Source organism: Pleurodeles waltl, chromosome 5, assembly GCF_031143425.1.
Source record: "Pleurodeles waltl isolate 20211129_DDA chromosome 5, aPleWal1.hap1.20221129, whole genome shotgun sequence".
Classification (NCBI taxonomy): Eukaryota; Metazoa; Chordata; class Amphibia; order Caudata; family Salamandridae; genus Pleurodeles; species Pleurodeles waltl.
Window position 1 is genome coordinate 32,098,641 of NC_090444.1, and position 144,179 is coordinate 32,242,819.

The window sequence follows — 144,179 nt, forward strand, 5'->3', positions numbered from 1 at the left end:
TTAAGGGGACAAGCAACCAAGGTGGCCAAATCAATGGCACCTTCAGAGACTAACACAGCCTCTGTGGTCTCCCTAACAAGACCAACCCGAACTAAATTACCAAAAGTGAGCCCAGCTACTCCCTTGGACTGGCTATTAGTAGGTTTGCTCCCACCGCCACTGCTATTACTAGGGACACTAGAATTTGCAGTAGGAGTTGTGGTAGTGGGAGGTTTGGTGTTTTTCTTTGGACAACTGGCCTCAGTTGTGCAATGGCCTTTGACTTTACACAAATAACACCAAGGCTTTTAAACTTGATTATTGGAAGAGGATTTGGACCCACCACCCCCACCAGAGGATTTTTGTGGGCCTGATGAAGACTCAGTTTTACTTTTGTCCCCACCCTTGTCAGAAGACTTGCAATCTTTCTTCTTGCCATCCTTGTCACCCCCTGTATGAACGTTTCTGTTCACTCTTGTTCTGACCCATTTGTCTGCCTTCTTTCCCAATTCTTGGGGAGAGGTCAGATCTGAGTCCACTAGATATTGGTGTAACAAGTCAGACACACAGCTATTCAGAATATGCTGTCTCAGAATAAGATAATAAGGCTTTCATAGTCAGAAACTTTACTGCAATGTAAGCACCCCTCCAAGGCCTTCACTGAACAGTCAACAAAGTCTATCCAGTCTTGTGAGGACTCTTTTCTGGTGTCTCTGAACTTAATCCTGTATTGTTCAGTGGTAAAACCAAATCCATCCAAGAGTGCATCCTTCAAAACTGCAAAATTGTTAGCATTACTTTCTCTAACAGTAAGGAGCCTATCCCTACCCTTTCCATTGAAAGATAGCCACAATATAGCAGCCCACTGCCTTTGAGGGGCCCCCTGTACCATACAGGCCCTCTCAAGTGCAGCAAACCACTTGTTGATGTCATCCCCCTCCTTGTAAGGGAGGACTATCTTGTGCATATTCCTGGAATCATGCTCTCTAACAGGATTACTATCAGGAATACTGCTGATGCCACCATAGGGTCCTAACCCCAATCTCTGTCTCTCCTTCTCCAGGTCTAGGGATTCCCTATCTAAGGCCAGCTGTTGCTGTTTAAGCTTCAGTCTGGTCTCTTCCACTCTCAACTTTTTGAGTTCCCTTTCTAACATGTTGTCTTCAGGGTGGGTGGGTTGGGAATGCTTGGACACAGAAGATAAATTGGAAACAACCCAGGGAGATCTGTCCCTAACTGAATGAACCCTATAACCTGGCCTCCAGGAATAAAGACACCCCTTCTATGATGGGAACTTCCATTACTACCAGCATTACTAGGTGGCTTGCTAGGGGGCAGATTTGGAACAGCACCCTCCCCACCTCCCTCAAGGAGATCCCCTGAGTAAGAATGGGAGCCATCTATTAACCTCTCATTTGAAGTGCCTGCTTGGGACTCATTATTCACAATAAGCATGTTATATAGAAACTCTTTTGTGGGGTTCTTTCCTATCACTAAACCTCTATCCAAGCAGAGACTCCTTAGGCTCTTGTAATTCAAATTGTCCTAGGCAATGTTCCCTCTAATTTTTTTCCACTGTGTGCAGCAGTGTGCGGTCTCTGTGCGCTGCTGCCAAGGATACGTGCGCCAAGAAATTGACCATTCACGCGCGCGCAGCGCATAATTAGCCAAGATCTTTGGCATTAGCCTCTCCATACCACTAAAGCAAAAAAGGGATATCATTGCTCCATGCAATAGGGCATCAAGGCAGTTTTGCGACCTGGTTGCACACCCCAAGGACATGACCTGTTAAGTGCCACCTACATCCCAGTTAGAGAAAACAGAGGAACAGTGCCCGCGGCCTTTAAACGCTGTTTTCATTTACTTCAATCCAGATTCAAATATGAGCATTTTCAGCAATAGGAGAGCACGACTATCGCTCTAAAAGGCTTATTTGATCTGAGAAAGTGATAATGCATATAAACAACTATGAAGTATGACAATGATGGAAAAGTTGATAACAGCACATTTCCTACTGTTCTGAAGCATTTCCTAGCTCATTAACCATTAATTTGCAACATAAATATCACTTGCTCGCTTGTATGCTAAAGTACGCCAAATGATGTTTAAAACACTCCCGGCGGCCTTTAAACGCTGTTTTCATTGACTTCAATCCAGATTCAAATATGAGCATTTTCTGCAATAGGAGAGCACGACTATCGCTCTAAAAGGCTTATTTGAGCTGAGAAAGTGATAATGCATATAAACAACTATGAAGTATGACAATGATGGAAAAGTTGATAACATCACATTTCCTACTGTTCTGAAGCATTTCCTAGCTCATTAACCATTAATTTTCAACATAAATATCACTTGCTCGCTTGTATGCTAAAGTACGCCAAATGATGTTTAAAACATTCCCCGCGGCATTTAAATGCTGTTTTCATTCACTTCAATCCAGATTCAAATATGAGCATTATCTGCCTTAGGAGCAGCAGGTATGTCGCTCTAAAAGGCTTATTTATTAACGTGCGTGCTTGCCGAAGGGGCCTGCACGATGGGGGAAGGAAAGATGCGCGCGCGCGCCTTACAGGGAACATTGGTCATAGGTAGTATTGATCATTTTAAGAGCAGACTCTACATCAGACATGATAGAAGAAGGTTTAGAGACAGAGAAGAAAGAAAAAGTTTCAGAACTTTTTAAAGAACAAGAAAAAACTTTTTCTAACTTTTAGAAACTTTTAGAAGTTTTATAATACTTTTCAGAACTTAGTAGAAAGTGTAAGAGGAGAAAAACAAAACTTTTTGGTTAGGTGTACATACACTGAACTTGTTTTGTATATTATTCTCTTATGAAAAGTACACAAGGCATCACACAGGGAACACATACAGGGCACATACTTATGAGCACTGGGGCCATGCCTGCAGGGTCCCAGTGACACATAGACTAAAAAAACATATATACAGTGAAATATGGGGGTAACATGCCAGGCAAGATGATACTTTCCTACACTTAGGTACCCAGGGTATTGGGGTTCCAGGAGATCCCTATGGGCTGCAGCATTTCTTTTGCCACCCATAGGGAGCTCTGACAATTCTTACACAGGCCTGCCACTGCAGCCTGAGTGAAATAACGTCCACGTTATTTCACAGCCATTTTTCACTGCACATAAGTAACTTATAAGTCACCTATATGTCTAACCCTCACTTAGTGAAGGTTGGGTGCCAAGTTACTTAGGGGGTGATTCTAACCCCGGCGGTCTTAGACCGCCGGGGCCAGGGTCGGCGGGAGCACCGCCGACAGACCGGCGGTGCCCCGCAGGGCATTCTGACCGCGGCGCTTTGGCCGCGGTCAGTGCAGGAAAACCGGCGGTCTCCCGCCGGTTTTCCGCTGCCCCTTGGAATCCTCCAAGGCGGCGCAGCTTGCTGCGCCGCCGAGGGGATTCCGACCCCCCCTACCGCCATCCAGTTCCCGGCGGTCCGCCCGCCGGGAACCGGATGGCGGTAGGGGGGGTCGCGGGGCCCCTGGGGGCCCCTGCAGTGCCCATGCCACTGGCATGGGCACTGCAGGGGCCCCCGTAAGAGGGCCCCTAAATGTATTTCACTGTCTGCTGCGCAGACAGTGAAATACGCGACGGGTGCAACTGCACCCGTCGCACAGCTTCCACTCCGCCGGCTCGATTCCGAGCCGGCTTCATCGTGGAAGCCTCTTTCCCGCTGGGTTGGTGGGCGGCCTGAAGGCGGCCGCCCGCCAGCCCAGGGGGAATGTCAGAATTACCGCCGCGGTCTTTCGACCGTGGAACGGTAACCTGACGGCGGGACTTTGGCGGGCGGCCTCCGCCGCCCGCCAAGGTCAGGATGAGGGCCTTAGTGTGTGGGCACCCTGGCACTAGCCAAGGTGCCCCCACATCGTTCAGGGCAAATTCCCCGAACTTTGTGAGTGCGGGGACACCATTACACGCGTGCACTATACATTGGTCATTACCTATGTATAGCGTCACAATGGTAACTCCGAACATGGGCATGTAACATGTCTAAGACCATGGAATTGTCACCCCAATACCATTCTGGTATTGGGGGGACAATTCCATGATCCCCCGGGTCTCTAGCACAGAACCCGGGTACTGCCAAACTGCCTTTCCTGGGTTTCCGCTGCAGCTGCTGCTGCTGCCAACCCCTCAGACAGGATTCTGCCATCCTGGAGTCTGGGCAGCACCAGCCCAGGAAGGCAAAACAAAGGATTTCCTCTGAGAGAGGGTGTTACACCCTCTCCCTTTGGAAATAGTTGTCGAGGGCTGGGGAGGAGTAGCCTCCCCCAGCCTCTGGAAATGCTTTGATGGGCACAGATAGTGCCCATCTCTGCATAAGCCAGTCTACACCGGTTCAGGGATCCCCCAGCCCTGCTATGGGGCGAAACTGGGCAAAGGAAAGGGGAGTGACCACTCTCCTGACCAGTACCTCCCAGGGGAGGTGCCCAGAGCTCCTCCAGTGTGTCCCAGACTTCTGCCATCTTGGAAACAGAGGTGTTGGGGGCACACTGGACTGCTCTGAGTGGCCAGTGCCAGCAGGTGACGTCAGAGACCCCCTGTGATAGGCTCTTTCCTTTCTTGGTAACCAATCCTCCTTTCTTGGTAGCCAAACCTCCTTTTCTGGCTATTTAGGGTCTCTCCTCTGTGGTATTCTTCACCTAACGAATGGAAGAGCTCACCAGAGTTCCTCGGCATCTCCCTCTTTGACTTCTGCCAAGGATCGACCGCTGACTGCTCCAGGACTCCTGCAAAACCACAACAAAGTAGCAAGACGACTGCCAGCAACATTGTAGCGCCTCATCCTGGCGGTTTTCTTGACTGTTTTCTGGTGGTGCATGCTCTGGGGGTCATCTGCCTTCACCCTGCACTGGAAGCCAAGAAGAAATCTCCCGTGGGTCGTTGGAATCTTCCCCCTGCTACCGCAGGCACCAAAAGACTGCATCACCAGTCCTCTGGGTCCCCTCTCATCCTGACGAGTGTGGTCCCTGGAACACAGGAACTCTATCCAAGTGACTCCCACAGTCTAGTGATCGTTCATTCCAAGTTTGGTGGAGGTAAGTCCATGCCACCCCAAGGTAGACTGCAAACCTGTGTACTGCGTGATTTGCAGCTGCTCCGGCTTCTGTGCACTGCTCCAAGGATTCCTTTGTGCACAGCCTAGCCTTAGTCCCCAGCAATCTGTCCTGCAGTGCTCAACCCTCTGAGTTGGACTCCGACGTCGTGGGACCCTCCTTTGTGACTCTGAGCCTGCTCCGGTTCACAAATCTTCTAAGTGCCTGCTTCAGTACTTCTGTGGGTGCTGCCTGCTTCTCCGGGGGCTCTCTGTGTTGCTGAGTGTCCCCTCTGTCTCCTCCTTCATGGGGTGACATCCTGGTCCTTCCTGGTCCCCAGCAGCACCCAAAAACCTCTACTGCGACCCTTGCAGCTAGCAAGGCTTGTTTATGGTATTTCTGCGTGGGAATACTTCTGCAACCTTCAGCACGATGTGGGACATCTTCCATCCAAAGGAGAAGTTCCTAGTCCTCTTTGTTGCTGCAGAATCCTAAGCTTCTTCCATCCAGGGGCAGCTTCCTTGCACCTTCATCTGGGGTTTTCTGGGCTCCTGCCCCCCCGGACACTATCGCAACTCTTAGACTTGTTCCCCTTGCCTTGCAGGTCCTCAGGTCCAGGAATCTGTTTTCAGTGCTTTGCTGGTGTTTGTGGTTCTTGCAGAATCCCCCTATCACGCCTATTGTGTCCTTTTGGGGTAGTAGAGTAACTTTACTCCTACTGTTCAGGGTCTTGTGGTGGGGTATCTTGGACACCCTGACTGTTTTCTCACAGTCCCAGCGACCCTCTACAAGCTCCCATAGGTCTGGGGTCCATTAGTTATTCGCATTCACTTTTGGACTATATGGTTTGTGTTGACCGTAGACCTATGTTTACGCATTGCAACCTATTGTAATTCTACATTGTTTGCACTACTTTTCTTACTGTTACTTACCTGTTTTGGGTTTGTGTACATATAACTTGTGTATACTACTTACCTTCTAACTGAGGGTACTTACTGAGATATTTTTGGCATATTATCACTAAAATAACGTAACTTTATTTTTAGTAACTCTGTGTATTGTGCTTTCTTGTGATATTGTGCATATGATATAAGTGGTATAGTAGGAGCTTTGCATGTCTCCTAGTTCAGCCTAAGCTGCTTTGCATAGCTACCTTCTATCAGCCTAAGCTGCTAGAACACCTCTAATCTACTAATAAGGGATAACTGGACCTGACACAAGGTGTAAGTACCTCTGCTACCCACTACAAGCCAGGCCAGCCTCCTACAACTGTTCACTTTGTGACCCTGTAAACATGACACAGCCTCACCTGAGGCCTGGTCCCCTGCAGCCCTGGAGCTCTCATGTTTCTAAAGAGACCGGTAAACTGTACCCTTCTCACACTTAAAAACCAGCTTCCCACAAAACCATAAAATGACCTTAACGCCCATAAGGCAGGGTGCACAATTGCTAGAAGGGTTATGTGCCTAAATTAATGTTAGCATGTAAATACAGTGAATAAATCCCCAAAGCTATTGTTATTTTACTGGGATCAGCTGTTTCCATCAGAAGTACTGGCAAAGCAAATGAAACCACAGTTTCTGTTCTTTCCAGCATGGCACAGAGTTCAAGAACTTTTCCCACCTGTTTTTAAAAGTAGATTTCATCAGTGAAGTTGGATTTGTTTTCTAACTGGTTAAGAAATATAGCTTTCCGAAAAGTTAAATGTACTTGCCTGGGCCACTGTGGCTAATTCAGGCTGTTGCTGCCGGGCAGCCCTCTCCTGCTTGTAAGGAGGGGTGACATTCCTTCCAAGACCCTCACACTGGACCACTTGGACTGTCCGAGCGACCTTAATGGGCAGGGATAACCCGTCCGAGCTCAGCACAATACTCAGCTTGGGGCTGCTCTCATCCTGTGGGCACAGCGGTGTCTGTCCTGAGTGACAGGCCTGTCCGAGGCGCTTGTACAACTTGTGCATCCTTGAGAGCAACAGCCCAGATCATCATTCTGTGCTCCCTGTCCGGTTTCTGATGGACCTGGCTTTGCCTTACTGGACTTCTCTCTTATTTGATATCGTGGGTCTAGGCCACGCTCCCGACTGGATGTTCATGATCTGGGAGGAAACTAGTGATTTCTAGGGGTGGCTGGAATGTTTCACTCTGCCTCTAGACATGCGAGCGAGATTCGGCCCCTCCTAGTGCCATGTTCTCGTGTGGGTACTCACGAGCGGTCGAGCGCTGCTTTTCAGGTTGATTTGTTGTCCCTCTCTCTCCCTCTCTCTCTCTCTCTCTTAGAGTTTCGACTCAAGTGACAGCAAAATGCACTTGAGCGGCTGCGCACTCTCATGCACAGCACACTGACATGTTTGCTGATTTTTCAATGATGCTCACCCGACTGATTCTAAATTGCAGTGCGAGGAGCTCAGTGCGTATATTCTCGCCTGTTGGTGAGACTCCTGGAATCTAGTCGAGTTTTTAAGCAATTCCATGGGATTCTGTGGCGTGAAGCTCAGCGAGTCCCATCCGCGCCCAATCAATTTCCAAAGTTCACTTCTCTACCCACCACCCATTCCCAGAGCACAAGTTTAGTGGAGCTGAAGAATTTGGCCATCTTGGATATGCCTTGACGCATTACATTGTAGGGCTTTTCAAAGTAACAGTAACTTCTGGAAAATAAGATACTCCATTGATCAGAGAGGGACTAGGAGTGTCTTACAGTGCACCCCACCCATGGGCTGGTGAACCCTACAAAGCTGCACCTACACCTAGCGTTCCTCAAAACCCTGCTGGACTTGTGTATCAGGTGGATTGAGCCTGCGGTCCTCAGCATCTGTGAGTAGAACCTGAGGAAGCTGGACTCCTTCCAAATGAAAATCAACGACAGAAAGAGCTCGAAAATCATAAGAATGATCCCCATGTGGCTCTAGGTACATAAAACAGTTGAAAAGGAAATTTCTTTGAAGACCCTTGGTTGACCATTGGCAGAAGGAATGGGACTGGAGTTTGCTGCTGGTTTCTCTCTGACACCCTAAAAGTCTATAAGTACCTGTAGGAGGCTGGTCTGGTTTGTAGTGAGTACCTAGGGGTACTTGCACCTTGCACCAGGCCCAGTTATCCCTTATTAGTGTATAGGGTGTCTAGCAGCTTAGGCTGATAGATAATGGTAGCTTAGCAGAGCAGCTTAGGCTGAACTAGGAGACGTGTGAAGCTACTACAGTACCACTTAGTGTCATATGCACAATATCATAAGAAAACACAATACACAGTTATACTAAAAATAAAGGTACTTTATTTTTATGACAATATGCCAAAAGGATCTTAGTGAGTACCCTCAGTATGAGGATAGCAAATATACACAAGATATATGTACACAATACCAAAAATATGCAGTAATAGCAATAGAAAGCAATGCAAGCAATGTACAGTCACAATAGATTGCAATGAGAGCACATAGGTATAGGAGCAACACAAACCATATACTCCAAAAGTGGAATGCGAACCACAAATGGACCCCAAACCTATGTGAGCTTGTAGGGGGTCGCTGGGACTGTAAGAAAACAGTGAGGGTTAGAAAAATAGCCCACTCCAAGACCATGAAAAGTAGGTGTAAAGTGCACCTAAGTTCCGCAGAGAGCACAGAAGTCGTGATAGGGGAATTCTGCAAGGAAGACCAACACCAGCAATGCAACAACGTTGGATTTCCGGACGAGAGTACCTGTGAAACAAGGGGACCAAGTCCAAGAGTCGTGACAAAGTCGAGATTGGGCAGATGCCCAGGAAATGCCAGCTGAGGGTGCAAAGAAGCTGCCACTGGATGGTAGAAGCTGTGGATTCCCACGCAGAAAGACCACAAACAAGCCTTGCTTGCTACAAGGGTCGCGGTTAGGGTTTTTGGATGCTGCTGTGGCCCAGGAGGGACCAGGATGTCACCAATTGCGTGAGGAGACAGAGGGGGTGCCCAGCAAGACAAGGAGCCCTCACAGAAACAGGCAGCACCCGCAGAAGTGCCTGAACAGGCACTACGAAGAGGAGTGAACCGGAGCTCACCCGAAGTCACAAAAGAAGATCCCACGACGCTGGAGGACAACTCAGGAGGTTGTGCACTGCAGGTTAGAGTGTCGGGGTCCCAGGCTTGGCTGTGCACAAAGGAAATCCTGGAAGAGTGCACAGGAGCCGGAGCAGCTGCAAATCACGCGGTACCCAGCAATGCAGTCTAGCGTGGGGAGGCAAGGACTTACCTCCACCAAACTTGGACTGAAGAGTCACTGGACTGTGGGAGTCACTTGGACAGAGTTGCTGAGTTCCAGGGACCACGCTCGTCGTGCTGAGAGGGGACCCAGAGGACCTGTGATGCAGTCTTTTGTTGCCTGCGGTTGCAGGGGGAAGATTACGTCGACCCACGGGAGATTTCTTCGGAGCTTCTAGTGCAGAGAGGAGGCAGACTACCCCCACAGCATGCACCACCAGGAAAACAGTTGAGAAGGCGGCCGGATCAGCGATACAAGGTTGCAGTAGTCGTCTTTGCTACTTTGTTGCGGTTTTGCAGGCGTCCAGAGCAGTCAGCGGTCGATTCCTTGGCAGAAGGTGAAGAGAGAGATGCAGAGGAACTCTGATGAGCTCTTGCATTCGTTATCTAAAAAATTCCCCAAAGCAGAGACCCTAAATAGCCAGAAAAGGATGTTTGGCTACCTAGGAAGGAGGATAGGCTAGCAACACAGGTAAGAGCCTATCAGGAGGAGTCTCTGACATCACCTGCTGGCACTGGCCACTCAGAGCAGTCCAGTGTGCCAGCACCACCTCTGTTTCCAAGATGGCAGAGGTCTGGAGCACACTGGAGGAGCTCTGGGCACCTCCCAAGGGAGGTGCAGGTCAGGGGAGTGGTCACTCCCCTTTCCTTTGTCCAGTTTCGCGCCAGAGCAGGGCTGGGGGATCCCTGAACCGGTGTAGACTGGCTTATGCAGAGATGGGCACCATCTGCCCATCAAAACATTTCCAGAGGCTGGGGGAGGCTACTCCTCCCCAGCCCTGACACCTTTTTCCAAAGGGTGAGGGTGTAACACCCTCTCTCTGAGGAAGTCCCTTGTTCTGCCTTCCTGGGCCAAGCCTGGCTGGACCCCAGGAGGGCAAAAACCTGTCTGAGGGGTTGGCAGCAGCAGCAGCTGCAGTGAAACCCCGGGAAAGGTAGTTTGGCAGTACCCAGGTCTGTGCTAGAGACTCAGGGGATCATGGAATTGTCTCCCCAATGCCAGAATGGCATTGGGGTGACAATTCCATGATCTTAGACATGTTACATGGCCATGTTCAGAGTTACCATTGTGACGCTATACATGGGTAGTGACCTATGTATAGTGCACGCATGTAATGGTGTCCCCGCACTCACAAAGTCCGGGGAATTTGCCCTGAACAATGTGGGGGCACCTTGGCTAGTGCCAGGGTGCCCACACACTAAGTAACTTAGCACCCAACCTTTACCAGGTAAAGGTTAGACATATAGGTGACTAATAAGTTACTTAAGTGCAGTGGTAAATGGCTGTGAAATAACGTGGACGTTAGTTCACTCAGGCTGCAGTGGCAGGCCTGTGTAAGAATTGTCATAGCTCCCTATGGGTGGCAAAATAATTGCTGCAGCCCATAGGGACCTCCTGGAACCCCAATACCCTGGGTACCTCAGTACCATATACTAGGGAATTATAAAGGTGTTCCAGCATGCCAATGTAAATTGGTGAAATTGGTCACTAGCCTGTTACTGACAATTTGGAAAGCAAAGAGAGAGCATAACCACTGAGGTTCTGGTTAGCAGAGCCTCAGTGAGACAGTTAGTCATAACACAGGTAACACATACAGGACACACTTATGAGCACTGGGGCCCTGGGTTACCAGGGTCCCAGTGACACATACAACTAAAACAACATATATACAGTGAAAAATGGGGGTAACATGCCAGGCAAGATGGTACTTTCCTACAGACATTGAGCAATTTGTGGCCTTATCCTTTGAGGTAAACCTTGTGCAGCGCAAGTAATAATTATTAATGATTTATGACCATGATTTATACTAATGATATATAGGAATGATCTGTGCTCAGGATTCATATTAACGATTAATTCATATGATCCAGGCTCATCATTAACACTAATGATTTATGCACATAATCCTTTATTATAATCAGTGCTAATGATTTATGCACATGATCTATGCTCAGGAGTTATATTAATGATGTATGCACATGTTCTTCCCTCATGATTTATATTAATAATTTATTTACATGATCTTCCCTCATGATTTATATAAATGATTTATGCACATAATCTAGGTTCATGATTTACATTAATGATTTATGCACATGATTTATGCTCATGATTTATAATAATGATTTATGCACATGATCTCTGCTCATGCTTTATATTAATGATTGACACACATGATCTCTGCTCCTGATATATATTAATGATTTATGCACATGATCCATGCTTTATATTAATGATTTATGCACATAATCTTCACTCATGATTTATATTATTGATGTATGCACATGATCTTGGCTCGTGATTTATATTAATGATTTATGCACATGATCTGTGCTCATGATTTGTATTGATTTATTAAATGTATCTGTGCTCATGATTTATATTAAGGATGTATGCATGTGATCTTCACTCATGATTTATATTAGTGATGTATGCAGATGATGTAGGGTCATGATTTATATTAATGATTTATGCACATGATCTATGCTCATGATTTATATTAATGCTCTAGGCACATGATCTAGGCTTATGATTTATATTAATGATTTATGCACAAGATCTTCGTTCATGATTTATATTATTAACTTATGTATATGATCGATGACCATGAACTATGCTAATTATACACATGATCTGTGCTCATAGTTAATCCCACTAGCTTTATTCTTCATTGAATTTCTATTTTGCTAACACTTCATAATAAGAGTGTTTGAAGATTGTGTGAGTTTAGTTCAGATGCAATCTAAATTGCTCTTTACCTCACGTACCAGTATGTGCATTGCATGTGTCTTCTGGAAGCCTAAGTGCCACCTAGCCAGAGATGCGCGAGATTCCCTGGGTATCCTCAGCGTAGGGGATCAGATACCACTTTGTTTTCAAGTATTTAAATGTGATATAAGTTTAAAGCTGTCATAAAAATGACCTATGTGCACCTGTTTTAGACATTTAAACCTTAACCTACATATATAACTCTTATTGCTGGGGTTTAGCTTTCAAGAGACTCTAACGCAGCTCTTCAAGCTTTAGGTCAGAAGTGTGTCATTGTTTAATTAGTAATGAATACTCATGCAGAGACACACCCTCATAACTGAGTCAATACATCTGAGCGAATGAAACAGCCCTTATATGGTGACCGTCCCCATGAGAGGTGACGAACCAATGAGACCCAACACCCACACCTTCCATCTGAACAGGTCCACGCTGCAGTACGGAGTAGTAACTCCTGAAGATGGAGAGTGGCCGTAAGAGGAGATGCGACTGAGTGACAAGAGCTGCTGACTTTGGAGCTGAGGAACTAGATTGGAATCTTAACCTCGGCCAATCATCCGGTGACTGTGGGTGGATCACTCACCTACCGGTGCCTGAAAATGTCGAACATAATCAGATTCTGTTGCGCACAACACTAATGCACTGGGTCCACGTCTGAGCTATGAGAAACTGCACTATGCCCCACTGGTCACACATAAGTATGATCCCTGCTCTTGATATTGCTGGACCTAAGCTGCCTTCAACGCGGTTGAACACAGTCCTCACCCACACCCTGAAGTCTCAAATTGGATTCCTGGGAAATGTCCTGGAGTGGTCCTCCTCCAACCTTTTTAACCAACACTAGCTAATTGACATGGAGCCCCCCAAGTCTCAGAAGATTCCAGTTACATGTGGGGCCACACAGAGTCCCATCCTGTCCCCTGTCTTCATTTTTAAGCGCCACATGAAGCCTCTGGGAACCCTTGTGCACAGGTTACAGCACATTCATCAATACACCGACGATACACAACTGTATTTGGAAATCTCCTCTGCTCCAGACACAAGCAATGATCTTACAACTTCTAGGCCTGAATGTCTAGAACCTACCTGAAGCTTAACCCCAATAACACAAGGGCAGCACAACTTTGCAGCTGACCTAAGGGCACACATTCTCTTTTAAAAGGTGTGCCAAGGTGCAAACAGGAAAAGAGTGATCTGTGAGTAAGAAGGGCGCAGCTATGCGGGGTGCCTAACGTGATCTGTGTTTCGCTGTGCAGCTGCAACCCATCAGGACTTCGAGGAGGGATTAGAGATCCCTTTACAAGCAGGTGCAGTGAGTGACTGCACCCTCCTGCAAAGGGACGTTTGGCGGGATTTTTCCCACCAGGGGGCTGCCATCAGGGACTGCGCCTATAGTGCAGCTCCTGACAGCTTCTTTGCTGTTGCACCAGCGTCCATAATACAGCACGGGGGCAGAGGCAAAGGGATTCCATCACTTGCATTGGTTCATACCCCCATGTGAATGAGGGAATGCCCGCTTGAGGTGGCACTGGCACTTCATGTGTGCCAGCCCCATCAGCATTACAGAGGGACCCTTACAAGCATCTGCAGCCCTTCTGTAATACTAGAGTGTTGTAGGAGGCTGGACTGGCTTGTAGTGAGTACCAAGGGGTACTTGCACCTTGCACCAGGCCCAGTTATCCCTTATTAGTGTATAGGGTGTCTAGCAGCATAGGCTGATAGATAATGGTAGCTTAGCAGAGCAGCTTAGGCTGAACTAGGAGACGAGTGAAGCTCCTACAGTACCACTAGTGTCACTTGCACAATATCATAAGAAAACACAATACACAGATATACTAAAAATAAAGGTACTTTACTTTTATCACAATATGCCAAAGTATCTCAGAGTGTACCCTCAGTATGAGGATAGCAAATATACACAAGATATATGTACACAATACCAAAATATGCAATAATAGTATTAGAAAACAGTGCAAACAATGTATAGTTACAATAGGATGCAATGGGGACACATAGGGATGGGGCAACACAAACCATATACTCCAAAAGTGGAATGCGAACCATGAATGGACCCCAAACCTATGTGACCTTGTAGAGGGTCGCTGGGACTATTAGAAAATAGTAAGGGTTAGAAAAATAGCCCACCCCAAGACCCTGAAAAGTGAGTGCAAACTGCACTAAAATTCCCCGAAGGACATAGAAGTCGTGATAGGGGAATTCTGCAGGAAAGACACAAACCAGCAATGCAACAACAATGGATTTCCAGTTGAGGGTACATGTGGAACAAGGGGACCAAGTCCAAAAGTCACAAGCAAGTCGGAGATGGGCAGATGCCCAGGAAATGCCAGCTGTGGGTGCAAAGAAGCTGCTACTGGACAGTAGAAGCTTAGGTTTCTGCAGGAACAACAAGGGCAAGAGACTTCCCCTTTGGAGGACAGATCCCTCACGCCGTGGAGAGTTGTGTAGAAGTGTTTTCCCGCCGAAAGACTGCCAACAAGCCTTGCTAGCTGCAAATCGTGAGGTAAGGGTTTTTGGATGCTGCTGTGGTCCAGGAGGGACCAGGATGTCGCCAATTGCGTCTGGGGACAGAGGGGGCGTCGAGAAAAACAAGGAGCACTATCATCAGCAAGCAGCACCCGCAGAAGTGCCAGAAACAGGCACTACGAGGATGCATGAAACGGTGCTCACCCGAAGTCGCACAAACGAGTCCCACGTCGCCGGAGAACAACTTAGGAGGTCGTACAATGCAGGTTGGAGTGCCGTGGACCCAGGCTGGACTGTGCACAAAGGATTTCCTCCAGAAGTGCACCGAGGCCGGAGTAGCTGCAAAAGTCGCGGTTCCCAGCAATGCAGTCTGGCGTGGGGAGGCAAGGACTTACCTCCACCAAACTTGGACTGAAGAGTCACTGGACTGTGGGAGTCACTTGGACAGAGTTGCTGGATTCAAGGGACCTTGCTCGTCGTGCTGAGAGGAGACACAGGGGACCGATGATGCAGTTCTTTGGTGCCTGCGGTTGCAGGGGGACGATTCCGTCGACCCACGGGAGATTTCTTCGGAGCTTCTGGTGCAAAGAGGAGGCAGACTACCCCCACAGCATGCACCACCAGGAAAACAGTTGTGAAGGCGGCAGGATCAGCGTTACAGAGTTGCAGTAGTCGTCTTTGCTACTATGTTGCAGTTTTGCAGGCTTCCAGCGCAGTCAGCAGTCGATTCCTTGGTAGAAGGTGAAGAGAGAGATGCAGAGGAACTTGGATGAGCTCTTGCATTCGTTATCTAAGGAATCCCAAGAGACAGAGACCCTAAATAGCCAGAAAAGAGGGTTTGGCTACCTAGGAGAGAGGATAGGCTAGCAACACCTGAAGGAGCCTATCAGAAGGAGTCTCTGACGTCACCTGATGGCACTGGCCACTCAGAGCAGTCCAGTGTGCCAGCAGCACCTATGTTTCCAAGATGGCAGAGGTCTGGAGCACACTGGAGGAGCTCTGGGCACCTCTCAGGGGAGGTACAGGTCAGGGGAGTGGTCACTCCCCTTTCCTTTGTCCAGTTTCACACCAGAGCAGGGCTAAGGGGTCCCTGAACCGGTGTAGACTGGCTTATGCAGAAATGGGCACCATGTGTGCCCATGAAAGCATTTCCAGAGGCTGGGGGAGGCTACTCTTCCCCTGCCTTCACACCATTTTCCAAAGGGAGAGGGTGTAACACCCTCTCTCAGAGGAAGTCCTTTGTTCTGCCATCCTGGGCCAAGCCTGGCTGGACCCCAGGAGGGCAGAAACCTGTCTGAGGCGTTGGCAGCAGCAGCAGCTGCAGTGAAACCCCAGGAAAGGCAGTTTGGCAGTACCAGGGTCTGTGCTACAGACCACTGGGATCATGGGATTGTGCCAACTATGCCAGGATGGCATAGAGGGGGCAATTCCATGATCATAGACATGTTACATGGCCATATTTGGAGTTACCATTGTGAAGCTACATATAGGTAGTGACCTATATGTAGTGCACGCGTGTAATGGTGTCCCCGCACTCACAAAGTCCGGGGAATTGGCCCTGAACAATGTGGGGGCACCTTGGCTAGTGCCAGGGTGCCCTCACACTAAGTAACTTTGCACCTAACCTTTACCAGGTAAAGGTTAGACATATAGGTGACTTATAAGTTACTTAAGTGCAGTGTAAAATGGCTGTGAAATAAAGTGGACGTTATTTCACTCAGGCTGCAGTGGCAGGCCTGTGTAAGAATTGTCAGAGCTCCCTATGGGTGGCAAAAGAAATGCTGCAGCCCATAGGGATCTCCTGGGACCCCAATTCCCTGGGTACCTCAGTACCATATACTAGGGAATTATAAGGGTGTTCCAGTAAGCCAATGTACATTGGTAAAATTGGTCACTAGCCTGTTAGTGACAATTTGAAAGAAATGAGAGAGCATAACCACTGAGGTTCTGATTAGCAGAGCCTCAGTGAGACAGTTAGTCACTACACAGGTAACACATTCAGGCACACTTATGAGCACTGGGGCCCTGGCTGGCAGGGTCCCAGTGACACATACAACTAAAACAACATATATACAGTGAAAAATGGGGGTAACATGCCAGGCAAGATGGTACTTTCCTACAAGTGTCACAGGGATTCCTGCGATACAAGCCCTGGATGACAAACTCACGAACCCTTGTGACCTTTGGTGCCCTCCACAGCCAGGATACCATCATACTAGAAATAAAGAAATTCAAAAAGAAAAAAAGACAACAGGCCTTGCCCATCTGTTCACCCATGATGTGGAACGACATCCACATGCCCATCGGGACTGCCCCAACTGTGTTCCAATTTAGAAAAAGGATGAAGGCGCATCTCTTCAAAGAACATGACAACATAGTGTAACCGTCTACTTCCACTCTCAGAAACCAGCTGCCCCTCCAATCACGTTGGCACCTTCACCTTGGACCTTGTCTGGGGCTAGGCTAAGCTTCAGCTAGGCTCATGCTGTGCAAACAGCATATTCTTACAAACACATCTAAATACATACAAAGAGCGACACTGAGAACAGGTAGAAAACCCACCCATAAAAACATCTAGGAATGTGCCCTAAAGAGGCTACATGCGTGCCAGGGTCACCAGACTCTGCTGCTCATGGTGAACACGTTGTACATACAGATCTCATGGGTAAGCAGACCTTGGATCTCAGGACTGAAGACAATATTATTAAAGCTCAAATTATGAATGATTTCCATTTCAATAATACACACTGTGACTGCCTTTGAGGTTTAATAGCTTTCTAGTCATAGCGAAGAACATAGTAAAATGTTTGATCAAGACTTACCACAACAGGAAGACCGCCCTAGAAGTGATTGAAAAGAGAGACTGTTAGAAAGGAGTGCATTCTGAGGGAGTTTACTCCCTTAAAGTCTCTTTTAGGGGTAGATGTTCTCCAGCTATACAATTGGAGGCCTAACCGTCTCCCTGCTGACTCACTGTAGGTGGCCTGTACTCAGAGGTGTTGAAGGTAAGTGCCTGTTTGTAGGATTGCATTCTTTGCTGCATGTCTGCTGAATCTTACTTTTAGGAACTACGCATGAATTACAGGGTCCAAGAGCTCACAGAAGGTTTATGAAGTATGTCTGGAACCTTAAAGCAGTCACACCCCTGAAAATTAAGTGAATGTTGTTTTCATTTGAGGAAATCTATCGGTAAGTACTCTGGGAACACCACCAAAATAGCAAATGCTACTCCTCCTGTGAAAAATATATATTCCAGCAACAATTTCACAAGTAGTAAGTTGCAATGTGCAGTCCATGTGCACGGACCTTCTCCTGCGCTGTGTCTGTATTATTCAGGTAATATCTCTGCCAGTGCTTAATTTGTGCTTATTGTTTCCGGTGCTGATCACCGGCAGTTATTTTTGAGGGCCGTGGTTTCTTCTTCTGCCTCAAGCATTTGCTGCGAGCAAAATACACATACAGGAAAGACAGAGGAAGAGAAAAAGGAAAAAGCTTCACAATGGGGGAAAGCAGAAACCTGCAGGAGTGAGCTGAAGGGGCAGGCAGTCATGTAAATGGATTAAAGAGGTCGAGATGGCTTCAGGATTAAGCTGTCTCAGTATTCCGTGCTTGCACATTTAAATGCAGCAGCCGAGTGTTGAAGAGGAGGGTTTTGTGCACCGGCACGTTTTTATTTACAAATTAAGCACTGATTCTCTGCATGAATCTGTAATATCGAGGTCAGACTTCTGTCTGAGCCTGTATTATCAGCAGAGCTCTGCCTGAGTCTGTATTATCCAGAGCAGATCTCTGTCTGAGTCTGTATTATCAGCAGAGCTCTGCCTGAGTCTGTATTATCCAGAGCAGAGCTCTGTCTGAGCCTCCATTATACAGAGCAGAGCTCTGCCGGAGCCTGTATTATCCAGAGCAGAGCTTTGCCTGAGCCTGTATTATCCAGAGCAGAGCTTTGCCTGAGCCTGTATTATACAGAGCAGAGCTTTGCCTGAGTCTGTGTTATCCAGAGCAGAGCTCTGCCTGAATCTGTATTATCCAGAGCAGAGCTCTGTCTGAGCCTCTATTATACAGAGCAGACCTCTGCCGGAGCCTGTATTATCAGCAGAGCTTTGCCTGAGTATGTATTATCCAGAGGGGAGATTTGCCTGAGTCTGTGTTATCCAGAGCAGAGCTTTGTCTGAGTCTGTGTTATCCAGAGGGGAGAGTTGCCTGAGTCTGTGTTATCCAGAGCAGACCTCTGTCTGAGTCTGTGTTATCCAGAGCAGAGCTCTGTCTGAATCTGTATTATCCAGATCAGAGCTTTTCCTGAGTCTGTGTTATCCAGAGCAGAGCTCTGCCTGAGTCTGTGTTATCAGCAGAGCTCTGCCTGAGTCTGTGTTATCAGCAGAGCTCTGCCTGAGTCTGTGTTATCAGCAGAGATCTGCCTGAGTCTGTGTTATCAGCAGAGCTTTGCCTGAGTCTGTGTTTTCCAGAGCAGAGCTCTGCCGGAGCCTGTATTATCCAGAGCAGAGCTCTGCCTTAGTCTGTATTATCCGGAGCAGAGATTTGCCTGAGTCTGTGTTATCCAGAGCAGAGCTTTGCCTGAGTCTGTGTTATCCAGAGCAGAGCTCTGCCTGAGTCTGTATTAGCCTGAGCAAAGCTTTGCCTGCATCTGTGTTATCCAGAGCAGAGCTCTGTCTGAGTCTGTGTTATCCAGAGCAGAGCTCTGCCTGAGTCTGTGTTATCAGCAGAGTTCTGCCTGAGTCTGTGTTATCAGCAGAGCTCTGCCTGAGTCTGTGTTATCCAGTGCAGAGCTCTGCCTGAGTCTGTTGTATCCAGAGCAGAGCTCTGCCTGAGTCTGTTATCCAGTGCAGAGCTCTGCTTGAGTCTGTGTTATCCAGAGCAGAGCTCTGGCTGAGTCTGTGGTATCCAGAGCAGAGCTCTGCCTGAGTCTGTGTTATCCAGTGCAGAGCTCTGCCTGAGTCTGTTATCCAGTGCAGAGCTCTGCCTGAGTCTGTGTTATCCAGAGCAGAGCTTTGCCTGATTCTGTGTTATCAGCAGAGCTCTGCCTGAGTCTGTGTTATCCAGAACAGAGCTCTGCCTGAGTCTGCGTTATCCAGTGCAGGTATCTTCCTGAGACAGCATCACCCTAGCTGGACCAGTGGGAGACTTGCTAAGTTGTGTGTTGTCCTAGGTCCTTGAAGCAGGATTCTGCCTCTACCTGGAGCTGTCTCAAAGCTAGGATTCATTCTGGGGATTTAATTTGATGCTTCCAGACAAGAAAAAGACATAAGGGGCTGTACTCACCAGAAGGCCACCCTGGAGGAGATAAAAAAGAGGAAAAGATGAGGAGCGGAAGAGCAGAGCCATTAATAACAAGATGAAAACTCCTTCATAACTCCCTGAAATGTCCCTCACACAGTGGTATCCATTACATCACCGTCCAGCAGCCAGAAACAAGCATATATACTCTGCATCATGACATGCAGTGGTGACCTGTGGTGGGTGCGGAGGAGTGAGACTGTATAGCACTCTGCATCATGACATGCAGTGGTGACCTGTGGTGGGCGCGGAGGAGTGAAACTGTATAGCACTATGCATCATGACATGCAGTGGTGGACCTGTAGTGGGCGCGGAGGAGTGAGACTGTTTAGCACTCTGCATCATGACATGCAGTGGGTGACCTGTGGTGGGCGCGGAGCAGTGAGACTGTATAGCACTCTGCATCATGACATGCAGTGGGTGACCTGTGGTGGGTGCGGAGGAGTGAGACTGTATAGCACTCTGCATCATGACATGCAGTGGGTGACCTGTGGTGGGTGCGGAGGAGTGAGACTCTATAGCACTCTGCATCATGACATGCAGTGGGTGACCTGTGGTGGGTGCGGAGGAGTGAGACTGTAGAGCACTCTGCATCATGACATGCAGTGGGTGACCTGTGGTGGGCGCGGAGGAGTGAGACTGTATAGCACTCTGCATCATGACATGCAGTGGTGGACATGTGGTGGGCGCGGAGGAGTGAGACTGTATAGCACTCTGCATCATGACATGCAGTGGGTGACCTGTGGTGGGCGCGGAGGAGTGAGACTCTATAGCACTCTGCATCATGACATGCAGTGGTGACCTGTGGTGGGTGCGGAGGAGTGAGACTGTATAGCTCTCTGCATCATGACATGCAGTGAGTGACCTGTGGTGGGTGCGGAGGAGTGAGACTGTAGAGCACTCTGCATCATGACATGCAGTGGTAACCTGTGGTGGGCGCGGAGGAGTGAGACTGTAGAGCACTCTGCATCATGACATGCAGTGGGGACCTGTGGTGGGCGCGGAGGAGTGAGACTGTAGAGCACTCTGCATCATGACATGCAGTGGTGGCCTGTGGTGGGCGCGGAGGAGTGAGACTGTAGAGCACTCTGCATCATGACATGCAGTGGTGACCTGTGGTGGACACGGAGGAGTGAGACTGTATAGCACTCTGCATCATGACATGCAGTGGTGGACATGTGGTGTTCGCGGAGGAGTGAGACTGTATAGCACTCTGCATCATGACATGCAGTGGTGACCTGTGGTGGGCGCGGAGGAGTGAGACTGTAGAGCACTCTGCATATTGACATGCAGTGGTGACCTGTGGTGGGCGCAGAGGAGTGAGACTGTATAGCAATCTGCATCATAACATGCAGTGGTGACCTGTGGTGGGCGCGGAGGAGTGAGACTGTATAGCACTCTGCATCATTACATGCAGTGGGGGACCTGTGGTGGGTGCGGAGGAGTGAGACTGTATAGCACTCTGCATCATGACATGCAGTGGGTGACCTGTGGTGGGTGCTGAGGAGTGAGACTGTATAGCACTCTGCATCATGACATGCAGTGGTGACCTGTGGTGGGTGCAGAGGAGTGAGACTGTACAGAACTCTGCATCATGACATGCAGGGGTGACCTGTGGAGGGTGCGGAGGAGTGAGACTGTATAGCACTCTGCATCATGACATGCAGTGGGTGACCTGTGGTGGGAGCGGAGGAGTGAGACTGTACAGCACTCTTCATCATGACATGCAGGGGTGACCTGTGGTGGTGCGGAGGAGTGAGACTGTATAGCACTCTGCATCATGACATGCAGTGGGTGACCTGTGGTGGGTGCGGAGGAGTGAGACTGTATAGCACTCTGCATCATGACATGCAGTGGGTGACCTGTGGTGGGAGCGGAGGAGTGAGACTGTATAGCACTCTGCATCATGACATGCAGTGGTGGACCTGTGGTGGGCACGGAGGAGTGAGACTGTATAGCACTCTGCATCATGACATGCAGTGGGTGACCTGTGGTGGGCGCGGAGGAGAGAGACTGTATAGCACTCTGCATCATGACATGCAGTGGGTGACCTGTGGTGGGCGCGGAGGAGTGAGAATGTATAGCACTCTGCATCATGACATGCAGTGGTGACCTGTTGTGGGCGAGGAGGAGTGAGACTGCATAGCACTCTGCATTATGACATGCAGTGGTGACCTGTGGTGGGTGCGGAGGAGTGAGACTGTATAGCACTCTGCATCATGACATGCAGTGGGTGACCTGTGGTGGGTGCGGAAGAATGAGACAGTATAGAACTCTGCATCATGACATGCAGTGGTGGACCTCTGGTGGGCGCGGAGGAGTGAGACTGTATAGCACTCTGCATCATGACATGCAGTGGGTGACCTGTGGTGGGTGAGGAGGAGTGAGACTGTATAGCACTCTGCATCATGACATGCAGTGGGTGACCTGTGGTGGGAGCGGAGGAGTGAGACTGTATAGCACTCTGCATCATGACATGCAGTGGTGGACCTGTGGTGGGTGAGGAGGAGTGAGACTGTATAGCACTCTGCATCATGACATGCAGTGGGTGACCTGTGGTGGGCGCGGAGGAGTGAGACTGTATAGCACTCTGCATCATGACATGCAGTGGGTGACCTGTGGTGGGCGCGGAGGAGTGAGACTGTATAGCACTCTGCATCATGACATGCAGTGGTGACCTGTGGTGGGCGCGGAGGAGTGAGACTGTATAGCACTCTGCATCATGACATGCAGTGGTGACCTGTGGTGGGTGTGGAGGATTGAGACTGTATAGCACTCTGCATCATGACATGCAGTGGTGACCTGTGGTGGGCGCGGAGGAGTGAGACTGTATAGCACTCCGCATCATGACATGCAGTGGTGACCTGTGGTGGGCGGGGAGGAGTGAGACTGTATAGCACTCCGCATCATGACATGCAGTGGGTGACCTGTGGTGGGCGCGGAGGAGTGAGACTGTATAGCACTCCACATCATGACATGCAGTGGTGACCTGTGGTGGGCGCGGAGGAGTGAGACTGTACAGCACTCCGCATCATGACATGCAGTGGTGACCTGTGGTGGGCGCGGAGCAGTGAGACTGTATAGCACTCCGCATCATGACATGCAGTGGGTGACCTGTGGTGGGCGCGGAGGAGTGAGACTGTATAGCACTCCGCACTCCGCATCATGACATGCAGTGGTTGACCTGTGGTGGGCGCGGAGGAGTGAGACTGTATGGCACTCTGCATCATGACATGCAGTGGTGACCTGTGGTGGGCGCGGACGAGTGAGACTGTATAGCACTCTGCATCATGACATGCAGTGGGTGACCTGTGGTGGGCGCGGAGGAGTGAGACTGTATAGCACTCTGCATCATGACATGCAGTGGGTGACCTGTGGTGGGTGCGGAAGAATGAGACAGTATAGAACTCTGCATCATGACATGCAGTGGTGGACCTCTGGTGGGCGCAGAGGAGTGAGACTGTATAGCACTCTGCATCATGACATGCAGTGGGTGACCTGTGGTGGGTGAGGAGGAGTGAGACTGTATAGCACTCTGCATCATGACATGCAGTGGGTGACCTGTGGTGGGAGCGGAGGAGTGAGACTGTATAGCACTCTGCATCATGACATGCAGTGGTGGACCTGTGGTGGGTGAGGAGGAGTGAGACTGTATAGCACTCTGCATCATGACATGCAGTGGGTGACCTGTGGTGGGCGCGGAGGAGTGAGACTGTATAGCACTCTGCATCATGACATGCAGTGGGTGACCTGTGGTGGGCGCGGAGGAGTGAGACTGTATAGCACTCTGCATCATGACATGCAGTAGTGACCTGTGGTGGGCGCGGAGGAGTGAGACTGTATAGCACTCTGCATTATGACATGCAGTGGTGACCTGTGGTGGGTGCGGAGGAGTGAGACTGTATAGCACTCTGCATCATGACATGCAGTGGTGACCTGTGGTGGGCGCGGAGGAGTGAGACTGTATAGCACTCCGCATCATGACATGCAGTGGTGACCTGTGGTGGGCGGGGAGGAGTGAGACTGTATAGCACTCCGTATCATGACATGCAGTGGGTGACCTGTGGTGGGCGCGGAGGAGTGAGACTGTATAGCACTCCACATCATGACATGCAGTGGTGACCTGTGGTGGGCGCGGAGGAGTGAGACTGTACAGCACTCCGCATCATGACATGCAGTGGTGACCTGTGGTGGGCGCGGAGGAGTGAGACTGTATAGCACTCCGCATCATGACATGCAGTGGGTGACCTGTGGTGGGCGCGGAGGAGTGAGACTGTATAGCACTCCGCACTCCGCATCATGACATGCAGTGGTTGACCTGTGGTGGGCGCGGAGGAGTGAGACTGTATGGCACTCTGCATCATGACATGCAGTGGTGACCTGTGGTGGGCGCGGACGAGTGAGACTGTATAGCACTCTGCATCATGACATGCAGTGGGTGACCTGTGGTGGGCGCGGAGGAGTGAGACTGTATAGCACTCTGCATCATGACATGCAGTGGTGACCTGTGGTGGGCGCGGAGGAGTGAGACTGAATGGCACTCTGCATCATGACATGCAGTGGGTGACCTGTGGTGGGCCCGGAGGAGTGAGACTGTATGGCACTCTGCATCATGACATGCAGTGGTGACCTGTGGTGGGCGCGGAGGAGTGAGACTGTATGGCACTCTGCATCATGACATGCAGTGGTTGACCTGAGGTGGGTGCGGAGGAGTGAGACTGTATGGCACTCTGCATCATGACATGCAGTGGTTGACCTGTGGTGGGCGCGGAGGACTGAGACTGTATGGCACTCTGCATCATGACATGCAGTGGTTGACCTGTGGTGGGCGCGGAGGACTGAGACTGTATAGCACTCTGCATCATGACATGCAGTGGTTGACCTGTGGTGGGCGCGGAGGACTGAGACTGTATAGCACTCTGCATCATGACATGCAGTGGTTGACCTGTGGTGGGCGCGGAGGAGTGAGACTGTATAGCACTCTGCATCATGACATGCAGTGGTTGACCTGTGGTGGGCGCGGAGGAGTGAGACTGTAGAGCACTCTGCATCATGACATGCAGTGGTGGCCTGTGGTGGGCGCGGAGGAGTGAGACTGTATAGCAATCTGCATCATGACATGCAGTGGTGACCTGTGGTGGGCGCGGAGGAATGAGACTGTATAGCACTCTGCATCATGACATGCCGTGGTGGACCTGTGGTGGGCGCGGAGGAGTGAGACTGTATAGCACTCTGCATCATGACATGCAGTGGTGACCTGTGGTGGGCGCGGACGAGTGAGACTGTATAGCACTCTGCATCATGACATGCAGTGGGTGACCTGTGGTGGGCGCGGAGGAGTGAGACTGTATAGCACTCTGCATCATGACATGCAGTGGTGACCTGTGGTGGGCGCGGAGGAGTGAGACTGAATGGCACTCTGCATCATGACATGCAGTGGGTGACCTGTGGTGGGCGCGGAGGAGTGAGACTGTATGGCACTCTGCATCATGACATGCAGTGGTGACCTGTGGTGGGCGCGGAGGAGTGAGACTGTATGGCACTCTGCATCATGACATGCAGTGGTTGACCTGAGGTGGGCGCGGAGGAGTGAGACTGTATGGCACTCTGCATCATGACATGCAGTGGTTGACCTGTGGTGGGCGCGGAGGACTGAGACTGTATGGCACTCTGCATCATGACATGCAGTGGTTGACCTGTGGTGGGCGCGGAGGACTGAGACTGTATAGCACTCTGCATCATGACATGCAGTGGTTGACCTGTGGTGGGCGCGGAGGACTGAGACTGTATAGCACTCTGCATCATGACATGCAGTGGTTGACCTGTGGTGGGCGCGGAGGAGTGAGACTGTATAGCACTCTGCATCATGACATGCAGTGGTTGACCTGGGGTGGGCGCGGAGTAGTGAGACTGTATAGCACTCTGCATCATGACATGCAGTGGTTGACCTGTGGTGGGCGCGGAGGAGTGAGACTGTAGAGCACTCTGCATCATGACATGCAGTGGTGGCCTGTGGTGGGCGCGGAGGAGTGAGACTGTATAGCAATCTGCATCATGACATGCAGTGGTGACCTGTGGTGGGGGCGGAGGAGCTAGACTGTATTGTGTAGGAAAGTACCATCTTGCCTGGCATGTTACCCCCATTTTTCACTGTATATATGTTGTTTTAGTTGTATGTGTCACTGGGACCCTGGTAACCCAGGGCCCCAGTGCTCATAAGTGTGCCTGTATGTGTTACCTGTGTAGTGACTAACTGTCTCACTGAGGCTCTGCTAATCAGAACCTCAGTGGTTATGCTCTCTCATTTCTTTCCAAATTGTCACTGACAGGCTAGTGACCATTTTTACCAATTTACATTGGCTTACTGGAACACCCTTATAATCCCCTAGTATATGGTACTGAGGTACCCAGGGTATTGGGGTTCCAGGAGATCCCTATGGGCTGCAGCATTTCTTTTGCCACCCATAGGGAGCTCTGACAATTCTTACACAGGCCTGCCACTGCAGCCTGAGTGAAATAACGTCCACGTTATTTCACAGCCATTTTACACTGCACTTAAGTAACTTATAAGTCACCTATATGTCTAACCTTTACCTGGTAAAGGTTAGGTGCAAAGTTACTTAGTGTGAGGGCACCCTGGCACTAGCCAAGGTGCCCCCACATTGTTCAGAGCCAATTCACTGAACTTTGTGAGTACGGGGACACCATTACACGCGTGCACTACATATAGGTCACTACCTATATGTAGCTTCACCATGGTAACTCCGAATATGGCCATGTAACATGTCTATGATCATGGAATTGCCCCCTCTATGCCATCCTGGCATTGTTGGTACAATTCCATAATCCCAGTGGTCTGTAGCACAGACCCTGGTACTGCCAGACTGCCCTTCCTGGGGTTTCTCTGCAGCTGCTGCTGCTGCCAACCCCTCAGACAGGCATCTGCCCTCCTGGGGTCCAGCCAGGCCTGGCCCAGGATGGCAGAACAAAGAACTTCCTCTGAGAGAAGGTGTGACACCCTCTCCCTTTGGAAAATGGTGTGAAGGCAGGGGAGGAGTAGCCTCCCCCAGCCTCTGGAAATGCTTTGTTGGGCACAGAGGTGCCCAATTCTGCATAAGCCAGTCTACACCGGTTCAGGGACCCCTTAGCCCCTGCTCTGGCGCGAAACTGGACAAAGGAAAGGGGAGTGACCACTCCCCTGACCTGCACCTCCCCTGGGAGGTGTCCAGAGCTCCTCCAGTGTGCTCCAGACCTCTGCCATCTTGGAAACAGAGGTGCTGCTGGCACACTGGACTGCTCTGAGTGGCCAGTGCCACCAGGTGACGTCAGAGACTCCTTGTGATAGGCTCCTTCAGGTGTTAGTAGCCTTTCCTCTCTCCTAGGTAGCCAAACCCTCTTTTCTGGCTATTTAGGGTCTCTGTCTCTGGGGAAACTTTAGATAACGAATGCATGAGCTCAGCCGAGTTCCTCTGCATCTCCCTCTTCACCTTCTGATAAGGAATCGACCGCTGACCGCGCTGGAAGCCTGCAAACCTGCAACATAGTAGCAAAGACGACTACTGCAACTCTGTAACGCTGATCCTGCCGCCTTCTCGACTGTTTTCCTGCTTGTGCATGCTGTGGGGGTAGTCTGCCTCCTCTCTGCACCAGAAGCTCCGAAGAAATCTCCCGTGGGTCGACGGAATCTTCCCCCTGCAACCGCAGGCACCAAAAAGCTGCATCTCCGGTCCCTTGGGTCTCCTCTCAGCACGACGAGCGAGGTCCCTCGAATCCAGTGACACCGTCCAAGTGACCCCCACAGTCCAGTGACTCTTCAGCCCAAGTTTGGTGGAGGTAAGTCCTTGCCTCACCTCGCTGGGCTGCATTGCTGGGAACCGCGACTTTGCAAGCTTCTCCGGCCCCTGTGCACTTCCGGCGGAAATCCTTCGTGCACAGCCAAGCCTGGGTCCACGGCACTCTAACCTGCATTGCACGACTTTCTAAGTTGGTCTCCGGCGACGTGGGACTCCTTTGTGCAACTTCGGCGAGCACCGTTTCACGCATCCTCGTAGTGCCTGTTTCTGGCACTTCTCCGGGTGCTACCTGCTTCAGTGAGGGCTCATTGTCTTGCTCGACGTCCCCTCTCTCTGCAGGTCCAATTTGCGACCTCCTGGTCCCTCCTGGGCCCCAGCAGCGTCCAAAAACGCTAAACGCACGATTTGCGTGTAGCAAGGCTTGTTGGCGTCCATCCGGCGGGAAAACACTTCTGCACGACTCTCCAAGGCGTGGGGGATCCATCCTCCAAAGGGGAAGTCTCTAGCCCTTGTCGTTCCTGCAGTATTCACAGTTCTTCAGCCTAGTAAGAGCTTCTTTGCACCAACCGCTGGCATTTCTTGGGCATCTGCCCATCTCCGAGCTGCTTGTGACTTTTGGACTTGGTCCCCTTGTTCCACAGGTACCTTCAGACAGGAATCCATCATTGTTGCATTGCTAATTTGTGTTTTCCTTGCATTCTCCCTCTAACACGACTATTTTGTCCTTAGGGGAACTTTGGTGCACTTTGCACTCACTTTTCAGGGTCTTGGGGAGGGTTATTTTTCTAACTCTCACTATTTTCTAATAGTCCCAGCGACCCTCTACAAGGTCACATAGGTTTGGGGTCCATTCGTGGTTCACATTCCACTTTTGGAGTATATGGTTTGTGTTGCCCCTATCCCTATGTTTCCCCATTGCATCCTATTGTAATTATACATTGTTTGCACTGTTTTCTAAGACTATACTGCATATTTTTGCTATTGTGTATATATATCTTGTGTATATTTCCTATCCTCTCACTGAGGGTACACTCTAAGATACTTTGGCATATTGTCATAAAAATAAAGTACCTTTATTTTTAGTATAACTGTGTATTGTGTTTTCTTATGATATTGTGCATATGACACTAAGTGGTACTGTAGTAGCTTCACACGTCTCCTAGTTCAGCCTGAGCTGCTCTGCTAAGCTACCATTATCTATCAGCCTAAGCTGCTAGACACCCTATACACTAATAAGGGATAACTGGGCCTGGTGCAAGGTGCAAGTACCCCTTGGTGCTCACTACAAGCCAGTCCAGCCTCCTACATTGGTTGTGCAGTGGTGGGATAAGTGCTTTGAGACTACTTACCACTCTTGTCATTGTACTTTTCATAAGAGAAAAATATACAAAACAAGGTCAGTGTATATACACATAGCCAAAAAGTTTTGCATTTCCTCTTTTCACTCTTTTCTAAGTGCTGAAAAGTACTTCTAAACTTTCAAAAAGTTCTTAAAAGTTTAAAAAGTTTTTTTCTGTCTTTCCAAAAAGTTCTGAAAACTTTTTTCTCTTTGTCTATCACTTTAACTCTCTCTAAAAAATGTCTGGCACAGGCCAAAAAGTTGAACTGTCCAAACTTGCATATGATCACCTTAGCTGGAAAGGAGCAAGGAGTCTCTGCATAGAGAGAGGTTTGAGTGTAGGGAAGAATCCTTCTTTAGAACTGTTAATTAATATGCTTAGAGTACAGGATAAGGCCATAAGTGCCCAATCTGTAGAAAAAGTAGCTAATGGTTCTCAATCTGATCCAGGGACTCCCCCAGGAAAAGGTTCAGGAAAGAAACTTCTCAGCCTGCCCATTACTAGACAGTCTAGCATAGTTGGTACAGAGGTTGAATCACATCATACTGATGATGTGCTCTCACATTATACTGGTAGCCAAGCTGTTAGGGTGCCCTCTGTAAGGGACAGGTCTCCTTCTGTTCATTCCCATCATACCTCTGTATCTAGAAATGTCCCTCCCACCCACCCTGATGACAGATTGTTGGAAAGGGAGCTCAATAGATTGAGAGTGGAGCAAACCAGACTGAAGCTCAAGAAGCAACAGCTGGATTTGGATAGACAGTCTTTAGAAATAGAGAGGGAAAGACAGAAAATGGGTTTAGATACCCATGGTGGCAGCAGCAGTATTCCCCATAGTCATCCTGCAAAAGAGCATGATTCCAGGAATCTGCATAAGATAGTTCCCCCTTACAAGGAGGGGGATGACATTAACAAGTGGTTTGCTGCACTTGAGAGGGCCTGTGCTGTACAGGATGTCCCTCAAAGGCAGTGGGCTGCTATCCTATGGCTATCATTTACTGGAAAAGGTAGGGATAGGCTCCTTACTGTAAAAGAAAATGATGCTAACAATTTCCAAGTTCTTAAGAATGCACTCCTGGATGGTTATGGCTTAACCACTGAACAGTACAGGATCAAGTTCAGAGATACCAAAAAGGAGTCTTCACAAGACTGGGTTGATTTCATTGACCAGGCAGTGAAGGCCTTGGAGGGGTGGTTACATGGCAGTAAAGTTACTGATTATGACAGCCTGTATAACTTAATCCTGAGAGAGCATATTCTTAATAATTGTGTGTCTGATTTGTTGCACCAGTACTTGGTGGACTCTGATCTGACCTCTCCCCAAGAATTGGGAAAGAAGGCAGACAAATGGGTCAGAACAAGAGTGAACAGAAAAGTTCATACAGGGGGTGACAAAGATGGCAACAAAAAGAAGGATGGTAAGTCTTCTGACAAGGGTGGGGACAAATCTAAAAATGAGTCTTCATCAGGCCCACAAAAACACTCTGGTGGGGGTGGTGGGCCCAAACCCTCCTCTAATCAGAACAAGGAAAAGAAACCATGGTGCTATTTATGTAAGATAAAAGGCCATTGGACAACAGATCCCAGTTGTCCAAAGAAAGGCACCACAGCTCCTACCACTACAACCCCTACTGCTACACCTAGTGTCCCTACTAATAGCAGTGGTGGTGAGAGCAAACCTACTAATAGCCAATCCAAGGGAGTAGCTGGGCTCACTTTTGGTAATTTAGTTGGGGTTGGTCTGATTAGGGAGACCACAGAGGCTACTTTAGTCTCTGAAGGGGCTATTGACTTAGCCACTTTGGTTGCTTGCCCCCATAACTTGGAGAAGTACAAGCAACTAACCCTAATAAATGGTGTTGAGGTCCAGGCCTACAGGGACACAGGTGCCAGTGTCACAATGGTGATTGAGAAACTGGTGCACCCTGAACAACACATACTTGGACACCAGTACCAAGTAACCGATGCTCACAACATAACACAAAGCCACCCCATGGCTGTTGTAAATCTCAACTGGGGGGGGGTATCTGGTCCAAAGAAAGTTGTGGTAGCTTCAGATTTACCTGTAGACTGTCTATTAGGGAACGATTTGGAGACATCAGCTTGGTCAGATGTGGAGTTGGAGGCCCATGCAGCAATGCTGGGCATCCCAGGGCATATTTTTGCTTTGACAAGGGCTCAGGCCAAAAAGCAAAAAGGACAGGGAAGCTTGGATCCTGGAACAATGGACCAAGTGCTCCCTAAAGCTAGGGCTAGTAGAAGCAAACCACTTCCTACTATCCCTCCCTCTACAGTGGATTCTAATTCTGAGGAAGAAGAATTCCCTCCCTGTGCAGAACCTACACCAGAGGAGCTGGAAGCAGACACTGCTGAGCTTTTGGGTGAAGGGGGGCCTGCCAGAGAGGAGCTGAGTGTGGCACAGCAAACCTGTCCCACATTAGAGGGTCTCAGACAGCAAGCTGTCAAACAGGCTAATGGGGATGTCAGTGACTCACACAGAGTTTACTGGGAGGACAACCTCTTGTACACTGAGCATAGGGATCCTAAACCTGGAGCTGCCAGGAGATTAGTGATTCCTCAGGAGTACAGAAAGTTCCTCCTAACACTGGCACATGACATTCCCTTAGCTGGGCACCTGGGTCAAATGAAAACTTGGGACAGATTGGTACCACTGTTTCATTGGCCTAGGATGTCTGAGGACACAAAAGAATTTTGTAAGTCCTGTGAAACCTGTCAAGCCAGTGGCAAGACAGGTGGCACTCCAAAGGCACCCCTTATCCCACTGCCTGTGGTTGGGGTTCCCTTTGAAAGGGTAGGGGTTGACATAGTTGGCCCCCTTGACCCTCCTACTGCTTCAGGCAATAGGTTTATCTTAGTGGTAGTGGACCATGCCACAAGGTATCCTGAAGCAATTCCTTTAAGGACCACTACAGCTCCTGCAGTGGCAAAGGCCCTCCTGGGAATATTTTCCAGGGTGGGCTTCCCAAAGGAAGTAGTATCAGACAGAGGAAGCAATTTCATGTCTGCATACTTAAAGGCCATGTGGAAGGAGTGTGGTGTAACGTACAAGTTCACAACACCCTATCATCCACAAACAAATGGACTGGTGGAGAGATTTAATAAAACTCTCAAAGGCATGATTATGGGACTCCCTGAAAAACTCCGCAGGAGATGGGATATCCTTCTACCATGCCTCCTTTTTGCCTACAGGGAGGTACCCCAGAAAGGAGTGGGCTTCAGCCCCTTTGAACTTCTTTTTGGACACCCTGTTAGGGGTCCACTCACACTTGTAAAGGAGGGTTGGGAACAACCTTTAAAAGCTCCTAAGCAGGATATTGTGGACTATGTACTTGGCCTCAGATCAAGGATGGCTGAGTACATGAAAAAGGCCAGTAAAAACCTTCAGGCCAGCCAAGAGCTCCAGAAGCAATGGCATGATCAGAAGGCTGTTTTGGTTCAGTACCAACCAGGGCAGAAAGTGTGGGTCTTGGAGCCTGTGGCCCCAAGAGCACTCCAAGATAAATGGAGTGGTCCACACACAATTGTTGAAAAGAAGGGTGAAGTCACCTACTTGGTTGACTTAGGCACTGCCAGGAGTCCCCTTAGGGTGCTCCATGTCAACCGCCTGAAACCCTACTATGACAGGGCTGATCTCACCCTGCTCATGGCAACAGATGAGGGACAGGAAGAAGACAGTGATCCTCTACCTGATCTCTTCTCTTCCACAGAACAAGATGCTCTTGTGGAAGGGGTAGTTTTGGCTGATTGTCTTACTGCTGAGCAGAAAGATAATTGCATAAATCTCCTAGGACAATTTTCAGAACTCTTCTCCATTGTGCCAGGCACCACTTCTTGGTGTGAGCACACTATAGATACTGGAGACAGTTTACCTGTCAAAAGTAAGATCTATAGGCAGCCTGACCATGTCAGGGACTGCATAAAGCAAGAAGTTCAGAAGATGTTGGAACTAGGAGTGGTTGAGCACTCTGACAGTCCATGGGCTTCTCCTGTGGTACTGGTACCAAAACCCAATTCTAAAGATGGAAAGAAGGAAATGAGGTTTTGTGTAGACTATAGAGGTCTCAACTTGGTAACCAAAACAGATGCTCACCCTATACCCAGGGCAGATGAGCTAATAGATACACTGGCATCTGCCAAGTATCTAAGCACTTTTGATTTGACTGCAGGGTATTGGCAGATCAAAATGTCAGAAGATGCTAAACCTAAGACTGCATTTTCTACCATTGGAGGACATTACCAGTTTACTGTAATGCCTTTTGGTTTGAAAAATGCACCTGCCACTTTTCAGAGGTTGGTGAACACAGTCCTGCAAGGGCTGGAAGCTTTCAGTGCAGCATATTTGGATGATATAGCTGTCTTTAGCTCCAGCTGGGATGATCACCTGGTCCACCTTTGGAAAGTTTTGGAGGCCCTGCAAAAGGCAGGCCTCACTATCAAGGCTTCAAAGTGCCAGATAGGGCAGGGTAAGGTGGTTTATCTGGGACACCTTGTTGGTGGGGAACAGATTGCACCACTTCAGGGGAAAATCCAAACTATTATTGATTGGATTCCCCCTACCACTCAGACTCAGGTGAGAGCCTTCCTAGGCCTCACTGGGTATTACAGGAGGTTCATTAAGAACTATGGCTCCATTGCAGCCCCTCTTAATGACCTCACATCCAAGAAAATGCCTAAAAAGGTATTATGGACAGCAAACTGTCAGAAAGCTTTTGAGGAGCTGAAGCAGGCCATGTGCTCTGCAACTGTCCTGAAAAGCCCTTGTTACTCTAAAAAATTCTATGTCCAAACTGATGCATCTGAATTAGGAGTAGGGGCAGTCCTATCACAACTTAATTCTGAGGGCCAGGATCAACCTGTTGCTTTTATTAGTAGAAGGTTGACCCCTAGAGAAAAGCGTTGGTCTGCCATTGAGAGGGAGGCCTTTGCTGTGGTCTGGGCTCTGAAGAAGTTGAGGCCATACCTGTTTGGCACTCACTTCATTGTTCAGACAGACCACAAACCTCTACTTTGGCTAAAACAAATGAAAGGTGAAAATCCTAAATTGTTGAGGTGGTCCATATCCCTACAGGGAATGGACTATACAGTGGAACATAGACCTGGGAGTAGCCACTCCAATGCAGATGGACTCTCCAGATATTTCCACTTAGACAATGAAGACTCATCAGGTAATGGCTAGTCTTATTGTCCTTCGTTTGGGGGGGGGTTGTGTAGGAAAGTACCATCTTGCCTGGCATGTTACCCCCATTTTTCACTGTATATATGTTGTTTTAGTTGTATGTGTCACTGGGACCCTGGTAACCCAGGGCCCCAGTGCTCATAAGTGTGCCTGTATGTGTTACCTGTGTAGTGACTAACTGTCTCACTGAGGCTCTGCTAATCAGAACCTCAGTGGTTATGCTCTCTCATTTCTTTCCAAATTGTCACTGACAGGCTAGTGACCATTTTTACCAATTTACATTGGCTTACTGGAACACCCTTATAATCCCCTAGTATATGGTACTGAGGTACCCAGGGTATTGGGGTTCCAGGAGATCCCTATGGGCTGCAGCATTTCTTTTGCCACCCATAGGGAGCTCTGACAATTCTTACACAGGCCTGCCACTGCAGCCTGAGTGAAATAACGTCCACGTTATTTCACAGCCATTTTACACTGCACTTAAGTAACTTATAAGTCACCTATATGTCTAACCTTTACCTGGTAAAGGTTAGGTGCAAAGTTACTTAGTGTGAGGGCACCCTGGCACTAGCCAAGGTGCCCCCACATTGTTCAGAGCCAATTCACTGAACTTTGTGAGTACGGGGACACCATTACACGCGTGCACTACATATAGGTCACTACCTATATGTAGCTTCACCATGGTAACTCCGAATATGGCCATGTAACATGTCTATGATCATGGAATTGCCCCCTCTATGCCATCCTGGCATTGTTGGTACAATTCCATAATCCCAGTGGTCTGTAGCACAGACCCTGGTACTGCCAGACTGCCCTTCCTGGGGTTTCTCTGCAGCTGCTGCTGCTGCCAACCCCTCAGACAGGCATCTGCCCTCCTGGGGTCCAGCCAGGCCTGGCCCAGGATGGCAGAACAAAGAACTTCCTCTGAGAGAAGGTGTGACACCCTCTCCCTTTGGAAAATGGTGTGAAGGCAGGGGAGGAGTAGCCTCCCCCAGCCTCTGGAAATGCTTTGTTGGGCACAGAGGTGCCCAATTCTGCATAAGCCAGTCTACACCGGTTCAGGGACCCCTTAGCCCCTGCTCTGGCGCGAAACTGGACAAAGGAAAGGGGAGTGACCACTCCCCTGACCTGCACCTCCCCTGGGAGGTGTCCAGAGCTCCTCCAGTGTGCTCCAGACCTCTGCCATCTTGGAAACAGAGGTGCTGCTGGCACACTGGACTGCTCTGAGTGGCCAGTGCCACCAGGTGACGTCAGAGACTCCTTGTGATAGGCTCCTTCAGGTGTTAGTAGCCTTTCCTCTCTCCTAGGTAGCCAAACCCTCTTTTCTGGCTATTTAGGGTCTCTGTCTCTGGGGAAACTTTAGATAACGAATGCATGAGCTCAGCCGAGTTCCTCTGCATCTCCCTCTTCACCTTCTGATAAGGAATCGACCGCTGACCGCGCTGGAAGCCTGCAAACCTGCAACATAGTAGCAAAGACGACTACTGCAACTCTGTAACGCTGATCCTGCCGCCTTCTCGACTGTTTTCCTGCTTGTGCATGCTGTGGGGGTAGTCTGCCTCCTCTCTGCACCAGAAGCTCCGAAGAAATCTCCCGTGGGTCGACGGAATCTTCCCCCTGCAACCCCAGGCACCAAAAAGCTGCATCTCCGGTCCCTTGGGTCTCCTCTCAGCACGACGAGCGAGGTCCCTCGAATCCAGCGACACCGTCCAAGTGACCCCCACAGTCCAGTGACTCTTCAGCCCAAGTTTGGTGGAGGTAAGTCCTTGCCTCACCTCGCTGGGCTGCATTGCTGGGAACCGCGACTTTGCAAGCTTCTCCGGCCCCTGTGCACTTCCGGCGGAAATCCTTCGTGCACAGCCAAGCCTGGGTCCACGGCACTCTAACCTGCATTGCACGACTTTCTAAGTTGGTCTCCGGCGACGTGGGACTCCTTTGTGCAACTTCGGCGAGCACCGTTTCACGCATCCTCGTAGTGCCTGTTTCTGGCACTTCTCCGGGTGCTACCTGCTTCAGTGAGGGCTCCTTGTCTTGCTCGACGTCCCCTCTCTCTGCAGGTCCAATTTGCGACCTCCTGGTCCCTCCTGGGCCCCAGCAGCGTCCAAAAACGCCAAACGCACGATTTGCGTGTAGCAAGGCTTGTTGGCGTCCATCCGGCGGGAAAACACTTCTGCACGACTCTCCAAGGCGTGGGGGATCCATCCTCCAAAGGGGAAGTCTCTAGCCCTTGTCGTTCCTGCAGTATTCACAGTTCTTCAGCCTAGTAAGAGCTTCTTTGCACCAACCGCTGGCATTTCTTGGGCATCTGCCCATCTCCGAGCTGCTTGTGACTTTTGGACTTGGTCCCCTTGTTCCACAGGTACCTTCAGACAGGAATCCATCGTTGTTGCATTGCTGATTTGTGTTTTCCTTGCATTCTCCCTCTAACACGACTATTTTGTCCTTAGGGGAACTTTGGTGCACTTTGCACTCACTTTTCAGGGTCTTGGGGAGGGTTATTTTTCTAACTCTCACTATTTTCTAATAGTCCCAGCGACCCTCTACAAGGTCACATAGGTTTGGGGTCCATTCGTGGTTCACATTCCACTTTTGGAGTATATGGTTTGTGTTGCCCCTATCCCTATGTTTCCCCATTGCATCCTATTGTAATTATACATTGTTTGCACTGTTTTCTAAGACTATACTGCATATTTTTGCTATTGTGTATATATATCTTGTGTATATTTCCTATCCTCTCACTGAGGGTACACTCTAAGATACTTTGGCATATTGTCATAAAAATAAAGTACCTTTATTTTTAGTATAACTGTGTATTGTGTTTTCTTATGATATTGTGCATATGACACTAAGTGGTACTGTAGTAGCTTCACACGTCTCCTAGTTCAGCCTGAGCTGCTCTGCTAAGCTACCATTATCTATCAGCCTAAGCTGCTAGACACCCTATACACTAATAAGGGATAACTGGGCCTGGTGCAAGGTGCAAGTACCCCTTGGTGCTCACTACAAGCCAGTCCAGCCTCCTACATATAGCACTCTGCATCATGACATGCCGTGGTGGACTTGTGGTGGGCGCGGAGGAGTGAGACTGTATAGCACTCTGCGTCATGACATGCAGTGGGTGACCTGTGGTGGGCGCGGAGGAGTGAGACTGGATAGCACTCTGCATCATGACATGCAGTGGGTGACCTGTGGTGGGCGCGGAGGAGTGCGACTGGATAGCACTCTGCATCATGACATGGAGTTGGTGACCTGTGGTGGGTGCGGAGGAGTGAGACTGGATAGCACTCTGCATCATGACATGCAGTGGTTGTAGGAAAGTACCATCTTGCCTGGCATGTTACCCCTATTTTTCACTGTATATATGTTGTTTTAGTTGTATGTTTCACTGGGACCCTGCCAGCCAGGGCCCCAGTGCTCATAAGTGTGCCTGAATGTGTTACCTGTGTTATGACTAACTGTCTCACTGAGGCTCTGCTAATCAGAACCTCAGTGGTTATGCTCTCTCATTTCTTTCAAATTGTCACTAACAGGCTAGTGACCAATTTTATCAATTTACATTGGCTTACTGGAACACCCTTATAATCCCCTAGTATATGGTACTGAGGTACCCAGGGTATTGGGGTTCCAGGTGATCCCTATGGGCTGCAGCATTTCTTTTGCCACCCATAGGGAGCTCTGACAATTCTTACACAGGCCTGCCACTGCAGCCTGAGTGAAATAACGTCCACGTTATTTCACAGCCATTTACCACTGCACTTAAGAAACTTATAAGTCACCTATATGTCTAACCTTTACCTGGTAAAGGTTAGGTGCAAAGTTACTTAGTGTGAGGGCACCCTGGCACTAGCCAAGGTGCTCCCACATTGTTCAGGGCAAATTCCCCGGACTTTGTGAGTGCGGGGACACCATTACATGTGTGCACTACACATAGGTCACTACCTATGTGTAGCTTCACAATGGTAACTCCGAATATGGCCATGTAACATGTCTATGATCATGGAATTGCCCCCTCTATGCCATCCTGGCATAGTTGGCACAATCCCATGATCCCAGTGGTCTGTAGCACATTTCCTGGTACTGCCAAACTGCCTTTTCAGGGGTTTCACTGCAGCTGCTGCTGCTGCCAACCCCTCAGACAGGTTTCTGCCCTCCTGGGGTCCAGCCAGGCTTGTCCCAGGATGGCAGAACAAAGGAATTCCTCTGAGAGAGGGTGTTACACCCTCTCCCTTTGGAAAATGGTGTGAAGGCCGGGGAGGAGTAGCCTCCCCCGGCCTCTGGAAATGCTTTCATGGGCACAGATGGTGCCCATTTCTGCATAAGCCAGTCTACACTGGTTCAGGGACCCCTTAGCCCTGCTCTAGCGTGAAACTGGACAAAGGACAGGGGAGTGACCACTCCCCTGACCTGCACCTCCCCTGGGAGGTGCCCAGAGCTCCTCCAGTGTGCTCCAGACCTCTGCCATCTTGGAAACAGAGGTGCTGCTGGCACACTGGACTGCTCTGAGTGGCCAGGGCCAGCAGGTGACATCAGAGACTCCTTCTGATGGGCTTCTTCAGGTGTTGCTAGCCTATCCTCTCTCCTAAGTAGCCAAACCCTCTTTTCTGGCTATTTAGGGTATCTGCTTTGGGGAATTCCTTAGATAACGAATTCAAGAGCTCATCAGAGTTCCTCTGCATCTCTCTCTTCACCTTCTGCCAAGGAATCGACTGCTGACCGCTCTGGAAGCCTGCAAAACTGCAACAAAGTAGCAAAGACGACTACTGCAACTCTGTAACGCTGATCCTGCCGCCTTCTCGACTGTTTTCCTGGTGGTGCATGCTATGGGGGTAGTCTGCTCTCCTCTCTGCACTAGAAGCTCCGAAGAAATCTCCCGTGGGCCGACGGAATCGTGCCCCTGCAACCGCAGGCACCAAAGAACTGCATTAAAGGTACCCTGGGTCTCCTCTCAGCACGACGAGCGAGGTCCCTTGAATCCAGCAACTCTGTCCAAGTTACTCCCACAGTCCAGTGACTCTTCAGTCCAAGTTTGGTGGAGGTAAGTCCTTGCCTCCCCAAGCTAGACAGCATTGCTGGGAACCGTGACTTTTGCAGCTACTCCGGCCTCTATGCACTTCCGGTGGAAATCCTTTGTGCACAGCCAAGCCTGGGTCCACAGCACTCTAACCTGCATTGCACGACTTTTTAAGTTGTCCTCTGGCGGCGTGGGACTCCTTTGTGCAACTTCGGGTGAGCACCCTTTCACTCTTCTTCGTAGTGCCTATTCTGGCACTTCTGTGGGTGCTGCCTGCATCTGAGAGGACTCCTTGTCTTGTTAGACGCCCCTTCTGTTTGTAGACGCAATTGTCGACATCCTGGTCCCTCCTGGGCCACAGCAGCATCCAAAAACCTTACACGCATGATTTGCAGCTAGCAAGGCTTGTTGGCGGTCTTTCGGCGGGAAAACACTTCTGCACAACTCTACACGGAGTGGGGGATTCATCCCCTAAAGGGGAAGTCTCTAGCCCTTGTCGTTCCTGCAGAATCCTCAGCTTCTACTGTCCAGTAGCAGCCTCTTTGCACCCACAGCTGGCATTAACTGGGCATCTGCCCATCTCCGACTTGCTTGTGACTTTTGGACTTGGTCCCCTTGTTCCACAGGTACCCTCGACTGGAAATCCATCGTTGTTGCATTGCTGGTTTGTGTCTTTCCTGCAGAATTCCCCTATCACGACTTCTATGTCCTTTGGGGAACTTTAGTGCACTTTGCACTCCCTTTTCAGGGTCTTGGGGTGGGCTATTTTTCTAACCCTTACTATTTTCTAATAGTCCCAGCGACCCTCTACAAGGTCACATAGGTTTGGTGTCCATTCGTGGTTTGCATTCCACTTTTGGAGTATATGGTTTGTGTTGCCCCTATCCCTATGTGTCCCCATTGCATCCTACTGTAACTATACATTGTTTGCACTGTTTTCTAAGACTATACTGCATATTTTTGGTATTGTGTACATATATCTTGTGTATATTTGCTATCCTCATACTGAGGGTACACTCTGAGATACTTTGGCATATTGTCATAAAAATAAAGTACCTTTATTTTTAGTATATCTGCGTATTGTGTTTTCTTATGATATTGTGCAAGTGACACTAGTGGTACTGTAGGAGCTTCACTCGTCTCCTAGTTCAGCCTAAGCTGCTCTGCTAAGCTACCATTATCTATCAGCCTATGCTGCTAGACACCCTATACACTAATAAGGGATAACTGGGCCTGGTGCAAGGTGTAGGTACCCCTTGGTACTCACTACAAGCCAGTCCAACCTCCTACATTGGTTGTGCAGCGGTGGGATAAGTGCTTTGAGACTACTTACCACTCTTGTCATTGTACTTTTCATAAGAGAAAAATATACAAAACAAGTTCAGTGTATGTACACCTAACCAAAAAGTTTTGCATTTCCTCTTTTCACTCTTTTCTAAGTGCTGAAAAGTACCTCCAAACTTCCTAACAGTTCTTAAAAAGTTTTAAAAGTTTTTTTTCTGTCTTTCTAAAAGTTCTGAAAATCTTTTCTCACTTTTTCTGTCACTTAAACTCTTTCTAAAATGTCTGGCACAGGCCAAACTGTTGATCTGTCCAGACTTGCATATGATCACCTTAGCTGGAAAGGAGCAAGGAGTCTCTGCTTAGAAAGAGGTTTGAGTGAAGGGAAGAATCCTTCTTTGGAATGATTGCTTAACATGCTTAAAGAACAAGATAAGGCCAGAAGGGCCCCATCTGTTGAAAAAGTAGCTAATGGTTCCCAATCTGATCCAGGGACTCCCCTAGGAAAAGATTCAGGAAAGAAACTTCCTAGCTTGCACATTACTAGACAGCCTAACATAGTTGGTGCTGATGTAGAGTGACACCATACAGATAGTGTTGTCTCACATCATAGCAAGAGTATTCCTTCTCACCATAGTAGAAGTGATATTTCTGTTAACCAAGCTGTTAGGGTGCCTTCTGTAAGGGATAGGTCTCCTTCTGTCCATTCTAACCATACTTCTGTTTCAAGGCATGTCCCTCCCACCAACCCTGATGACAGAATGTTAGAAAGGGAGCTCAATAGATTGAGAGTGGAACAAACCAGACTGAAGCTCAAGAAGCAACAGCTGGATTTGGATAGACAGACCTTAGAAGTAGAGAAGGAAAGACAGAAATTGGGTTTAGAAACCCATGGTGGCAGCAGCAGTATTCCCCATAGTCATCCTACAAAAGAGCATGATTCCAGGAATCTGCACAAGATAGTTCCCCCTTATAAGGAGGGGGATGACAATAACAAGTGGTTTGCTGCACTTGAGAGGGCCTATGCTGTACAGGATGTCCCTCAAAGGCAGTGGGCTGCTATCCTATGGCTATCATTTAGTGGAAAAGGTAGGGATAGGCTCCTTACTGTGAAAGAAAGTGAAGCCAATGATTACAAAGTTCTTAAGAATGCACTCCTGGATGGTTATGGCTTAACCACTGAACAGTACAGGATAAAGTTCAGAGAGACCAAAAAGGAGTCTTCACAAGACTGGGTTGATTTCATTGACCATTCAGTGAAGGCCTTGGAGGGGTGGTTACATGGCAGTAAAGTTACTGATTATGACAGCCTGTATAACTTGATCCTGAGAGAGCATATTCTTAATAATTGTGTGTCTGATTTGTTGCACCAGTACTTGGTGGACTCTGATCTGACCTCTCCCCAAGAATTGGGAAAGAAGGCAGACAAATGGGTCAGAACAAGGGTGAACAGAAAAGTTCATACAGGGGTGACAAAGATGGCAAGAAGAAGAAGGATGGTAAGTCTTCTGACAAGGGTGGGGACAAATCTAAAAATGAGTCTTCATCAGGCCCACAAAAACACTCTGGTGGGGGTGATGGGCCCAAATCCTCTTCTAATCAAAACAAAGAAAAGAAACCATGGTGCTATTTATGTAAAATAAAAGGCCATTGGACAACAGATCCCAGTTGTCCAAAGAAAAGCACCAAGCCTCCTACCACTACAACCCCTACTGCTACACCTAGTGTCCCTACTAATAGCAGTGGTGGTGGGAGCAAACCTACTAATAGCCAATCTAAGGGAGTAGCTGGGCTCACCTTTGGTAACTTAGTTGGGGTTGGTCTGATTAGGGAGACCACAGAGGCTGTGTTAGTTTCTGAGGGGGCTATTGATTTAGCCACCTTGGTTGCTTGTACCCTTAACATGGATAAGTACAAGCAACTACCCCTAATAAATGGTGTTGAGGTTCAGGCCTACAGGGACACAGGTTCCAGTGTCACAATGGTGATAGAGAAACTGGTCCGACCTGAACAACACCTACTTGGTCACCAGTACCAAGTAACCGATGCTCACAACAACACACTTAGCCACCCCATGGCTGTTGTAAATCTCAACTGGGGGGGTGCTACTGGTCCAAAGAAAGTTGTGGTAGCCTCAGATTTACCTGTAGACTGTCTACTAGGGAATGATTTGGAGACATCAGCTTGGTCAGATGTGGAGTTGGAGGCTCGTGCAGCAATGCTGGGCATTCCAGGGCATATTTTTGCTTTAACAAGGGCTCAGGCCAAAAAGCAAAAAGGACAGGGAAACTTGGATCCTGGAACAATGGAACAAGTGCTCCCTAAAGCTAGGGCTAGTAGAAGTAAAGCACTACCTACTATCCCTCCCTCTACAATGGATTCTACTTCTGAGGAAGAAGAATTTCCACCCTGTGCAGAACCTGCACCAGAGGAGCTGGAAGCAGACACTGCTGAGCTTTTGGGTGAAGGGGGGCCTGCCAGGGAGGAGCTGAGTGTGACACAGCAGACCTGTCCCACACTAGAGGGTCTAAGACAGCAAGCTGTCAAACAAGCTAATGGGGATGTCAGTGACTCTCACAGAGTTTACTGGGAGGACAACCTCTTGTACACTGAGGCAAGGGATCCTAAACCTGGAACTGCCAGGAGGTTAGTGATTCCTCAGGAGTACAGAAAGTTCCTCCTAACTCTAGCCCACGACATTCCCCTAGCTGGACATCTGGGGAAAATAAAAACTTGGGACAGACTTGTTCCCTTGTTTCATTGGCCTAGAATGTCTGAGGAAACAAAAGAGTCTTGTAAGTCCTGTGAAACCTGTCAAGCCAGTGGCAAGACAGGTGGCACTCCAAAGGCACCCCTTATTCCACTGCCTGTGGTTGGGGTTCCCTTTGAAAGGGTAGGGGTTGACATAGTTTGGCCCCCTTGACCCTCCTACTGCTTCAGGCAGTAGGTTTATCTTGGTGGTAGTGGACCATGCCACCAGATATCCTGAAGCAATTCCTCTAAGGACCACTACAGCTCCTGCAGTGGCAAAGGCCCTCCTGGGAATCTTTTCCAGGGTGGGCTTCCCAAAAGAGGTAGTTTCAGACAGAGGTAGCAATTTCATGTCTGCATACTTAAAGGCCATGTGGAAGGAGTGTTGTAGGAGGCTGGACTGGCTTGTAGTGAGTACCAAGGGGTACTTACACCTTGCACCAGGCCCAGTTATCCCTTATTAGTGTATAGGGTGTCTAGCAGCTTAGGCTGATAGATAATGGTAACTTAGCAGAGCAGCTTAGGCTGAACTAGGAGACGTGTGAAGCTACTACAGTACCACTTAGTGTCATATGCACAATATCATAAGAAAACACAATACACAGTTATACTAAAAATAAAGGTACTTTATTTTTATGACAATATGCCAAAGTATCTTAGAGTGTACCCTCAGTGAGAGGATAGGAAATATACACAAGATATATATACACAATAGCAAAACTATGCAGTATAGTCTTAGAAAACAGTGCAAACAATGTATAGTTACAATAGGATGCAATGGGGAAACATAGGGATAGGGGCAACACAAACCATATACTCCAAAAGTGGAATGCGAACCACGAATGGACCCCAAACCTATGTGACCTTGTAGAGGGTCGCTGGGACTATTAGAAAATAGTGAGAGTTAGCAAAATAACCCTCCCCAAGACCCTGAAAAGTGAGTGCAAAGTGCACTAAAGTTCCCCTAAGGACAAAAGAGTCGTGTTAGAGGAATAATGCAGGAAAGACACAAACCAGCAATGCAACAACTGTGGATTTCCAATCTAGGGTACCTGTGGAACAAGGGGACCAAGTCCAAAAGTCACAAGCAAGTCGGAGATGGGCAGATGCCCAGGAAATGCCAGCTGCGGGTGCAAAGAAGCTTCGACTGGACAGAAGAAGCTGAGGTTTCTGCAAGAACGAAAAGGGCTAGAGACTTCCCCTTTGGTGGACGGATCCAGCTCCCCTTGGAGAGTCGTGCAAAAGTGTTTTCCCGCCGGAAGGACGCCAACAAGCCTTGCTACACGCAAATCATGCGTTTGGCGTTTTTGGACGCTGCTGGGGCCCAGGAGAGACCAGAAGGTCGCAAATTGGACCTGAAGAGAGAGGGGACGTCGCGCAAGACAAAGAGCCTTCAATAAAGCAGGTAGCACCCGGAGAAGTGCCAGAAACAGGCACTACGAGGATGCGTGAAACGGTGCTCGCCGAAGTTGCACAAAGGAGTCCCACGTCGCCGGAGACCAACTTAGAAAGTCGTGCAATGCAGGTTAGAGTGCCGTGGACCCAGGCTTGGCTGTGCACAAAGGATTTCCGCCGGAAGTGCACAGGGGCCGGAGTAGCTGCAAAGTCGCGGTTCCCAGCAATGCAGCCCAGCGAGGTGAGGCAAGGACTTACCTCCACCAAACTTGGGCTGAAGAGTCACTGGACAGTGGGGGTCACTTGGACAGCGTCGCTGGATTCGAGGGACCTCGTTCGTCGTGGTGAGAGGAGACCCAAGGGACCGGTAATGCAGCTTTTTGGTGCCTTCGGTTGCAGGGGGAAGATTCCGTCGACCCACGGGAGATTTCTTCGGAGCTTCTGGTGCAGAGAGGAGGAAGGCTACCCCCACAGCATGCACAAGCAGGAAAACAGTCGAGAAGGCGGCAGGATCAGCGTTACAGAGTTGCAGTAGTCATCTTTGCTACTATGTTGCAGGTTTGCAGGCTTCCAGCGCGGTCAGCGGTCGTTTCCTTATCAGAAGGTGAAGAGAGAGATGCAGAGGAACTTGGCTGAGCTCATGCATTCGTTATCTGAAGTTTCCCCAGAGACAGAGACCCTAAATAGCCAGAAAAGAGGGTTTGGCTACCTAGGAGAGAGGAAAGGCTACTAACACCTGAAGGAGCCTATCAGCAGGAGTCTCTGACGTCACCTGGTGGCACTGGCCACTCAGAGCAGTCCAGTGTGCCAGCAGCACCTCTGTTTCCAAGATGGCAGAGGTCTGGAGCACACTGGAGGAGCTCTGGACACCTCCCAGGGGAGGTGCAGGTCAGGGGAGTGGTCACTCCCCTTTCCTTTGTCCAGTTTCACGCCAGAGCAGGGGCTAAGGGGTCCCTGAACCGGTGTAGACTGGCTTATGCAGAATTGGGCACCTCTGTGCCCAACAAAGCATTTCCAGAGGCTGGGGGAGGCTACTCCTCCCCTGCCTTCACACCATTTTCCAAAGGGAGAGGGTGTCACACCCTCTCTCAGAGGAAGTTCTTTGTTCTGCCATCCTGGGCCAGGCCTGGCTGGACCCCAGGAGGGCAGCTGCCTGTCTGAGGGGTTGGCAGCAGCAGCTGCAGTGAAACCCCAGGAAGGGCAGTTTGGCAGTACCAGGGTCTGTGCTACAGACCACTGGGATCATGGGATTGTGCCAACTATGCCAGGATGGCATAGAGGGGGTAATTCCATGATCATAGACATGTTACATGGCCATATTCGGAGTTACCATTGTGAAGCTACATATAGGTAGTGACCTATATGTAGTGCACGCGTGGAATGGTGTCCCCGCACTCACAAAGTTCAGGGAATTGGCTCTGAACAATGTGGGGGCACCTTGGCTAGTGCCAGGGTGCCCTCACACTAAGTAACTTTGCACCTAACCTTTACCAGGTAAAGGTTAGACATATAGGTGACTTATAAGTTACTTAAGTGCAGTGTAAAATGGCTGTGAAATAACGTGGACGTTATTTCACTCAGGCTGCAGTGGCAGGCCTGTGTAAGAATTGTCAGAGCTCCCTATGGGTGGCAAAAGAAATGCTGCAGCCCATAGGGATCTCCTGGAACCCCAATACCCTAGGTACCTCAGTACCATATACTAGGGAATTATAAGGGTGTTCCAGTAAGCCAATGTAAATTGGTAAAATTGGTCACTAGCCTGTTAGTGACAATTTGAAAGTAATGAGAGAGCATAACCACTGAGGTTCTGGTTAGCAGAGCCTCAGTGAGACAGTTAGGCACCACACAGGGAACATATACATGCACACCTATGAGCACTGGGGCCCTGTGTGACAGGGTCCCAGTGACACATACATATAGGCCACAAACCTATGAGCACTGGGGTCCTGACCAGCAGGATCCCAGTGACACATAACAAACATACTGAAAACATAGTGTTTTCACTATGAGCACTGAGGCCTGGCTATCAGGATCCCAGTGAGACAGTGAAAACAGTGACAAACACCCTGACATACACTCACAAACAGGCCAAAAGTGGGGGTAACAAGGCTAGAAAGAGGCTACCTTCTCACAAGTGTGGAGTGACATACAAGTTCACCACACCCTATCATCCACAAACAAATGGACTGGTGGAGAGATTTAACAAAACTCTCAAAGGCATGATTATGGGTCTCCCTGAAAAACTCCGCAGGAGATGGGATATCCTGTTAGCGTGCCTCCTTTTTGCCTACAGGGAGGTACCCCAAAAAGGTTTGGGCTTCAGCCCCTTTGAACTCCTCTTTGGACACCCTGTGAGTGGTCCACTTTCACTTGTCAAGCAGGGTTGGGAACAACCTTTAAAAGCTCCAAAGCAAGATATTGTGGATTATGTACTTCGCCTCAGATCAAGGATGGCTGAGTACATGAAAAAGGCCAGTAAAAACCTTCAGGCCAGCCAAGAACTCCAGAAGCAATGGCATGACCAGAAGGCTGTTTTGGTTCAATACCAACCAGGGCAGAAAGTGTGGGTCTTGGAGCCTGTGGCCCCAAGAGCACTCGTAGATAAATGGAGTGGACCCCACACAATTGTTGAGAAAAAGGGTGAAGTCACCTACTTAGTTGACTTAGGCACTGCCAGGAGTCTCCTTAGGGTGCTCCATGTCAATCGCCTGAACCCCTACTATGACAGGACTGATCTCACCCTGCTCATGGCAACTGATGAGGGACAGGAAGAAGACAGTGATCCTCTACCTGATCTCTTCTCTTCCACAGAACAAGATGATCTAGTGGAAGGTGTAGTTTTGGCTGATTGTCTTACTGCTGAGCAGAAAGACCATTGCATAAATCTCCTGGGTCAGTTTTCTGAACTCTTCTCTACTGTGCCAGGAACCACTTCTTGGTGTGAGCACACTATAGATACTGGAGACAGCTTGCCTGTCAAAAGTAAGATCTATAGGCAGCCTGACCATGTCAGGGACTGCATAAAGCAAGAGGTGCAGAAAATGTTAGAACTAGGAGTGGTTGAGCACTCTGAAAGTCCATGGGCTTCTCCTGTGGTACTTGTACCAAAACCTCATTCCAAAGATGGAAAGAAGGAAATGCGGTTTTGTGTAGACTACAGAGGTCTCAACCAGGTAACCAAAACTGATGCTCACCCTATACCCAGAGCAGATGAGCTCATAGATACACTGGCATCTGCCAAGTATCTAAGCACTTTTGATTTGACTGCAGGGTATTGGCAGATCAAACTATCAGAAGATGCTAAACCTAAAACTGCATTTTCAACCATTGGAGGTCATTACCAATTCACAGTAATGCCTTTTGGATGGAAAATTCACCTGCCACTTTTCAGAGGTTGGTGAACACAGTCCTGCAAGGGCTGGAAGCTTTTAGTGCAGCATATTTGGACGATATAGCTGTCTTTAGCTCCAGCTGGGAAGATCACCTGGTCCACCTATGGAAAGTTTTAGAGGCCCTGCAAAAGGTAGGCCTCACTATCAAGGCTTCAAAGTGCCAGATAGGGCAGGAGAAGGTGGTTTATCTGGGACACCTTGTTGGTGGGGAACAGATTGCACCACTACAGGGGAAAATCCGAACAATTATTGATTGGGTTCCCCCTACTATTCAGACTCAGGTGAGAGCCTTTTTAGGCCTCACTGGGTACTACAGGAGGTTCATTAAGAACTATGGCTCCTTTGCAGCCCCTCTTAATGACCTCACATCCAAGAAAATGCCTAAAAAGGTTTTATGGACAGCAAACTGTCAGAAAGCTTTTGAGGAGCTGAAGCAGGCCATGTGCTCTGCACCTGTCCTGAAAAGCCCTTGTTACTCTAAAAAATTCTATGTCCAAACTGATGCATCTGAATTAGGAGTAGGGGCAGTCCTATCACAACTTAATTCTGAGGGCCAGGATCAACCTATTGCTTTTATTAGTAGGAGTTTGACCCCTAGAGAAAAGCGTTGGTCTGCCATAGAGAGGGAGGCCTTTGCTGTGGTCTGGGCACTGAAGAAGTTGAGGCCATATCTGTTGGGCACTGACTTAATTGTTCAGACAGACCACAAACCTCTACTTTGGCTAAAACAAATGAAAGATGAAAATCCTAAATTGTTGAGGTGGTCCATATCCCTACAGGTAATGGACTATTGTAGGAAAGTACCATCTTGACTGGCATGTTACCCCCATTTTTCACTGTATATATGTTGTTTTAGTTGTATGTGTCACTGGGACCCTGGTAACCCAGGGCCCCAGTGCTCATAAGTGTGCCTGAATGTGTTACCTGTGTAGTGACTAACTGTCTCACTGAGGCTCTGCTAATCAGAACCTCAGTGGTTATGCTCTCTCATTTCTTTCCAAATTGTCACTAACAGGCTAGTGACCATTTTTACCAATTTAAATTGGCTTACTGGAACACCCTTATAATTCCCTAGTATATGGTACAAAGGTACCCAGGGTATTGGGGTTCCAGGAGATCCCTATGGGCTGCAGCATTTCTTTTGCCACCCATAGGGAGCTCTGACAATTCTTACACAGGCCTGCCACTGCAGCCTGAGTGAAATAACGTCCACGTTATTTCACAGCCATTTTACACTGCACTTAAGTAACTTATAAGTCACCTATATGTCTAACCTTTACCTGGTAAAGGTTAGATGCAAAGTTACTTAGTGTGAGGGCACCCTGGCACTAGCCAAGGTGCCCCCACATTGTTCAGAGCCAATTCCCTGAACTTTGTGAGTGCGGGGACACCATTACACGCGTGCACTACATATAGGTCACTACCTATATGTAGCTTCACAATGGTAACTCCGAATATGGCCATGTAACATGTCTATGATCATGGAATTGCCCCCTCTATGCCATCCTGGCATTGTTGGTACAATTCCATGATCCCAGTGGTCTGTAGCACAGACCCTGGTACTGCCAAACTGCCCTTCCTGGGGTTTCACTGCAGCTGCTGCTGCTGCCAACCCCTCAGACAGGCATCTGCCCTCCTGGGGTCCAGCCAGGCCTGGCCCAGGATGGCAGAACAAAGAACTTCCTCTGAGAGAGGGTGTGACACCCTCTCCCTTTGGAAAATGGTGTGAAGGCAGGGGAGGAGTAGCCTCCCCCAGCCTCTGGAAATGCTTTGTTGGGCACAGAGGTGCCCAATTCTGCATAAGCCAGTCTACACCGGTTCAGGGACCCCTTAGCCCCTGCTCTGGCGCGAAACTGGACAAAGGAAAGGGGAGTGACCACTCCCCTGACCTGCACCTCCCCTGGGAGGTGTCCAGAGCTCCTCCAGTGTGCTCCAGACCTCTGCCATCTTGGAAACAGAGGTGCTGCTGGCACACTGGACTGCTCTGAGTGGCCAGTGCCACCAGGTGACGTCAGAGACTCCTGCTGATAGGCTCCTTCAGTTGTTAGTAGCCTATCCTCTCTTCTAGGTAGCCAAACCCTCTTTTCTGGCTATTTAGGGTCTCTGTCTCTGGGGAAACTTTAGATAACGAATGCATGAGCTCAGCCGAGTTCCTCTGCATCTCCCTCTTCACCTTCTGATAAGGAAACGACTGCTGACCGCGCTGGAAGCCTGCAAACCTGCAACATAGTAGCAAAGACGACTACTGCAACTCTGTAACGCTGATCCTGCCGCCTTCTCAACTGTTTTCCTGCTTGTGCATGCTGTGGGGGTAGACTGCCTCCTCTCTGCACCAGAAGCTCCGAAGAAATCTCCCGTGGGTCGACGGAATCTTCCCCCTGCAACCGCAGGCACCAAAAAGCTGCATTACTGGTCCCTTGGGTCTCCTCTCAGCATGACGAGCGAGGTCCCTCGAATCCAGCGACTCTGTCCAAGTGACCCCCACAGTCCAGTGACTCTTCAGTCCAAGTTTGGTGGAGGTAAGTCCTTGCCTCACCTCGCTGGGCTGCATTGCTGGGAACCGCGACTTTGCAGCTACTCCGACCCCTGTGCACTTCCGGCGGAAATCCTTTGTGCACAGCCAAGCCTGGGTCCACGGCACTCTAACCTGCATTGCACGACTTTCTAAGTTGGTCTCCGGCGACGTGGGACTCCTTTGTGCAACTTCGGCGAGCACCGTTTCATGCATCCTCGTACTGCCTGTTTCTGGCACTTTTCTGGAAGCTACCTGCTTCAGTGAGGACTCTTTGTTTTGCCCGAAGTCCCCTCTCTCTTCAGGTCCAATTTGCGACCTCCTGGTCGCTCTTGGGCCCCAGTAGCATCCAAAAATGCCAAACGCACGATTTGCGCCTAGCAAGGCTTGTTGGAGTCCTTTTGGCGGGAAAACACTTCTGCACAACTCTCCAAGGCAAGTGGAGTCGGTCCACCAAAGGAGAAGTCTCTAGCCCTTTTCATTCCTGCAGAAACCTCAGCTTCTTCTGTCCAGTCGAAGCTTCTTTGCACCCGCAGCTGGCATTTCCTGGGCATCTGCCCATCTCCGACTTGCTTGTGACTTTTGGACTTGGTCCCCTTGTTCCACAGGTACCCTAGATTGGAAATCCACAGTTGTTGCATTGCTTGTTTGTGTCTTTCCTGCATTATTCCTCTAACACGACTTCTTTGTCCTTAGGGGAACTTTAGTGCACTTTGCACTCACTTTTCAGGGTCTTGGGGAGGGTTATTTTTCTAACTCTCACTATTTTCTAATAGTCCCAGCGACCCTCTACAAGGTCACATAGGTTTGGGGTCCATTCGTGGTTCGCATTCCACTTTTGGAGTATATGGTTTGTGTTGCCCCTATCCCTATGTTTCCCCATTGCATCCTATTGAAACTATACATTGTTTGCACTGTTTTCTAAGACTATACTGCATATTTTTGCTATTGTGTATATATATCTTGTGTATATTTCCTATCCTCTCACTGAGGGTACACTCTAAGATACTTTGGCATATTGTCATAAAAATAAAGTACCTTTATTTTTAGTATAACTGTGTATTGTGTTTTCTTATGATATTGTGCATATGACACTAAGTGGTACTGTAGTAGCTTCACACGTCTCCTAGTTCAGCCTAAGCTGCTCTGCTAAGCTACCATTATCTATCAGCCTAAGCTGCTAGACACCCTATTCACTAATAAGGGATAACTGGGCCTGGTGCAAGGTGCAAGTACCCCTTGGTACTCACTACAAGCCAGTCCAGCCTCCTACATTGGTTGTGCAGTGGTGGGATAAGTGCTTGAGACTACTTACCACTCTTGTCATTGTACTTTTCATGAGAGAAAAATATACAAAACAAGGTCAGTGTATATACACATAGCCAAAAAGTTTTGCATTTCCTCTTTTCACTCTTTTCTAAGTGCTGAAAAGTACTCCTAAACTTTCAAAAAAGTTCTTAAAAGTTTAAAAAAGTTTTTTCTGTCTTTCCAAACAGTTCTGAAAACTTTTTTCTCTTTTTCTATCACTTTAACTCTCTCTTAAAAATGTCTGGCACAGGCCAAAGTGTTGATCTGTCCAAACTTGCATATGACAACCTTAGCTGGAAAAGAGCAAGGAGTCTCTGTATCGAGAGAGGTTTGAGTGTAGGGAAGAATCCTTCCTTGGAACTGTTACTTAACATGCTTAGAGAACAGGATAAGGCCATAGGTGCCCCATCTGTTGAAAAAGTACCTAATAGTTCTCAATCTGATTCAGGGACTCCCCCAGGAAAAGATTCAGGAAAGAAACTTCTTAGCCTGCCCATTACTAGACAGTCTAGCATAGATGGTAATGATGATGAGCCACACCAGAGAAATAGTGTTGTCTCACATCATAGCAAAAGCATATATTCTCACCATACTGGTAGTAATGTTTCTGTTAACCAAGCTGTTAGGGTGGCTTCTGTAAGGGACAGGTCTCCTTCTGTTCATTCCCATCATAGCTCTGTTTCTAGGAATGTCCCTCCCACCAACCCTGATGACAGAATGTTAGAGAGGGAACTCAATAAGTTGAGGGTGGAACAAACCAGACTGAAGCTTAAAAAGCAACAGCTGGATTTGGATAGACAGTCTTTTGAATTAGAGAAGGAAAGACAGAAGTTGGGTTTAGAAACCCATGGTGGCAGCAGCAGTATTCCCCATAGTCATCCTGCAAAAGAGCATGATTCCAGGAATCTGCACAAGATAGTTCCCCCTTATAAGGAGGGGGATGACATTAACAAGTGGTTTGCTGCACTTGAGAGGGCCTGTGTTGTACAGGATGTCCCTCAAAGGCAGTGGGCTGCTATCCTATGGCTATCATTTAGTGGAAAATGTAGGGATAGGCTCCTTACTGAGAAAGAAAATGATGCTAACAATTTCCAAGTTCTTAAGAATGCACTCCTGGATGGTTATGGCTTAACCACTGAACAGTACAGGATAAAGTTCAGAGAGACCAAAAAGGAGTCTTCACAAGACTGGGTTGATTTTATTGACCATTCAGTGAAGGCCTTGGAGGGGTGGTTACATGGCAGTAAAGTTAATGATTATGACAGCCTGTATAACTTGATCCTGAGAGAGCATATTCTTAATAATTGTGTGTCTGATTTTTTGCACCAGTACTTGGTGGACTCTGATCTGACCTCTCCCCAAGAATTGGGAAAGAAGGCAGACAAATGGGTCAGAACAAGAGTGAACAGAAAAGTTCATACAGGGGGTGACAAAGATGGCAACAAAAAGAAGGATGGTAAGTCTTCTGACAAGGGTGGGGACAAATCTAAAAATGAGTCTTCATCAGGCCCACAAAAACACTCTGGTGGGGGTGGTGGGTCCAAATCCTCCTTTAATCAGAACAAGGAAAAGAAACCATGGTGCTATTTATGTAAAATAAAAGGCCATTGGACAACAGATCCCAGTTGTCCAAAGAAAGGCACCACAGCTCCTACCACTACAACCCCTACTGCTACACCTAGTGTCCCTACTAACAGCAGTGGTGGTGGGAGCAAACCTACTAATAGCCAATCAAAGGGAGTAGCTGGGCTCACTTTTGGTAATTTAGTTGGGGTTGGTCTGATTAGGGAGACCACAGAGGCTACTTTAGTCTCTGAAGGGGCTATTGATTTAGCCACTTTGGTTGCTTGCCCCCATAACTTGGAGAAGTACAAGCAACTAACCCTAATAAATGGTGTTGAGGTCCAGGCCTACAGGGACACAGGTGCCAGTGTCACAATGGTGATTGAGAAACTGGTGCACCCTGAACAACACATACTTGGACACCAGTACCAAGTAACCGATGCTCACAACATAACACAAAGCCACCCCATGGCTGTTGTAAATCTCAACTGGGGGGGGGGGTAACTGGCCCAAAGAAAGTTGTGGTAGCTTCAGATTTACCTGTAGACTGTCTATTAGGGAATGATTTGGAGACATCAGCTTGGTCAGATGTGGAGTTGGAGGCCCATGCAGCAATGCTGGGCATCCCAGGGCATATTTTTGCTTTAACAAGGGCTCAGGCCAAAAAGCAAAAAGGACAGGGAAGCTTGGATCCTGGAACAATGGACCAAGTGCTCCCTAAAGCTAGGGCTAGTAGAAGCAAACCACTTCCTACTATCCCTCCCTCTACAGTGGATTCTACTTCTGAGGAAGAAGAATTCCCTCCCTGTGCAGAACCTACACCAGAGGAGCTGGAAGCAGACACTGCTGAGCTTTTGGGTGAAGGGGGGCCTGCCAGAGAGGAGCTGAGTGTGGCACAGCAAACCTGTCCCACATTAGAGGGTCTCAGACAGCAAGCTGTCAAACAGGCTAATGGGGATGTCAGTGACTCTCACAGAGTTTACTGGGAGGACAACCTCTTGTACACTGAGCATAGGGATCCTAAACCTGGAGCTGCAAGCAGATTAGTGATTCCTCAGGAGTACAGAAAGTTCCTCCTAACACTGGCACATGACATTCCCTTGGCTGGGCATCTAGGACAAATGAAAACTTGGGACAGGCTTGTTCCCCTGTTTCATTGGCCTAGGATGTCTGAGGACACAAAGGAATTTTGTAAGTCCTGTGAAACCTGTCAAGCCAGTGGCAAGACAGGTGGCACCCCAAAGGCACCCCTTATTCCACTGCCTGTGGTTGGGGTTCCCTTTGAAAGGGTAGGGGTTGACATAGTTGGCCCCCTTGACCCTCCTACTGCTTCAGGCAATAGGTTTATCTTAGTGGTAGTGGACCATGCCACAAGATATCATGAAGCAATTCCTTTAAGGACCACTACAGCACCTGCAGTGGCAAAGGCCCTCCTGGGAATATTTTCCAGGGTGGGCTTCCCAAAGAAAGTAGTATCAGACAGAGGAAGCAATTTCATGTCTGCATACTTAAAGGCCATGTGGAAGGAGTGTGGTGTAACTTACAAGTTCACAACACCCTATCATCCACAAACAAATGGACTGGTGGAGAGATTTAATAAAACTCTCAAAGGCATGATTATGGGTCTCCCTGAAAAACTCCGCAGGAGATGGGATATCCTTCTACCATGCCTCCTTTTTGCCTACAGGGAGGTACCCCAGAAAGGAGTGGGCTTCAGCCCCTTTGAACTTCTTTTTGGACACCCTGTTAGGGGTGCACTCACACTTGTAAAGGAGGGTTGGGAACAACCTTTAAAAGCTCCTAAGCAGTATATTGTGGATTATGTACTTGGCCTCAGATCAAGGATGGCTGAGTACATGAAAAAGGCCAGTAAAAACCTTCAGGCCAGCCAAGAGCTCCAGAAGCAATGGCATGATCAGAAGGCTGTTTTGGTTCAGTACCAACCAGGGCAGAAAGTGTGGGTCTTGGAGCCTGTGGCCCCAAGAGCACTCCAAGATAAATGGAGTGGTCCCCACACAATTGTTGAAAAGAAGGGTGAAGTCACCTACTTGGTTGACTTAGGCACTGCCAGGAGTCCCCTTAGGGTGCTCCATGTCAACCGCCTGAAACCCTACTATGAAAGGGCTGATCTCACCCTTCTCATGGCAACAGATGAGGGACAGGAAGAAGACAGTGATCCTCTACCTGATCTCTTCTCTTCCACAGATCAAGATGCTCTTGTGGAAGGTGTAGTTTTGGCTGATTGTCTTACTGCTGAGCAGAAAGACAATTGCATAAATCTCCTAGGACAATTTGCAGAACTCTTCTCTACTGTGCCAGGCACCACTTCTTGGTGTGAGCACACTATAGATACTGGAGACAGTTTACCTGTCAAAAGTAAAATCTATAGGCAGCCTGACCATGTCAGGGACTGCATAAATCAAGAAGTTCAGAAAATGTTGGAACTAGGAGTGGTTGAGCACTCTGACAGTCCATGGGCTTCTCCTGTGGTACTGGTACCAAAACCCAATTCTAAAGATGGAAAGAAGGAAATGCGGTTTTGTGTAGACTATAGAGGTCTCAACTTGGTAACCAAAACTGATGCTCACCCTATACCCAGGGCAGATGAGCTCATAGATACACTGGCATCTGCCAAGTATCTAAGCACTTTTGATTTGACTGCAGGGTATTGGCAGATCAAATTATCAGAAGATGCTAAACCTAAGACTGCATTTTCTACCATTGGAGGACATTACCAGTTTACTGTAATGCCTTTTGGTTTGAAAAATGCACCTGCCACTTTTCAGAGGTTGGTGAACACAGTCCTGCAAGGGCTGGAAGCTTTCAGTGCAGCATATTTGGACGATATAGCTGTCTTTAGCTCCAGCTGGGATGATCACCTGGTCCACCTATGGAAAGTTTTGGAGGCCCTGCAAAAGGCAGGCCTCACTATCAAGGCTTCAAAGTGCCAGATAGGGCAGGGTAAGGTGGTTTATCTGGTACACCTTGTTGGTGGGGAACAGATTGCACCACTTCAGGGGAAAATCCAAACTATTATTGATTGGGTTCCCCCTACCACTCAGACTCAGGTGAGAGCCTTCCTAGGCCTCACTGGGTATTACAGGAGGTTCATTAAGAACTATGGCTCCATTGCAGCCCCTCTTAATGACCTCACATCCAAGAAAATGCCTAAAAAGGTATTATGGACAGCAAACTGTCAGAAAGCTTTTGAGGAGCTGAAGCAGGCCATGTGCTCTGCACCTGTCCTGAAAAGCCCTTGTTACTCTAAAAAATTCTATGTCCAGACTGATGCATCTGAATTAGGAGTAGGGGCAGTCCTATCACAACTTAATTCTGAGGGCCAGGATCAACCTGTTGCTTTTATTAGTAGAAGGTTGACCCCTAGAGAAAAGCGTTGGTCTGCCATTGAGAGGGAGGCCTTTGCTGTGGTCTGGGCTCTGAAGAAGTTGAGGCCATACCTGTTTGGCACTCACTTCATTGTTCAGACAGACCACAAACATCTACTTTGGCTAAAACAAATGAAAGGTGAAAATCCTAAATTGTTGAGGTGGTCCACATCCCTACAGGGAATGGACTATACAGTGGAACATAGACCTGGGAGTAGCCACTCCAATGCAGATGGACTCTCCAGATATTTCCACTTAGACAATGAAGACTCATCAGGTCATGGCTAGTCTTATTGTCCTTCGTTTGGGGGGGGGGTTGTGTAGGAAAGTACCATCTTGCCTGGCATGTTACCCCCATTTTTCACTGTATATATGTTGTTTTAGTTGTATGTGTCACTGGGACCCTGGTAACCCAGGGCCCCAGTGCTCATAAGTGTGCCTGAATGTGTTACCTGTGTAGTGACTAACTGTCTCACATTTCTCTCTCTCTCTCTCATTTCTTTCCAAATTGTCACTAACAGGCTAGTGACCATTTTTACCAATTTACATTGGCTTACTGGAACACCCTTATAATTCCCTAGTATATGGTACTAAGGTACCCAGGGTATTGGGGTTCCAGGAGATCCCTATGGGCTGCAGCATTTCTTTTGCCACCCATAGGGAGCTCAGACAATTCTTACACAGGCCTGCCACTGCAGCCTGAGTGAAATAACGTCCACATTATTTCACAGCCATTTTACACTGCACTTAAGTAACTTATAAGTCACCTATATGTCTAACCTTTACCTGGTAAAGGTTAGGTGCAAAGTTACTTAGTGTGAGGGCACCCTGGCACTAGCCAAGGTGCCCCCACATTGTTCAGAGCCAATTCCCTGAACTTTGTGAGTGCGGGGACACCATTACACGTGTGCACTACATATAGGTCACTACCTATATGTAGCTTCACAATGGTAACTCCGAATATGGCCATGTAACATGTCTATGATCATGGAATTGCCCCCTCTATGCCATCCTGGCATTGTTGGTACAATTCCATGATCCCAGTGGTCTGTAGCACAGACCCTGGTACTGCCAAACTGCCCTTCCTGGGGTTTCACTGCAGCTGCTGCAAACCTCTCAGACAGGCATCTGCCCTCCTGGGGTCCAGCCAGGCCTGGCCCAGGATGGCAGAACAAAGAACTTCATCTGAGAGAGGGTGTGACACCCTCTCCCTTTGGAAAATGGTGTGAAGGCAGGGGAGGAGTAGCCTCCCCCAGCCTCTGGAAATGCTTTGTTGGGCACAGAGGTGCCCAATTCTGCATAAGCCAGTCTACACCGGTTCAGGGACCCCTTAGCCCCTGCTCTGGCGCGAAACTGGACAAAGGAAAGGGGAGTGACCACTCCCCTGACCTGCACCTCTCCTGGGAGGTGTCCAGAGCTCCTCCAGTGTGCTCCAGACCTCTGCCATCTTGGAAAACAGAGGTGCTGCTGGCACACTGGACTGCTCTGAGTGGCCAGTGCCACCAGGTGACGTCAGAGACTCCTGCTGATAGGCTCCTTCAGGTGTTAGTAGCCTATCCTCTCTCCTAGGTAGCAAAACCCTCTTTTCTGGCTATTTAGTGTCTCTGTCTCTGGGGAAACTTTAGATAACGAATGCAAGAGCTCATCCGAGTTCCTCTGCATCTCTCTCTTCACCTTCTGATAAGGAAACGACTGCTGACCGCGCTGGAAGCCTGCAAACCTGCAACATAGTAGCAAAGACGACTACTGCAACTCTGTAACGCTGATCCTGCCGCCTTCTCGACTGTTTTCCTGCTTGTGCATGCTGTGGGGGTAGCCTGCCTCCTCTCTGCACCAGAAGCTCCGAAGAAATCTCCCGTGGGTCGACGGAATCTTCCCCCTGCAACCGCAGGCACCAAAAAGCTGCATTACCGGTCCCTTGTGTCTCCTCTCAGCACGACGAGCGAGGTCCCTCGAATCCAGTGACTCTGTCCAAGTGACCCCCACAGTCCAGTGACTCTTCAGTCCAAGTTTGGTGGAGGTAAGTCCTTGCCTCACCTCGCTGGGCTGCATTGCTGGGAACCGCGACTTTGCAGCTACTCCGGCCCCTGTGCACTTCCGGTGGAAATCCTTTGTGCACAGCCAAGCCTGGGTCCACGGCACTCTAACCTGCATTGCACGACTTTCTAAGTTGGTCTCCGGCGACGTGGGACTCCTTTGTGCAACTTCGGCAAGCACCGTTTCACGCATCCTCGTAGTGCCTGTTTCTGGCACTTCTCCTGGAGCTACCTGCTTCAGTGAGGGCTCTTTGTCTTGCTCGACGTCCCCTCTCTCTTCAGGTCATATTTGCGACCTCCTGGTCCCTCCTGGGCTCCAGCAGCGTCCAAAAATGCCAAATGCACGATTTGCGCCTAGCAAGGCTTGTTGGCGTCCTTTCGGCGGAAAAACACTTCTGCACGACTCTCTCAGGCGAGAGGCATCAGTCCACCAAAGGTAAAGTCTCTAGCCCTTTTTGTTCCTGCAGAAACCTCAGCTTCTTCTGTCCAGTCGAAGCTTCTTTGCACCCGCAGCTGGCATTTCCTGGGCATCTGCCCATCTCCGACTTGCTTGTAACTTTTGGACTTGGTCCCCTTGTTCCACAGGTACCCTAGATTGGAAATCCACAGTTGTTGCATTGCTGGTTTGTGTCTTTCCTGCATTATTCCTCTAACACAACTTCTTTGTCCTTAGGGGAACTTTAGTGCACTTTGCACTCACTTTTCAGGGTCTTGGGGAGGGTTATTTTTCTAACTCTCACTATTTTCTAATAGTCCCAGCGACCCTCTACAAGGTCACATAGGTTTGGGGTCCATTCGTGGTTCGCATTCCACTTTTGGAGTATATGGTTTGTGTTGCCCCTATCCCTATGTTTCCCCATTGCATCCTATTGTAACTATACATTGTTTGCACTGTTTTCTAAGACTATACTGCATATTTTTGCTATTGTGTATATATATCTTGTGTATATTTCCTATCCTCTCACTGAGGGTACACTCTAAGATACTTTGGCATATTGTCATAAAAATAAAGTACCTTTATTTTTAGTATAACTGTGTATTGTGTTTTCTTATGATATTGTGCATATGACACTAAGTGGTACTGTAGTAGCTTCACACGTCTCCTAGTTCAGCCTAAGCTGCTCTGCTAAGCTACCATTATCTATCAGCCTAAGCTGCTAGACACCCTATACACTAATAAGGGATAACTGGGCCTGGTGCAAGGTGCAAGTACCCCTTGGTACTCACTACAAGCCAGTCCAGCCTCCTACAACTATACAGTGGAATATTGTGAGAAAGTAGCCTCTTTCTAGCCTTGTTACCCCCACTTTTGGCCTGTTTGAGAGTGTATGGCAGGGTGTTTTCACTGTCTCACTGGGATCCTGCTAGCCAGGGCCCAGTGCTCATAGTGAAAACCCTATGTTTTCAGTATGTTTGTTATGTGTCACTGGGACCCTGCTAGTCAGGACCCCCGTGCTCATAAGTTTGTGATCTATATGTATGTGTTCCCTGTGTAGTGCCGAACTGTCTCACTGAGGCTCTGCTAACCAGAACCTCAGTGGTTATGCTCTCTCATTTCTTTCAAATTGTCACTAACAGGCTAGTGACCAATTTTACCAATTTACATTGGCTTACTGGAACACCCTTATAATTCCCTAGTATATGGTACTGAGGTACCCAGGGTATTGGGGTTCCAGGAGATCCCTATGGGCTGCAGCATTTATTTTGCCACCTATAGGGAGCCCTGACAATTCTTACACAGGCCTGCCACTGCAGCCTGAGTGAAATAATGTGCACGTTATTTCACAGCCATTTTACACTGCACTAAAGTAACTTATAAGTCACCTATATGTCTAACCTTTACCTGGTAAAGGTTAGGTGCAAAGTTACTTAGTGTGAGGGCACCCTGGCACTAGCCAAGGTGCCCCCACATTGTTCAGGGCCAATTCCCCGGACTTTGTGAGTGCGGGGACACCATTACACGCGTGCACTACATATAGGTCACTACCTATATGTAGCTTCACAATGGTAACTCCGAATATGGCCATGTAACATGTCTATGATCATGGAATTGCCCCCTCTATACCATCCTGGCATAGTTGGCACAATCCCATGATCCCAGTGGTCTGTAGCACAGACCCTGGTACTGCCAAACTGCCTTTCCTGGGGTTTCACTGCAGCTGCTGCTGCTGCCAACCCCTCAGACAGGCATCTGCCCTCCTGGGGTCCAGCCAGGCCTGGCCCAGGATGGAAGAACAAAGGACTTCCTCTGAGAGAGGGTGTAACAACCCTCTCCCTTTGGAAAATGGTGTGAAGGCAGGAGAGGAGTAGCCTCCCCCAGCCTCTGGAAATGCTTTCTTGGGCACAGATGTGCCCAATTCTGCATAAGCCAGTCTACACCGGTTCAGGGGACCCCTTAGCCCTGCTCTGGCGCGAAACTGGACAAAGGAAAGGGGAGTGACCACTCCCCTGACCTGTACCTCCCCTGGGAGGTGCCCAGAGCTCCTCCAGTGTGCTCCAGACCTCTGCCATCTTGGAAACAGAGGTGCTGCTGGCACACTGGACTGCTCTGAGTGGCCAGTGCCACCAGGTGACGTCAGAGACTCCTTGTGATAGGCTCCTTCAGGTGTTGCTAGCCTATCCTCTCTCCTAAGTAGCCAAACCCTCTTTTCTGGCTATTTAGGGTCTCTGTCTCTTGGGATTCCTTAGATAACGAATGCAAGAGCTCATCCGAGTTCCTCTGCATCTCTCTCTTCACTTTCTGCCAAGGAATCGACTGCTGACCGCGCTGGAAGCCTGCAAAACTGCAACATAGTAGCAAAGACGACTACTGCAACTCTGTAACGCTGATCCTGCCGCCTTCTCGACTGTTTTCCTGGTGGTGCATGCTGTTGGGGTAGTCTGCCTCCTCTCTGCACTAGAAGCTCCAAAGAAATCTCCCGTGGGTCGACGGAATCGTCCCCATGCAACCGCAGGCACCAAAAAGCTGCATTACCGGTCCCTTGGGTCTCCTCTCAGCACGACGAGCGAGGTCCCTCGAATCCAGCAACTCTGTCCAAGTGACTCCCACAGTCCAGTGACTCTTCAGTCCAAGTTTGGTGGAGGTAAGTCCTTGCCTCACCTCGCTAGACTGCATTGCTGGGAACCGCGACTTTTGCAGCTACTCCGGCCCCTGTGCACTTCCGGTGGAAATCCTTTGTGCACAGCCAAGCCTGGGTCCACGGCACTCAAACCTACTTTGCACGACTTTGTAAGTTTGTCTCCGGCGACGTGGGACTCCTTTGTGTAACTTTGGGTGAGCACCGTTTCATGCATCTTTGTAGTGCCTGTTTCTGGCACTTCTCCGGAAGCTACCTGCTGCTAAGAGGGCTTCTTGTCTTGCTCGACGTCCCCTCTACCTCCTGGTCCAATTTGCGACCTCCTGGTCCTTCCTGGGCCGCAGCAGCGTCCAAAAACGCTAACCGCACGATTTGCAGCTAGCAAGGCTTGTTGGCGGTCTTTCGGCGGGAAAACACTTCTGCACGACTCTACAAGGCGAGCTAGATCAGTCCTCCAAAGGGGAAGTCTCTAGCCCTTTGCGTTCCTGCAGAAACCGCAGCTTCTTCAGTCCAGTCGAAGCTTCTTTGCACCCGCAGCTGGCATTTCCTGGGCATCTGCCCATCTCCGACTTGCTTGAGACTTTTGGACTTGGTCCCCTTGTTCCACAGGTACCCCAGATTGGAAATCCAGCGTTGTTGCATTGTTGGTTTGTGTCTTTCCTGCCTTATTCCCCTATCACGTCTTCTTTGTCCTTTGGAGAACTTTAGTGCACTTTGCACTCACTTTTCAGCGTCTTGGGGTGGGCTATTTTTCTAACCCTCACTATTTTCTAATAGTCCCAGCGACCCTCTACAAGGTCACATAGGTTTGGGGTCAATTCGTGGTTCGCATTCCACTTTTGGAGTATATGGTTTGTGTTGCCCCTATCCCTATGTGTCCCCATTGCATCCTATTGTAACTATACATTGTTTGCACTGTTTTCTAAGACTATACTGCATATTTTTGCTATTGTGTATATATATCTTGTGTATATTTCCTATCCTCTCACTGAGGGTACACTCTAAGATACTTTGGCATATTGTCATAAAAATAAAGTACCTTTATTTTTAGTATAACTGTGTATTGTGTTTTTGAAGGAGGCTGGACTGGCTTGTAGTGAGTACCAAGGGGTACTTGCACCTTGCACCAGGCCCAGTTATCCCTTATTAGTGTATAGGGTGTCTAGCAGCTTAGGCTGATAGATAATGGTAGCTTAGCAGAGCAGCTTAGGCTGAACTAGGAGACGTGTGAAGCTACTACAGTACCACTTAGTGTCATATGCACAATATCATAAGAAAACACAATACACAGTTATACTAAAAATAAAGGTACTAAAAATAAAGGTACTTTATTTTTATGACAATATGCCAAAGTATCTTAGAGTGTACCCTCAGTGAGAGGATATGAAATATACACAAGATATATATACACAATAGCAAAAATATGCAGTATAGTCTTAGAAAACAGTGCAAACAATGTATAGTTACAATAGGATGCAATGGGGAAACATAGGGATAGGGGCAACACAAACCATATACTCCAAAAGTGGAATGTGAACCACGAATGGACCCCAAACCTATGTGACCTTGTAGAGGGTCGCTGGGACTATTAGAAAATAGTGAGAGTTAGAAAAATAACCCTCCCCAAGACCCTGAAAAGTGAGTGCAAAGTGCACTAAAGTTCCCCTAAGGACAAAATAGTCGTGTTAGAGGAATAATGCAGGAAAGACACAAACCAGCAATGCAACAACTGTGGATTTCCAATCTAGGGTACCTGTGGAACAAGGGGACCAAGTCCAAAAGTCACAAGCAAGTCGGAGATGGGCAGATGCCCAGGAAATGCCAGCTGCGGGTGCAAAGAAGCTTCAACTGGACAGAAGAAGCTGAGGTTTCTGCAGGAACGAAATTGGCTAGAGACTTCCCCTTTGGTGGACGGATCCCACTCGCCTTGTCGAGTCGTGCAGAAGTGTTTTGCCGCCGGAAGGACGCCAACAAGCCTTGCTAGACGCAAATCGTGCGTTTGACGTTTTTGGAAGCTGCTGGGGCCCAGGAGGGACCAGGAGGTCGCAAATTGGAACTGAAGAGAGAGGGGTCGTCGAGCAAGACAAAGAGCCCTCACTGAAGCAGGTAGCACCCGGAGAAGTGCCAGAAACAAGCACTAAGAGGATGTGTGAAACGGTGCTCGCCGAAGTTGCACAAAGGAGTCCCACGTCGCCGGAGACCAACTTAGAAAGTCGTGCAATGCAGGTTAGAGTGCCGTGGACCCAGGCTTGGCTGTGCACAAAGGATTTCCGCCGGAAGTGCACAGGAGCCGGAGTAGCTGCAAAGTCGCGGTTCCCAGCAATGCAGCCCAGCGAGGTGAGGCAAGGACTTACCTCCACCAAACTTGGGCTGAAGAGTCACTGGACTGTGGCGGTCACTTGGACAGTGTCGCTGGATTCGAGGGACCTCGCTCGTCATGCTGAGAGGAGACCCAAGGGACCGGTAATGCAGCTTTTTGGTGCCTGCGGTTGCAGGGGGAAGATTCCGTCGACCCACGGGAGATTTCTTTGGAGCTTCTGGTGCAGAGAGGAGGCAGACTACCCCCACAGCATGCACAAGCAGGAAAACAGTCGAGAAGGCGGCAGGATCAGCGTTACAGAGTTGCAGTAGTCGTCTTTGCTACTATGTTGCAGGTTTGCAGGCTTCCAGCGCGGTCAGCGGTCGATTCCTTATCAGAAGGTGAAGAGAGAGATGCAGAGGAACTCGGCTGAGCTCATGCATTCGTTATCTAAAGTTTCCCCAGAGACAGAGACCCTAAATAGCCAGAAAAGAGGGTTTGGCTTCCTAGGAGAGAGGATAGGCTACTAACACCTGAAGGAGCCTATCAGCAGGAGTCTCTGACGTCACCTGGTGGCACTGGCCACTCAGAGCAGTCCAGTGTGCCAGCAGCACCTCTGTTTCCAAGATGGCAGAGGTCTGGAGCACATTGGAGGAGCTCTGGACACCTCCCAGGGGAGGTGCAGGTCAGGGGAGTGGTCACTCCCCTTTCCTTTGTCCAGTTTCGCGCCAGAGCAGGGGCTAAGGGGTCCCTGAACCGGTGTAGACTGGCTTATGCAGAATTGGGCACCTCTGTGCCCAACAAAGCATTTCCAGAGGCTGGGGGAGGCTACTCCTCCCCTGCCTTCACACCATTTTCCAAAGGGAGAGGGTGTCACACCCTCTCTCAGAGGAAGTTCTTTGTTCTGCCATCCTGGGCCAGGCCTGGCTGGACCCCAGGAGGGCAGCTGCCTGTCTGAGGGGTTGGCAGCAGCAGCAGCTGCAGTGAAACCCCAGGAAGGGCAGTTTGGCAGTACCAGGGTCTGTGCTACAGACCACTGGGATCATGGGATTGTGCCAACTATGCCAGGATGGCATAGAGGGGGCAATTCCATGATCATAGACATGTTACATGGCCATATTCGGAGTTACCATGGTGAAGCTACATATAGGTAGTGACCTATATGTAGTGCACGCGTGTAATGGTGTCCCCGCACTCACAAAGTTCAGTGAATTGGCTCTGAACAATGTGGGGGCACCTTGGCTAGTGCCAGGGTGCCCACACACTAAGTAACTTTGCACCTAACCTTTACCAGGTAAAGGTTAGACATATAGGTGACTTATAAGTTACTTAAGTGCAGTGTAAAATGGCTGTGAAATAACGTGGACGTTATTTCACTCAGGCTGCAGTGGCAGGCCTGTGTAAGAATTGTCAGAGCTCCCTATGGGTGGCAAAAGAAATGCTGCAGCCCATAGGGATCTCCTGGAACCCCAATACCCTGGGTACCTCAGTACCATATACTAGGGAATTATAAGGGTGTTCCAGTAAGCCAATGTAAATTGGTAAAAATGGTCACTAGCCTGTTAGTGACAATTTGAAAATAATGAGAGAGCATAACCACTGAGGTTCTGGTTAGCAGAGCCTCAGCGAGACAGTTAGGCACCACACAGGGAACATATACATGCACACCTATGAGCACTGGGGCCCTGTATGACAGGGTCCCAGTGACACATACATATAGGCCACAAACCTATGAGCACTGGGGTCCTGACCAGCAGGATCCCAGTGACACATAACAACCATACTGAAAACATAGTGTTTTCACTATGAGCACTGGGGCCTGGCTATCAGGATCCCAGTGAGACAGTGAAAACAGTGACAAACACCCTGACATACACTCACAAACAGGCCAAAAGTGGGGGTAACAAGGCTAGAAAGAGGCTACTTTCTCACATGGGTCGACGGAATCTTCCCCCTGCAACCGCAGGCACCAAAAATCTGCATTACCGGTCCCTTGGGTCCCCTCTCAGCACGACGAGCGACGTCCCTCGAATCCAGCAACTCTGTCCAAGTAGCCCCCACAGTCCAGTGACTCTTCAGTCCAAGTTTGGTGGAGGTAAGTCCTTGCCTCACCTCGCTAGACTGCATTGCTGGGAACCGCGACTTTTGCAGCTATTCCGGCCTCCGGTCACTTCCGGCGGAAATCCTTTGTGCACAGTCTAGCCTGCGTCCACAGCACTCTAACCTGCATTGCACGACCTCCTAAATTGTTCTCCGGCGACGTGGGACTTCTTTGTGCGACTTCGGGTGAGCACTGTTTCACGCATCCTTTTAGTGCCTGTTTCTGGCACTTCTCTGGGTGCTACCTGCTGCTGAGAGGGCTCCTTCTCTTGCTCGACGTCCCCTCTCTCTCCTGGTCCAATTTACGACCTCCTGGTCCCTCCAGGGCCACAGCAGCGTCCAAAAACTCTAAACGCATGATTTGCAGCTAACAAGGCTTGTTGGCGTTCTTTTGGCGGGAAAACACTTCTGCACGACTCTCCATGGAAAGCGGGATCCGTCCACCAAAGGGGAAGTCTCTAGCCCTTTTCGTTCCTGCAAAAACCGCAGCTTCTTCTGTCCAGTAGAAGCTTCTTTGCACCCGCAGCTGGCATTTCCTGGGCATCTGCCCATCTCCGACTTGCTTGTGACTTTTGGACTTGGTCCCCTTGTTCCACAGGTATCCTAGATTGGAAATCCACAGTTGTTGCATTGTTGGTTTGTGTCTTTCCTGCATTATTCCTCTAACACGACTTCTTTGTCCTTAGGGGAACTTTAGTGCACTTTGCACTCACTTTTCAGGGTCTTGGGGAGGGTTATTTTTCTAACTCTCACTATTTTCTAATAGTCCCAGCGACCCTCTACAAGGTCACATAGGTTTGGGGTCCATTCGTGGTTCGTATTCTACTTTTGGAGTATATGGTTTGTGTTGCCCCTATCCCTATGTTTCGCCATTGCATCCTATTGTAACTATACATTGTTTGCACTGTTTTCTAAGACTATACTGCATATTTTTGCTATTGTGTATATATATCTTGTGTATATTTCCTATCCTCTCACTGAGGGTACACTCTGAGATACTTTGGCATATTGTCATAAAAATAAAGTACCTTTATTTTTAGTATAACTGTGTATTGTGTTTTCTTATGATATTGTGCATATGACACTAAGTGGTACTGTAGTAGCTTCACACGTCTCCTAGTTCAGCCTAAGCTGCTCTGCTAAGCTACCATTATCTATCAGCCTAAGCTGCTAGACACCCTATACACTAATAAGGGATAACTGGGCCTGGTGCAAGGTGCAAGTACCCCTTGGTACTCACTACAAGCCAGTCCAGCCTTCTACAATCATGACATGCAGTGGTGACATGTGGTGGGCGCGGAGGAGTGAGACTGTATAGCACTCTGCATCATGACATGCAGTGGTGACCTGTGGTGGGTGCGGAGGAGTGAGACTGTATAGCACTCTGCATCATGACATGCAGGGGTGACCTGTGGTGGTGCGCGGAGGAGTGAGACTGTATAGCACTCTGCATCATGACATGCAGTGGGAGACCTGTGGTGGGTGCTGAGGAGTGAGACTGTATAGCACTCTGCATCATGACATGCAGTGGGAGACCTGTGGTGGGCGCGGAGGAGTGAGACTGTATAGCACTCTGCATCATGACATGCAGTGGTGACCTGTGGTGGGTGCGGAGGAGTGAGACTGTATAGCACTCTGCATCATGACATGCAGTGGGTGACCTGTGGTGGGCGCGGAGGAGTGAGACTGCATAGCACTCTGCATCATGACATGCAGTGGGTGACCTGTGGTGGGCGCGGAGGAGTGAGACTGTATAGCACTCTGCATCATGACATGCAGTGGATGACCTGTGGTGGGCGCGGAGGAGTGAGACTGTATAGCACTCTGCATCATGACATGCAGTGGTGGACATGTGGTGGGCGCGGAGGAGTGAGACTGTATAGCACTCTGCATCATGACATGCAGTGGGTGACCTGTGGTGGGTGAGGAGGAGTGAGACTGTATAGCACTCTGCATCATGACATGCAGTGGGTGACCTGTGGTGGGTGCGGAGGAGTGAGACTGCATAGCACTCTGCATCATGACATGCAGTGGTGACCTGTGGTGGGCGTGGAGGAGTGAGACTGTATAGCACTCTGCATCATGACATGCAGTGGTGACCTGTGGTGGGCGCGGAGGAGTGAGACTGTATAGCACTCCGCACTCCGCATCATGACATGCAGTGGTGACCTGTGGTGGGTGCTGAGGAGTGAGACTGTATAGCACTCTGCATCATGACATGCAGTGGTGACCTGTGGTGGGCGCGGAGGAGTGAGAGTATATAGCACTCTGCATCATGACATGCAGTGGTTGACCTGTGGTGGGCGCGGAGGAGTGAGACTGTAGAGCACTCTGCATCATGCAGTGGGTGACCTGTGGTGGGTGCGGAGGAGTGAGACTGTATAGCACTCTGCATCATGACATGCAGTGTTGATCTGTGATGGGTGCGGAGGAGTGAGACTGTATAGCACTCTGCATCATGACATGCAGGGGTGACCTGTGGTGGGCGCGGAGGAGTGAGACTGTATAGCACTCCGCATCATGACATGCAGTGGTGACCTGTGGTGGGGGGGAGGAGTGAGACTGTATAGCACTCTGCATCATGACATGCAGTGGTGACCTGTGGTGGGCGGGGAGGAGTGAGACTGTATAGCACTCTGCATCATGACATGCAGTGGTGGACCTGTGGTGGGCGCGGAGGAGTGAGACTGTATAGCACTCTGCATCATGACATGCAGTGGGTGACCTGTGGTGGGTGCGGAGGAGTGAGACTGTATAGCACTCTGCATCATGACATGCAGTGTTGATCTGTGATGGGTGCGGAGGAGTGAGACTGTATAGCACTCTGCATCATGACATGCAGTGGTGACCTGTGGTGGGCGCGGAGGAGTGAGACTGTATAGCACTCTGCATCATGACATGTAGTTGGTGACCTATGGTGGGCGCGGAGGAGTGAGACTGTAGAGCACTCTGCATCATGACATGCAGTGGTGACCTGTGGTGGGCGCGGAGGAGTGAGACTGTAGAGCACTCTGCATCATGACATGCAGTGGTGACCTGTGGTGGGCGCGGAGGAGTGAGACTGTATAGCACTCTGCATCATGACATGCAGTGGTGACCTGTGGTGGGTGCAGGGGAGTGAGACTCTCACCTTGATGCACCCACGAGCTGTGTTTCATCTGAGTGAGTATGAGTCTTGGACAAGAGGACGCGATGGGCACTGAGCTACACATCATGCTCACATCAGTCGCTCAAGTCCTGGGTATTTGTGTTCTGCCCTTGCTCACGTGTTAGGAGTTTCCCTCAAAAGGCAGCCTCGTTCTGCAGCCTTGCATGAACCATCAGTGCAGGAGTTTCATGTACAGATGCAACGTGAAATGCCGGAAATTACACCACGTTCATCTGGTGAAATGAAATGTCACTCAAGACTGATTTATTGGGATTTGGTTGGTAATATTGTAGTTAATATATAAATATGGATTTGATCATAAGTGAATATTATATCAATTATGTAAATTTTTAATGAAAGGGAATACTAATTAAGAATAGTTATTTTTGAAAGTTAAATGGAATCATTATTTTTGATGTCTTGTAAATGTTTGTATCAGTTATATTTGTTACTTTGTTTGTTTTTGAGGGATTTGCAGCAGTGATTTTCTTTTAAATAATGAGTTATTTATACATTTAAATTAATTATTTACAGTTAGGATACTAGTAGTACAACATAAAATGATTTATTAAAAACATAATGTAATTCATTGAAATAGTTTTTTTTTTCTACTTGATCTGTAAATATTGAAAAAATATTTTAATGGCTATTTTTATTATCTGTGTGTATTAGGCTATATTTTTAATAATATATATTACATTTTGTTTACTTGTTGGACTGGACTGCAGTTAGAATAACAGGTCACCCCCACTAACCTAATGTGACACTTTCCTCTGTGTTTGTTGGACTTGTCTTAGAACACTAAGAGGCAGATTGAAAAGCCCCTCGTGACACTTTAGCGCTCGTGAGCATCATTGTTTTGATGCTAAGGTGACCTTTTCCCCGCGCCATATTTACAAACTGGCGCAACGCATACATTGCGCCACTTTGTAACCCTTTGCGCCACATTATGCATGCACCAGGCATACGGTATGGTATGCACTGAGGTGTTCTGGTGCCAGGAGGCCCACAAAAATGGTGCAATGAAATCTACACGATTTAATTGCACCATTTTTAGCGTCATTTAAGGCATTAAAAGGACGCACCTATCGGAATCAATAAGCCTCCCTGCACCTTGCTCACAAGCGCCAACATTTTTTATGCTGGTGGAGTAAAGTGCCACAATAGCGTCAAAACTGTTGGCGCTATTGTGCCTAGTACCGCCACGGAGGGCCATATCATAAATACGGTGTCCACAAGGTGGCACGGGGGGACGTGAGGGGGGTCGCAAGAAAAGTGACGCTGCATTGAATGCAGCTCCACTTTTCCAAAATTCAGCCCTAAATCCGACCCCCATCAGTCTGTGTCTCATCGTCAATGTTACTTGTACTGAAGTAAAATAAACCTGCGCCCTGCCCCAAATATATGCAGAGTCCAGAATCTTTTTTGGGCTGCTGTTAGAATAGGTTATCAGACCCTCATCACTAAAACATGTGCAGACTTTCCCTAATGTTTATTGTACTCTAGTTAGAATGAACATAAGTAGCTCCTTTGAGGTTAGTTGCACTGGAGTTAGAATAATACATTTGACCCTCCCCCTGATATATGCACATTTTCAGAATGTTTGCTGGATTGCAGTTACAACAGTAAATCTCCCTCCCCTCAATATATGCTTTTTCACCAATGTTAGTTCTGAAAATAGGATAGTAAATCTGCCCTCCACCCAAATACATACAGTATCTACAGTTGCTGTTGAACTGGTGTTTGAGTAGCTCATCTAAGCCCCCCCTACACAGATAAATGCACCTGTTCCAATGTGAGTTTGACTCGAGCTAGAATAGTGAATTTGACCCACGAATGTATGTACATTCATCAACGTTTGTCTCACAGGAGGCAGAATACTAAACATGATCCCCACCCGTATATAGACTTTTCCCAACATAACACAAGAATAGGTCATCTCCCGAAAGCGTATGAACTTTCCTGAATGTTTATTGGTATTGGAGCTAGAAGAGTAAATGTACACCACCCAGCTTCATGCACCTTTATCAATGTTAGCTGGACTGGAGTTACAATAGTAAATCTGTCCCCCACGTCCTTGATATGCACTTTCACGAAGGGTTGTTGTACTGCAATTAGAATCATATATTTGAGCCCCACGACCACAAATAGATGCACTTTCCCTAATGTTAGGTGGACTGGGGTTAGAATAGTAAATGTGACCCGTGGCACCCACAAAAAATATATAGCACTTTCCTAAATATTTCTATTACTGGTGTAAGTATACGAAGGCCCTGAACTTTTTTTGCACCAAAAGGTTTAGCACCGGCTTGCACCATTTCTAAGCACCAGCCAGGCACCATATTTATGGAATGGTGCAAACCGTTGCAAAGGGTAGGTTAGTGTGAAAAAAAAAATGATGTTAGTTGGGTGGGGCTGGCGGTATGGAAGAAGGGGGTTTTGTACCAAAAAATGATGTTAGGCAGGTTAGAGTCAAAACAAATGACTCTAACCTGCCTAGAGTCATTTTCTGATGCAAAACCATCAATACCACATGACTCCTGTCTTAGAAAAGACAGGAGTCATGCCCACCACCCCAGTGGCCAGCACAGAGGACCAGGGTCCCCTGGGCATGGGCATTGCACCCAGTGCCATGTAGGGGGACCCATTTCAGGGTCCCCAATGACACTTAAAAAAATAAATACTTACCTGTACTTACCTATACATACCCCATTCTCCGCTGTCCCTCTGGTGTTGGTGTCCCTGGGGCCTGGGGAGGGCACCTATGGGCTTATTCCATTGTGTTACACCATGGAAATAGGCCCACAGGTCCCCCAACACCACCCTGACCCAGGTTTTACAAAATTCTGCAAAGCAAGCTTTGAACCATTTTGTGACCCCTCCCCCCGTGTGTTGTTTTTGCACGGGAGGATAAATAAGGCGCTAGGGCCTTAGAGTCATTTTTTGCCCAGGAACTCCTACCTTGCATCTCATTGACACAAGGTAGTTTTCTGCAGGCAAAAAAATGACTTTAACTCCAATATTTTGGCGCTAGGCTTGTCTACTTCCAAAATATAAATATGGAGTTAAGTTTGCACTGGATTTGAGTAAAAATAAAATGATGCAACTCCGCTGCAAACCGAGTATAAATATGCCCCTAAATCTGACCCCCTTAAAATAGCAGTACTTTCCAAAGTGTTAGTTGGCCTGGATTTAGAATAGAAAATCTGACCCTCAGCATCCCTCCAATAATATTCACTATCTGCAGTGGTAGTGGGAATGGGGTTTAATTAGTAAACTACCCCCAGCCCCACTTACCTGACTGCGTCCTCTCCCGATGCTGACTCCCCTTTTCTCCGCCTTATCCACGCATGTGCGTTGTTCAGCACATGCATGGTGAAGGCAGAGAAAAAGGGAGTCATTGTTAACACAAGTGTGGTTCCGCTTGTATTAAGAACCTTGTTGTGTTGTTTCCGGCGTCATTGTTCCAGAGGTTTCCCACTAGAACAGATGAGTTTTCAGTAACCTCCTGAAGCAGGTTTCTGATCTCTCCTCTCTTAATGTGCAAGGGAAGCGCATTCCAAAGTTTGTGCCTAAAAATATAAAAGATCTTTGTGGGAAAGCACCATCTTGCCTGGCATGCTACCCCCATTTTCACTGTATGTATGTTAATTTTTGCCCATGTGTTACTGGGATCCTGCTAGGCAGGACCCCAGTATTCATAATGTATGTCCTGTATGTGTTCCCTATGTGGTGCCTAACTGTATCACTGAGGCTCTGCTAACCAGAACCTCAGTGTTTATGCTCTCTCTGCTTTCTAAAATTGTCACTGCAGGCTAGTGACTAATTTTACAAATTCGCATTGGCACACTGGAACACCCATATAATTCCCTTGTATATAGTACCTAGGTACCCAGGTAATGGGGGTTCCAGGAGATCCCTATGGGCTGCAGCATTTCTTTTGCCACCCATAGGGAGCTCAGACAATTCGTACACAGGACTGCCACTGCACCCTGAGTGAAATAACGTCCACGTTATTTCACAGCCATTTTTCACTGCACATAAGTAACTTATAAGAAATCTCCTGTGGGTTGACGGAATCTTCCCCCTGCCAATGCAGGCACCAAACTTCTGCATCACCGGTCCTCTGGGTCCCCTCTCATCCTGACGAGCGTGGTCCCTGGAACACAGGAGCTGGGTCCAAGTGTCTCCCACAGTCCAGTGGCCCTTCTGTCCAAAGTTATTGGAGGTAAGTCCTTTCCTCCCACGCCAGACAGCAAACCTGTGTACTGCATGATTTGCAGCTGCTCCGACTTCTGTGTGGAACCCTCCTTTATGACTCTGAGTCGACCGCTGTCCTCAGATCTTCTAAGTGCCTGTTCCGGTACTTCTGCGGGTTCTGCCTGCTTCTGCGGGGGCTCTCTGAGGTGCTGATCACCCCCTCTGTCTCCTCCTCCAAGGAGCGACATGCTGGTACTTCCTGGTCCCCAGCAGCACCCAAAATCCTCAACCGCAACTCTTGCAGCCCGCAAGGCTTGTTTGCGGTATTTCTGCCCTTTTCGTTGTTGCAGAATCTTTGGCTTATTCCACCCAAAGGCAGCCCCTTTGCACCTTAATCCGGGGTTTAGTGGGCTCCTGCCCCCCCTGGACACTTGCGTGACTCTTGGACTTGGTCCCCTTCTTTACAGGTCCTCATGTCCAGGAATCCGTTTTCAGTGCTTTGGTAGCAATTGGGGTTCTTGCAGAATCCCCTATCACGACTATACTGTCTTTCTGGGGTAGTAGGGTAACTTTACTCCTACTTTTCAGGGTCTTGGGGTGGGGTATCTTGAACACACTGACTGTTGTCTTACAGTCTCAGCGACCCTCTACAAGCTCCCATAGGTCTGGGGTCCATTCGTGATTCGCATTCCACTTTTGGAGTATATGGTTTGTGTTGCCCCTATACCTATGTGTCCCCATTGCATCCTATTGTAACTATACATTGTTTGCACTGTTTTCTAATACTATACTGCATATTTTTGGTATTGTGTACATATATCTTGTGTATATTTGCTATCCTCCTACTGAGGGTACTCACTGAGATACTTTGGCATATTGTCATAAAAATAAAGTACCTTTATTTTTAGTATATCTGTGTATTGTGTTTTCTTATGATATTGTGCATATGACACTAGTGGTACTGTAGGAGCTTCACTCGTCTCCTAGTTCAGCCTAAGCTGCTCTGCTAAGCTACCATCATCTATCAGCCTAAGCTGCTAGACACCCTATACACTAGTAAGGGATACCTGGGCCTGGTGCAAGGTGTAAGTCCCCTTTGGTACTCACTACAAGCCAGTCCAGCCTCCTACATTGGTTGTGCAGCGGTGTCTACCTATTGCATCCTATTGTGATTCTACATTGTTTTCACTACTTTTCTTACTGTTACTTACCTGTTTTGGGTTTGTGTACATATAACTTGTGTATATTAATTACCTTCTAAGTGAGGGCATCCTCTAAGATACTTGTGGCATATTGCCACTAAAATAAAGAACCTTTATTTTTAGTAACTGATTATTGTGTTTTATTGAGATATTGTGCTATATGGTATAAGTGGTATAGTAGGAGCGTTGCATGTCTCCTAGTTAAGCTTAAGCTGCTCTGCTATAGCTACCTCTATCAGCCTGAGCTGCTGGAACACTACTAATCTACTAATAAGGGATAACTGGACCTGGCACAAGGAGTAAGTACCATCAGGTACCCACTATAATCCAGGCCAGCCTTCTACAGGGTCTCTTCTCCATAATTTTACAGAGGAGGATGAACACGATTCCAATGAAGGCTCTGGGGAGGGGGAGTGATATGGGGCCGTTGATGTGTTTTTTGGCAATGTGATTTTTGATGACGAACAATGTACCTAGGTGGTCCCTTTCCATGTGTCCTTGGATGTATGTATTGCCCTTCTTTTCTTATTTTCTTGTCATTGTGACCGTGCCGCCATGACCATACCCGTGAGACCGTCCCTTCATTGAATTATTGATATGCACTTATTGTTGTACTTCGTATGTTGTTGTATTGTTTAAACCAAAACAGATACCAAAAGAGAAAAATACAAATAAATGTATTAAAAAAAAAACATACTAAGCAGCCTTGCGTTATAAGATAGAATTGTCTCAGCATGACAATTTCTACAAAACATAGAAGACTGTGTTCACCAGGTACTAGCTTATGTTAATCTGCACGTTTTGCTTCAGAAAATGGGTTATCTATGAAGTTTCCACCACAGTATGAAGACTGCAAGTAGTATGATCTGTAGCACATTCAGACCTTGGTTATTTTAAGTGTGTAGGAGGCTGGCCTGGTTTGTAGTGGGTACCTTAGGAACGTACACCTTATACCAGGTCCAGTTATCCCTTATTAGTGAAATGTAGGCAGCATTCTAGCAGCTCAGGCTGTCTAGGGGTAGCTGTAGCAGGGCAGCTTAGGCTGAACTAGGAGGCATCCAAAGCTCCTGCAATACCACTATAGTTGCACAGTACTTACACACAATAAAAGACAATACTCAATGTCACCAAAAATAAAGGTACTTTATTTTAGTGACACAAATCCAAAAATATCTTAGAGGCAATACGCCTTCTGGAGGTAAGTATTATAAACAATATATGCACTAGTAACCAAAATCAGGTAAGTAAACAGTCATAGAATATTGCAAACAGTAGAAAATACCATAAGTTGCAATGGGCCGACAGGCAACACACGCCACACACTAAAATAGAGGAAAGTTGAATTCCCCCCTAGGCAGGTGTAGTGTGTGGAGGGGCGCTGGGAGTGTAAGAAAACACCAAGGTAAGTAAAGTACCACACCCCAGAGCCTAGGAAAACAGGAGTAAAGTACAGAACATACTACACGTTTTGATGAAGAATTATGCAAGAACCAAGTAAGATTGCAAGCAAAACTGAAGGATTCCTGGACCTGAAGACCTATGAAGAGAGGAGACCAAGTCTAGAAGTCAAAGTAGAGTCCAGGAAGAACAGCAACCCCTGCAAATCTGGAAGAAGGTGCAAAAGTGGATTCTCCTGTTAGCAAAAAAAGTACAGAAATGCACTAAAGAACATAGCTGCGGGTTCCTGCTTGGTGCAAGAGATGTCCCACGTTGAGTTGTTGGATGCAGGCTGTTTGTGTCGCTGGATTCTGCCAACAAGCCTTGGTTCAAGCAAATATGCAGTATGCGTCAAAGAGGAGCTGCCTGGACCCAGGAGGGACCTGGGGGTCTCAACTCAGACTGAGGAGACAGAGGAGGCTCTCAGCACTTCAGTGAGCCCTCAGAAGACCAGTCAACACACACGGGAGTCCCAGAACACAGGGACAAAGAAGATGCAAACAGCGGCCATCGCAGCACTACACTGGAGGGTCCCACGCCGCCGGAGAACAACTCAGGGAGCTGTGCACCGGAGGATAGAGTGCTGGGAGCCTGGGCTACTCTGTGCATGAAGAACATTTGGAAGAAGTGCACAAAAGCCCAAGAAGCTGCAGAAGACACAGTGCACAGGGGTACTGTCGCAGCAAAGGGAGGCAAGCTATTCCCTCCACCAAATTTGGACAGTTGGACCTTTGGACAGTCTGGGTCACTTTGGTCCACCACCTGTGTTCCAGGGGTTATGCTCATTGACAGGAGAGGAGTCCCAGAATACCGGTTGTCGTGCAAAAAAGTGCCTGCTGGAGCAGGGAAGTGAGCCGTCACAAGAGATTCCTTCGGTCCTTCTGGTGCAGGGTGAAGGCAGGGAGTCCTCAAAGCGGGCACACCTTGGAAACTGTTGCAAATGCTGGCTAGAGCTGAAGTTGCAGGTCACAGGAGTCATCCTGGATACTTTGTTGCAGATACAGCAGTTCCTGGACCAGTCTGCAGTTGATCTCTGATGGTCAGAAGCTGAGGCAGAGGATGCAGAGGAGTCCTGGAGGAATCTTGCAGACCAAATCAAAAGAAACACCCACAGGAGAGACCCTAAATAGCGCTGAGAGGGGAATTGGCTACCTACCCAGGTATGCACCTATCAGGAGGGGTCTTTGACGTCACCTGCTGGCACTGGCCACTCAGAGGCCTCCAGAGGGTCCCCACACCTTGCAAGTCAAGTTGGCTAATGCCAGGGACACTCTGGAGGAGCTCTGGGCACCTACCCTGGGGTGGTGATGGACAGTGGAGTGGTCACTCCCCTTTCCTTGGCCCAGTTTCACACCAGAGCAAGGACTTGGGGTCCCTGAACTGGTGTAGACTGGATTATGCAAGGAGGGCACCATCTGTGTCCTTCAAAGCATTTCCAGAGGCTCTGGGAGGCTACCCCTCCTAAGCCTGTAACCCCTATTTCCAAAGGGAGAGGGTGTAACACCCTCCTCCCAAAGGAAATATATTGTTCTGCCTTCCTGGGATTCAGCTGCTCAGCTGCCAGTAGGACAATAACCTGTCTGTGAGGTGGCAGCAGCGGGGACTGGATTGGAAACCTCAGAGATCTGGTTTGGCAGTACTGGGGGTCCATGGTGGAGCCCCCAGGGTGCATGGAATTGACCCCCAATACCAGATTTAGATTGGTGGCTCAATTTCATAATCTTAGCCACCTCACATGGCTTTATTCGGGGTTACCATTGTGAAGCTACATATATGTATTGACATATATGTAGTGCATCCGTATAATGGTGTCCCTGCACTCACGAAGTCCAGGAAATTGGTCCTGGACTACACGAGGGCACGTTTGCTAGTGCAAGGGTGCCCTCACACACAGTAACTTTGCACCTCGCCTCCAATACATGAAGGAAAGACATATAGGTGACGTATAAGTTACCTGGTGCAGTAAAAAATTGCTGTGAAATAGTGTGTGCACTATTTCACTCAGGCTGCAGTTGCAGTCCTGATGAAAGGTTTGTATGAGCTTCTTATGGGTGGCAAAAGAAATGCTGCACCCAATAAGGATATCCTGGAACCCCCAATGCCCTGGGTACCTAGGTACCATATACTAGGGACTTTTAAGGGGGTCCAGTGTGCCAATTGAAATTGGTAAATTAAGACACTGGCCTACAGTGACAAATTTAAAAGCAGAGAGAGCATAAGCACTGGAGTTCTGGTTAGTGACACAGTCAAGCATACTGACAAACAATGAGCACTGGGGTCCTGGCTAGCCGGATCCCAGTGAGACAGGCAAAACACACTGACAAAGAAGTAGAAATTGGGGTTAACATGCCAAGAAAGATGGTACTCTTCTACAAAGTGAATAATTGCTCTTTGGACAAGTTTTGCATACAGTCTCAAATCTTCTTAGTAGGTAGTTTTTAATACTGTGTGGTGTTGAAAGAACCTCTTTAAGCATTTTAGCTAATGGTCACCCCCAACGTTTGGCCCCAATGCTGATGTGTATGACTCTGTTATTGCACTGAAAGCCTGCTAATCAGACCCCAGTGCCTGTGCTCCCTCCCTAAATTGATTTGTCGACTTGGCAATTCCCTGAATGGCAAGGGCTTTACCCCCTTATAAGCCCCTAATAAATGGTACCCAGGGCGTAGGTGGTAATGGGGTCCCCAGGGCTACAGCACAAGTTTGTGCCTCCCTCAGTGACTGTAGGAAAGTACCATCTTGCCTGGCATATTACCCCCATTTTTACTGTATGTATGTTTGTTTTGTCCATGTGTCACTGGGATCCTGCTAGGCAGGACCCCAGTGCTCATAAAGTATGCCCTGTATGTGTTCCCTGTGTGGTGCCTAACTGTATCACTGAGGCTTTGCTAACCAGAACCTCAGTGTTTGTGCTCTCTCTGATTTTAAAATTGTCACTGCAGGCTAGTGACTAATTTTACCAATTCTCATTGGCACACTGGAACACCCTTATAATTCCCTTGTATATGGTACCTATGTACCCAGGGTATTAGGGCTCCAGGAGATCCCTATGGGCTGAAGCATTTATTTTACCACCCATAGGGAGCTCTGACAATTCTTACACAGGACTGCCACTGCAGCCTGAGTGAAATAACGTCCACGTTTTCACAGCCATTTTACACTGCACATAAGTAACTTATAAGTCACCTATATGTCTAACCCTCACTTGGTGAAGGTTAGGTGCAAAGTTACTTAGTGTGTGGGCACCCTGGCACTAGCCAAGGTGCCCCCACCTTGTTCAGCGCAAATTCCCCGGACTTTGTGAGTGCGGGGACACCATTACACGCATGCACTACATTTAGGTCAATACCTTTATGTAGCGTCACAAGGGTAACTCCGAACATGGCCATGTAACTTGTCTAGGATCATGGAATTGTCACCCCAATACCATTCTGGTATTGGGGGGACAATTGCATATAACCCCAGGTCTCCAGCACAGATCCCGGATACTGCCAAACTAACTTTCCGGGGTCTCCACTGCAGCTACTGCTGCTGCCAACCCCTCAGACAGGTTTCTGCCCCCCTGGGGCCTGGGCAGCCTGGTCCCAGGAAGGCAGAACAAAGGATTTCCTCTGAGAGAGGGTGTAATGAAAATAGATGTGAAGGGCCAGGGGGGAGTAGCCTCTCCTGGCCTCTGGAAATGCTTTGAAGGGCAAATATGGTGCCCTCTCTGCATAAGCCAGTCTACACCGGTTCAGGTATCCCCCAGCCCTGCTCTGGCGCGAAACTGGACAAAGGAAAGGGGAGTGACCACTCCCCTGACCAGCACCTCCCAGGGGAGGTGCTTAGAGCTCCTCCAGTGTGTCCCAGACCTCTGCCATCTTGGATGCAGAGGTGTGAGGGCACAATGGACAGCTCTGAGTGGCCAGTGCCAGCAGGTGACGTCAGAGACCCCTCCTGATAGGTGCTTACTTTCTCTATAGCCAATCCTCCTCTGTGGGCTATTAAGGGTCTCTCCTGTGGGTATCTCACCAGATAACGAATGCAAGAGCTCACCAGAGTTCCTCTGCACTTCCCTCTTTGACATCTGCCCAGTATCGACCGCTGAATGCTCCAGGACACCTGCATAACTGCAACAAAGTAGCAAGAAGACTACCAGCAACAATGTAGCGCCTCATCCTGCTGGCCTTCTCAACTGTTTCCTGGTGGTGCGTGCTCTGAGGGCTGTCTGCCTTCACCCTGCACTGGAAGCCAAGAAGAAATCTCCTGTGGGTCGACTGAATCTTCCTCCTACCAACGCAGGCACCAAACTTATGCATCACCGGTCCTCTGGGTCCCCTCTGATCATGACGAGTGTGGTCCCTGGAACACAGGAGCTGGGTCCAAGTGTCTTCGACAGTCCAGTGGCCCTTCTGTCCAAATTTGGTGGAGGTAAGTCCTTGCGTCCCCACGCCAGACCGTAAAATTGTGTGCTGCGTGAACTGCAGCTGCTCCAGCTTCTGTGCACTTTTGCAAGACTTCGTTCGTGCACAACCTAGCCCAGGTCCCCAGCACTCGGTCCTGCATTGCCCAACTCACTGAGTTGGACTCCGACGTCGTGGGACCCTCTTTTGTGACTCTGAGTTGACCGCTGTCCTCAGATCTTCTAAGTTCCTGTTCAAGTGCTTCTGTGGGTGCTGCCTGCTTCTGCATGGGCTCTCTGTATTGCTGAGCGCCCCTTATGTCGTCTCCTCCAAGGGGCAACCTCCTGGTCCTTCCTGGGCCCTGGCAGCACCCAAAATCCCCAAATGTGACTCTTGTAGCTAGCAAGGCTTGTTTGCTGTTTTTCTGCGTGGAAACAACTCTGCATCCTCCTGCACACCATGGGACATCTTGTGACTAAAGGAGAAGTTCCTGGCACCTTCCGCTGTTGCAGAATCTTTGGCTTCTTCCACCCGGAGACAGCCCTTTTGCACCTTCATCCGGGGTTTAGTGGACTCCTGCCCCCCCTGGACACTTGGACTTGGTCCCCTTCCTTTACAGGTCCTCAGGTCCAGGAATCCATCTTCAATGCTTCGCAGTCAGTTGTTGTCCTTGCACAATCCCCTATCTCGACTTTGTTGTCTTTCTGGGGTAGTAGGGTAAATTTACTCCTACTTTTCAGGGTCTTGAGGTGGGGTATCGTGGACACCCTTAGTGTTTTCTTACACTCCCAGCAACCTTCTATACACTACACTAGGCCTGGGGTCCATTCGTGGTTTGCATTCCACTTTTGGACTATATGGTTTGTGTTGCTGTAGGAGGCTGGACTGGCTTGTAGTGAGTACCAAGGGGTACTTGCACCTTGCACCAGGCCCAGTTATCCCTTATTAGTGTATAGGGTGTCTAGCAGCTTAGGCTGATAGATAATGGTAGCTTAGCAGAGCAGCTTAGGCTGAACTAGGAGACGTGTGAAGCTACTACAGTACCACTTAGTGTCATATGCACAATATCATAAGAAAACACAATACACAGTTATACTAAAAATAAAGGTACTTTATTTTTATGACAATATGCCAAAGTATCTTAGAGTGTACCCTCAGTGAGAGGATAGGAAATATACACAAGATATATATACACAATAGCAAAAATATGCAGTATAGTCTTAGAAAACAGTGCAAACAATGTATAGTTACAATAGGATGCAATGGGGAAACATAGGGATAGGGGCAACACAAACCATATACTCCAAAAGTGGAATGTGAACCACAAATGGACCCCAAACCTATGTGACCTTGTAGAGGGTCGCTGGGACTATTAGAAAATAGTGAGAGTTAGAAAAATAACCCTCCCCAAGACCCTGAAAAGTGAGTGCAAAGTGCACTAAAGTTCCCCTAAGAACAAAAGAGTAGTGTTAGAGGAATAATGCAGGAAAGACACAAACCAGCAATGCAACAACTGTGGATTTCCAATCTAGGGTACCTGTGTAACAAGGGGACCAAGTCCAAAAGTCACAAGCAAGTCGGAGATGGGCAGATGCCCAGGAAATGCCAGCTGCGGGTGCAAAGAAGCTTCGACTGGACAGAAGAAGCTGAGGTTTCTGCAGGAACAAAAAGGGCTAGAGACTTCCCCTTTGGTGGACGGATCCCTCTTGCCTTGGAGAGTCGTGCAGAAGTGTTTTCCCGCCGGAAGGACGCAAACAAGCCTTGATACACGCAAATAGTGCGTTTGGCGTTTTTGGACGCTGCTGGGGCCCAGGAGGAACCAGGAGGTCGCAAATTGGACCTGCCGAGAGAAGAGACGTCGAGCAAGACAAAGAGCCCTCACTGAAGCAGGTAGCTCCCGGAGAAGTGCCAGAAACAGGCACTACGAGGATGCGTGAAACGGTGCTCGCCGAAGTTGCACAAAGGAGTCCCACGTCGCCGGAGACCAACTTAGAAAGTCGTGCAATGCAGGTTAGAGTGCCGTGGACCCAGGCTTGGCTGTGCACAAAGGATTTCCGCCGGAAGTGCACAGGGGCCGGAGTAGCTGCAAAGTCGCGGTTCCCAGCAATGCAGCCCAGCGAGGTGAAGCAAGGACTTACCTCCACCAAACTTGGGCTGAAGAGTCACTGGACTGTGGGGGTCACTTGGACAGCGTCGCTGGATTCGAGGGACCTCGCTCGTCGTGCTGAGAGGAGACCCAAGGGACCGGTAATGCAGCTTTTTGGTGCCTGCGGTTGCAGGGGGAAGATTCCGTCGACCCACGGGAGATTTCTTCGGAGCATCTGGTGCAGAGAGGAGGCAGGCTACCCCCACAGCATGCACAAGCAGGAAAACAGTCGAGAAGGCGGCAGGATCAGCGTTACAGAGTTGCAGTAGTCGTCTTTGCTACTATGTGGCAGGTTTGCAGGCTTCCAGCGCGGTCAGCGGTCGATTCCTTATCAGAAGGTGAAGAGAGAGATGCAGAGGAACTCAGCTGAGCTCATGCATTCGTTATCTAAAGTTTCCCCAGAGACAGAGACCCTAAATAGCCAGAAAAGAGGGTTTGGCTACCTAGGAGAGAGGAAAGGCTACTAACACCTGAAGGAGCCTATCAGCAGGAGTCTCTGACGTCACCTGGTGGCACTGGCCACTCAGAGCAGTCCAGTGTGCCAGCAGCACCTCTGTTTCCAAGATGGCAGAGGTCTGGAGCACACTGGAGGAGCTCTGGACACCTCCCAGGGGAGGTGCAGGTCAGGGGAGTGGTCACTCCCCTTTCCTTTGTCCAGTTTCGCGCCAGAGCAGGGGCTAAGGGGTCCCTGAACTGGTGTAGACTGGCTTATGCAGAATTGGGCACATCTGTGCCCAACAAAGCATTTCCAGAGGCTGGGGGAGGCTACTCCTCCCCTGCCTTCACACCATTTTCCAAAGGGAGAGGGTGTCACACCCTCTCTCAGAGGAAGTTCTTTGTTCTGCCATCCTGGGCCAGGCCTGGCTGGACCCCAGGAGGGCAGCTGCCTGTCTGAGGGGTTGGCAGCAGCAGCAGCTGCAGTGAAACCCCAGGAAGGGCAATCTGGCAGTACCAGGGTCTGTGCTACAGACCACTGGGATCATGGAATTGTACCAACAATGCCAGGATGGCATAGAGGGGGCAATTCCATGATCATAGACATGTTACATGGCCATATTCGGAGTTACCATGGTGAAGCTACATATAGGTAGTGACCTATATGTAGTGCACGCATGTAATGGTGTCCCCGCACTTACAAAGTTCAGTGAATTGGCTCTGAACAATGTGGGGGCACCTTGGCTAGTGCCAGGGTGCCCTCACACTAAGTAACTTTGCACCTAACCTTTACCAGGTAAAGGTTAGACATATAGGTGACTTATAAGTTACTTAAGTGCAGTGAAAAATGGCTGTGAAATAACGTGGACGTTATTTCACTCAGGCTGCAGTGGCAGGCCTGTGTAAGAATTGTCAGAGCTCCCTATGGGTGGCAAAAGAAATGCTGCAGCCCATAGGGATCTCCTGGAACCCCAATACCCTGGGTACCTCAGTACCATATACTAGGGAATTATAAGGGTGTTCCAGTAAGCCAATGTAAATTGGTAAAAATGGTCACTAGCCTGTCAGTGACAATTTGGAAAGAAATGAGAGAGCATAACCACTGAGGTTCTGATTAGCAGAGCCTCAGTGAGACAGTTAGTCACTACACAGGTAACACATTCAGGCACACTTATGAGCACTGGGGCCCTGGGTTACCAGGGTCCCAGTGACACATACAACTAAAACAACATATATACAGTGAAAAATGGGGGTAACATGCCAGGCAAGATGGTACTTTCCTACACAACCCCCCCCCCCAAACGAAGGACAATAAGACTAGCCATTACCTGATGAGTCTTCATTGTCTAAGTGGAAATATCTGGAGAGTCCATCTGCATTGGAGTGGCTACTCCCAGGTCTATGTTCCACTGTATAGTCCATTCCCTGTAGGGATATGGACCACCTCAACAATTTAGGATTTTCACCTTTCATTTGTTTTAGCCAAAGTAGAGGTTTGTGGTCTGTCTGAACAATGAAGTGAGTGCCAAACAGGTATGGCCTCAACTTCTTCAGAGCCAAGACCACAGCAAAGGCCTCCCTCTCAATGGCAGACCAACGCTTTTCTCTAGGGGTCAACCTCCTACTAATAAAAGCAACAGGTTGATCCTGGCCCTCAGAATTAAGTTGTGATAGGACTGCCCCTACTCCTAATTCAGATGCATCAGTCTGGACATAGAATTTTTTAGAGTAACAAGGGCTTTTCAGGACAGGTGCAGAGCACATGGCCTGCTTCAGCTCCTCAAAAGCTTTCTGACAGCTTGCTGTCCATAATACCTTTTTAGGCATTTTCTTGGATGTGAGGTCATTAAGAGGGGCTGCAATGGAGCCATAGTTCTTAATGAACCTCCTGTAATACCCAGTGAGGCCTAGGAAGGCTCTCACCTGAGTCTGAGTGGTAGGGGGAACCCAATCAATAATAGTTTGGATTTTCCCCTGAAGTGGTGCAATCTGTTCCCCACCAACAAGGTGTCCCAAATAGACCACCTTACCCTGCCCTATCTGGCACTTTGAAGCCTTGATAGTGAGGCCTGCCTTTTGCAGGGCCTCCAAAACTTTCCAGAGGTGGACCAGGTGATCATCCCAGCTGGAGCTAAAGACAGCTATATCATCCAAATATGCTGCACTGAAAGCTTCCAGCCCTTGCAGGACTGTGTTCACCAACCTCTGAAAAGTGGCAGGTGCATTTTTCAAACCAAAAGGCATTACAGTAAACTGGTAATGTCCTCCAATGGTAGAAAATGCAGTCTTAGGTTTAGCATCTTCTGACAATTTGATCTGCCAATACCCTGCAGTCAAATCAAAAGTGCTTAGATACTTGGCAGATGCCAGTGTATCTATGAGCTCATCTGCCCTGGGTATAGGGTGAGCATCAGTTTTGGTTACCAAGTTGGACCTCTATAGTCTACACAAAACCTCATTTCCTTCTTTCCATCTTTAGAATTGGGTTTTGGTACCAGTACCACAGGAGAAGCCCATGGACTGTCAGAGTGCTCAACCACTCCTAGTTCCAACATTTTCTGAACTTCTTGCTTTATGCAGTCCCTGACATGGTCAGGCTGCCTATAGATCTTACTTTTGACAGGTAAACTGTCTCCAGTATCTATAGTGTGCTCACACCAAGAAGTGGTGCCTGGCACAGTAGAGAAGAGTTCTGAAAATTGTCCTAGGAGATTTATGCAATTATCTTTCTGCTCAGCAGTAAGACAATCAGCCAAAACTACACCTTCCACAAGAGCATCTTGTTCTGTGGAAGAGAAGAGATCAGGTAGAGGATCACTGTCTTCTTCCTGTCCCTCATCTGTTGCCATGAGCAGGGTGAGATCAGCCCTGTCATAGTAGGGTTTCAGGCGGTTGACATGGAGCACCCTAAGGGGACTCCTGGCAGTGCCTAAGTCAACCAAGTAGGTGACTTCACCCTTCTTTTCAACAATTGTGTGGGGTCCACTCCATTTATCTTGGAGTGCTCTTGGGGCCACAGGCTCCAAGACCCACACTTTCTGCCCTGGTTGGTACTGAACCAAAACAGCCTTCTGATCATGCCATTGCTTCTGGAGCTCTTGGCTGGCCTGAAGGTTTTTACTGGCCTTTTTCATGTACTCAGCCATCCTTGATCTGAGGCCAAGTACATAATCCACAATATCCTGCTTAGGAGCTTTTAAAGGTTGTTCCCAACCCTCCTTTACAAGTGTGAGTGGACCCCTAACAGGGTGTCCAAAAAGAAGTTCAAAGGGGCTGAAGCCCACTACTTTCTTGGATACCTCCCTGTAGGCAAAAAGGAGGCATGGTAGAAGGATATCCCATCTCCTGCGGAGTTTTTCAGGGAGTCCCATAATCATGCCTTTGAGAGTTTTATTAAATCTCTCCACCAGTCCATTTGTTTGTGGATGATAGGGTGTTGTGAACTTGTAAGTTACACCACACTCCTTCCACATGGCCTTTAAGTATGCAGACATGAAATTGCTTCCTCTGTCTGATACTACTTCCTTTGGGAAGCCCACCCTGGAAAATATTCCCAGGAGGGCCTTTGCCACTGCAGGAGCTGTAGTGGTCCTTAAAGGAATAGCTTCAGGATATCTTGTGGCATGGTCCACTACCACTAAGATAAACCCATTGCCTGAAGCAGTAGGAGGGTCAAGGGGGCCAACTATGTCAACCCCTACCCTTTCAAAGGGAACCCCAACCACAGGCAGTGGGATAAGGGGTGCCTTTGGAGTGCCACCTGTCTTGCCACTGGCTTGACAGGTTTCACAGGACTTACAAAATTCCTTTGTGTCCTCAGACATCCTAGGCAAATGAAACAATGGTACCAATCTGTCCCAAGTTTTCATTTGACCCAGGTGCCCAGCTAAGGGAATGTCATGTGCCAGTGTTAGGAGGAACTTTCTGTACTCCTGAGGAATCACTAATCTCCTGGCAGCTCCAGGTTTAGGATCCCTATGCTCAGTGTACAAGAGGTTGTCCTCCCAGTAAACTCTGTGAGAGTCACTGACATCCCCATTAGCCTGTTTGACAGCTTGCTGTGTGAGACCCTCTAATGTGGGACAGGTTTGCTGTGCCACACTCAGCTCCTCCCTGGCAGGCCCCCCTTCACCCAAAAGCTCAGCAGTGTCTGCTTCCAGCTCCTCTGGTGTAGGTTCTGCACAGGGAGGGAATTCTTCTTCCTCAGAAGTAGAATCCACTGTAGAGGGAGGGATAGTAGGAAGTGGTTTGCTTCTACTAGCCCTAGCTTTAGGGAGCACTTGGTCCATTGTTCCAGGATCCAAGCTTCCCTGTCCTTTTTGCTTTTTGGCCTGAGCCCTTGTCAAAGCAAAAATATGCCCTGGAATGCCCAGCATTGCTGCATGGGCCTCCAACTCCACATCTGACCAAGCTGATGTCTCCAAATCATTCCCTAATAGACAGTCTACAGGTAAATCTGAAGCTACCACAACTTTCTTTGGACCAGTTACCCCCCCCCAGTTGAGATTTACAACAGCCATGGGGTGGCTTTGTGTTATGTTGTGAGCATCGGTTACTTGGTACTGGTGTCCAAGTATGTGTTGTTCAGGGTGCTCCAGTTTCTCAATCACCATTGTGACACTGGCACCTGTGTCCCTGTAGGCCTGGACCTCAACACCATTTATTAGGGTTAGTTGCTTGTACTTCTCCAAGTTATGGGGGCAAGCAACCAAAGTGGCTAAATCAATAGCCCCTTCAGAGACTAAAGTAGCCTCTGTGGTCTCCCTAATCACACCAACCCCAACTAAATTAGCAAAAGTGAGCCCAGCTACTCCCTTGGATTGGCTATTAGTAGGTTTGCTCCCACCACCACTGCTATTAGTAGGGACACTAGGTGTAGCAGTAGGGGTTGTAGTGGTAGGAGCTGTGGTGCCTTTCTTTGGACAACTGGGATCTGTTGTCCAATGGCCTTTTATTTTACATAAATAGCACCATGGTTTCTTTTCCTTGTTCTGATTAAAGGAGGATTTGGACCCACCACCCCCACCAGAGTGTTTTTGTGGGCCTGATGAAGACTCATTTTTAGATTTGTCCCCACCCTTGTCAGAAGACTTACCATCCTTCTTTTTGTTGCCATCTTTGTCACCCCCTGTATGAACTTTTCTGTTCACGCTTGTTCTGACCCATTTGTCTGCCTTCTTTCCCAATTCTTGGGGAGAGGTCAGATCAGAGTCCACCAAGTACTGGTGCAACAAATCAGACACACAATTATTAAGAATATGCTCTCTCAGGATCAAGTTATACAGGCTGTCATAATCAGTAACTTTACTGCCATGTAACCACCCCTCCAACGCCTTCACTGCCTGGTCAATGAAATCAACCCAGTCTTGTGAAGACTCCTTTTTGGTCTCTCTGAACTTTATCCTGTACTGTTCAGTGGTTAAGCCATAACCATCCAGGAGTGCATTCTTAAGAACTTGGAAATTATTGGCATCATTTTCTTTCACTGTAAGGAGCCTATCCCTACCTTTTCCACTAAATGATAGCCATAGGATAGCAGCCCACTGCTTTTGAGGGACATCCTGTACAGCACAGGCCCTCTCAAGTGCAGCAAACCACTTGTTAATGTCATCCCCCTCCTTATAAGGGGGAACTATATTGTGCAGATTCCTGGAATCATGCTCTTTTGCAGGATGACTATGGGGAATACTGCTGCTGCCACCATGGGTATCTAAACCCAACTTCTGTCTTTCCCTCTCTATTTCTAAAGACTGTCTATCCAAATCCAGCTGTTGCTTCTTGAGCTTCAGTCTGGTTTGTTCCACTCTCAATCTATTGAGCTCCCTTTCTAACAATCTGTCATCAGGGTGGGTGGGAGGGACATTTCTAGATACAGAGGTATGATGGGAATGAACAGAAGGAGACCTGTCCCTTACAGAGGGCACCCTAACAGCTTGGCTACCAGCATAATGTGAGAGCACACCATCAGTATGGTGTGATTCAACCTCTGTACCAACTATGCTAGACTGTCTAGTAATGGGCAGGCTGAGAAGTTTCTTTCCTGAACCTTTTCCTGGGGGAGTCCCTGGATCAGATTGAGAACCATTAGCTACTTTTTCTACAGATTGGGCACTTATGGCCTTATCCTGTACTCTAAGCATATTAATTAACAGTTCTAAGGAAGGATTCTTCCCTACACTCAAACCTCTCTCTATGCAGAGACTCCTTGCTCCTTTCCAGCTAAGGTGATCATATGCAAGTTTGGACAGTTCAACATTTTTTCCTGTGCCAGACATTTTTTTTGATAGAGTTAAAGTGATAGAAAAAGAGAAAAAAGTTTTCAGAACTTTTTGGAAAGACAGAAAAAACTTTTTAAACTTTTAAGAACTTTTTGAAAGTTTAGAAGTACTTTTCAGCACTTAGAAAAGAGTGAAAAGAGGAAATGCAAAACTTTTTGGCTATGTGTATATACACTGACCTTGTTTTGTATATTTTTCTCTTATGAAAAGTACAATGACAAGAGTGGTAAGTAGTCTCAAGCACTTATCCCACCACTGCACAACCAATGTAGGAGGCTGGACTGGCTTGTAGTGAGTACCAAGGGGTACTTGCACCTTGCACCAGGCCCAGTTATCCCTTATTAGTGTATAGGGTGTCTAGCAGCTTAGGCTGATAGATAATGGTAGCTTAGCAGAGCAGCTTAGGCTGAACTAGGAGACGTGTGAAGCTACTACAGTACCACTTAGTGTCATATGCACAATATCATAAGAAAACACAATACACAGTTATACTAAAAATAAAGGTACTTTATTTTTATGACAATATGCCAAAGTATTTTAGAGTGTACCCTCAGTGAGAGGATAGGAAATATACACAAGATATATATACACAATAGCAAAAATATGCAGTATAGTCTTAGAAAACAGTGCAAACAATGTATAGTTACAATAGGATGCAATGGGGAAACATAGGGATAGGGGCAACACAAACCATATACTCCAAAAGTGGAATGTGAACCACGAATGGACCCCAAACCTATGTGACCTTGTAGAGGGTCGCTGGGACTATTAGAAAATAGTGAGAGTTAGAAAAATAACCCTCCCCAAGACCCTGAAAAGTGAGTGCAAAGTGCACTAAAGTTCCCCTAAGAACAAAAGAGTAGTGTTAGAGGAATAATGCAGGAAAGACACAAACCAGCAATGCAACAACTGTGGATTTCCAATCTAGGGTACCTGTGGAACAAGGGGACCAAGTCCAAAAGTCACAAGCAAGTCGGAGATGGGCAGATGCCCAGGAAATGCCAGCTGCGGGTGCAAAGAAGCTTCGACTGGACAGAAGAAGCTGAGGTTTCTGCAGGAACGAAAAGGGCTAGAGACTTTCCCTTTGGTAGACGGATCCCTCTTGCCTTGGAGAGTTGTGCAGAAGTGTTTTCCCGCCGGAAGGATGCAAACAAGCCTTGCTACACGCAAATCGTGCGTTTGGCGTTTTTGGACGCTGCTGGGGCCCAGGAGGGACCAGGAGGTGGCAAATTAGACCTGCAGAGAGAAGGGACGTCGAGCAAGACAAAGAGCCCTCACTGAAGCAGGTAGCACCCGGAGAAGTGCCAGAAACAGGCCCTACGAGGATGCGTGAAACGGTGCTCGCCGAAGTTGCACAAAGGAGTCCCACGTCGCCGGAGACCAACTTAGAAAGTCGTGCAATGCAGGTTAGAGTGCCGTGGATCCAGGCTTGGCTGTGCACAAAGGATTTCCGCCAGAAGTGCACAGGGGCCGGAGTAGCTGCAAAGTCGCGGTTCCCAGCAATGCAGCCCAGCGAGGTGAGGCAAGGACTTACCTCCACCAAACTTGGGCTGAAGAGTCACTGGACTGTGGGGGTCACTTGGACAGCGTCGCTGGATTCGAGGAACCTCGCTCGTCGTGCTGAGAGGAGACTCAAGGGACCGGTAATGCAGCTTTTTGGTGCCTGCGGTTGCAGGGGGAAGATTCCGTCGACCCACGGGAGATTTCTTCGGAGCTTCTGGTGCAGAGAGGAGGCAGGCTACCCCCACAGCATGCACAAGCAGGAAAACAGTCGAGAAGGCGGCAGGATCAGCGTTACAGAGTTGCAGTAGTCGTCTTTGCTACTATGTGGCAGGTGTGCAGGCTTCCAGCGCGGTCAGCGGTCGATTCCTTATCAGAAGGTGAAGAGAGAGATGCAGAGGAACTCAGCTGAGCTCATGCATTCGTTATCTAAAGTTTCCCCAGAGACAGAGACCCTAAATAGCCAGAAAAGAGGGTTTGGCTACCTAGGAGAGAGGAAAGGCTACTAACACCTGAAGGAGCCTATCAGCAGGAGTCTCTGACGTCACCTGGTGGCACTGGCCACTCAGAGCAGTCCAGTGTGCCAGCAGCACCTCTGTTTCCAAGATGGCAGAGGTCTGGAGCACACTGGAGGAGCTCTGGACACCTCCCAGGGGAGGTGCAGGTCAGGGGAGTGGTCACTCCCCTTTCCTTTGTCCAGTTTCGCGCCAGAGCAGGGGCTAAGGGGTCCCTGAACCGGTGTAGATTGGCTTATGCAGAATTGGGCACATCTGTGCCCAACAAAGCATTTCCAGAGGCTGGGGGAGGCTACTCCTCCCCTGCCTTCACACCATTTTCCAAAGGGAGAGGGTGTCACACCCTCTCTCAGAGGAAGTTCTTTGTTCTGCCATCCTGGGCCAGGCCTGGCTGGACCCCAGGAGGGCAGCTGCCTGTCTGAGGGGTTGGCAGCAGCAGCAGCTGCAGTGAAACCCCAGGAAGGGCAGTCTGGCAGTACCAGGGTCTGTGCTACAGACCACTGGGATCATGGAATTGTACCAACAATGCCAGGATGGCATAGAGGGGGCAATTCCATGATCATAGACATGTTACATGGCCATATTCGGAGTTACCATGGTGAAGCTACATATAGGTAGTGACCTATATGTAGTGCACGCGTGTAATGGTGTCCCCGCACTCACAAAGTTCAGTGAATTGGCTCTGAACAATGTGGGGGCACCTTGGCTAGTGCCAGGGTGCCCTCACACTAAGTAACTTTGCACCTAACCTTTACCAGGTAAAGGTTAGACATATAGGTGACTTATAAGTTACTTAAGTGCAGTGAAAAATGGCTGTGAAATAACGTGGACGTTATTTCACTCAGGCTGCAGTGGCAGGCCTGTGTAAGAATTGTCAGAGCTCCCTATGGGTGGCAAAAGAAATGCTGCAGCCCATAGGGATCTCCTGGAACCCCAATACCCTGGGTACCTCAGTACCATATACTAGGGAATTATAAGGGTGTTCCAGTAAGCCAATGTAAATTGGTAAAAATGGTCACTAGCCTGTCAGTGACAATTTGGAAAGAAATGAGAGAGCATAACCACTGAGGTTCTGATTAGCAGAGCCTCAGTGAGACAGTTAGTCACTACACAGGTAACACATTCAGGCACACTTATGAGCACTGGGGCCCTGGGTTACCAGGGTCCCAGTGACACATACAACTAAAACAACATATATACAGTGAAAAATGGGGGTAACATGCCAGGCAAGATGGTACTTTCCTACAGTTGCCCCTAGGCCTATTTCGCCCTATTGCATTCTATTGTGTTCTACATTGTTTGTACTACTTTTGTAACTGTTACTTACCTGAGTTTGGTTTGTGTGCATATCTTTTGTGTATATTACTTTCCTCCTAAGGGAGTATATCCTCTGAGACACTCTTGGCATATTGTCATTAAATAAAGTACCTTTATTTTTAGTAACTCAGTGTTGTGTTTTCTTATGATATAGTGCTATATGATATAATTGGTATAGTAGGAGCTTTGCATGTCTCCTAGCTCAGCCTAAGCTGCTCTGCTATAGCTACCTGTATCAGCCTAAGCTGCTAGAACACCTCTATTCGGCTAAAAAGGGATAACTGGACCTGGCACAAGGTGTAAGTACCACAAGGTACCGACTATAAGCCAGGCCAGCCTCCTACATTGGTGGTGCAGTGGTGGGATGAGTACTTGTAACTGCTTTACCACTTTGTCAATGGTGCTTTTCATGAGGAAAGCATATACCAAATATTTCAATATATACACATTGAACCAAAACAGTTTACTGTTCTGCTCTAAAACTTTCTACAAAGTTTCTGAAAAGTTCTGAAAACTTTTAAAAGTTTTCAAAAAGTTTGAAAACGTTTTTCTCTGTGTAGGAAAGTACCATCTTGCCTGGCATCTTACCCCCATATTTCACTGTATATATGTTGTTTTAGTCTATGTGACACTGGGACCCTGCCAGGCAGGGCCCCAGTGCTCATATGTGTGTCCTGTATGTGTTCCCTGTGTGAAGACTAACTGTCTCACTGAGGCTCTGCTAACCAGAACCTCAGTGGTTATGCTCTCTCTGCTTTCCAAATTGTCACTAACAGGCTAGTCCAATTTCACCAATTCACATTGGCATACTGGAACACCCTTATAATTCCCTAGTATATGGTACTGAGGTACCCAGGGCATTGGGGTTCCAGGAAATCCCTATGGGCTGCAGCATTTCTTTTGCCACCCATAGGGAGATCTGACAAATCTTACACAGGCCTGCCAGTGCAGTCTCAGTGAAATAACATCCACGTTATTTCACAGCCATTTACCACTGCACTTAAGTAACTTATAAGTCACCTATATGTCTAACCTTCACCTGGTGAAGGTTGGGTGCAAAGTTACTTAGTGAGTGGGCACCCTGGCACTAGCCACGGTGCCCCCACATTGTTCAGGGCAAATTCCCCGGACTTTGTGAGTGCGGGGACACCATTACACACGTGCACTATACATAGGTCACTACCTATACATAGCGTCACAATGGTAACTCCGAACATGACCATGTAACATGTCTAAGATCATGGACTTGTCACCCCAATGCCATTCTGGCATTGGGGAGACAATTCCATGATCCCCTGGGTCTCTAGCACAGAACCCTGGTACTGCCAAACTGCCTTTCCGGGGTCTCCACTGCAGCTGCTGCTGCCAACCCCTCAGACAGGTTTCTGCTCTCCTGGGGTCCAGGGAGCCCTGGCCCTGGAAGGCAGAATAAAGGATTTCCTCCGAGAGATGGTGTGACACCCTCTTCCTTTGGAAATTGGTGTGATGGCTGGGGAGGAGTAGCCTTCCCCAGCCTCTGGAAATGCTTTGATGGGCACAGATGCTTCCCATTTCTGAATAAGCCAGTCTACACCGGTTTAGGGATCCCCCAGCCCTGCTCTGTCGTGAAACTGGACAAAGGAAAGGGGAGTGACCACTCCCCTGACCTGCACCTCCCAGGGGAGGTGCCAAGAGCTCCTCCAGTGAGCCCCAGACCTCTGCCATCTTGGAAACAGAGGTGTTGCTGGCACACTGGACTGCTCTGAGTGGCCAGTGCCAGCAGGTGACGTCAGAGACTCCTTCTGATAGGCTCTTACTTTTCTTACTAGCCTATCCTCCTTCCTAGGTAGCCAAACCTCCTTTTCTGGCTATTTAGGGTCTCTGCTTTGGGGAATTCTTCAGATACCGAATGCAAGAGCTCACCAGAGTTCCTCTGCATCTCCCTCTTCACCTTCTACCAAAGAATCGACCGCTGACTGCTTAGGACGCCTGCAAAACCGCAACAAAGTAGCAAAGACGACTACGCAAGCTTGTACCGCTTCATCCTGCCGGCTTTCTCGCCTGTTTCCTGGTGGTGAATGCTCTGGGGGTAGCCTGCCTCCTTCTTGCACCAGGAGCTCTGAAGAAATCTCCCGTGGGTTGACGGAATCTTCCCCCTGCAACCGCAGGCAACAAAAGACTGCATCACCGGTCCTCTGGGTCCCCTCTCAGCACGACGAGCGTGGTCCCTGGAACTCAGCCACTCTGTCCAAGTGACTCCCACAATCCAGTGACTCTTCAGTCCAAGTTTGATGGAGGTAAGTCCTTGCTTCCCCACGCTAGACTGCATTGCTGGGTACCACGTGATTTGCAGCTTCTCCGGCTCCTGTGCACTCTTCCAGGATTTCCCTCGTCTACAGCCAAGACTGGGTCCCCGACAGTGCACAACCTTCAGAGTTCTCCTCCGGCGTCGTGGGACTCCCTTTTGTGACTTCGCGTGGACTCTGGTTCACTCCTCTTCTAAGTGCCTGTTCCGGTACTTCTACGGGTGCTGCCTGCTTCTGTGAGGGCTCCCTGACTTGCTGGGCGCCCCCTCTGTCTCCTCATCCAAGTGGCGACATCCTGGTCCCTCCTGGGCCCAAGCAGCATCCAAAAACCCTAACCGCAACCCTTGCAGCTAGCAAGGCTTGTTTGCGGTCTTTCTGCGTGGGAACACCTCTGCAAGCTTCTTCACGACGTGGGACATCCATCATTCAAAGGGGAAGTTCCTAGTCCTCTTCGTTCTTGCAAAACACCAAGCTTCTTCCATCTGGTGGCAGCTTCCTTGCACCCTCAGATGGCATTTCCTGGGCTCCTGCCCACTCTCGACACTGTCACGACTCTTGGACTTGGTCCCCTTGTCTTACAGGTACTCAGGTCCGGAAATCCACTGTTGTTGTATTGCTGGTGTTGGTCTTCCTTGCAGAATCCCCCTATCACGACTTCTGTGCTCTCTGGGGGTTGTAGGTGCACTTTACACCTACCTTACAGGGTCTTGGGGTGGGCTATTTTTATCACCCTCACTGTTTTCTTACATTCCCAGCGTCCCTCTACAAGCTCACATAGGTTTGGGGTCCATTTGTGGTTCGCATTCCACTTTTGGAGTATATGGTTTGTGTTGCCCCTATAACTATGTGCTCCTATTGCGATCTATTGTAACTTTACACTGCTTGCATTACTTCCTTTTGCTATTACTGCATATTTTTGGTATTGTGTACACATATCTTGTGTATATTTGGCATCCTCATACTGAGGGAACTCACTGAGATACTTTTGGCATATTGTCATAAAAATAAAGTACCTTTATTTTTAGTGTATCTGTGTATTGTGTTTTTTTATGATATTGTGCATATGACACCAGTGGAGCTTTGCATGTCTCCTAGTTCAGCCTAAGCTGCTCTGCTATAGCTACCTTCTATCAGCCTAAGCTGCTAGAAACACCTCTTCTACACTAATAAGGGATAACTGGACCTGGCACAAGGTGTAAGTACCTCTGGTAACCACTACAAGCCAGGCCAGCCTCCTACATTGGTTGTGCAGCGTTGGGATAAGTACTTGTAACTACGTACCACTTTGTCATTGTGTACTTTTCATAAGAGATTAATATACAAAACAAGTTCAGTGTATGTACACCTATCCAAAAAGTTTTGCTTTTCTTCTCTTACACTTTCTGCTAAGTGCTGAAAAGTACTCCTAAATTTTCTAAAAGTTTCAAAAAGTTTCAAAACGTTTTTTTTCTGTTCTTTAAAAAGTCCTGAAACTTTTTCTCTCTTCTCACTGTCTCTAAACCTCCTTCTATCATGTCTGATGTAGGAACTTCTCTTAAAATGGTCAATACTACTTATGACAATCTTAACTTTAAGAGCCTAAGGAGTCTCTGCATTGATAGAGGTTTAGTGGTAGGAAAGAACCCTTCTAGAGAATTTCTGTATAACATGCTCATTGAAAATGATAAGTCCCAGGGTGGCACTTCATCTGAGAAGTTAGTAGATAACTCACACTCTGACTCAGGCGAGCCCCTTGAGGGAGGTGTACAGGGTCCTCTTCCAAATCTGCCCCTTAGCAGACCTCCTAGCAATGCTGATAGTAATAGAAGCTCTCATCATAGTAGGGATGCTTTTGTTCCTGAAGGCCAGGTTGTTAGAGTTTAAACTGTTAGGGACAGATCTCCCTCTGTTATTTCCAATTTGTCCTCAGTGTCTAAACATTCCCAACCCACCCACCCTGAAGACAACATGTTAGAAAGGGAACTCAAAAAGTTGAGAGTGAAGAGATCAGGCTGAAGCTTAAACAGCAACAGCTGTCTCTAGACAGGGACTCCCTAGACCTGGAGGAGGAGAGACAGAGATTGGGGTTTGGACCCCATGGTGGCAGCAGCAGTATTCCTGATAGCAATCCTGTGAGAGAGCATGATTCCTGGAATCTGCACAAGATAGTTCCCCCTTACAAGGAGGGGGATGACATTAACAAGTAGTCTGCTGCACTTGAGAGGGCCTGTACGGTACAGGGGATTCCTCAAAGGCAGTGGGCTGCTATTCTATGGCTATCTTTCAATGGAAAGGGTAGGGATAGGCTCCTTACTGTTAGAGAAACGGATGCTAATAATTTTACAGTTTTGAAGGATGCACTCTTGGATGGATTTGGCTTAACCACTGAACAATACAGGATCAAGTTCAGAGACACCAGAAAAGAGTCCTCACAATACTGGATAGACTTTGTTGACTGTTCAGTGAAGGCCTTGGAGGGGTGGTTACATGGCAGTAATGTTTCTGACTATGAAAGCCTGTATAATCTTATTCTGAGAGAGCATATTCTGAATAACTGTGTGTCTGACTTGTTACACCAATATCTAGTGGACTCAGACCTGACCTCTTGCCAAGAATTGGGAAAGAAGGCAGACAAATGGGTCAGAACAAGAGTGAGCAGAAAAGTTCATACAGGGGGTGAAAAGGATGGCAAGAAGAAGGATGGTAAGTCTTCTGACAAGGGTATGGACAAATCTAAAAATGAGTCTTCATCAGGCCCACAAAAACACTCTGGTGGGGGTGGTGCGTCCAAATCCTCATCTAATCAAGTAAAAAAGCCTTGGTGTTATTTATGTAAAGTAAAAGGCCATTGGACAACTGATGCCAGTTGTCCAAAGAAAAACACCAAACCTCCCACTACCACAACCCCTACTACAACCTCTAGTGCCCCTAGTAATAGCAGTGGTGGTGGGAGCAAACCTACTAATAGCCAAACCAAGGGAGTAGCTGGGCTCACTTTTGGTAATCTAGTTGGGGTTGGTCTTGTTAGGGAGACCAAAGAGGCTGTGTTAGTCTCTGAAGGTGCCATTGACTTGGCCACCTTAGTTGCTTGTCCCCTCAATATGGATAAGTACAAGCAACTTCCCATAATCAATGGTGTTGAGGTTCAGGCCTACAGGGACACAGGTGCCAGTGTTACCATGGTAATAGAGAAACTGGTACACCGTGAACAACACTTACTTGGTCACCAGTACCAAGTGACAGACACTCATAACAACACTCTTAGCCATCCCATGGCTGTTGTGAATCTCAACTGGGGGGGGGGGGTTACTGGTCCAAAGAAAGTTTTGGTTGCTTCAGATTTACCTGTAGACTGTCTACTAGGAAATGATTTAGAGACATCAGATTGGGCAGAAGTGGAGCTGGAGGCTCATGCAGCAATGCTGTGCATTCCTGGGCATATTTTTGCTTTGACAAGGGCTCAGGCCAAAAAGCAAAAAGGACAGGGTGACTTGGATCCTGGAACAATGGACCAAGTGCTCCCTAAAGCTAGTGGTAGCAAGGGTAAATCCCTACACACTATCCCTCCCTCTACAGATGATTCAACTTCTGAGGAAGAAGGATTTCCTCCCTGTGCAGAACCTTCACCAGAGGAGCTGGCAGCAGACACTGCTGAGCTTTTGGGTGGAAGGGGGCCTGCCAGGGAAGAGCTGAGTGTGGGACAGCAATCCTGTCCCACATTACAGGATCTCAGACCGCAAGCTGTCAAGCAGCAAAATGGGGATGTCAGTGACTCACATAGAGGTTACTGGGAGGACAACCTCTTGTACACAGGGGCAAGGGACCCAAAACCTGGAGCAGCCAGGAGATTGGTCATTCCCCTGCAGTACAGAGAGTTCCTCTAAACTCTGGCACATGACATTCCCCTGGATGGGCATTTGGGCCAGATTAAAACATGGGAAAGGCTTGTCCCCCTGTTTCACTGGCCTAGGATGTCAGAGGACACAAAAGATTTTTGTAAGTCTTGTGTGACCTACCAAGCCAGTGGCAAGACTGGTGGCACTCCAAAGGCTCCCCTTATTCCACTACGTGTGGTTGGGGTTCTCTTTGAAAGGGTAGGGTTGACATAGTTGGCCCCTTGACCCTCCTACTGCTTCAGGCTATAGGTTTATCTTGGTGGTAGTGGACCATGCCACAAGATATCCTGAAGCTATTCCTCTAAGGACCACTACAGCACCTGCAGTGGCAAAAGCCCTCCTGGGAATCTTTTCCAGGGTGGGTTTTCCAAAAAGAGGTTGTATCAGACAAGGGTAGCAACTTTATGTCTGCATACTTGAAGGCCATGTGGAAGGAATGTGGTGTAACATACAAATGCACCACTTCTTATCATAAACAAACAAATGGACTGGTAGAGAGGTTTAATAAAACTCTCAAAGGAATGATAATGGGACTCCCTGAAAAACTCAGGAGGAGATGGGATGTCCTGTTACCTTGCCTCCTTTTTGCTTAGAGGGAGGTACCCCAGAAAGGAGTGGGCTTCAGCCCCTTTGAACTCCTATTTGGGCACCCTGTAAGAGGTCCACTAACACTTGTGAAGGAGGGTTGGGAACAACCTTTAAAAGCTCCTAAGAAGGATATAGTGGACTATGTACTTGGCCTAAGATCCAGAATGGCGGAGTACATGAAAAAGGCCAGTAAAAACCTACAGAAAAGCCAAGAGCTCCAAAAGCAATGGCATGACCAGATGGCTATTCTGATTCAGTACCAAGCAGGACAGAAGGAGTGGGTATTGGATCCTGTGGCCTCAAGAGCACTCTAAGACAAATGGAGTGGACCCCATCTCATTGTTGAAAAGAAGGGCGAGGTCACCTACTTGGTTGACCTGGGCACTGCCAAGAGTCCCCTTAGGGTGCTCCATGTCAACCACCTAAAGCCCTACTATGACATGGCTGATATCACCCTGCTCATGGCAACAGATGAAGGACAGGAAGAAGAGAGTGACCCTCTCCCAGAACTCTTCTCTTCCACTGAAGATGATGCCTTAGTAGAAGGTGTAGTTTTGGCAGACTGTCTTACTGCAGAGCAGAAAGACAACTGCATAAATCTCTTAGGTCAGTTTTCTGAACTCTTTTAAACTGTGCCAGGCACCATATCTTGGTGTGAACACGCAATTGATACTGGAGGCAGCTTGCCTGTCAAAAGTAAAATCTATAGGCAGCCTGACCATGTCAGGGACTGCATAAAGCAAGAAGTTCAGAAAATGCTTGATCTAGGAGTGGTTGAACATTCTGAAAGCCCATGGGCCTCTCCTGTGGTGCTTGTACCAAAGCCTCACTCAAAAGATGGAAAAAGGGAGATGAGGTTTTGTGTAGATTACAGGGGTCTCAACCAGGTAACAAAAACTGATGCTCACCCTATACCCAGGGCAGATGAGCTCATAGATACACTGGCATCTGCCAAGTATCTAAGCACCTTTGATTTGACTGCAGGGTATTGGCAGATCAAACTATCAGAGGATGCTAAAGCAAAAACTGCATTATCAACTATTGGAGGGCACTACCAATTCACAGTAATGCCCTTTGGTTTGAAAAATGCACCTGCCACTTTTCAGAGGTTGGTGAACACAGTCCTGCAAGGGTTGGAGGCTTTTAGTGCAGCATATCTGGACGATATAGCTGTCTTTAGCTCCACCTAGGATGATCACCTGGTCCACCTGTGGAACGTTTTGGAGGCCCTGCAAAAGGCAGGCCTCACTATCAAGGCTTCAAAGTGCCAGATAGGGCAGGGGAAAGTGGTTTATCTGGGACACCTGGTAGGTGGAGAACAGATTGCACCACTTCAGGGGAAAATCCAGACAATCATGGATCGGGTTCCTCCTACAACTCAGACCCATGTGAGAGCCTTCCTAGGCCTCACTGGGTATTACAGGAGATTCATTAAAAACTATGGCTTCATTGCAGCCCCACTTAATGATCTCACTAGCAAGAAGATGCCTAAAAAGGTATTGTGGACAGCTAGCTGTCAGAAAGCTTTTGAGGAGCTCAAACAGGCCATGTGCACGGCACATGTCCTAAAAAGCCCATGTTACTCCAAGAAATTCATTGTTCAAACTGATGCATCTGAATTAGGGGTAGGGGCAATCTTATCACAACTCAATTCTGAGGGCCAGGATCAACCTGTTGCTTTTATCAGCAGGAGTTTGACCCCTAGAGAAAAGAGTTGGTCTGCCATAGAGAGGGAGGCCTTTGCTGTGGTCTGGGCACTGAAGAAGTTGAGGCCAAACTGGTTGGCACTCACTTCAATGTTCAGACAGACCACAAACCTCTACTTTGGCTAAAACAAATGAAAGGTGATAACCCTAAATTGTTGAGGTGGTCCATATCCCTACTGTAGGAGGCTGGACTGGTTTGTAGTGAGTACCAAGGGGTACTTGCACCTTGCACCAGGCCCAGTTATCCCTTATTAGTGTATAGGGTGTCTAGCAGCATAGGCTGATAGATCATGGTAGCTTAGCAGAGCAGCTTAGGCTGAACTAGGAGACGAGTGAAGCTCCTACAGTACGACTTAGTGTCATATGCACAATATCATAAGAAAACACAATACACAGTTATACTAAAAATAAAGGTACTTTATTTTTATGACAATATGCCAAAGTATCTTAGAGTGTACCCTCAGTGAGAGGATAGGAAATATACACAAGATATATATACACAATACCAAAAATATGCAGTATAGTCTTAGAAAACTGTGCAAACAATGTATAGTTACAATAGGATGCAATGGGGACACATAGGGATAGGGGCAACACAAACCATATACTCCAAAAGTGGAATGCGAACCACGAATGGACCCCAAACCTATGTGACCTTGTAGAGGGTCGCTGGGACTATTAGAAAATAGTGAGGGTTAGAAAAATAGCACACCCCAAGACCCTGAAAAGTGAGTGCAAAGTGCACTAAAGTTCCCCAAAGGACAAAGAAGTCGTGATAGGGGAATACTGCAGGAAAGACACAAACCAGCAATGCAACAATGGTGGATTTCCAGTCGAGGGTACTGGTGGAACAAGGGGACCAAGTCCAAAAGTCACCATCAAGTCAGAGATGGGCAGATGCCCAGGAAATGCCAGCTGTGGGTGCAAAGAAGCTTCTACTGGACAGAAGAAGCTTAGGTTTCTGCAAGAACGACAAGGGCTAGAGACTTCCCCTTTGGAAGACAGATCCCTCACGCCGTGGAGAGTTGTGCAGAAGTATTTTCCCGCCGAAAGAATGCCAACAAGCCTTGCTAGCTGCGAATCGTGTAGTAAGCGTTTTTGGATGCTGCTGTGGCCCAGGAGGGACCAGAATGTCGCAAATTGCGTCAGGAGAGAGAGGGGACGTCGTGCAAGACAAAGAGCCCTCTCAGCAGCAGGTAGCACCCGGAGAAGTGCCAGAAACAGGCAATACGAGGATGCGCGAAACTGTGCTCACCTGAAGTCGCACAAAGAAGTCCCACATCGCCGGAGAACAACTTAGGAAGTCGTGCAATGCAGGTTAGAGTGCCGTGGAAAGAGGCTGGACTGTGCACAAAGGATTTCTGCCGGAAGTGCATGGAGGCCGGAGTAGCTGCAAAAGACGCGGTTTCCAGCAATGCAGTCTGGCGTGGGGAGGCAAGGACTTACCTCCACCAAACTTGGACTGAAGAGTCACTGGACTGTGGGAGTCACTTGGACAGAGTTGCTGGATTCAAGGGACCTCGCTCGTCGTGCTGAGAGGAGACCCAAGGGACCGGTAATGCAGCTTTTTGGTGCCTGCGGTTGCAGGGGGAAGATTCCGTCGACCCACGGGAGATTTCTTCGGATCTTCTAGTGCAAAGAGGAGGCAGACTACCCCCACAGCATGCACCACCAGGAAAACAGTCGAGAAGGCGGCAGGATCAGCGTTACAGAGTTGCAGTAGTCGTCTTCGCTACTTTATTGCAGTTTTGCAGGCTTCCAGCGCGGTCAGCAGTCGATTCCTTGGCAGAAGGTGAAGAGAGAGATGCAGAGGAACTCTGATGAGCTCTTGCATTCGTTATCTAAGGAATTCCCCAAAGCAGAGACCCTAAATAGCCAGAAAACAGGGTTTGGCTACTTAGGGGAGAGGATAGGCTAGCAACACCTGAAGGAGCCTATCAGAAGGAGTCTCTGACTTCACCTGCTGGCCCTTGCCACTCAGAGCAGTCCAGTGTGCCAGCAGCACCTCTGTTTCCAAGATGGCAGAGGTCTGGAGCACACTGGAGGAGCTCTGGGCACCTCCCAGGGGAGGTGCAGGTCAGGGGAGTGGTCACTCCCCTTTCCTTTGTCCAGTTTCGCGCCAGAGCAGGGCTGAGGGGTCCCTGAACTGGTGTAGACTGGCTTATGCAGAAATGGGCACCATCTGTGCCCATGAAAGCATTTCCAGAGGCTGGGGGAGGCTACTCCTCCCCTGCCTTAACACCTTTCTCCAAAGGGAGAGGGTGTAACACCCTCTCTCTGAGGAAGTCCTTTGTTCTGCCATCCTGGGCCAAGCCTGGCTGGACCCCAGGAGGGCAGAAACCTGTCTGAGGGGTTGGCAGCAGAAGCAGCTGCAGTGAAACCCCTGAAAAGGCAGTTTGGCAGTACCAGGGTCTGAGCTACAGACCCGTGGGATCATGGGATTGTGCAAACTATGCCAGGATGGCATAGAGGGGGCGATTCCATGATCATAGACATGTTACATGGCCATATTCGGAGTTACCATTGTGAAGCTACACATAGGTAGTGACCTATGTGTAGTGCACGCGTGTAATGGTGTCCCCGCACTCACAAAGTCCGGGGAATTTGCCCTGAACAATGTGGGGGCACATTGGCTAGTGCCAGGGTGCCCACACACTAAGTAACTTTGCACCTAACCTTTACCAGTTAAAGGTTAGACATATAGGTGACTTATAATTTACTTAAGTGCAGTGGTAAATGGCTGTGAAATAACGTGGACGTTATTTCACTCAGGCTGCAGTGGCAGGCCTGTGTAAGAATTGTCAGAGCTCCCTATGGGTGGCAAAAGAAATGCTGCAGCCCATAGGGATCTCCTTGAACCCCAATACCCTGGGTACCTCAGTACCATATACTAGGGAATTATAAGGGTGTTCCAGTATGCCAATGAAAATTGGTGAAATTGGTCACTAGCCTGTTAGTGACAATTTGGAAAGAAATGAGAGAGCATAACCACTGAGGTTCTGGATAGTAGAGCCTCAGTGAGACAGTTAGTCATAACACAGGTAACACATTCAGGCACACTGATGAGCACTGGGGCCCTGGCTCGCAGGGTCCCAGTGACACATACAACTAAAACAACATATTTACAGTGAAAAATAGGGGTAACATGCCAGGCAAGATGGTACTTTCCTACACTGCCCCCCCGGACACTATTGTGACTCTTGGACTTGGTCCCCTTGCTTTGCTGGTCCTCAGGTCCTGGAATCCGTCTTCAGTGCTTTGCTGGTGTTTGTGGTTCTTGCAGAATCCCCCTATCACGACTATTGTGTCCTATTGGGGCAGTAGGGATACTTTACTCCTACTTTTCAGGGTCTTGGGGTGGAGTATTTTGGACACCCTAGCTGTTTTCTGATTCGCATTCCACTTTTGGAGTATATGGTTTGTGTTGCCCCTAGACCTCTGTTTGTCTATTGCATCCTATTGTAATTCTGCACTGTTTGCATTACTTTTCTGACTCTAACTTACCTGTTTTGGGTTTGTGTACATATAACTTTTGTATATTATTTACCTTCTTACTGAGGGTACTCACTGAGATACTTGTGGCATATTGTTGTAAAAATAAAGTACTTTTATTTTTAGTAACTCTGTGTATTGTGTTTTCTTATGATATTGTGCATATGACACCAGTGGTATAGTAGGAGCTTTGCATGTCTCCTAATTCAGCCTAAGCTGCTCTGCTATAGCTACCTCTATCAGCCTAAGCTGCTAGAAACACCTCAATTCTACTAATAAGGGATAACTGGACCTGGCACTGGGTGTAAGTACCACATGGTACCCGCTAAAGCCAGGCCAGCCTTCTACACCGTTTGATACCACACTTGAAATATTTAGCTCCTTTTGAGACTAATAATCATAAATAAAGTCTCCCCATGTTAGCCTATGGAGCCCATTCACTACAATGAGGGGAAAACTAATTTGGCTGTTTTTCCATCACCAGGGGATATAAAACATATTTTATGAAGTCCCTGCTTATTGTTACCTAACACCCAGCCTTAGGGGTGACATATATGTGAAACTAAGGTAGTTTAAGACTTTGGATGTACTTTTAATTCCAAAGTTGAATTTGACGGTAACTTTAATTTAAAATCAGTCAGCAAGGCATGCCTGCTTTTAAAATTACACTGGGCACCTCAGCAGTGCACCCATTGGGCTACTATCTATGCTGAGGTCCCTAAACCTACGTGCCCTACCATATACTAGGGACTTGTAGGTAGATTGATGCAGCCAATTATAATTAGCCTAATTTGTATATCCACCGACACAGAGCACGGGCCATGGGACTGGTTAGCAGTATCCGGGGCACAGCCAAGAGTCAGTAACCACCAGTATCTGTCCAAAACGTTTGGGGGGTGTCCAGGCCAAAAGGAGGACTTTCCTACATATGGGCAACTGTTACAGAATTTAAATAGTGAACAGATGTCTCTTAGAACAAAACTCTTCTGTTGGGATATTAAGGGGGTGATTCTGAGACTGACGGGCGGCAGAGGCCGCCCGCCAGTCTTCCCCCGACAAAATACCGCTCCGCGGTCGCAAGACCACTGAGGGTATTTTGAGATTTGCCCTGGGCTGGCGTGCGGCCGCCAAAAGGCCGCCCGCCAGCCCAGGGCAAATCTACCTTCCCACGAGGACGCCGGCTCCGAATGGAGCCGGCGTAGTGGAAAGGTGCGACGGGTGCAGTTGCACCCGTCGCGTATTTCAGTGTCTGCTTTGCAGACACTGAAATACTTTGCGGGGCCCTCTTACGGGGGCCCCTGCAGTGCCCATGCCATTGGCATGGGCACTGCAGGGGCCCCCAGGGGCCCCGCGGCACCCCCTACCGCCATCCTGTTCCTGGCGGGAGACCCGCCAGGAACAGGATGGCGGTAGGGGGTGTCAGAATCCCCATGGCGGCGGAGCGCGCTCCGCCGCCATGGAGGATTCTCCCGAGCAGCGGAAAGTCGGCGGGAGACCGCCGACTTTCCGTTTCTGACTGCGGCTGAACCGCCGCGGTCAGAATGCTCGAGGGAGCACCGCCTGCCTGTTGGCGGTGCTCCCGTGGTCGGTGACCCTGGCGGTCACCGACCGCCAGGGTCAGAATGACCCCCTAAATGGTTAACATTGTCAGCGTAAAAATGATCAAACAATGCACATGTATACAAAGCTATATGCGTTAGGCATTTAAACACAGTTTCTTCCTTTCAAAGCAATGCATTCTTACTGTAAATATGTGATATAATTGAGTTCCCTTCCTCTGGTTTCCGCGTTTGTATCCACATTAGTCGAAACAGAGCTCTGAATGAGTCTGGGCATTGCCAGAAAGAGCGGTCTAAATAAATGGGGTCATTAGGATGAGCAGAGCTCTGAGGGATTCAAGGCCCTGTCATAGCAGAGCCCTGAGTGAGCGGTATGCTACCAGCAGAGCTCAGTGTGAGTCTGTATTTTGAGTACCAGGGCTCTCAGTGACTCTGCTGTGTAAGAAATAGAGCTCATACTTCATCTTCTTTGCAGGCAATTTTTCAAATTTAATATCTTAATTTGTACATTCCTTCCAGGTCTTGGTTATCAGAAGTGTCTTTGTTGTAAAATCAGAGAAATGTAAAGCCAGACTTACCCCTCCACCACCACCGCCCTAGGAGGATGAAAAATAGAACAGTATTGGGTTAAGTCTTTTCTATGGGATAAAAGCACAAAATGAACACAGGTGTCAGCTGGGCCTGCCGCAGAGACACAAGGACACTTGTATGACGTACACGGCCTCTCATGCAGCTCCCACTCTGACCTGAGCCATTCAACCCTTGCAATAGAAACAGTGAAATAGGAACATTTTGCATTTAATAAGATTATTACTTTGCTGTTAGTACTTTTCATACAGAAGCGTGCTGTGCTGGTGTTTTGCGACAGGGGGCATCCACAGGGGGTATTGTGCGGCTTCTGATTTACCTTAGTGCCCTCCTCTGTTCCACCTGGAACTCACCCCACAGTGAGTGGTGGGAACTGCAGGGTGTGAGAAAGTAGCCTCTTTCTAGCCTTGTTACCCCCACTTTTGGCCTGTTTGTGAGTGTATGTCAGGGTGTTTTCACTGTCTCACTGGGATCCTGCTAGCCAGGGCCCAGTGCTCATAGTGAAAACCCTATGTTTTCAGTATGTTTGTTATGTGTCACTGGGACCCTGCTAGTCAGGACCCCAGTGCTCATATGTTTGTGGCCTATATGTATGTGTTCCCTGTGTGGTGCCTAACTGTCTCACTGAGGCTCTGCTAACCAGAACCTCAGTGGTTATGCTCTCTCATTTCTTTCAAATTGTCACTAACAGGCTAGTGACCAATTTTACCAATTTACATTGGTTTACTGGAACACCCTTATAATTCCCTAGTATATGGTACTGAGGTACCCAGGGTATTGGGGTTCCAGGAGATCCCTATAGGCTGCAGCATTTCTTTTGCCACCCATAGGGAGCTCTGACAATTCTTACACAGGCCTGCCACTGCAGCCTGAGTGAAATAACGTCCACGTTATTTCACAGCCATTTTACACTGCACTTAAGTAACTTATAAGTCACCTATATGTCTAACATTTACCTGGTAAAGGTTAGGTGCAAAGTTACTTAGTGTGAGGGCACCCTGGCACTAGCCAAGGTGCCCCCACATTGTTCAGAGCCAATTCCCTGAACTTTGTGAGTGCGGGGACACCATTACACGCGTGCACTACATGTAGGTCACTACCTATATGTAGCTTCACAATGGTAACTCCGAATATGGCCATGTAACATGTCTAAGATCATGGAATTGCCCCCTCTATGCCATCCTGGCATTATTGGGACAATTCATGACCCCAGTGGTCTGTAGCACAGACCCTGGTACTGCCAAACTGCCTTTTCTGGGGTTTCACTGCAGCTGCTGCTGCTGCCAACCCCTCAGACAGGTTTCTGCCCCCCTGGGGTCAAGCCAGGCTTGTCCCAGGATGGCAGAACAAAGGACTTCCTCTGAGAGAGGGTGTGACACCCTCTCCCTTTGGAAAATGGTGTGAAGGCAGGGGAGGAGTAGCCTCCCCCAGCCTCTGGAAATGCTTTCTTGGGCACAGATGTGCCCAATTCTGCATAAGCCAGTCTACACCGGTTCAGGGGACCCCTTAGCCCTGCTCTGGCGCGAAACTGGATAAAGGAAAGGGGAGTGACCACTCCCCTGACCTGCACCTCCCCTGGGAGGTGTCCAGAGCTCCTCCAGTGTGCTCCAGACCTCTGCCATCTTGGAAACAGAGGTGCTGCTGGCACACTGGACTGCTCTGAGTGGCCAGTGCCACCAGGTGACGTCAGAGACTCCTTCTGATAGGCTCCTTCAGGTGTTGCTAGCCTATCCTCTCTCCTAGGTAGCCAAACCCTCTTTTCTGGCTATTTAGGGTCTCTGTCTCTGGGGAAACTTTAGATAACGAATGCAAGAGCTCAGCCGAGTTCCTCTGCATCTCTCTCTTCACCTTCTGCCAAGGAATCGACTGCTGACCGCGCTGGAAGCCTGCAAAACTGCAACATAGTAGCAAAGATGACTACTGCAACTCTGTAACGCTGATTCTGCCGCCTTCTCGACTGTTTTCCTGGTGGTGCATGCTGTGGGGGTAGTCTGCCTCCTCTCTGCACTAGAAGCTCCGAAGAAATCTCCCGTGGGTCGACGGAATCTTCCCCCTGCAACCGCAGGCACCAAAAAGCTGCATTACCGGTCCCTTGGGTCTCCTCTCAGCACGACCAGCGAGGTCCCTCGAATCCAGCAACTCTGTCCAAGTGACTCCCACAGTCCAGTGACTCTTCAGTCCAAGTTTGGTGGAGGTAAGTCCTTGCCTCACCTCGCTAGACTGCATTGCTGGGAACTGCGACTTTTGCAGCTACTCCGGCCCCTGTGCACTTCCGGCGGAAATCCTTTGTGCACAGCCAAGCCTGGGTCCACGGCACTCTAACCTGCTTTGCACGACTTTCTAAGTTGGTCTCCGGCGACGTGGGACTCCTTTGTGTAACTTTGGGTGAGCACCGTTTCACGCATCCTCGTAGTGCCTGTTTCTGGCACTTCTCCGGGAGCTACCTGCTGCTAAGAGGGCTCCTTGTCTTGCTCGACGTCCCCTCTACCTCCTGGTCCAATTTGCGACCTCCTGGTCCCTCCTGGGCCACAGCAGCATCCAAAAACGCTAACTGAACGATTTGCAGCTAGCAAGGCTTGTTTGCGTTTTTTCGGCGGGAAAATACTTCTGCACCACTCTCCACGGCGAGCTGGATCGGTCCACCAAAGGGGAAGTCTCTAGCCCTTTTCGTTCCTGCAGAAACCTCAGCTTCTTTTGTCCAGTAGAAGCTTCTTTGCACCCACAGCTGGCATTTCCTGGGCATCTGCCCATCTCCGACTTGCTTGTGACTTTTGGACTTGGTCCCCTTGTTCCACAGTTACCCAAGATTGGAAATCCATCGTTGTTGCATTGTTGGTTTGTGTTTTTCCTGCATTATTCCTCTATCACGACTTCTATGTCCTTGGGGGAACTTTAGTGCACTTTGCACTCACTTTTCAGGGTCTTGGGGTGGGTTATTTTTCTAACTCTCACTATTTTCTAATAGTCCCAGCGACCCTCTACAAGGTCACATAGGTTTGGGGTCCATTCGTGGTTCGCATTCCACTTTTGGAGTTTATGGTTTGTGTTGCCCCTATCCCTATGTGTCCCCATTGCATCCTATTGTAACTATACATTGTTTGCACTGTTTTCTAAGACTATACTGCATATTTTTGGTATTGTGTACATATATCTTGTGTATATTTCCTATCCTCTCACTGAGGGTACACTCTGAGATACTTTGGCATATTGTCATAAAAATAAAGTACCTTTATTGTTAGTATAACTGTGTATTGTGTTTTCTTATGATATTGTGCATATGACACTAAGTGGTACTGTAGGAGCTTCACACGTCTCCTAGTTCAGCCTAAGCTGCTCTGCTAAGCTACCATTATCTATCAGCCTAAGCTGCTAGACACCCTATACACTAATAAGGGATAACTGGGCCTGGTGCAAGGTGCAAGTACCCCTTGGTACTCACTACAAGCCAGTCCAGCCTCCTACATTGGTTGTGCAGCGGTGGGATAAGTGCTTTGAGACTACTTACCACTCTTGTCATTGTACTTTTCATAAGAGAAAAATAGACAAAACAAGTTCAGTGTGTGTACACATAGCTAAAAAGTTTTGCGTTTCCTCTTTTCACTCTTTTCTAAAGTGCTGAAAAGTACTTCTAAACTTTCAAAAAGTTCTTAAAAGTTTAAAAAGTTTTTTTCTGTCTTTCTAAAAAGTTCTGAAAACTTTTTTCTCTTTTTCTATCACTTTAACTCTCTCTAAAAATGTCTGGCACAGGCCAAAATGTTGATCTGTCCAAACTTGCATATGATCACCTTAGCTGGAAAGGAGCAAGGAGTCTCTGCATAGAGAGAGGTTTGAGTGTAGGGAAGAATCCTTCCTTGGAATTGTTACTTAACATGCTTAGAGAACAAGATAATGCCAGAGGGGCCACATCTGTTGAAAAGTAGCTAATGGTTCCCAATCTGATCCAGGGACTCCCCCGGGAAAAGATTCAGGAAAGAAACTTCCTAGCCTGCCCATTACTAGACAGTCTAGCATAGTTGGTAATGATGGAGAGCCAAACCATACAAATAGTGTTGTCTCACATCATAGCAAAAGCATTTATTCTCACCACAGTGGTACTGATGTTTCTGTTAGCCAAGCTGTTAGGGTGCCCTCTGTAAGGGACAGGTCTCCTTCTGTTCATTCCCATCATACCTCTGTTTCTAGGAATGTCCCTCCCACCAACCCTGATGATAGAATGTTACAGAGGGAACTCAATAAGTTGAGGGTGGAGCAAACCAGACTGAAGCTTAAAAAGCAACAGCTGGATTTGGATAGACAGTCTTTTGAATTAGAGAAGGAAAGACAGAAGTTGGGTTTAGATACCCATGGTGGCAGCAGCAGTATTCCCCATAGTTATCCTGTTAAAGAGCATGATTCCAGGAATCTGCACAAGATAGTTCCCCCTTATAAGGAGGGGGATGACATTAACAAGTGGTTTGCTGCACTTGAGAGGGCCTGTGTTGTACAGGATGTCCCTCAAAGGCAGTGGGCTGCTATCCTATGGCTATCATTTAGTGGAAAAGGTAGGGATAGGCTCCTTACTGTGAAAGAAAGTGATGCCAATAATTTTACAGTACTTAAGAATGCACTCCTGGATGGTTATGGCTTAACCACTGAACAATACAGGATAAAGTTCAGAGAGACCAAAAAGGAGTCTTCACAAGACTGGGTTGATTTCATTGACCATTCAGTGAAGGCCTTGGAGGGGTGGTTACATGGCAGTAAAGTTACTAATTATGACAGCCTGTATAACTTGATCCTGAGAGAGCATATTCTTAATAATTGTGTGTCTGATTTGTTGCACCAGTACTTGGTGGACTCTGATCTGACCTCTCCCCAAGAATTGGGAAAGAAGGCAGACAAATGGGTCAGAACAAGGGTGAACAGAAAAGTTCATACAGGGGGTGACAAAGAGAACAATAAGAAGAAAGATGGTGAAAAATCTCAAGATAAGCATGGGGACAAGGGTAAAACCAAAGATCCCACTTCAAATCTTAAACACTCTTCAGGGGGTGGGGATAAAACAAATTCTTCCTCTTCTTCTCAACCTACACAATTTAAAAAGCCTTGGTGCTTTGTGTGTAAAAATAGAGGCCATAGGCCAGGGGATAAGTCCTGTCCAGGTAAACCCCCTGAGCCTACCACCACTAATACATCAAGCTCTAGTGCCCCTAGCAGTAGTGGTACTAGTGGTGGGACTGCTGGCAACAGTCAAGTTAAGGGTGTAGTTGGGTTCACTTATGGGTCCATAGTAGAAACTGGGGTAGTCAGTCCCAAGACAGTTTCTGTCACACATAGTGGCATTGGCCTTGCCACACTGGCTGCTTGTCCCCTTACAATGGATAAGTACAGGCAGACAGTTTCAATAAATGGTGTTGAGGCCTTGGCCTACAGGGACACAGGTGCCAGTATCACTTTGGTGACTGAAAACCTAGTGCACCCTGATCAACACATCATTGGACAACAGTATAAGATTATTGATGTCTATAACTCCACTAAGTTTCTTCCCTTAGCTATAATTCAGTTTAGTTGGGGTGGAGTTACTGGCCCTAAGCAGGTGGTGGTATCACCTAGCTTACCTGTAGACTGTCTCTTAGGTAATGACCTAGAGGCCTCAGGTTGGGCTGATGTAGAGTTTTATGCCCATGCAGCCATGCTGGGCATCCCTGAGGAATTGTTCCCTCTCATTTCTACTGAAATGAAAAAGCAAAGGAGAGAAGGCCTGAAAACTCAGGATCCCTCTCCATCAACAGGTAAAAAGGGTATCACAGTATCCCCTAACCACCCTACCATTCAGGATACCATTCCTGTGGTGGGAGAAACCTCTCCTGGGGTGGCACCTGTTCCAAGGGAATTATCAGCTGGCAAAGCTGTACTCCCTGAGGTAGAAGTACCTCTCTGTGGGATAACTAACATTGGTGAGAAAAAGAGCACCATTTTAGTTAACATGGAGCATCCCTCCAACCCTCCCAGAGAAACTTTAGTGCAGAAACCCTGCACTGCCTCACAACACTTAGGACAGCATCCCTGCCCTAGTGTGGAACTCATAGGACAGCATCCCTGCCCTGCTCCAACCCAAGAGAAACAGCATCCCTGTTCTCTCTTCCAGCCATATGGACAAAGTTTTTGCCCAGCTATGGCTTTTCTGAGACAGCATCCCTGTCTGGCATTTCCATCACTACAAATAGGTTCAGTGGACAATTCCCACTGCTCTAAACTAAAACTTACTGATAGAAACTCTGAAAATACATCTTCACATTGTTGCTTAGCTAAAAAACTTCAAACAGGGTGGTTTACATCCCCACAGGGAAGTAACCATATAGTGGATGATAAAGGGAGTAACCAGTCTATTGCAGAGCTACTCTCTACTTATCACCACTTAGACAATAAAGTCTCAACTGGCCAAGGTTAGCCTTATTGTCCTTCGTTTGGGGGGGGGGGGTTGTGTGAGAAAGTAGCCTCTTTCTAGCCTTGTTACCCCCACTTTAGGCCTGTTTGTGAGTGTATGTCAGGGAGTTTTTACTGTCTCACTGGGATCCTGCCAGCCAGGGTCCAGTGCTCATAGTGAAAACCCTATGTTTTCTGTATGTTTGTTATGTGTCACTGGGACCCTGCTAGTCAGGACCCCAGTGCTCATAAGTTTGTGACCTATAGGTATGTGTTCCCTGTGTGATGCCTAACTGTCTCACTGAGGCTCTGCTAACCAGAACCTCAGTGGTTATGCTCTCTCATTTCTTTCAAATTGTCACTGACAGGCTAGTGACCAATTTTACCAATTTACATTGGCTTACTGGAACACCCTTATAATTCCCTAGTATATGGTACTGAGGTACCCAGGGTATTGGGGTTCCAGGAGATCCCTATGGGCTGCAGCATTTCTTTTGCCACCCATAGGGAGCTCTGACAATTCTTACTCAGGCCTGCCACTGCAGCCTGAGTGAAATAACGTCCATGTTATTTCACAGCCATTTTACACTGCACTTAAGTAACTTATAAGTCACCTATATGTCTAACCTTTACCTGGTAAAGGTTAGGTGCAAAGTTACTTAGTGTGAGGGCACCCTGGCACTAGCCAAGGTGCCCCCACATTGTTCAGGGCCAATTCCCCGGACTTTGTGAGTGCGGGGACACCATTACACGCGTGCACTACATATAGATCACTACCTATATGTGGCTTCACAATGGTAACTCCGAATATGGCCATGTAACATGTCTATGATCATGGAATTGCCCCCTCTATGCCATCCTGGCATAGTTGGCACAATCCCATGATCCCAGGGGTCTGTAGCACAGACCCTGGTACTGCCAAACTGCCTTTTCTGGGGTTTCACTGCAGCTGCTGCTGCTGCCAACCCCTCAGACAGGTTTCTGCCCTCCTGGGGTCAAGCCAGGCTTGTCCCAGGATGGCAGAACAAAGGACTTCCTCTGAGAGAGGGTGTTACACCCTCTCCCTTTGGAAAATGGTGTGAAGGCAGGGGAGGAGTAGACTCCCCCAGCCTCTGGAAATGCTTTCATGGGCACTTTTGGTGCCCATTTCTGCATAAGCCAGTCTACACCGGTTCAGGGACCCCTTAGCCCTGCTCTGGCGCGAAACTGGACAAAGGAAAGGGGAGTGACCACTCCCCTGACCTGCACCTCCCCTGGGAGTTGTCCAGAGCTCCTCCAGTGTGCTCCAGACCTCTGCCATCTTGGAAACAGAGGTGCTACTGGCACACTGGACTACTCTGATTGGCCAGTGCCACCAGGTGACGTCAGAGACTCCTTCTGATAGGCTCCTTCAGGTGTTGCTAGCCTATCCTCTCTCCTAGGTAGCCACACCCTCTTTTCTGGCTATTTAGGGTCTCGGTCTCTGGGGAAACTTTAGATAACGAATGCAAGAGCTCATCCGAGTTCCTCTGCATCTCTCTCTTCACCTTCTGCCAAGGAATCGACTGCTGACCGCGCTGGAAGCCTGCAAACCTGCTACGTAGTAGCAAAGACGACTACTGCAACTCTGTAACGCTGATCCTGCCGCCTTCTCGACTGTTTTCCTGGTGTAGCATGCTGTGGGGGTAGTCTGCCTCCTCTCTGCTCTAGAAGCTCCGAAGAAATCTCCCGTGGGTCGACGGAATCTTCCCCCTGCAACCGCAGGCACCAAAAAGCTGCATTACCCGTCCCTTGGGTCTCCTCTCAGCACGACGAGCGAGGTCCCTCGAATCCAGCAACTCTGTCCAAGTGACTCCCACAGTCCAGTGACTCTTCAGTCCAAGTTTGGTGGAGGTAAGTCCTTGCCTCACCTCGCTAGACTGCATTGCTGGGAACCGCGACTTTTGCAGCTACTCCGGCCCTTGTGCACTTCCGGCGGAAATCCTTTGTGCACAGCCAAGCCTGGGTCCACGGCACTCTAACCTGCATTGCACGACTTTCTAAGTTGGTCTCAGGCGATGTGGGACTCCTTTGTGTAACTTTGGGTGAGCACTGTTTCACGCATCCTCGTAGTGCCTGTTTCTAGCACTTCTCCGTGTGCTACCTGCTGCTAAGAGGGCTCCTTGTCTTGCTCAAATCCCCTCTACCTCCTGGTCCAATTTGCGACCTCCTGGTCCCTCCTGGGCCACAGCAGCATCCAAAAACGCTAACCACACGATTTGCAGCTAGCAAGGCTTGTTGGCGTTATTTCGGCGGGAAAACACTTCTGCACGACTCTCCACGGCGAGAGGGATCCGTCCACCAAAGGGGAAGTCTCTAGCCCTTTTCGTTCTTGCAGAAACCTCAGCTTCTTCTGTCCTGTAGAAGCTTCTTTGCACCCACAGCTGGCATTTCCTGGGCATCTGCCCATCTCCGACTTGCTTGTGACTTTTGGACTTGGTCCCCTTGTTCCACAGGTACCCAAGATTGGAAATCCATCGTTGTTGCATTGTTGGTTTGTGTTTTTCCTGCATTATTCCTCTATCACGACTTTTATGTCCTTGGGGGAACTTTAGTGCACTTTGCACTCACTTTTCAGGGTCTTGGGCTGGGTTATTTTTCTAACTCTCACTATTTTCTAATAGTCCCAGCGACCCTCTACAAGGTCACATAGGTTTGGGGTCCATTCGTGGTTCGCATTCCACTTTTGGAGTGTATGGTTTGTGTTGCCCCTATCCCTATGTGTCCCATTGCATCCTATTGTAACTATACATTGTTTGCACTGTTTTCTAAGACTATACTGCATATTTTTGGTATTGTGTACATATATCTTGTGTATATTTCCTATCCTCTCACTGAGGGTACACTCTGAGATACTTTGGCATATTGTCATAAAAATAAAGTACCTTTATTTTTAGTATAACTGTGTATTGTGTTTTCTTATGATATTGTGCAAGTGACACTTGTGGTTCTGTAGTAGCTTCACATGTCTCCTAGTTCAGCCTAAGCTGCTCTGCTAAGCTACCATTATCTATCAGCCTAAGCTGCTAGACACCCTATACACTAATAAGGGATAACTGGGCCTGGTGCAAGGTTCAAGTACCCCTTGGTACTCACTACAAGCCAGTCCAGCCTCCTACAGTGCTCCATCATGGTGGGGGGTGGTTGGGTCTAACACCAAGAGTCTAAATTGAAATGTATGTGTCCTATGGATGCACAAAGTTCTAAGATCTTGTGCATGTATGAGTCTGTCTCTCTGTGTTGATATGATCCATTTTCTGGTCAAAGAAGCATGACAGACTATTGTTACCTGAAATAGCTGGTGTGGTAGTTGTGTGTTGTTGTGGCAAGTTGTGAACAGCAGGTGTAGCTTTTTCGAGTAAATGATACACTATGCTGAAAGTCTGTAGTCTGTGGACCTTGCGTTGATAAAGAGCATTGTGTAATGAATTGATGTTGGGTATTGTAGATGTTACACACTGTTAGTGTTAATTGGTTAGATGTTGTGTCAACTATTTGTGATGTGCTGTAGCAAGGAGGTGGGTGGTAGGGTGCCACCCTATGGAGTATTGTAGGAGGCTGGGCTGGCTTGTAGTGAGTACCAAAGGGTACTTACACCTTGCACCAGGCCCAGGTATCCCTTATTAGTGTATAGGGTGTCTAGCAGCTTAGGCTGATAGATAATGGTAGCTTAGCAGAGCAGCTTAGGCTGAACTAGGAGACGAGTGAAGCTCCTACAGTACCACAAGTGTCACATGCACAATATCATAAGAAAACACAATACACAGATACTAAAAATAAAGGTACTTCATTTTTATGACAATATGCCAAAGTATCTCAGTGAGTACCCTCAGTACGAGGATAGCAAATATACACAAGATATATGTATACAATACCAAAAATATGCAGTAATAGTATTAGAAAACAGTGCAAACAATATATAGTTACAATAGGATGCAATGGGGACACATAGGGATAGGGGCAACACAAACCATATACTCCAAAAGTGGAATGCGAACCACGAATGGACCCCAAACCTATGTGACTTTGTAGAGGGTCGCTGGGACTGTAAGAAAACAGTGAGGGTTAGAAAAATAGCCCACCCCAAGACCCTGAAAAGTGAGTGCAAAGTGCACTAAAGTTCCCCAAAGGACGTAGAAGTCGTGATAGGGCAATTCTGCAGGAAAGACACAAACCAGCAATGCAACAACGATGGATTTCCAGTTGAGGGTACCTGTGGAACAAGGGGACCAAGTCCAAAAGTCACAAGCAAGTCGGAGATGGGCAGATGCTCAGGAAATGCCAGCTGTGGGTGCAAAGAAGCTGCTACTGGACAGTTGAAGCTGAGGATTCTGCCAGAACAACAAGGGCTAGAAACTTTCCCTTTAGAGGATGGATGTGCCACATCGTGAAGAGTCGGGCAGAAGTGTTTTCCCGCCAAAAGACTGCCAATAAGCCTTGCTAGCTGCAAATCGTGCAATTAGGGTTTTTGGATGCTGCTGTGGCCCAGGAGGGACCAGGATGTCGCCAATTGCGTCAGGGGACAGAGGGGGCACCCAGCAAGACAATGAGCCTTCTCAGAAGCAGGCATCACCCGCAGAAGTGCTGGAACAGGCACTACGAAGAGGAGTGAAATGGTGCTCACGCGAAGTTGCACAAAGGAGTACTACGCCACCGGAGGACAACTTAGAAAATAGTGCAATGCAGGTTAGAGTGCCGTGGACCCAGGCTTGGCTGTGCAGAAAGGATTTCCGCCGGAAGTGCACAGAGGCCGGAGTAGCTGCAAAAGACGCGGTTCCCAGCAATGCAGTCTGGCGTGGGGAGGCAAGGACTTACCTCCACCAAACTTGGACTGAAGAGTCACTGGACTGTGGGAGTCACTAGGACAGAGTTGCTGGATTCAAGGGACCTCGCTCGTCGTGCTGAGAGGAGATCCAGGGGACCGGTGATGCAGTTCTTTGGTGCCTGCGGTAGCAGGGGGAAGATTCCGTCGACCCACAGGAGATTTCTTCAGAGCTTCTAGTGCAGAGAGGAGGCAGACTACCCCCACAGCATGCACCACCACGAAAAAAGTCGAGAAGGCGGCAGGATCAGCGTTACAGAGTTGCAGTAGTCGTCTTTGCTACTTTGTTGCAGTTTTGCAGGCTTCCAGCGCGGTCAGCAGTCGATTCCTTGGCAGAAGGTGAAGAGAGAGATGCAGAGGAACTCTGATGAGCTCTTGCATTCGTTATCTAAGGAAACCCCCAAAGCAGAGACCCTAAATAGCCAGAAAAGAGGGTTTGGCTACTTAGGAGAGAGGATAGGCTAGCAACACCTGAAGGAGCCTATCAGAAGGAGTCTCTGACGTCACCTGCTTGCCCTGGCCACTCAGAGCAGTCCAGTGTGCCAGCAGCACCTCTGTTTCCAAGATGGCAGAGGTCTGGAGCACACTGGAGGAGCTCTGGACACCTCCCAGGGGAGGTGCAGGTCAGGGGAGTGGTCACTCCCCTTTCCTTTGTCCAGTTTCGCGCCAGAGCAGGGCTGAGGGGTCCCTGAACCGGTGTAGACTGTTTTATGCAGAAATGGGCACCATCTGTGCCCATGAAAGCATTTCCAGAGGCTGGGGGAGGCTACTCCTCCCCTGCCTTAACACCTTTTTCCAAAGGGAGAGGGTGAAACACCCTCTCTCTGAGGAAGTCCTTTGTTCTGCCATCCTGGGCCAAGCCTGGCTGGACCCCAGGAGGGCAGAAACCTGTCTGAGGGGTTGGCAGCAGCAGCAGCTGCAGTGAAACCCCTGAAAAGGCAGTTTGGCAGTGCCCAGGTCTGTGCTACAGAAAGTTAGTCATCACACAGGGAACACATACAGGGCACACTTACGAGCACTGGGGCCCTAGCTGGCAGGGTCCCAGTGACACATACAACTAATACAACATATATACAGTGAAATATGGGGGTAACATGCCAGGCAAGATGGTACTTTCCTACACCTCAGAACTGGGTAGAATAGAGGCACACTGTCAGACTGTTGTGGATTTCCCTCAGCACTGAGGAGAGTAGCCGCACACTGGAAGACTGCTGTGAGGTTCCCGCAGCACTGGGGAGAGTAGTGGAATACGGGTGCACTGCTGTGGAGTTCCCACAGCACTGGGGAGAGTCGAGGCACATTGGCAGATTGTTGTGAAGGTCACTCACTGCCTGGGAGAGTAGTGGAATACTGGCACACTACTGTGGAGTTCCCGCAGCACTGGGGAGGGTAGAGGCACACTGGCAGATTGTTGTGGAGTTCCCTCAGCACTGGGGAGAGTAGTGGAATACTGGCGCACTGCTGTGGAGTTCCCTCAGCACTGGGGAGAGTAGAGGCACACTGGAAGACTGCTGTGAGGTTCCCGCAGCGCTGGGGAGAATAGTGGTATACTGACGCACTGCTGTGGAGTTCTCACAGCACTGGGGAGAGTAGAGGCACACTGGCAGATTGTTGTGGAGTTCCCTCAGCACTGGGGAGAGTAGTAGAATACTGGCGCACTGCTGTGGAGTTCCCTCAGCACTGGGAGAGTAGAGGCAAACTGGGAGACTGCTGTGAGATTCCCGCAGGACTGGGGAGAGTAGTGGAATACTGGTGCACTGCTGTGGAGTTCTCATAGCACTGGGGAGAGTAGAGGTACAATGGCAGATTGTTGTGGAGTTCCCTCAGCACTGGGGAGAGTAGTAGAATACTGGCGCACTGCTGTGGAGTTCCCTCAGCGCTGGGCAGAGTAGTGGCACACTGGAAGACTGCTGTGAGGTTCCCGCAGCACTGGGGATAGTAGAGGCACACTGGCAGATTGTTGTGGAGTTCCCTCAGCGCTGGGAGAGTAGTGGAATACTGGTGCACTGCTGTGGAGTTCCCGCAGCACTGGGGAGAGTAGAGGCACACTGGCAGATTGTTGTGGAGTTCCCTCGGCACTGGGGAGAGTAGAGGCACACTGGAAGACTGCTGTGAGGTTCCCACAGCGCTGGGGAGAGTAGTGGAATACTGGTGCACTGCTGTGGAGTTCCCTCAGCACTGGGGGAGTAGTGGAATACTGGCAGACTGTTGTGGAGTTCCCTCAGCACTGGGGGAGTAGTGGAATACTGGTGCACTGCTGTGGAGTTCCCTCAGCACTGGGCGAGTAGTGGAATACTGGCAGATTGTTTTGGAGTTCACTCAGCACTGGGGGAATAGTGGAATACTGGTGCACTGCTGTGGAGTTCCCTCAGCACTGGGGGAGTAGTGGAATACTGGCAGATTGTTTTGGAGTTCCCTTAGCACTGGGGGAGTAGTGGAATACTGGTGCACTGCTGTGGAGTTCCTTCAGCACTGGGGAGAGTAGGGGCACACTGGCAGATTGTTGTGGAGTTCCCTCAGCACTGGGGAGAGTAGAGGCACACTGGCAAATTGTTGTGGAGTTCCCTCAGCACTGGGAGAGTAGAGGCACACTGGCAGATTGTTGTGGAGTTCCCTCAGTGTTGGGGAGAGTAGGGGCACATTGGCAGACTGTTGAGGAGTTTCCTCAGTGTTGGGGAGAGTAGGGGCACACTGGCAGATTGTTGTGGAGTTCCCTCAGCACTGGGGAGTAGTGGAATACTAGCAGATTGTTCTGGAGTTCCCTCAGTGCTGGGGGAGTAGTGGAATACTGGCACACTGCTGTGGAGTTCCCTCAGCACTGGGGGAGTAGTGGAATATTGGCGCACTGCTGTGGAGGTCCCTCAGCACTGGGGAGAGTAGTGGAATACTAGCAGATTGTTCTGGAGTTCCCTCAGTGCTGGGGGAGTAGTGGAATACTGGCACACTGCTGTGGAGTTCCCTCAGCACTGGGGGAGTAGTGGAATACTGGCGCACTGCTGTGGAGTTCCCTCAGCACTGGGGAGAGTAGGGGCACACTGGCAGATTGTTGTGGAGTTCCCTCAGCACTGGGGAGAGTAGAGGCACACTGGCAGATTGTTGTGGAGTTCCCTCAGCACTGGGGAGAGTAGGGGCACACAGGCAGATTGTTGTGGAGTTCCCTCAGCATTGGGGGAGTAGTGGAATACTGGCGCACTGCTGTGGAGTTCCCTCAGCACTGGGGAGAGTAGGTGTAGGAGGCTGGACTGGCTTGTAGTGAGTACCAAGGGGTACTTGCACCTTGCACCAGGCCCAGTTATCACTTATTAGTGTATAGGGTGTCTAGCAGCTTAGGCTGATAGATAATGGTAGCTTAGCAGAGCAGCTTAGGCTGAACTAGGAGACGTGTGAAGCCTCTACAGTACCACTTAGTTTCATATGCACAATATCATAAGAAAACACAATACACAGTTATACTAAAAATAAAGGTACTTTATTTTTATGACAATATGCCAAAGTATCTTAGAGTGTACCCTCAGTGAGAGGATAGGAAATATACACAAGATATATATACACAATAGCAAAAATATGCAGTATAGTCTTAGAAAACAGTGCAAACAATGTATAGTTACAATAGGATGCAATGGGGAAACATAGGGATAGGGCAACACAAACCATATACTCCAAAAGTGGAATGCGAACCACGAATGGCCCCCAAACCTATGTGACCTTGTAGAGGGTCGCTGGGACTATTAGAAAATAGTGAGAGTTAGAAAAATAACCCTCTCCAAGACCCTGAAAAGTGAGTGCAAAGTGCACTAAAGTTCCCCTAAGGACAAAAGAGTTGTGTTAGAGGAATAATGCAGGAAAGACACAAACCAGCAATGCAACAACTGTGGATTTCCAATCTAGGGTACCTGTGGAACAAGGGGACCAAGTCCAAAAGTCACAAGCAAGTCGGAGATGGGCAGATGCCCAGGAAATGCCAGCTGCGGGTGCAAAGAAGCTTCGACTGGACAGAAGTAGCTGAGGTTTCTGCAGGAACGAAAAGGGCTAAAGACTTCCCCTTTGGTGGACGGATCCCTCTCGCCTTGGAGAGTCGTGCAAAAGTGTTTTCCTGCCGGAAGTACGCCAACAAGCCTTGCTACACGCAAATCGTGCATTTGGCGTTTTTGGACGCTGCTGGGGCCCAAGAGGGACCAGGAGGTCGCAAATTGGACCTGAAGAGAAAGGGGACGTCGAGCAAGACAAAGAGCCCTCACTGAAGCAGGTAGCACCCGGAGAAGTGCCAGAAACAGGCACTACGAGGATCCGTGAAACGGTGCTCGCCGAAGTTGCACAAAAGAGTCCCACGTCGCCGGAGACCAACTTAGAAAGTCGTGCAATGCAGGTTAGAGTGCCGTGGACCCAGGCTTGGCTGTGCACAAAGGATTTCTGCCGGAAGTGCAGAGGGGCCGGAGTAGCTTGCAAAGTCGCGGTTCCCAGCAATGCAGCCCAGCGAGGTGAGGCAAGGACTTACCTCCACCAAACTTGGACTGAAGAGTCACTGGACTGTGGGGGTCACTTGGACAGAGTCGCTGGATTCGAGGGACCTCGTTCGTCGTGCTGAGAGGAGACCCAAGGGACCGGTAATGCAGCTTTTTGGTGCCTGCGGTTGCAGGGGGAAGATTCCGTCGACCCACGGGAGATTTCTTCGGAGCTTCTGGTGCAGAGAGGAGGCAGGCTACCCCCACAGCATGCACAAGCAGGAAAACAGTCGAGAAGGCGGCAGGATCAGTGTTACAGAGTTGCAGTAGTCGTCTTTGCTACTATGTTGCAGGTTTGCAGGCTTCCAGCGCGGTCAGCGGTCGTTTCCTTATCAGAAGGTGAAGAGGGAGATGCAGAGGAACTCGGATGAGCTCGTGCATTCGTTATCTAAAGTTTCCCCAGAGACAGAGACCCTAAATAGCCAGAAAAGATGGTTTGGCTACCTAGGAGAGAGGAAAGGCTACTAACACCTGAAGGAGCCTATCAGCAGGAGTCTCTGACGTCACCTGGTGGCACTGGCCACTCAGAGCAGTCCAGTGTGCCAGCAGCACCTCTGTTTCCAAGATGGCAGAGGTCTGGAGCACACTGGAGGAGCTCTGGACACCTCCCAGGGGAGGTGCAGGTCAGGGGAGTGGTCACTCCCCTTTCCTTTGTCCAGTTTCGCGCCAGAGCAGGGGCTAAGGGGTCCCTGAACCGGTGTAGACTGGCTTATGCAGAATTGGGCACATCTGTGCCCAACAAAGCATTTCCAGAGGCTGGGGGAGGCTACTCCTCCCCTGCCTTCACACCATTTTCCAAAGGGAGAGGGTGTCACACCCTCTCTCAGAGGAAGTTCTTTGTTCTGCCATCCTGGGCCAGGCCTGGCTGGACCCCAGGAGGGCAGCTGCCTGTCTGAGGGGTTGGCAGCAGCAGCAGCTGCAGTGAAACCCCAGGAAGGGCAGTCTGGCAGTACCAGGGTCTGTGCTACAGACCACTGGGATCATGGAATTGTACCAACAATGCCAGGATGGCATAGAGGGGGCAATTCCATGATCATAGACATGTTACATGGCCATATTCGGAGTTACCATGGTGAAGCTACATATAGGTAGTGACCTATATGTAGTGCACGCGTGTAATGGTGTCCCCGCACTCACAAAGTTCAGTGAATTGGCTCTGAACAATGTGGGGGCACCTTGGCTAGTGCCAGGGTGCCCTCACACTAAGTAACTTTGCACCTAACCTTTACCAGGTAAAGGTTAGACATATAGGTGACTTATAAGTTACTTAAGTGCAGTGTAAAATGGCTGTGAAATAACGTGGACGTTATTTCACTCAGGCTGCAGTGGCAGGCCTGTGTAAGAATTGTCAGAGCTCCCTATGGGTGGCAAAAGAAATGCTGCAGCCCATAGGGATCTCCTGGAACCCCAATACCCTGGGTACCTCAGTACCATATACTAGGGAATTATAAGGGTGTTCCAGTAAGCCAATGTAAATTGGTAAAATTGGTCACTAGCCTGTTAGTGACAATTTGAAAGTAATGAGAGAGCATAACCACTGAGGTTCTGGTTAGCAGAGCCTCAGTGAGACAGTTAGGCACCACACAGGGAACATATACATGCACACCTATGAGCACTGGGGCCCTGTGTGACAGGGTCCCAGTGACACATACATATAGGCCACAAACCTATGAGCACTGGGGTCCTGACTAGCAGGATCCCAGTGACACATAACAACCATACTGAAAACCTAGTGTTTTCACTATGAGCACTGAGGCCTGGCTATCAGGATCCCAGTGAGACAGTGAAAACAGTGACAAACACCCTGACATACACTCACAAACAGGCCAAAAGTGGGGGTAACAAGGCTAGAAAGAGGCTACCTTCTCACACAACCCCCCCCCCAAACGAAGGACAATAAGGCTAACCTTGGCCAGTTGAGACTTTATTGTCTAAGTGGTGATAAGTAGAGAGTAGCTCTGCAATAGACTGGTTACTCCCTTTATCATCCACTATATGGTTACTTCCCTGTGGGGATGTAAACCACCCTGTTTGAAGTTTTTTAGCTAAGCAACAATGTGAAGATGTATTTTCAGAGTTTCTATCAGTAAGTTTTAGTTTAGAGCAGTGGGAATTGTCCACTGAACCTATTTGTAGTGATGGAAATGCCAGACAGGGATGCTGTCTCAGAAAAGCCATAGCTGGGCAAAAACTTTGTCCATCTGGCTGGAAGAGAGAACAGGGATGCTGTTTCTCTTGAGTTGGAGCAGGGCAGGGATGCTGTCCTATCAGCTCCACACTAGGGCAGGGATGCTGTCCTAAGTGTTGTGAGGCAGTGCAGAGTTTCTGCACTAAAGTTTCTCTGGGAGGGTTGGAGGGATGCTCCATGTTAACTAAAATGGTGCTCTTTTTCTCACCAATGTTAGTTATCCCACAGAGAGGTACTTCCACCTCAGGGAGTACAGTTTTGCCAACTGATGATTCCCTTGGAACAGGTGCCACCCCAGGAGAGGTTTCTCCCACCACAGGAATGGTATCCTGAATGGTAGGGTGGTTAGGGGATACTGTGATACCCTTTTTACCTGTTGATGGAGAGGGATCCTGAGTTTTCAGGCCTTCTCTCCTTTGCTTTTTCATTTCACTTGAAATGAGAGGGAACAATTCCTCAGGGATGCCCAGCATGGCTGCATGGGCATAAAACTCTACATCAGCCCAACCTGAGGCCTCTAGGTCATTACCTAAGAGACAGTCTACAGGTAAGCTAGGTGATACCACCACCTGCTTAGGGCCAGTAACTCCACCCCAACTAAACTGAATTATAGCTAAGGGAAGAAACTTAGTGGAGTTATGGACATCAATAATCTTATACTGTTGTCCAATGATGTGTTGATCAGGGTGCACTAGGTTGTCAGTCACCAAAGTGAAACTGGCACCTGTGTCCCTGTAGGCCAAGGCCTCAACACCATTTATTGAAACTGTCTGCCTGTACTTATCCATTGTAAGGGGACAAGCAGCCAGTGTGGCAAGGCCAATGCCACTAGGTGTGACAGAAACTGTCTTGGGACTGATGACATCAGTTTCCACTATGGACCCATAAGTGAACCCAACTACACCCTTTGCTTGACTGTTGCCAGCAGTCCCACCACTAGTACCACTACTGCTAGGGGCACTAGAGCTTGATGTATTAGTGGTGGTAGGCTCAGGGGGTTTACCTGGACAGGACTTATCCCCTGGCCTATGGCCTCTATTTTTACACACAAAGCACCAAGGCTTTTTAATGTGTGCAGGTTGGGAAGAAGAGGAAGAATTTGTTTTATCCCCACCCTCTGAAGAGTGTTTAAGATTTGAAGTGGGATCTTTGGTTTTACCCTTATCCCCATGCTTATCTTGAGATTTTTCACCATCTTTCTTCTTATTGCCATCTTTGTCACCCCCTGTATGAACTTTTCTGTTCACCCTTGTTCTGACCCATTTGTCTGCCTTCTTTCCCAATTCTTGGGGAGAGGTCAGATCAGAGTCTACCAGGTACTGGTGCAACAAATCAGACACACAATTATTAAGTATATGCTCTCTCAGGATTGTGTTATACAGGCTTTCATAATCAGTAACTTTACTGCCATGTAACCACCCCTCCAAGGCCTTCACTGAATGGTCAATGAAATCAACCCAGTCTTGTGTTGTGAAGACTCCTTTTTGGTCTCTCTGAACTTTATCCTGTACTGTTCAGTGGTTAAGCCATAACCATCCAGGAGTGCATTCTTAAGAACTGTAAAATTATTGGCATCATTTTCTTTCACAGTAAGGAGCCTATCCCTACCTTTTCCACTAAATGATAGCCATAGGATAGCAGCCCACTGCCTTTGAGGGACATCCTGTACAACACAGGCCCTCTCAAGTGCAGCAAACCACTTGTTAATGTCATCCCCCTCCTTATAAGGGGGAACTATCTTGTGCAGATTCCTGGAATCATGCTCTTTTGCAGGATGACTATGGGGAATACTGCTGCTGCCACCATGGGTATCTAAACCCAACTTCTGTCTTTCCTTCTCTAATTCAAAAGACTGTCTATCCAAATACAGCTGTTGCTTTTTAAGCTTCAGTCTGGTTTGTTCCACCCTCAACTTATTGAGTTCCCTCTCTAACATTCTGTCATCAGGGTTGGTGGGAGGGACATTTCTAGAAACAGAGCTATGATGGGAATGAACAGAAGGAGACCTGTCCCTTACAGAAGCCAACTTAACAGCTTGGTTTACAGAAACATTACTACCAGTATGGTGAGAATAAATGCTTTTGCTATGATGTGAGACAACACTATTTCTATGGTGTGGCTCATCATCATTACCATCTATGCTAGATTGTCTAGTAATGGGCAGGCTAGGAAGTTTCTTTCCTGAATCTTTTCCTGGGGGAGTCCCTGAATCTGATTGGGAACTATTAGGTACTTTTTCAACAGATGGGGCACCTATGGCCTTATCCTGTTCTCTAAGCATATTAATTAATAGTTCTAAGGCAGGATTCTTCCCTACACTCAAACCTCTCTCTATACAGAGACTCCTTGCTCTTTTCCAGCTAAGGTTGTCATATGCAAGTTTGGACAGATCAACACTTTGGCCTGTGCCAGACATTTTTTAGAGAGAGTTAAAGTGATAGATAAAGAGACAAAAGTTTTTAGAACTTTTTGGAAAGACAGAAAAAAAACTTTTTAAACTTTTAAGAACTTTTTGAAAGTTTAGGAGTACGTTTCAGCACTTAGAAAAGAGTGAAAAGAGGAAATGCAAAACTTTTTGGCTATGTGTATATACACTGACCTTGTTTTGTATATTTTTCTCTTATGAAAAGTACAATGACAAGAGTGGTAAGTAGTCTCAAGCACTTATCCCACCACTGCACAACCAATGTAGGAGGCTGGACTGGCTTGTAGTGAGTACCAAGGGGTACTTGCACCTTGCACCAGGCCCAGTTATCCCTTATTAGTGTATAGGGTGTCTAGCAGCTTAGGCTGATAGATAATGGTAGCTTAGCAGAGCAGCTTAGGCTGAACTAGGAGACGTGTGAAGCTACTACAGTACCACTTAGTGTCATATGCACAATATCATAAGAAAACACAATACACAGTTATACTAAAAATAAAGGTACTTAATTTTTATGACAATATGCCAAAGTATCTTAGAGTGTACCCTCAGTGAGAGGATAGAAAATATACACAAGATATATATACACAATAGCAAAAATATGCAGTATAGTCTTAGAAAACAGTGCAAACAATGTATAGTTACAATAGGATGCAATGGGGAAACATAGGGATAGGGGCAACACAAACCATATACTCCAAAAGTGGAATGCGAACCACGAATGGCCCCCAAACCTATGTGACCTTGTAGAGGGTCGCTGGGACTATTAGAAAATAGTGAGAGTTAGAAAAATAACCCTCCCCAAGACCCTGAAAAGTGAGTGCAAAGTGCACTAAAGTTCCCCTAAGGACAAAAGAGTCGTGTTAGAGGAATAATGCAGGAAAGACACAAACCAGCAATGCAACAACTGTGGATTTCCAATCTAGGGTACGTGTGGAACAAGGGGACCAAGTCCAAAAGTCACAAGCAAGTCGGAGATGGGCAGATGCCCAGGAAATGCCAGCTGCGGGTGCAAAGAAGCTTCAACTGGACAGAAGAAGCTGAGGTTTCTGCAGGAACGAAAAGGGCTAGAGACTTCCCCTTTGGTGGACGGATCCCACTTGCTTGGAGAGTCGTGCAAAAGTGTTTTCCCGCCGGAAGGACGCCAACAAGCCTTGCTACTCGCAAATAGTGCGTTTGGCATTTTTGGACGCTGCTGGGGCCCAGAAGAGACCAGGAGGTCGCAAATTGGACCTGAAGAGAGAGGGGACGTCGAGCAAGACAAAGAGCCCTCACTGAAGCAGGTAGCACCCGGAGAAGTGCCACAAACAGGCACTACGAGGATGCGTGAAACGGTGCTCGCCGAAGTTGCACAGAGGAGTCCCACGTCGCCGGAGACCAACTTAGAAAGTCGTGCAATGCAGGTTAGAGTGCCGTGGACCCAGGCTTGGCTGTGCACAAAGGATTTCCGCCGGAAGTGCACAGGGGCCGGAGTAGCTTGCAAAGTCGCTGTTCCCAGCAATGCAGCCCAGCGAGGTGAGGCAAGGACTTACCTCCACCAAACTTGGACTGAAGAGTCACTGGACTGTGGGGGTCACTTGGACAGAGTCGCTGGATTCGAGGGACCTCGCTCGTCGTGCTGAGAGGAGACCCAAGGGACCGGTAATGCAGCTTTTTGGTGCCTGCGGTTGCGGGGGAAGATTCCGTCGACCCACGGGAGATTTCTTCGAAGCTTATGGTGCAGAGAGGAGGCAGGCTACCCCCACAGCATGCACAAGCAGGAAAACAGTCGAGAAGGCGGCAGGATCAGCGTTACAGAGTTGCAGTAGTGGTCTTTGCTACTATGTTGCAGGTTTGCAGGCTTCCAGCGCGGTCAGCGGTCGTTTCCTTATCAGAAGGTGAAGAGGGAGATGCAGAGGAACTCGGATGAGCTCGTGCATTCGTTATCTAAAGTTTCCCCAGAGACAGAGACCCTAAATAGCCAGAAAAGAGGGTTTGGCTACCTAGGAGAGAGGAAAGGCTACTAACACCTGAAGGAGCCTATCAGCAGGAGTCTCTGACGTCACCTGGTGGCACTGGCCACTCAGAGCAGTCCAGTGTGCCAGCAGCACCTCTGTTTCCAAGATGGCAGAGGTCTGGAGCACACTGGAGGAGCTCTGGACACCTCCCAGGGGAGGTGCAGGTCAGGGGAGTGGTCACTCCCCTTTCCTTTGTCCAGTTTCGCGCCAGAACAGGGGCTAAGGGGTCCCTGAACCGGTGTAGACTGGCTTATGCAGAATTGGGCACATCTGTGCCCAACAAAGCATTTCCAGAGGCTGGGGGAGGCTACTCCTCCCCTGCCTTCACACCATTTTCCAAAGGGAGAGGGTGTCACACCCTCTCTCAGAGGAAGTTCTTTGTTCTGCCATCCTGGGCCAGGCCTGGCTGGAACCCCAGGAGGGCAGCTGTCTGTCTGAGGGGTTGGCAGCAGCAGCAGCTGCAGTGAAACCCCAGGAAGGGCAGTCTGGCAGTACCAGGGTCTGTGCTACAGACCACTGGGATCATGGAATTGTACCAACAATGCCAGGATGGCATAGAGGGGGCAATTCCATGATCATAGATATGTTACATGGCCATATTCGGAGTTACCATGGTGAAGCTACATATAGGTAGTGACCTATATGTAGTGCACGCGTGTAATGGTGTCCCCGCACTCACAAAGTTCAGTGAATTGGCTCTGAACAATGTGGGGGCACCTTGGCTAGTGCCAGGGTGCCCTCACACTAAGTAACTTTGCACCTAACCTTTACCAGGTAAAGGTTAGACATATAGGTGACTTATAAGTTACTTAAGTGCAGTGTAAAATGGCTGTGAAATAACGTGGACGTTATTTCACTCAGGCTGCAGTGGCAGGCCTGTGTAAGAATTGTCAGAGCTCCCTATGGGTGGCAAAAGAAATGCTGCAGCCCATAGGGATCTCCTGGAACCCCAATACCCTGGGTACCTCAGTACCATATACTAGGGAATTATAAGGGTGTTCCAGTAAGCCAATGTAAATTGGTAAAATTGGTCACTAGCCTGTTAGTGACAATTTGAAAGTAATGAGAGAGCATAACCTCTGAGGTTCTGGTTAGCAGAGCCTCAATGAGACAGTTAGGCACCACACAGGGAACATATACATGCACACCTATGAGCACTGGGGCCCTGTGTGACAGGGTCCCAGTGACACATACATATAGGCCACAAACCTATGAGCACTGGGGTCCTGACTAGCAGGATCCCAGTGACACATAACAACCATACTGAAAACCTAGTGTTTTCACTATGAGCACTGAGGCCTGGCTATCAGGATCCCAGTGAGACATTGAAAACAGTGACAAACACCCTGACATACACTCACAAACAGGCCAAAAGTGGGGGTAACAAGGCTAGAAAGAGGCTACCTTCTCACACAACCCCCCCCCAAACGAAGGACAATAAGGCTAACCTTGGCCAGTTGAGACTTTATTGTCTAAGTGGTGATAAGTAGAGAGTAGCTCTGCAATAGACTGGTTACTCCCTTTATCATCCACTATATGGTTACTTCCCTGTGGGGATGTAAACCACCCTGTTTGAAGTTTTTTAGCTAAGCAACAATGTGAAGATGTATTTTCAGAGTTTCTATCAGTAAGTTTTAGTTTAGAGCAGTGGGAATTGTCCACTGAACCTATTTGTAGTGATGGAAATGCCAGACAGGGATGCTGTCTCAGAAAAGCCATAGCTGGGCAAAAACTTTGTCCATCTGGCTGGAAGAGAGAACAGGGATGCTGTTTCTCTTGAGTTGGAGCAGGGCAGGGATGCTGTCCTATCAGCTCCACACTAGGGCAGGGATGCTGTCCTAAGTGTTGTGAGGCAGTGCAGAGTTTCTGCACTAAAGTTTCTCTGGGAGGGTTGGAGGGATGCTCCATGTTAACTAAAATGGTGCTCTTTTTCTCACCAATGTTAGTTATCCCACAGAGAGGTACTTCCACCTCAGGGAGTACAGTTTTGCCAACTGATGATTCCCTTGGAACAGGTGCCACCCCAGGAGAGGTTTCTCCCACCACTGGAATGGTATCCTGAATGGTAGGGTGGTTAGGGGATACTGTGATACCCTTTTTACCTGTTGATGGAGAGGGATCCTGAGTTTTCAGGCCTTCTCTCCTTTGCTTTTTCATTTCACTTGAAATGAGAGGGAACAATTCCTCAGGGATGCCCAGCATGGCTGCATGGGCATAAAACTCTACATCAGCCCAACCTGAGGCCTCTAGGTCATTACCTAAGAGACAGTCTACAGGTAAGCTAGGTGATACCACCACCTGCTTAGGGCCAGTAACTCCACCCCAACTAAACTGAATTATAGCTAAGGGAAGAAACTTAGTGGAGTTATGGACATCAATAATCTTATACTGTTGTCCAATGATGTGTTGATCAGGGTGCACTAGGTTGTCAGTCACCAAAGTGAAACTGGCACCTATGTCCCTGTAGGCCAAGGCCTCAACACCATTTATTGAAACTGTCTGCCTGTACTTATCCATTGTAAGGGGACAAGCAGCCAGTGTGGCAAGGCCAATGCCACTAGGTGTGACAGAAACTGTCTTGGGACTGATGACATCAGTTTCCACTATGGACCCATAAGTGAACCCAACTACACCCTTTGCTTGACTGTTGCCAGCAGTCCCACCACTAGTACCACTACTGCTAGGGGCACTAGAGCTTGATGTATTAGTGGTGGTAGGCTCAGGGGGTTTACCTGGACAGGACTTATCCCCTGGCCTATGGCCTCTATTTTTACACACAAAGCACCAAGGTTTTTTAATGTGTGCAGGTTGGGAAGAAGAGGAAGAATTTGTTTTATCCCCACCCTCTGAAGAGTGTTTAAGATTTGAAGTGGGATCTTTGGTTTTACCCTTATCCCCATGCTTATCTTGAGATTTTTCACCATCTTTCTTCTTATTGCCATCTTTGTCACCCCCTGTATGAACTTTTCTGTTCACCCTTGTTCTGACCCATTTGTCTGCCTTCTTTCCCAATTCTTGGGGAGAGGTCAGATCAGAGTCTACCAGGTACTGGTGCAACAAATCAGACACACAATTATTAAGTATATGCTCTCTCAGGATTGTGTTATACAGGCTTTCATAATCAGTAACTTTACTGCCATGTAACCACCCCTCCAAGGCCTTCACTGAATGGTCAATGAAATCAACCCAGTCTTGTGTTGTGAAGACTCCTTTTTGGTCTCTCTGAACTTTATCCTGTACTGTTCAGTGGTTAAGCCATAACCATCCAGGAGTGCATTCTTAAGAACTGTAAAATTATTGGCATCATTTTCTTTCACAGTAAGGAGCCTATCCCTACCTTTTCCACTAAATGATAGCCATAGGATAGCAGCCCACTGCCTTTGAGGGACATCCTGTACAACACAGGCCCTCTCAAGTGCAGCAAACCACTTGTTAATGTCATCCCCCTCCTTATAAGGGGGAACTATCTTGTGCAGATTCCTGGAATCATGCTCTTTTGCAGGATGACTATGGGGAATACTGCTGCTGCCACCATGGGTATCTAAACCCAACTTCTGTCTTTCCTTCTCTAATTCAAAAGACTGTCTATCCAAATCCAGCTGTTGCTTTTTAAGCTTCAGTCTGGTTTGTTCCACCCTCAACTTATTGAGTTCCCTCTCTAACATTCTGTCATCAGGGTTGGTGGGAGGGACATTTCTAGAAACAGAGCTATGATGGGAATGAACAGAAGGAGACCTGTCCCTTACAGAAGCCAACTTAACAGCTTGGTTTACAGAAACATTACTACCAGTATGGTGAGAATAAATGCTTTTGCTATGATGTGAGACAACACTATTTCTATGGTGTGGCTCATCATCATTACCATCTATGCTAGATTGTCTAGTAATGGGCAGGCTAGGAAGTTTCTTTCCTGAATCTTTTCCTGGGGGAGTCCCTGAATCTGATTGGGAACTATTAGGTACTTTTTCAACAGATGGGGCACCTATGGCCTTATCCTGTTCTCTAAGCATATTAATTAATAGTTCTAAGGCAGGATTCTTCCCTACACTCAAACCTCTCTCTATACAGAGACTCCTTGCTCTTTTCCAGCTAAGGTTGTCATATGCAAGTTTGGACAGATCAACACTTTGGCCTGTGCCAGACATTTTTTAGAGAGAGTTAAAGTGATAGATAAAGAGACAAAAGTTTTTAGAACTTTTTGGAAAGACAGAAAAAAAACTTTTTAAACTTTTAAGAACTTTTTGAAAGTTTAGGAGTACTTTTCAGCACTTAGAAAAGAGTGAAAAGAGGAAATGCAAAACTTTTTGGCTATGTGTATATACACTGACCTTGTTTTGTATATTTTTCTCTTATGAAAAGTACAATGACAAGAGTGGTAAGTAGTCTCAAGCACTTATCCCACCACTGCACAACCAATGTAGGAGGCTGGACTGGCTTGTAGTGAGTACCAAGGGGTACTTGCACCTTGCACCAGGCCCAGTTATCCCTTATTAGTGTATAGGGTGTCTAGCAGCTTAGGCTGATAGATAATGGTAGCTTAGCAGAGCAGCTTAGGCTGAACTAGGAGACGTGTGAAGCTACTACAGTACCACTTAGTGTCATATGCACAATATCATAAGAAAACACAATACACAGTTATACTAAAAATAAAGGTACTTAATTTTTATGACAATATGCCAAAGTATCTTAGAGTGTACCCTCAGTGAGAGGATAGAAAATATACACAAGATATATATACACAATAGCAAAAATATGCAGTATAGTCTTAGAAAACAGTGCAAACAATGTATAGTTACAATAGGATGCAATGGGGAAACATAGGGATAGGGGCAACACAAACCATATACTCCAAAAGTGGAATGCGAACCACGAATGGCCCCCAAACCTATGTGACCTTGTAGAGGGTCGCTGGGACTATTAGAAAATAGTGAGAGTTAGAAAAATAACCCTCCCCAAGACCCTGAAAAGTGAGTGCAAAGTGCACTAAAGTTCCCCTAAGGACAAAAGAGTCGTGTTAGAGGAATAATGCAGGAAAGACACAAACCAGCAATGCAACAACTGTGGATTTCCAATCTAGGGTACCAGTGGAACAAGGGGACCAAGTCCATAAGTCACAAGCAAGTCGGAGATGGGCAGATGCCCAGGAAATGCCAGCTGCAGGTGCAAAGAAGCTTCAACTGGACAGAAGAAGCTGAGGTTTCTGCAGGAACGAAAAGGGCTAGAGACTTCCCCTGTGGTGGACGGATCTCTCTTGCCTTGGAGAGTCGTGCAGAAGTGTTTTCCCGCCGGAAGGACGCCAACAAGCCTTGCTACTCGCAAATCGTGCGTTTGGCGTTTTTGGACGCTGCTGGGGCCCAGGAGGGACCAGGAGGTCGCAAATTGGACCTGAAGAGAGAGGAGACGTCGAGCAAGAGAAAGAGCCCTCACTGAAGCAGGTAGCACCTGGAGAAGTGCCACAAACAGGCACTACGAGGATGCGTGAAACGGTGCTCGCCGAAGTTGCACAAAGGAGTCCCTCGTCGCCGGAGACCAACTTAGAAAGTCGTGCAATGCAGGTTAGAGTGCCGTGGACCCAGGCTTGGCTGTGCACAAAGGATTTCCGCCGGAAGTGCACAGGGGCCGGAGTAGCTTGCAAAGTCGCGGTTCCCAGCAATGCAGCCCAGCGAGGTGAGGCAAGGACTTACCTCCACCAAACTTGGACTGAAGAGTCACTGGACTGTGGGGGTCACTTGGACAGAGTCGCTGGATTCGAGGGACCTCGCTCGTCGTGCTGAGAGGAGACCCAAGGGACCGGTAATGCAGCTTTTTGGTGCCTGCGGTTGCGGGGGAAGATTCCGTCGACCCACGGGAGATTTCTTCGGAGCTTCTGGTGCAGAGAGGAGGCAGGCTACCCCCACAGCATGCACAAGCAGGAAAACAGTCGAGAAGGCGGCAGGATCAGCGTTACAGAGTTGCAGTAGTGGTCTTTGCTACTATGTTGCAGGTTTGCAGGCTTCCAGCGCGGTCAGCGGTCGTTTCCTTATCAGAAGGTGAAGAGGGAGATGCAGAGGAACTCGGATGAGCTCGTGCATTCGTTATCTAAAGTTTCCCCAGAGACAGAGACCCTAAATAGCCAGAAAAGAGGGTTTGGCTACCTAGGAGAGAGGAAAGGCTACTAACACCTGAAGGAGCCTATCAGCAGGAGTCTCTGACGTCACCTGGTGGCACTGGCCACTCAGAGCAGTCCAGTGTGCCAGCAGCACCTCTGTTTCCAAGATGGCAGAGGTCTGGAGCACACTGGAGGAGCTCTGGACACCTCCCAGGGGAGGTGCAGGTCAGGGGAGTGGTCACTCCCCTTTCCTTTGTCCAGTTTCGCGCCAGAACAGGGGCTAAGGGGTCCCTGAACCGGTGTAGACTGGCTTATGCAGAATTGGGCACATCTGTGCCCAACAAAGCATTTCCAGAGGCTGGGGGAGGCTACTCCTCCCCTGCCTTCACACCATTTTCCAAAGGGAGAGGGTGTCACACCCTCTCTCAGAGGAAGTTCTTTGTTCTGCCATCCTGGGCCAGGCCTGGCTGGACCCCAGGAGGGCAGCTGTCTGTCTGAGGGGTTGGCAGCAGCAGCAGCTGCAGTGAAACCCCAGGAAGGGCAGTCTGGCAGTACCAGGGTCTGTGCTACAGACCACTGGGATCATGGAATTGTACCAACAATGCCAGGATGGCATAGAGGGGGCAATTCCATGATCATAGACATGTTACATGGCCATATTCGGAGTTACCATGGTGAAGCTACATATAGGTAGTGACCTATATGTAGTGCACGCGTGTAATGGTGTCCCCGCACTCACAAACTTCAGTGAATTGGCTCTGAACAATGTGGGGGCACCTTGGCTAGTGCCAGGGTGCCCTCACACTAAGTAACTTTGCACCTAACCTTTACCAGGTAAAGGTTAGACATATAGGTGACTTATAAGTTACTTAAGTGCAGTGTAAAATGGCAGTGAAATAACGTGGACGTTATTTCACTCAGGCTGCAGTGGCAGGCCTGTGTAAGAATTGTCAGAGCTCCCTATGGGTGGCAAAAGAAATGCTGCAGCCCATAGGGATCTCCTGGAACCCCAATACCCTGGGTACCTCAGTACCATATACTAGGGAATTATAAGGGTGTTCCAGTAAGCCAATGTAAATTGGTAAAATTGGTCACTAGCCTGTTAGTGACAATTTGAAAGTAATGAGAGAGCATAACCACTGAGGTTCTGGTTAGCAGAGCCTCAGTGAGACAGTTAGGCACCACACAGGGAACATATACATGCACACCTATGAGCACTGGGGCCCTGTGTGACAGGGTCCCAGTGACACATACATATAGGCCACAAACCTATGAGCACTGGGGTCCTGACTAGCAGGATCCCAGTGACACATAACAACCATACTGAAAACCTAGTGTTTTCACTATGAGCACTGAGGCCTGGCTATCAGGATCCCAGTGAGACAGTGAAAACAGTGACAAACACCCTGACATACACTCACAAACAGGCCAAAAGTGGGGGTAACAAGGCTAGAAAGAGGCTACCTTCTCACAGTAGGCGCACACTGGCAGACTGTTGTGGAGTTCCCTCAGCACTGGGGAGAGTAGGGGCACACTGGCAGATTGTTGTGGAGTTCCCTCAGCACTGGGGGAGTGGTGGAATATTGGCTCACTGCTGTGGAGTTCCCTCAGCACTGGGGAGAGTAGTGGAATACTGGCAGATTGTTGTGGAGTTCCCTCAGCACTGGGGGAGTAGTGGAATACTGGCAGATTGTTGTGGAGTTCCCTCAGCACTGGGGAGAGTAGTGGAATACTGGCAGATTGTTGTGGAGTTCCCTCAGCACTGGGGGAGTAGTGGAATACTGGCAGATTGTTGTGGAGTTCCCTCAGCATTGGGGGAGTAGTGGAATACTGGCGCACTGCTGTGGAGTTCCCTCAGCACTGGGGGAGTAGTGGAATACTGGCGCACTGCTGTTGAGTTCCCTCAGCACTGGGGGAGTAGTGGAATACTGGCAGATTGTTGTGGAGTTCCCTCAGCACTGGGGAGAGTAGGGGCACACTGGCAGACTGTTGTGGCGCTCCCTCAGTACCAAGTGCAAAGACGTGTATGGTGGCAGCCTGCTCAGACTTTACTTCTTGGTCACCTGAAGAGCTGTATTCCTGAGATATTGCCTTCATGACTGGACTGTTGGTAAGTGCAGTCCCACTGGGGATTTTAGCAGTCTGCAGATGTAGCACATGCTGGGGGCAACTGATCCCAAACATGGGTGGATGTAGCCCAATAAGAGCCCCTGGCACTGTAGCAGCTGCAGCTACTTCTGGGGCCATTCAGGCATTTGGCAGATGATGACCTGAAAGGGCCATTCAGGATTTCAAGGGATGCAACCAGGCACAGATCGATGAAGAATGTGCCAGATGCAACCCCAAGCAGGTCATGCAGGGCTTCAACAGTAGCATCCCACATGGACCATTCAGCAAAATGCAATCACAGCACCGACCAGGACTTGTCAATCATGTCATGGCAACCTTGTGGTTTCTGAATAGAAGCATTAGGAGAATCTTTGGGGGACTTCTGACACCTGGTCCTCCCAAATCAGTCACCGACTGCCAGCTTCTTCTGGGTACCCCACTGCCACCGGGGACATTCTGGACATTGCCCCTAACTGGGCAGCCTCCTGTCCAGTAGGGCAGGCAGGCTCATTCTATATCTCAGGAGGCAGTCTGTCAGTGCATATATATTTTTCTCAAACAAGAGCTCCAGCCTTCAGGTGATGTCCCATTATCGCTGAGACTGTCAGGTGGACACCACCCCTATTGCAGAGCAGTACACGGAGTGGTCTGTAGAGCGCTGTCTTTAATTGCTACAGAGGACTTGAAACTTGAACAGGAAAGTGGGGTAATGGGTCCCATTTTAATATACAACTGGCCGAGAGGAGACGTGGAGCCGTTGTTTCCAGCTATCGGACCACCTTGGGGTGTTCTAAGTGTCTTTACAGACTGTTGTTCAGATACAGCTTTTGAGTAGAGTGATGCTCCTCACAGCAGGATTGTCTCCATTCTGCAGGACCCACAGCAGGGACTCCTTGCAGTGAAAGATTTCTGCTCCTGTCTTATCAGCCCAATTAGCGGAGTAATCAGGGAGAAACAAAAGGGCAGACCTCATCCAAAGGCTTTCTCACTTCCCTCTACAGAATCTGCAGTCCACCCCTCGCTGCTACCACCCACCAAAGGGCAGCGCTTCAGAAGACTGATTGGCAGCTCTGTGCTCATAGACTAGCTTAAGGAGTGCAGGCTCCACTCCCCTCACTTGAATGTGTTCACCCTCCAACTACAGGAATATGAGCAGGACACCTCTACCGTCTGGGAGCACAGTCCTCATTCTTCATCTTTTGCAAGGATAAGCCAGGGGTATCCAAAACCGATCCCACTGGTCTTCATTACTCTAGGTCATTCACATAGAGCATCCATTACCACACAGGCTGCGCCCATCAAAAGACTGAGTAAGCACATAAAAGAGGAACTTTACCCAAGTGGGCCAGTAGGTCCCAACTCCAGTGATACAGAAAGGGTGGTCACAGTACTCACCCATACAAAACAGCAGGCTTCCACCACCGCTCTATATACTGGACCAATGACAGGGACAGTGACCCTAGAACTCAAATAAGGGTCTAGTTGGTGCACCCTTCCAGGTCACAGGACATGTTCAGGGCCTCTCATATTTGGGACAGGTGTAGGTGTATGCACACACTCTAGATTAGCAAGGCACCAGGGTCAAAACAAAATGTCAGGGTTCCAGAAACACATAGTCAGGCATGGAGGGATGCGGTAGACATTACCATCCCAATAGGATGTGTCTTTGCAAAAAGCATAAGTGATGACAGGATCTACCACCACATTTGTTCCCCACAGTGTCCTGTGACTGGTCTGGTCTGCCTCTATCACTTGTGATTTTCCCTCCGTTTCCTGTGACTGGCCTGGTCTGCTTTCATCACTTAGGATGCTCCCTCAGTGTCCTGTGACTGGCCTATCCCGTTTCCATCACTTGTGATGTTTCCTCAGTGTCTGTAAGGTGCCTAAGAACTGGGAATTGTACCCCAATACTGATTCCAGTATTGGTTGCACAATCCCATGCACTCTGAGGGCTCCACAGTGGACCCCCAGTACTGCCAGACCAGCTTTCTGGGATTTTCACTACAGCCCCAGGTGCTGCCACTTCACAGGCAGGCTTCTGCCCTCCTGGGGCTTGAGCAGTGCAATCCCAGGATGGCAGAACAATGCATTTCCTTTAGGAGAGGGGTGTTACACCCTCTCCCTTTGGAAATAGGTGTTGCAGGCATGGGAGGGGTTTCCTACCAGAGCCCTTGGAAATGCTTTGAAGGGCACAGATGGTGCCCTCCTTGCATAATCCAGTCTAAACTGGTTCAGGGACCCCCAGTCCCTGCTCTGGCACAAAACCGGACAAAGGAAAGGGGAGTGACCACTCCCCTGTCCATCACCACCCCAGGGGTGGTGCCCAGAGCTGTTCCAGAGTGTCCCTGGGTTTTGCCATCTTGGATTCCAAGGTGGCGGGGCACTCTGGCAGCATCTGAGTGGCCAGTGCCAGCAGGTGCCGTCAGAGACCTCTCCTGGTAGGTCCTTACCTTCTTAGGTGACCAACCCCCCTCTCAGGGCTATTTAGGGTCTCTCCCGTGGGTGTTTCTTCAGATTTGGATTGCAAGACTCCAGCAGGAATCCTCTGCATCATTTATTTCATCTTCTACTGACAAATCAACCGCTGACTACTCCAGGAATTCTACAAAACTGCAACAAAGAAGCAAAGACGACTTCTGCAACATTATAATTTCAGCTCCTGCAAGCAACTGCAACAGTTTCACAATGAGCATCCTTCAAGGACTGCCTATCTTCAGCCTGCACAAGTAGAACCAATGGAATCTCCAGTGGAGTGACGGAGTCACTTCCCTACTTCAGCAGGCACCTCTCTGCAGCGACGACTGATGGCTTAGGTACCCCTCCAGATGACAGGCATGAATCCAATGACACAGGTGATGAACTAAAATGACTCCGACAGTCCCAACATCCAGCTGTCCAAATTTGGTGGCGGTAACAGCTTGCCTCCCCACTCAAGACAGTACCCCCATGCACCACATGACTTGCAGCTGCCAAGGCTTGTGTGCAACCTTCCAAGACGTTCTTCATGCACAGCACAGCTTAGGCCTCCAGCACTCTATCCTGCGATGCACAGCTTTCCGGCTGGTTGTCTGGCGGCTTGGAAATCCTTTGTGTTGTGCTGCATGATCCTTCATAGGCACCTTCTTGTCCCCGTGCTGTGTGACTTCTATGTGCACTGCCTGGTCTTCTGAGGGCTCTCTGAGTTGCTGAGAGCCCCCTCTGTCTTCCCCTCCTGGGCAGAGGCCACCAGGTCTCTCCTGGTCCCGGGCAACACCATTTTCTGCATGATTTGCATGAGCCAAGGCTTGTTGGCGGAATCCAGCATTGCAAACCAGACCGCATTCATCCATCAGGTGTGGGACGTCTTCAGGAACCCGCATCTGTCTTCTTTGGTGCAATACTGGTGGTTGTTCTTTTGCACCTTCATCCGGATTAGCAGGGGCATCTTTTCTCCCTAGACTATTCAGTGTTTCCTGGACTTGGTCCCCTTCTTCCACAGGTCTTCAGGTACAGGAATCCATCGTTGGTGCCTTGCAGTCTCTTCTGGTTCTTGCACTGTCTTCTATCACAACTTTTAGTGTGTTTTAGGAAACTTACTGTATTTTACTCCTGCTTTCCTGGGCTCTGTGGTGGGGTATTTTACTTGTTTTCTTACACTCCCAATGCCCTTCTACACACTACACTACACACTACACTTGCCTAGGACGGAAACCGACTTTCACATTCCACTGTTTTAGTATATGGTATGTGATCCGCCTGGGCCCATTGCAACCTATTGTGAATTTCACTGTTTGCACTATTTTCTGACTAGTTACTTACCTGCTTTTGGTTACTAGTGTATATATTGTGTAATTTACTTACATCATAAGGGAGTATAGCATCCAAAGTATTTTTGGCATTGTATCACTATAATTAAGTACCTTTATTTTTGGTAACGCTGAGTATTGTCTTTCATGTGTGTGAGTACTGTGTGACTACAGTGGTATTACAAGAGCTTTTCATGTCTTCCAGTTCAGCCTTGGCAGCTCATCCACAGCTACCTCCAGACAGCCTGGCTTGTAGACACTGACTGCATTTGACTAATAAAGGATAAATGGACCTGGTATTAGGTGTAAGTACCTCAGGTACCCACCACAAACCAGACCAGCCTCTTACATCTACAACATAAGCACACAAGTCCTCGGCACACTCTCCGTGCCTACAAAGAAGATTGCATACAGATTGATCAGACACTGGGCACATGATTGAATTAGTCCAAAGCACACAGGTGTGTGACTTACAATAGGTAAAGGGAACAAACCAAATTCCGAGCACCCGGGAGTCTCGGACACACAATGCCGTCAGCACACACTTCAAACAAATTAGATTCACTAAAGAGCACATACACATTTATAGGTCAAGCAATGCTTGGGCATAAATGTTTGTCGAATGTATAGTAAAGAGCGAGTAATGTCTTAACCTAGGAATTCGGGGTTATGGGGCCACATGTTTATGAGTGTTTTCCATTTTAATGTCTAACCTGCAAGTAATCTATTGATAATTATGTGTGATAAAGTATTGTACAGATTTGCATGAAAGGGCCTGTTGTGAATGGGTGAATGATAAAACCTGTAGAGGCAGGTCGTGCAGGGCTGAGGTGCAGTACGCAGTGTTTTTCTCCCTGTCACAACAGTTAGTAAATACTGTCTTTGGAGCTGCCAAGTGGAGTCTGTGTGGCCATTTCTGAGTCGTGATAGTGTATTCATCCACCCTGTAACACTTTGTCCAGGGAGAAAGGCAGCGAACAGAATGGGAGAAGAGCAATTACTGTGGGAAGTTATCAAGGTGCAGTTAAGAACCAAGTGCACATGCACCTGGGACGCCTATTTTTGCTTTACATTTTTTGGGGAATTTAGGATTTCAGAGATGATCAGGACAAAAAGCTATAAAGGCACAACCGAGGGTTGCTGATTTTGGAGGAGGACAGACTGCAGTTTTTTGGTGCGTAGGTGTGAGGAGACTTAGAGATGGAAGGAATACAAGTGATACTAAGATGATGAGGTAAGGGAGAGATTTGCTCAGCAGAGGCCTAGAGCAGGTATTTGGGGAGTACAGAATAAGGCCCAGGACCTGTATTGTGGCAAAGGATGGGGCAGAATAACAGATTGCAAGGTATATGAGCCCAGATTTATGAAAGTTCCATTTTTCATTACCGAAATAGCGAATTTCAAGAAATTGCTATTTTGGAAATGCTAAATGGTATATAAGAAAATATCGATTCCCTAATAGCATTCCTACAGAGCTGCAAAGGCTATTAGGGAATTGCTATTTATGAAATGTAACACCATGGTTTACATTTCTTATTTTGCGATTTCCTAATAGGAAACCACACATTAGGAAATGCTAAACCAAGGGTGCCTAGTGTCCCATGGCCCCCTTCATGCACCCCAAAAAAATAGTTGTAGATGTAAAGTGCAGAATTGCCCTACGAGCACGTGTTTACTACATGGCACTTTAAAATTGCACATGGTTGGCACGGACTTGGAGTCACTGATAATAGCATGTACTAAACGCCCATTTCGCATTTAGGAAATGCTTGGTACATGTGCTTAGGAAATCGTAAATAGAAATCCCTTTTTCAATTTCCTATTTATGGAATCGCAAATTGCGATTCTCTCTTTGGGTCCCAAAAATCGGACTGCCGATGCCTTTCATGCATCAGCAAAGGCTGTTTTGCATTCGCAAAAGGTGAAATGTACTGATTCCCACCATTTGCGAATGCAAAATGGGTTATTACATCTCGCCCGAGGTGAGCTGAGAAATGCTTCCAGGAAGGTGGGTGCCGGAGCGCCTTGAGGCACATCCCTTTAGGATTGGAGTGGCAGCTGAAGGGCTTGCTTTAGGCTGGAGAGAGAGGAGCATGGGCAGTGCAGGTCTAGAAGGGTGTGGAGCTGTCAGAGCCCCGGGGGATGGGAGCCTCAGCTTGGGTACTAAGGAGCAGTGTTCTTGGGAGGAGTGAAGGAGGAGGCAAGAAGGGGAAGAGAAAGGTGATCTGGATCTCTGGTCTCTCTACAATGAAATGAGGAGGGAAGCATTAGAAAAGACAGTTCTAGGTCCAGGAGCTGGGTTTGTACGAAGAGGCAGTAGTGGTCTCATGGCAGAGCACTGGTGGTTCATGGTGAGGCCAATTACCAACACTATGGAAAGAGTGAGGGATGCACAGAGACTACCATGATCTTGATCCACCTGGGAAATAGATGTTTTGCAGTTGACAGGTTTGGATCGGCTGAAGATGGTAAACAGGGACTTTACGGTGTAAATTCAAGAAAAGTGGGAATCTCCAGACTTTGGGGGTCATTCTGACCCTGGCGGTCAGTGACCGCCAGGGTCACCGACCACGGGAACACCGCCAACAGGCTGGCGGTGCTCCGTCGAGCATTCTGACCGCAGCGGTTCAGCCGCGGTCAGAAACGGAAAGTCGGCGGTCTCCCGCCGACTTTCCGCTGCTCGGGAGAATCCTCCATGGCGGCGGAGCGCGGATTCTGACACCCCCTACCGCCATCCTGTTCCTGGCGGTTCGCCCGCCAGGAACAGGATGGCGGTAGGGGGTGCCGCGGGGCCCCTGGGGGCCCCTGCAGTGCCCATGCCAATGGCATGGGCACTGCAGGGGCCCCCGTAAGAGGGCCCCACTGTGTATTTCAGTGTCTGCAATGCAGACACTGAAATACGTGACGGGTGCAAACTGCACCTGTCGCACATACC